The sequence below is a fragment of the Tachyglossus aculeatus genome, chromosome 16 (assembly GCF_015852505.1).
Source record: "Tachyglossus aculeatus isolate mTacAcu1 chromosome 16, mTacAcu1.pri, whole genome shotgun sequence".
Taxonomy (NCBI): domain Eukaryota; kingdom Metazoa; phylum Chordata; class Mammalia; order Monotremata; family Tachyglossidae; genus Tachyglossus; species Tachyglossus aculeatus.
This window is the reverse complement of record NC_052081.1, coordinates 2,445,623-2,589,801: the sequence shown is the minus strand read 5'-3', so window position 1 is coordinate 2,589,801 and position 144,179 is coordinate 2,445,623. Positions and strand designations below refer to the sequence as shown.

The window sequence follows — 144,179 nt, the reverse complement described above, 5'->3', positions numbered from 1 at the left end:
TGGTACTAACAGCTTGGGAGAGTACAATATAACAGCAGACAGACACATTCCTGTCCACACCGAGCTCCCAGTCTAGACGGGGTGACAGACATTAATAGAAATAAATATATAGATAAGTAAATGAATTACATATACATATATATATATATATATATATATATATATATATATATATGCAAGACTTCCTTCTCTGGGCCTCAGTTACCTCATCTGGAATATGGGGATTAAGACTGTGAGCCCCACGTGGGACATCCTGATTACCTTAATATACCCCAGTGCTTAGAACAGTCCTTGGCACATAGTAAGCGCTTAACAAATACCAACATCATCATCATTATTATTATTATTATTATTATTATTATTATTATTATTAAGGATAATGCCAAAGTCTTCAGTAAGGCTTTGACGATGGGGAAAGTCGCTGTCTATCTGACATGAAGAGGGAGGAAGATCCAGGGCAGAGGCAGGATTCATTTATTCTTTCATTCATTCATTCAATTGTATTTACTGAGCGCTTACTGTGTGCGAAACACGGTACTAACAGCTTGGGAGAGTACAATATAACAGCAAACAGACACATTCCTGCCCACACCGAGCTCCCAGTCTAGACGGGGAGACAGACATTAATAGAAATAAATATATAGATAAGTAAATAAATTACGCACACACACACACACACACACACACATATATATATATATATATATATATATATATATATATATATATATATATATATATATATATATGCAAGACTGTGAGCCCCACGTGGGACAACCTGATCACCTTTCATTCATTCATTCATTCATTCAATCATATTTATTGAGCGCTTACTGTGTGCAGAGCACTGGACTAAGTGCTTGGGAAGTCCAAGTTGGCAACATCTAGAGACGGTCCCAACCCAACAGTGGACTCACAGTCTAGAAGGGGGAGACAGAGAACAAAACAAGGCATATTAACAAAATAAAATAAATAGAATAGATATGTACAAGTAAAATAAATAAATAAATAAATAGAGTAATGATCAATCGATCATTCGATGGAATTATTACCGATCAATCATACTTCTGGAGCTTTTACTACATGCAGAACACGCTTTCATGCACATATTTTTAATTTTATTCATTTGTATTGATGTCTCTCCCCCCCACCCACCAAGGCTGTTGTGGGCAGGGAACGTCACTGATATTGTTGTGTTTGACTTTCACAAGCGCTTAATACAATGCTGCACGCACAGTAAGCGCTCAATAAATATGATTGAATGAATAATAATAGTAATAATGATGATGGCATTTAAGTGCTTACTAAGTGCAAAGCACTGTTCTAAGCGCTGGGGTGGTTACAAGGTGATCAGGTTGTCCCACGAGGGGCTCCCAGTCTTAGTCCCCATTTTATAATAATAATGATGATGGCATTTATTAAGTGCTTACTAAGTGCAAAGCACTGTTCTAAGCGCTGGGGAGGTTACAAGGTGATCAGGTTGTCCCACGGGGGGCTCACAGTCTTAGTCTCCATTTTATAATAATAATAATGATAATGATGATGGCATTTATTAAGTGCTTACTAAGTGCAAAGCACTGTTCTAAGCGCTGGGAGGTTACAAGGTGATCAGGTTGTCCCAAGGGGGGGTTCACAGTCTTAGTCCCCATTTTATAATAATAATAATAATGATGGCATTTATTAAGTGCTTACTAAGTGCAAAGCACTGTTCTAAGCGCTGGGAGGTTACAAGGTGATCAGGTTGTCCCAAGGGGGGCTCACAGTCTTAGTCCCCATTTTATAATAATAATAATAATATTATTATTCTATTTATTATTGAGCACTCATAATAATAATAATGATAATATTAATAATGATGGCATTTGTTAAGGGCTTACTATGTGAGCTTAACAAATGTGAGGTCATAAATAATGATGTTTATTATTATTAATAATGATAAATTATTATCATTATTATCACGACCCCCCGGGATTGCAGCGTGGCTCAGTGGCTTGATGATGATGATGATGGCATTTATTAAGCGCTTACTATGTGCCAAGCACTGTTCTAAGCGCTGGGGAAGTTACAAGGTGATCAGGTTGTCCCACGGGGGGCTCACAGTCTTCATCCCCATTTTCCAGATGAGGGAACTGAGGTATAGAGAAGTGAAGTGACTTGCCCAAGGTCACACAGCTGACAATTGGCGGAGCCGGGATTTGAACCCCTGACCTCTGACTCCAAAGCCCGGGCTCTTTCCACTGAGCCATGCTGCTTCCTTTCTGGCTTGGGAGCCAGAGGTCATGGGTTCAAATCCCGACCCTGCCAATTATCAGCTGTGGGACTTTGGGCAAGTCACAACTTCTCTGTGCCTCACTTACCTCATCTGTTAAATGGGGATTAAGACTGTCAGCCCGACGTGGGACAACCTGATCACCTTGTATCCTCCCCAGTGCTTAGAACAGTGCTTGGCACATAGTAAGCGCTTAACAAATGCCATCATTATTATTATTCTCTGGGCCTCAGTGACCTCATCTGGAAAATGGGGATGAAGTCTGTAAGTCCCACGTGGGGCAACCTGTTCACCTTGTATCCTCCCCAGCGCTTAGAACAGTGCTTCGCACTTAGTAAGCGCTTAACAACTGCCATCATTATTATTCTCTGTGCCTCAGTGACCTCATCTGGAAAATGGGGATGAAGACTGTGAGCCCCACGTGGGGCAACCTGATCACCTTGTATCCTCCCCTGCACTTAGAACAGTGCTTCGCACTTAGTAAGTGCTTAACAAATGCCATCATTATTATTCTCTGTGCCTCAGTGACCTCATGATCCCCCCGTGGGACAGCCTGATCACCTTGTATCCTCCCCAGCGCTTAGAACAGTGCTTTGCCCGTAGTAAGCGCTTAACAAATGCCATCATTATTATTATTCTCTGTGCCTCAGTGACCTCATCTGGAAAATGGGGATGAAGTCTGCAAGTCCCACGTGGGGCAACCTGTTCACCTTGTATCCTCCCCAGCGCTTAGAACAGTGCTTCGCACTTAGCAAGCGCTTAACAAATGCCATCATTATTATTCTCTGTGCCTCAGTGACCTCACCTGGAAAATGGGGATGAAGACTGTGAGCCCCACGTGGGGCAACCTGATCACCTTGTATCCTCCCCAGCGCTTAGAACAGTGCTTCGCACTTAGTAAGTGCTTAACAAATGCCATCATTATTATTCTCTGTGCCTCAGTGACCTCATCTGAAAAATGGGGATGAAGACTATGATCCCCCCGTGGGACAGCCTGATCACCTTGTATCCTCCCCAGCGCTTAGAACAGTGCTTTGCCCGTAGTAAGCGCTTAACAAATGCCATCATTATTATTATTCTCTGTGCCTCAGTGACCTCATCTGGACAATGGGGATGAAGTCTGTAAGTCCCACGTGGGGCAACCTGTTCACCTTGTAACCTCCCCAGCGCTTAGAACAGTGCTTTGCTCTTAGTAAGCGCTTAACAAATGCCACCATTATTATTCTCTGTGCCTCAGTGACCTCATCTGGAAAATGGGGATGAAGACTGTGAGCCCCACGTGGGGCAACCTGATCACCTTGTATCCTCCCCAGCGCTTAGAACAGTGCTTTGCCCGTAGTAAGCGCTTAACAAATGCCATCATGATTATTGCCTCCTTCCCTTCCCCACAGCACCTGTATATATGTTTGTACGTATTTATTACCCTATTTATTTATTGATTTTACTTGTGCGTATTTATTCTACTTATTTTATTTTGTTAATATGTTTTATTTTGTTCCCTGTCTCCCCCTTCTAGACTGGGAGCCCACTGTTGGGACCGTCTCTATATGTTGCCAACGTGGACTTCCCAAGCGCTTAGTCCAGTGCTCTGCACGCAGTAAGCGCTCAATAAATACGATTGAATGAATGAATGAATTGCCAAAGGCGCTCCCAGCGAAAGATGCACTCGTTCCAAAAGAGCCCATGTGGCACTCGCGCCTTTCCCGAGAACAAAAGCTTTTCCCAGGGGGAAAAACAGCGGATTCCACTCTCTCCTTCCACCTCTTCCTCGGAGACAAGGACAGTCCTCATGGGTGGAGGGGGGCAGGGGTCTGGGGGGGTGGACTTGGGGTTTTTTTTGGGGGGGGGTCTCAAAATGTGTCCTAGGCTCCCCGTGGCCGGTTCTCCTCGGTGTTCCAAGTGGATCCCGGTGTGGGGGGATAATACTACTACTACTACTAATAATGATGATGATGATGATGATGATGATGATGATAATGGCATTTATTAAGCGCTCACTATGTGCAAAGCACTGTTCTTCTGGGGCTCCCTTCCAGATGGCTTGATTTCCGCGGCCCGGATCCGGTCTGGGCTGAAAATATTTGGGCTGCGAAGACTCCCCCGCCGTGGCAGATGTCAAGTCTAATTAAGTGAGTGGCGGCCGGGATTCTGTCCAATAGGATTTCCCATTAAATATCAATTTAAGGGGGAAAAAATTCATCTTTCCACGCCCCCCCCTTTACTCCATCCTCCCGCCCCCCCAAAGCCTTTATCTCTTAGAGGATCTCTGAGCTGAGAGGGAGGAGGACACAGACACACACACACACAGACAGACAGACACAGACACGCAGACACCCCCACGCCCCCCATGCTCTGCCTCGGTTGCCCCTCCCGGGGTCCGGGGTGCGGGAGACCCTCGGGAGGGAGGATGGTGGGGGGCTTGGGAAGACCCTCCCGCAATTGCTGGGCCCCCCGCCCTTCCTGCGGCCTGTAGGTCAATGCCCAGGCCGGTGGGATTGAGGGGTCGCACTCCTGGGACCCCCGAGGCCTCGTCCCTCCGACGTCCCCCCTGGGAAGCCCCCCAGAGCCCCCCACCCGCCCCCTGCTCCCCCCCAGGACCGGCCAGCGGCCTCCCCTCCCCGGTCGGATGGCGACCACCAGCCCTGCCGCGTTGCTGGGGTGACAGGGGGGGAACCCTCCCGTCCCCCCCAGGAGCTGTCCTAGACGCCCAGCAGCCCCCCATCTCCCCCTCGGGGGTCCCATGTAGGCGACCTCCCCTCCCCAGGTAAGCTGACCCTTCCCCCTTGTGGGTCCCGGGGTGGGGGGAAGTCTCGGGGGGCTGCGCGGAGGAGGGGGGCTGCGGGTGGGTGGACGCGTGGGATCTGTCGCGACAGTGTGTGGATGTCGTGGAGGGGGCGGTGGGAGAGGGTGGGGGGCAGGGAAGGCGCCCCTTCTCACCCTTCTGCCTGGAAGAGGGGGTCTTTTGACCCCCCGGATGCTTTGGGCCCGGGGGCTAGCTGATAGACGCCCCTAAAAAGGCCCGGCCTGCGGAGAGAGGACGCCCCTTTTGGAGGTTTGGGCGGGGGGCCTTTGGAAGAGGGGGGCACTGCCCCTTTGCCACCGGGGGAGGGTCCGTGGGGGGGGGTAAATAGAGTCACGGGGACCCCCAAGCCCGCATCTTTCCCCCCCCCAGCGCTTGGAACAGTGCTTGGCACATAGTAAGCGCTTAACAAACGCCTTCATTAGTCTTATTGTCTGGGGGAGACCCCTCTCTCTCCCTCCCCCCATCCCGTCCTTTGGGGGGATGGAGACCCCTCCTCTCCCTGGAGAAGCATCTGTTGGGGGGTCTGAGTCGGGGGGTCCCACTGGTCCCGTCCCCCCCCAAACCAGAGGCGAGGAGAACCAGACCGGACCCTCAGGGGTGGCCCTATTTCCCGGAGAATTAACAATGAGGGTGTCTGTTAAGCGCTCACTGTGTGCTAAGCGCTGGGGGGGGACAGATCGGGGGTCCTCGGGTTGTCCCACGCGGGACAAAGATTAAATGGGGACGAGTTTATGGGGATGAGGGTCCTCTCTCCTTTAGCCTCGCCCTTCGGTTCCCCCTTCCTGGGATAATATAATAATAATAATAGTGTTTGTTAAGCGCTTACTATGTGCCAAGCACAGTTCTAAGCGCTAGGGTAGTAATGATGATAATTATTATAGTAATAATATAGCAATAATAATATAGTAATATAATATAGTAATAATAATGGTAATAATGATAATAACAATAATGGCATTTGTTAAGCGCTTACTATGTGCCAAGCACAGTTCTAAGCGCTAGGGTAGTAATAATAATAATAACAATAATGGCATTTGTTAAGCGCTTACTATGTGCCAAGCACAGTTCTAAGCGCTAGGGTAGTAATAATAATAATAACAATAATGGCATTTGTTAAGCGCTTACTATGTGCCAAGCACAGTTCTAAGCGCTAGGGTAGTAATAATAATAATAACAATAATGGCATTTGTTAAGCGCTTACCATGTGCCAAGCACAGTTCTAAGCGCTGGGGGGGCGGAGAGATCGGGGGTCCTCGGGTTGCCCCACGCGGGACAAAGATGAAATGGGGATGAGTTTATGGGGATGAGGGTCTTCTCTCCTTTAGCCTCGCCCTTCGGGTCCCCCTCCCTGGGATAATATAATAATAATAATAATAATAATAATAATAATAATAATAATAATAGTGTTTGTTAAGCGCTTACTATGTGCCAAGCACAGTATTAAGCGCTAGGGTAGTAATAATGATAATAACAATAATGGCATTTGTTAAGCGCTTACTATGTGCCAGCCACAGTTCTAAGCGCTAGCGTAGTAATCATGATAATAACAATAATGGCATTTGCTAAGCGCTTACTATGTGCCAAGCACCGTTCGAAGCGCTGAGGTAATAATAACAATAATAACAATAATGATGGTATTTGTTAAGCGCTTACTAGGTGCCAAACACTGTTCTAAGCGCTAGGGTAGTAATAATGATAATAACAATAATGGCATTTGCTAAGCGCTTACTAGGTGCCAAGCACCGTTCGAAACGCTGGGGTAATAATAATAATAATACTAACAATAATAATGGCATTTGTTAAGCGCTTACTAGGTGCCCAGCACAGTTCTAAGCGCTAGGGTAGCAATAATGATAATAACATGATGGCATTTGCTAAGCGCTTACTATGTGTCAAGCACTGTTCGAAGCCCTGGGGTAATAATAATAATATTAATAACAATAACAATAATGATGACATTTGTTAAGCGCTTACTAGGTGCCAAACACTGTTCTAAGCGCTAGGGTAGTAATAATGATAATAACAATAATGGCATTTGCTAAGCGCTTACTAGGTGCCAAGCACCGTTCGAAACGCTGGGATAATAATAATAATAATAATAATAACAATAATGATGACATTTGTTAAGCGCTTACTAGGTGCCAAGCACAGCTCTAAGCGCTAGGGTAGTAATAATGATAATAACAATAATGGCATTTGCTAAGCGCTTACTATGTGTCAAGCACCGTTCAAAGCGCTGGGGTAATAATAATAATAATAATAATAATAATAATAATAATAATAATGGCATTTGTTAAGCGCTTACTAGGTGCCAAGCACTGTTCTAAGCGCTGGGGTACTACTACTAATAATAATGACTGCATTTGTTAAGCGCTTACTAGGTGCCGAGCACTGTTCTAAGCGCTGGGATAATAATAATAATAATGATATTTGTTAAGCGCTTACTATGTGCCAAGCACTGTTCTAAGCGCTGGGGGGATACAAGGTGATCAGGTTGTCCCAGGTGGGGCTCATGGTTTTCATCCCCATTTTCCAGATGAGGTCACTGAGGCCCAGAGAAATGAAGTGACTTGCCCAAAGTCACCCAGCTAAGTGGCGGAGGCGGGATTCGAACCCACGACCTCAGGCTCCCAAGCCCGCTGCGGGATCTCGTTCATTTTCCTCCAGGCTCAAGTGGGAACCCAGGAGTCAAGAGAAGCAGTGTGGCTTAGTGGAAAGAGCGCGGATTTGGGAGTCAGAGGACGTGGGTTCTAATCCCGGCTCCGCTACTTGTCACCTCAGTTAGCAGCTGTGTGACCTTGGGCAAGTTACTTCACTTCTCTGGGCCTCAGTTCCCTCATCTGGAAAATGGGGATTAAAAGTGTGAGCCCAATATGAGTCAATTCTTGACTGTGAGCCCGTTGTTGGGTAGGGACCGTCTCTACATGTTGCCGATTTGTACTTCCCAAGCGCTTAGTCCAGTGCTCTGCACATAGTAAGCGCCCAAGAAACACGATTGAACGAGCGAATGAATTACAAAAGGACTATCTTTGAACGCCTCGTGGCTCAGTGGAAAGAGCCCGGGCTTGGGAGCCAGAGGTAGTGGGTTCTAATCCCGGCTCCGCCGCTTGGCAGCTGTGTGGCTTTGGGCAAGTCACTTCACTTCTCTGGGCCTCAGTTCCCTCATCTGTAAAATGGGGATGAAGACTGAGCCCCACGTGGGACAACCTGATCACCTTGTATCCTCCCCAGCGCTTAGAACAGTGCTTGGCACATAGTAAGCGCTCAATAAATACGATTGAATGAATGAATGAGGGAGTGACAACCGGATTATTTTGTCTCTCCCCCAGCGCTAAAAAGAGTGCTTGGCACATAGTAAGCGCTTAACAAATTGTTATTATTATTATTCGTTCAATCGTATTCATTGAGCGCTTACTGCGTGCGCAGCACTGTACTAAGCGCTTAAAAATAATGAGGGAATTTGTTAAGCGCTTACTATGTGCCAAGCACTGTTCTAAACGCTGGGGTAGATACAAGGTTATCAGATTGTCCCCCGTGGGCTCACAGCCTTCATCCCCATTTTCCAGATAAGGGAACTGAGGCCCAGAGAAGTGAAGTGGCTTGCCCAAGGTCACACACCTGACAAGCGGCGGAGGTGGGATTTGAACCCACTACCTCTGACTCCCAAGCCCGGGCTCTTTCCACTGAGCCGCGCTGCTTCTCTATAGCCGGATTAGCATCGTGGCTCAATTATTATTATTATTATTATTATTATTATTATTATTATTATTATTATTATTATTATTATTATCATCTCGTCCAGCGCTTAGAACAATGTTTGGCACCTAGTGAGCGCTTAACAAATGCCATCACCATTATTATTGTTATCATCTCGTCTCTCCCCCGTTATTATTATTACTATTGTCTCGCCTCTCCTCCCGCGCTTAGAACAGTGCTTGGCACCTAGTAAGCGCTTAACAAATGCCATTATTATTATTATTATTATTGCTATCATCTCGTCTCTCCCCCGGAGCTTCGAACAGTGCTTGGCACCTAGTGAGCGCTTAACAAATGCCATCATCATTATGATTATTATCACCTCGTCTCCCCCAGCGCTTAGAACAGTGCTTGGCACATAGTAAGCGCTTAAAAAATGCCATCATTATTATTATTGTTATCATCTCGTCTCTCCCCCGTTATTATTATTACTATTATCTCGTCCCTCCTCCAGCGCTTAGAACAGTGCTTGGCACCTAGTAAGCGCTTAACAAATGCCATTATTATTATTATTATTATTATTATTATTATTATTATTATTATTATTGCTATCATCTCGTCTCTCCCCCGGAGCTTCGAACAGTGCTTGGCACCTAGTGAGCGCTTAACAAATGCCATCATCATTATCATTATTATCACCTCGTCTCCCCCAGCGCTTAGAACAGTGCTTGGCACCTAGTAAGCGCTTAAAAAGCGCCATCATAATTATTACTGCTGTCATCTCGTCTCTCCCCCAGCTCTTAGAACAGTGCTTGGCACCTAGCGAGCGCTTAACAAACGCCATCGTCATTATTATTATTATTATTGTTGTTATTATTATTATTATTATTATTATTATTATTATTATTATTAGGGGGAGCAGCGTGGCTCAGTGGAAAGAGCCCGGGCTTTGGAGTCAGAGGTCACGGGTTTGAATCCCGGCTCTGCCAATTGTCAGCTGTGTGACTTTGGGCAAGTCACTTCACTTTTCTGGGCCTCAGTTCCCTCATCTGTCAAATGGGGATGAAGACTGTGAGCCCCCCGGGGGGCAACCTGATCACCGTGTAACCTCCCCGGCGCTTAGAACAGTGCTTTGCACCTAGTAAGCGCTTAACAAATGCTATTATTATTATTATTATTATTATTATTATTATTATCTGACCGATACAGTAAGTATTCTTACTGTAGGAGTGGGGGAGGAGGAGGAGGGGGTCATTCATTCATTCATTCATTCATTCATTCATTCAATTGTATTTATTGAGCGCTTACTGTGTGCAGAGCACTGTACTAAGAGCTTGGGAAGTCCAAGTTGGCAACATATAGAGACGGTCCCGACCCAACAGTGGGCTCACAGTCTGGAAGGGGGAGACAGAGAACAAAACAAAACATATTAACAAAATAAAATAAATAGAATAAATATGTACAAATAAAACAAATAAATACATTCAATCGTATTTACTGAGCGCTTACTGTGTGCAGAGCACTATACAGAGAAGCAGCGTGGCTCGATGGAAAGAGCATAGACTTTGGAGTCAGAGGTCAGGGGTTCAAATCCCGGCTCTGCCAGTTGTCAGCTGTGTGACTTTGGGCAAGTCACTTCACTTCTCTGGGCCTCAGTTCCCTCATCTGTCAAATGGGGATGAAGACTGTGAGCCCCACGTGGGACAACCTGATCACCTTGTAACCTCCCCAGCGCTTAGAACAGTGCTTGGCACATAGTAAGCGCTTAATAAATGCCATTATTATTATTATTAATTGCCAATTATTATTAATTGTTAATTGCTAATTATTATCATTATTATCTTGCCTCCCCCCAGCGCTTAGAACAATGCCTGGCACCTAGTGAGCGCTTAACAAATGCCATCATCATTATTGTTATTATCATCATCTCCCCCAGCGCTTAGAACAGCGCTTAGAACAGTGTTTGGCACCTAGTGAGTGCTTAACAAATGCCATCATCGTCATTATGATGATGATGATGATGATGATGATGATGACATTTGTTAAGCGCTTACTATGTGCAAAGCACTGTTCTAAGCGCTGGGGAGATACAAGGTGATCAGGTTGTCCCGCGTGGGGCTCACAATCATCATCCCCATTTTACAGATGAGGAAACTGAGGCTCCGAGAAGTTAAGTGACTTGCCCAAGGTCACACAGCAGACATATGCTGGAGCCGGGATTCGAACCCATGACCTCTGACTCCAAAGCCCGGGCTCTTGCCACTGAGCCACGCTGCTTCTATTATCATCTCGTCTCTCCCCCAGCGCTTAGAACGGTGCTTGGCACCTAGTGAGCGCTTAACAAACGCCATCATCATGATTGTTGTTATCATTCATTCATTCATTCAATCGTATTTATTGAGCGCTTACTGTGTGCAGAGCATTGGACTAAGCGCTTGGGAAGTCCAAGTCGGCACCATATAGAGACGGTCCCTACCCAACAACGGGCTCACAGTCTAGAAGGGGGAGACGGACAACAAAACAAAACATATGGACAGGTGTCAAGTCATCAGAATAAATAGAAATAAAGCTAGATAATAATAATAATGATGATGGCATTTATTAAGCGCTTACTATGTGCAAAGCACTGTTCTAAGCGCTGGGGAGGTTACAAGGTGATCCGGTTGTCCCCCGTGGGGGCTCACAGTCATTTTTCAGATGAGAGAACTGAGGCCCAGAGAAGTTGATGATGATGGTGTTTGTTAAGCGCTTACAATGTGCAAAGCACCCTTCTAAGCGCCGGGGGGTTACAAGGCGATCAGGTTGTCCCACGGGGGACTCACAGTTTTCAGCCCCATCTTCCAGATGAGGGAACTGAGGCCCAGAGAAGTGAAGTGACTTGGCCAAAGTCACACAGGTGCACCTCATTAACCAAATAATGACAGAGAGAGTGTATTCTTATTGATGATGATGATGATGATGATGATGGCATTTGTTAAGCGCTTACTATGTGCAAAGCACCCTTCTAAGCGCCGGGGGGTTACGAGGCGATCAGGTTGTCCCACGGGGGGCTCACAGTTTTCAGCCCCATCTTCCAGATGAGGGAACTGAGGTCCAGAGAAGTGAAGTGACTTGGCCAAAGTCACACAGGTGCACCTCATTAACCAAATAATGACAGATATAGAGCCCACTCTTCTAGACTGTGGGCCCACTCTTCTAGACTGTGAGCCCGCTGTTGTAGGGACCGTCTCTAGATGTTGCCAACTTGGAATTCCCAAGCGCTTAGTCAATCAATCAATCAATCAATCGTATTTATTGAGCGCTTACTGTGTGCAGACCACTGTACCAAGCGCTTGGGAAGTCCAAGTTGGCAACATCTAGAGACAGTCCCTACCCAACAGCGGGCTCACAGTCTAGAAGGGGGAGACAGGGAACAAAACCAAACATATTAACAAAATAAAATAAAATAAATAGAATAGATATGTACAAGTAAAATAAATAAAATAAATAAATAAATAAAGTAATAATCAATCAATCAACCAATCGTATTTATTGAGTGCTTACTGTGTGCAGAGCACTGTACTAAGTGCTTGGGAAGTCCAAGTTGGCAACATCTAGAGACGGTCCCTGCCCAACAGTGGGCTCACAGTCTAGAAGGGGGAGACAGAGAACAAAACCAAACATATCAACGAGATAAAATAAATAGAATAGATATGTACAAGTAAAATAAATAGAGTAATAAATCTGTACAAACATATATCCATATATACAGGTGCTGTGGGGAAGGGAAGGAGGTAAGATGGGGGAGATGGAGAGGGGGACGAGGGGGAGAGGAAGGCCTCTGGGAAGGTCTCCTGGAGGAGGTGAGCTCTCAGTAGTCCAGTGCTCTGCACACAGTAAGCGCTCAATAAATACGATTGATTGAGTGAGTGAGTATGCTTAGTGGAGGAGTGGAGGAGTTTGAGTGAGTGAGTATTCTTAGCTGGGGAGGAGGGGAGTGGAGGAGGAGGAGGAGAGGGTCGTGAGTGAGTAGAGGGGGCTCAGTCTGGGAAGGCCTCCTGGAGGAGGTGAGCTCTCAGTTGTCCAGTGCTCTGCACAAGTAAGCGCTCAATAAATACGATTGATTGAGTGAGTATGCTTAGTGGAGGAGTGGAGGAGTTTGAGTGAGTGAGTATTCTTAGCTGGGGAGGAGGGGAGTGGAGGAGGAGGAGGGGGTCGTGAGTGAGTAATAATAATAATAATAATAATAATAATAATAATAATAATAATAATGGCATTTATTAAGCGCTTACTACGTGCAAAGCACTGTTCTAAGCGCTGGGGAGTTTACAAGGTGATGAGGTTGTCCCACGGGGGGCTCCCAGTCTCATGCCCATTTTCCAGATGAGGGAACTGAGGCCCAGAGAAGTGAAGCGACCTGCCCCAAGTCACCCAGCTGACAACTGGCAGGGCCGGGATTTGAACCCCTGACCTTTCCAGCGAGCCACGCTGCTTCTCCACTGTTCTTAGTGGAGGAGTGGCGGGGTTTGGGGGAGCGGGGGAGGAGGAGGAGGAGGCGGGCTGACGCCCCCCTGTGCTTTTCTCGGCAGCCCCCCAAAATGATGCTGAGCCCGGAGCAGCTGGCCGACTCGGACCAGCCCAGCTCGGCCCCCTCGGAGCCGGAGTCCCTGGGCGGGCCCGACCCCAAGGCCCCGGGCGGCCTGTCGGACCCGGAGCCGGCCGGAGGCGAGGAGGAGGAGGAGGAGGACGAGGACGACGACGAGGAGGAGGAGGAGGGCGAGGAGGGCGGGGGGGCCGGGGGAGGGGGCGTCCCGGGCGGCCGCCCCCCCGGCCCTCTGCCCGCACCCCCAGCAGCTGAGCCGGGAGGAGAAGCGTCGGCGCCGGCGGGCCACGGCCAAGTACCGCTCGGCCCACGCCACCCGGGAGCGCATCCGCGTGGAGGCCTTCAACCTGGCCTTCGCCGACCTGCGCAAGCTGCTGCCCACCCTGCCCCCGGACAAGAAGCTCTCCAAGATCGAGATCCTGCGCCTCGCCATCTGCTACATCTCCTATCTCAACCACGTGCTGGACGTCTAGGGGGCCGCCCGGACCCCCCCCCCCCCCCGGGAAGTGGGGGCTCGCCGGGAGGAGATCCCCCACCGGGAGGAAAACACACCCACACACAAACACACACACGCACAAATCGTGCGTCGGGAGAAGATTCTCGACGCTGAGAAACACGCACGCACACACACACACACACACACACACACACACACAAATCTGACACCAGGAGATTCCCAACGCTGAAACACACACACACACAGATCTGACAGCAGGAGATTCCCAACGCTGAGAAATACACACACACACACACACACACACACACACAAATCTGACACCAGGAGATTCCCAACGCTGAAACACACACACACACACAGATCTGACACCAGGAGATTCCCAACGCTGAGAAATACAAACACACACACACACACACACACACACAAATCTGACACCAGGAGATTCCCAACGCTGAGAAACACACACACATACACACACAGATCTGACACCAGGAGATTCCCAACGCTGAGAAACACACGCACACACACACACACACACACACATCTGACACCAGGAGATTCCCAACGCTGAGAAACACACACACACACACACACAAATCTGACACCAATCAATCAATCATCAATCGTATTTATTGAGCGCTTACTGTGTGCAGAGCACTGCACTAAGCGCTTGGGAATTACAAGTTGGCAACATATAGAGACGGACGGTCCCTACCCAACAACGGGCTCACAGTCTAAAAGGGGGGGGCTCTCTCTCACACACACACACACACACACACACACAAATCTGACACCAGGAGATTCCCAGTGCTGAAACACACACACACACACACACACAGCATCAGGAGAAGATCCCGACGCCGAGAAACATACACACACACACTTTCATGCATTCATTCGATCGTATTTATTGAGCGCTCACTGTGTGCGGAGCACTGTACTAAGCGCTTGGGAGAGGACAAATCGGCAACAGATCGAGCCCACACAAAACGGGCCCACACAAAATCTCACACCAGGAGATTCCCAACGCTGAAACACCCCCCTCCCACACACACACACACACACACACACACACACACACACACAAACCTTGCATCAGGAGAAGATCCCGACGCTGAGAAAAAAAACCACACACACACACGCACACACACACACACATACAAATCTTGCATCAGGACAAGACCCCGATACTGAGAGAAACACACACACACACAAATCTCACACCAGATTCCCAACGCTGAAACACTCCCCCCCCCCGCCCCCGACACACACACACACACACACACAATCTTGCAACGTTTGGACGAGGGGATAATCATCAGAATAATAATGGTACCTGTTAAGCGCTTACTATGTGCCGGGCACTGTGCTAAGCGTTGGGGTGGCTACAAGCCAATCGGGTGGGATGTAGTCCCTGTCCCAAGTGGGGCTCCCAGTCTCGGGAGATGGAACGAGGGGAGGACGACAGGGGAGCCCCTAAAATAGGTGGAAGACCCCTTTCCACCTCTCCTTTCCTTCCTCCCCCAGCGGAAGATGCGCGGGGAAATGGAGGCAGGCTGGGGAATCTGAATATCTAAGGCCTGGGGAGGATGAATCCTTTGATTTCAAGCTCCCAAGATGGGGGAGAGATAGAATCTCCTCCTGCCCGCGGGAAAAATATTCCTTTCCCCGTGGAAAAATCGATATTCCTTTCCCCGTGGATTTCTCTCCCCTTTGGAAAATCGTTATTTCTTTCCCCGTGGAAAAATCGATATTTCTTTCCCCGCGGATTTCTCTCCCCGTGGAAAAATCGAGAGTTCTCTTCCCGTGGAAAAATCTATAGTTCCTTCCCCGAGGATTTCCCTCCCCGTGGGAAAAAAATCTATATTTCTTTCCCCGTGGAAAAAACCGATATTTTCTTTCCTCGTGGAAAAGAATCGGTATTTCTTTCCCCTTGAAAAAAAAACGATATTTCTTTCCCCGTGGAAAGCAAACGACAATTCTTTCCCCGTGGAAAGAAAACCGTTATTTCTTCAGCGCTTACAACAGTGCTTTGCACATAGTAAGCGCTTAATAAATGCCATCATTATTATTTACCTGTGGGAAAAAACCGTTAGTTTTCTCCGTGGAAAAAAATCGATATTTCCTTCCCCGTGGCAAAAAAATCGATATTTCTTTCTCCGCGGAAAGAAAACGATATTTCTTTCCCCGTGGAAAAAAAACTGTTATTCTTTTCCCCGTGGAAAAAACCGTTATTTCTTTCCCCGTGGAAAAAAAAACGTTATTTCTTTCCCCTTGGAAAAAAAAACCCGTTATTTCTTTCCCCTTGGAAAAAAAATCGATATTTCTTTCCCCGTGGAAAAAATCAACCAGGCGTGTCTGAGGGACGCGGTAGATCCCCGAATCTTTTGCAAGATTAAAAACAATAACGACAACGACACACAAAAAAACCCCATCATCGTTTCGTAGCGGTACAGTTTGCCGGAGGGAGATTTCTCTGGGAGATGCGAAACCTCGGTAGAAAGGGAATCTATATTAAGACGCAACGTTTTTACAGGGCCTAGTACGCCCTTTTCTATATCCCAAAAAACATCCTACTTGTGACCTTAAACATTTGACCCGTGGGTGCGGTTCTTGAGAAGAAAAAAATAACTATTTTTGATTTACGTTACAAGGAGTAGACTATTTTTTTCAAGACGTTTATTTTTCCGAGTGGTGGCGATTTTCCTTTGGATACTTCGTGGCGACCTGTTTCGATAGTCGAGTGTTTACACTTTTTCCTGTGGAATAATCACGTACGTCTAACTTTGAACAGTGCTTGTTGGGATTTATTCCGTGATTTCTTTTTTCTTTTGGCTCCGACCGTATTGCACTTATATAGCTCAACCTCTCTCTCCCCCTCCGTTTCTAAACATATTTTCTATATGGAGACGTTTGTCCTGACGATTTTTAGTTGATTTTCTTCTGCCTCGTTGGTGAGGATGCGGCCTCTTGAGCATTTCACCGTTAGAGTTTGGGGAAATATTTGTTACCGAGCCGTAGTGACGCCTAGAAAGTCTCTTGCCGATGTTTCTAAAGAGAATTGCTTCATTATTTGTGTGTGGGTGTGTGAGAGTGCGTTTGTGTGTGCGTGTGTGTAGGAGTGTGGGATTTTTTTTTTTTTTTAGGGAATTCGGTTCTCTTTTCCTAAAAAAAGTGATTCCAGGACTCCTTCCCTCTGTGAAAGACCAAAAAAGGAAAAAAATATTCTGTAACCTGAAAAGATGTTTCTTGTTCTTTGCTGTGAATCTCTTAAAACAAGGAGCGCGTTTGAGAGACAAAAGAAAAAAAAAAACACATCTGCTATCCAAAGATTTTTGTCTTTTTCAGGGTTTTTTTGTGTCTCTGTTGCTTTATATAATGCAATATTTTGTAGTGAGAATAGATATAATCTGGTTTCTATCCGACGCGTTTTTCATATCTCTCATGAATGGTGCGCTGTTTTGCATATAAATAAAGGTAACAAATAGAATTTGGTGACTTATTATTATTTATTTTTATTTTGGTAACCGCTCCTACGGCGTTAGGAGGTGAAATGGTAGGCGTGGTAAAATAGCCGCGTGTGAAAGAGTGTAATGGACATTCAGCTCTGCAGAAGGAGGGGGAATCCAAAAAGCCCTGGGCGTTTCCATAATCGTGATGATTATTATTCACAGCAAGCGCTGATTAATAGTAATAATAATGATGGTATTTGTTAAGCGCTTACTATGTGCGAAGCACTGTTCTAAGCACTGGGGGGATGATACAGGGTGATCAGGTTGTCCCAGGTGGGGCTCACAATCTTAATCCCCATTTTCCAGATGAGGGAACTGAGGCCCAGAGAAGTGAAGTGACTTGCCCAGGGTCACACAGCTGACAAGTGGCAGAGTCGGGATTTGAACCCATGACCTGTGCCTCCCAAACCCGGGCTCTTTCCATTGAGCCACGCTGCTTCTCTTAAGCGCTTACTTTGTGCTAGGCGCTGGGGGTGGCTACAAGATAATCAGATGGGACACTCCTTTCCGCCCGGGGCTTCCGGGCGAGTATCATCTGGATCTTGGCATCCCTAAAGACTCTGGGCTCCCATAATAACAATAATAATAATAATAATAATAATAATAATAATAATAATAATAATAATAATAATAGCAATACTAGACTGTGAGCCCATTGTTGGGTAGGGACCGTCTCTATATGTTGCCAACTTGTACTTCCCAAGCGCTTAGTACAGTGCTCTACACATAGTAAGTGCTCAATAAATATGATTGAATGAATGAATAATAATTATTATTCTTATTATGGTGTTTGCTAAGCGCTTACTATGTGCAAAGCTCTGTACTAAGCGCTGGAGTGGAACCAAGCAAATCGGGTTGGACACAGTCCCTGTCCCACGTGGGGCTCACAGTCTCAAACCCCATTTGACAGATGAGGGAACTGAGGCCCAGGGAAGTGAAGTGATTTACCCAAGGTCACACAGCAGACAGGTGGCGGAGTCGTGATTAGAACCCAGGACCTTCTGGCTCCCAAGCCGCGGGCTTTCTCCACTACGTCATGCTGCTCCTCACAATAATAATAATAATAACAATAATAATTACTGCGGTATGTGTTAAGTGCTTATTATGTGCCAAGTCCTGTGCTAAACGCTGGAATAGAGAGGATGATCAGATCCCAGCGCTTAGAACAGTGCTTTGCACATAGTAAGTGCTTCATAAATGCCATTATTATTATTATTATTATTATTATTATTATTACTATTATCCCAGGGGACGATCCGAAGGGCCAGGCCCAAATCTGGGGGAGGGGATGGTAGGGGTCCCTGTCGTAGCAAACAGGAAGGGAATGGGAGCGTAAAGGGAGAGAAGTGGGGTGAGCTCTTTGTGGGTAGGGAATGTCACTGCTTGTTGATGTGTTGTCCTTTCCATAATAATAATAATAATAATAATAGCATTTATTAAGCGCTTACTATGTGCCAAGCACTGTTCTAAGCGCTGGGGAGGTTACAAGGTGATCAGGTTGTCCCACGGGGGGTTCCCAGTCTTTAACCCCATTTGACAGTTGAGATCGCTGAGGCCCAGAGGCCCAAAGTCCCACAGCTGACAATCGGCAGAGCTGGGATTTGAACCCATGACCTCTGACTCCAAAGCCCGGGCTCTTTCCACTGAGCCACGCTGCTTCTCTTAGCGCTTAGTACAGTACTCTGCGTGCAATTAAGCGCTCAATAAATACGATTGAGTGAACGAGAGAATGCATGTGGTCCGCCCGGACCCCAGGACTGACAGCAGTGCCCGGGATGGATCTCCTGATCTCCTACCCCTTTTATTCATTCAATCGTATTTATTGAGCGCTTACTGTGTGCAGAGCACTGTACTAAGCGCTTGGGAAGTACAAGTTGGCAACACATAGAGACGGTCCCTATCCAACAGTTCCTCCGAGGGGATCCTCCTCCCCTTGCTTCCAAGGGAAGCAGCGTGGCTCAGTGGTAAGCGCCCTGGGCTTGGGAGTCAGAGGTCTTGGGTTCTAATCACCGTTTCGCCACTTGTAAGCTGTATGACTTTGGGCAAGTCATTTTGCTTCTCTGGGCCTCAGTTCCCTCATCTGGAAAATGGGGATGAAGACTGTGAGCCCCATGTGGGACAACCTGATCACCTTGTATATACCCCAGCGCTTAGAACAGTGCTTGGCTCATAGTAAGCGCTTAACAAATCCCAAAATTATTATTATTATCATTATTATCCCCTCCCCTCGCTCAGAGTAGATCCTCTACTCCTTGCTGTGAGAGGATCCCCTTTCTCCTGAGGGATCCCCTCCCCTCATTCAGAATAGATCCTCTACCTCTTACTCCAAGAAGATCCCTTTTCTCCTAATGGATCCCCTCACCTTACTCAGAGTAGATCCTCCACCCCTTGCTCGGAGAGGACCCCCTTTCTCCTAAGGGACCCCCTCCCCTCGTTCAGAATCGATCCTCTACCTCTTAATCCAAGAGGACCCTTTTCTCTTAAGAGATCCCCTTGCCTCATCCAGAGTAGATCCTCCACCCATTGCTCTGAGAGGATACCCTTTCTCCGAAGGGATCCCCAGCCCTTATTCAGAATAGATCCTCTTCCTCTTCCTCCGAGAGGATCCCCTTTCTCCGATGGGTAGATCCTCTACTCCTTGCTCTGAGAGGATCCCCTTTCTCCTAAGGGATCCCCTCCCCTTATTCAGAATAGGTCTTCTACCTCTACCTCTCTTACTCCGAGAGGATCCCCTTTCTCTTAAGGGATCCCCTCCCCTCACTCAGAATAGATCCTCTACCTCTTACTCCAAGAGGATCCCCTTTCTCCTAAGGGATCCCCTCCCTTTAGTCAGAATAATAATAATAATAATAATGATAGCATTTATTAAGCGCTTACTATGCGCAAAGCACTGTTCTAAGCGCTGCAGAGGTTACAAGGTGATCAGGTTGTCCCACGCGGGGCTCACAGTCTTAATCCCCATTTTCCAGAAGAGGGAACTGAGGCCCAGCGAAGTGAAGTGACTTGCCCAAAATCACACAGCTGACAATTGGCGGAGCCGGAATTTGAACCCATGACCTCTGACTCCAAAGCCCGGGCTCTTTCCACTGAGCCACGCTGCTACCTCTTACTCCAAGAGGATCCCCTTTCTTCTAAGGGATCCCCTTGCCCCCCTCAGAGTAGCTCCTTTACTCCTTGCTCTGAGAGGATCCCCTTTCTCCTAAAGGATCCCCTCCCCTCGTTCAGAATAGATCCTCTACCTCTTACTCCAAGAGGATCCCCTTTCTCCTAAGAGATCCCCTTGCCCAGAGTAGATCCTCCACCCATTGCTCTGAGAGGATTCCCTTTCTCCCAAGGGATCCCCACCCCTTATTCAGAATAGATCCTCTTCCTCTTCTTCCGAGAGGATCCCCTTTCTCTGACGGGATCCCCTTGCCTTCCTCAGAATAGATCCTCTACTCCTTGCTCTGAGAGGATCCCCTTTCTCCTAAGGGATCCCCTCCCCTTATTCAGAATAGGTCTTCTACCTCTACCTCTCTTACTCCGAGAGGATCCCCTTTCTCTTAAGGGATCCCCTCCCCTCACTCAGAATAGATCCTCTACCTCTTACTCCAAGAGGATCCCCTTTCTCCTAAGGGATCCCCTCCCTTTAGTCAGAATAATAATAATAATAATAATGATAGCATTTATTAAGCGCTTACTATGCGCAAAGCACTGTTCTAAGCGCTGCAGAGGTTACAAGGTGATCAGGTTGTCCCACGCGGGGCTCACAGTCTTAATCCCCATTTTCCAGAAGAGGGAACTGAGGCCCAGCGAAGTGAAGTGACTTGCCCAAAATCACACAGCTGACAGTTGGCGGAGCCGGAATTTGAACCCATGACCTCTGACTCCAAAGCCCGGGCTCTTTCCACTGAGCCACGCTGCTACCTCTTACTCCAAGAGGATCCCCTTTCTTCTAAGGGATCCCCTTGCCCCCCTCAGAGTAGCTCCTTTACTCCTTGCTCTGAGAGGATCCCCTTTCTCCTAAAGGATCCCCTCCCCTCGTTCAGAATAGATCCTCTACCTCTTACTCCAAGAGGATCCCCTTTCTCCTAAGAGATCCCCTTGCCCAGAGTAGATCCTCCACCCATTGCTCTGAGAGGATTCCCTTTCTCCCAAGGGATCCCCACCCCTTATTCAGAATAGATCCTCTTCCTCTTCTTCCGAGAGGATCCCCTTTCTCTGACGGGATCCCCTTGCCTTCCTCAGAATAGATCCTCTACTCCTTGCTCTGAGAGGATCCCCTTTCTCCTAAGGGATCCCCTCCCCTTATTCAGAATAGATCCTCTACCTCTTGCTCCAAGAGGATCTCCTTTCTCCGAAGGGATCCCCTCACCTCACTCAGAATAGATCCTCTACTCCTTGCTCCGAGGAGATCCCCTTTCTCCCAAGGGATCCCCTCCCCTTGTTCCTAGGAGATCCCTGACTCCTTCCTCTGAGGGGATCCCTCTCCCCTTACTCTAAAAGTCCCCCCTCCTCTTGCTCAGAGGGGATCCCCTACCTCTTCCCACGAAAGGATCCCCCCTCTTGCTCGGAAGGGATCCCCCTCCCCTCATCCCCCGGCTCGGGATGGAGGGCTGGAGGAAGAGACTTATATTCGGGCCCGACCCACCATACAGCGATGCTGTGAGGGCTCCAACGAAGGGTTTGGCAGGAGAAAATGTTCCAAAAGATCGTGTCTTCACTCGTCAGGTTTCTCTGATCATTCTGTCGGATTTATTGAGCGCTTACCGTGTGCAAGGCACTGTACTAAGCGCTTGGGAGAGGATAAAAGAACAACAAACAGACACATTTCTGCCTACAAGGAGCTGACAGTCTAGAAGGGGAGACAGACAATAAAATCAATCAATCGTATTTATTGAGAGCTTACTGTGTGCAGAGCACTGTACTAAGCGCTTGGGAAGTACAAGTTGGTAACATATAGAGACAGTCCCTACACGACAGTGGGCTCACAGTCTAGAAGAATACATGGAATAAATAAATAATTAAATAATAAATAAACGAATAAAAATACATAGATAAATAAATAACAGATATATAGTTTTTCAATTGTATTTATTGAGCGCTTCTTGCGTGTAGAGGACTGTACTCAGTGCCTGGGAAAGTACAATGCAGCAATAAAGAGAGACAATCCCGGCCCACAGTGAGCTCACAGTCTGGGAGGAACATCAATAAAAGGAAACAGACATCAGCATAAATAAATAAAATGACGGAGATGCACATAAGTGATATGGGACGGGGAGAGGGGGAAGAGCAAAGGGAGTGAGTTTACACTGTTAAGCGCTTAGTACAGTGCTCTGCACACAGTAAGCGCTCAATAAATATGATTGAATGAATGAATGGGAATCCCTTGCAGAAACAATCATCATCATCAGTGCAAAGCACTGTGCTGGGAACTTACCATGTGCAGAGTGCTGTGCTGGGCACCTATTGTGTGTAGAACACTGTACTGGGTGTTTACTATGTGCAGCGGGCTATACCGGGCACCTCTGGGCAAGTCACTTAACTTCTCTGTGCCTCAGTTACCTCATCTGTAAAATGGGGATTAAAACTGTGAGCCCCCTGGGAGACGACCTGATCACCTTGTAACCTCCCCAGCGCTTAGAACAGTGCTTTGCACATAGTAAGCGCTTAATAAATACAATTATTGTTATTATTATTATTATTATTATTATTATTAGAGTGTGCAGAGCACTGTAGTGGAAGACTTCCGTTGGCAGAACTCTGCACTGAACGTCTACAGCATGGTTTAGTGGAAAGAGCACGGCCTTGGGAGTCAGAGGATGTGGGGACGTGGGTTCTAATCCCGGCTCTGCCACTTGTCTGTTGGGTGACCTCGGGCAAGCCACTTCGCTTCTCTGGGCCTCAGTTATCTCATCTGGAAAATGGGGATGAAGACTGTGAGCCCCACATTGGACAACCTGATGACCTTGTATCTACCCTGGCGTTTACAACAGTGCTTGGCGCAAAGTAAGCACTTAACAAATTCCATAATAATAATTATCTGTTATCATAATTTTAATAACATAATTATATAATATAGTAATGATATGTAAATATCAATATTATATGATATATACTATTATAATATTATTATTATAATAATCTCATCTGCCGTGAGGCCTTTGGCAAGTCGCTTCACTACTCTGGGCCTCAGTGATCTCATCTGGAAAATGAGACCGTGAGCCCCACGTGGGACAGGGACTGTGTTCAACTTGATTTGCTGGTATCCGCCCCAGCGCTTAATACAGTGCCCGGCACACAGTAAGCGCTAAACAAATACCACAGTTATTACCAAGTGCCTCCTGAGGACCACTGTTGGGTAGGGACCATCTCTATATATTGCCAACTTGTACTTCCCAAGTGCTTAGTACAGTGCTCTGCATACAGTGAGCGCTCAATAAATACGATTGACTGATTGACCGAGAGGGCATCTTCTACATGCACAGAACTGTACTAGATGCCTACTATGTGTGAATCATTGTAATGCTTGCTTACTGCGTGCTGAGTTTGGGTCTGGATACTTTGAAAATATCAAACAAATAAAAGATGCCCTCTTCACCCTCCAAGAGCTCTCAGGATAATGGAATGGACATTTGTTGCCAAATTGTACTTTCCAAGTGTTTAGTACAGTGCTCTGCACACAGTAAGCGCTCAATAATTGCAACTGAATGAATAAATGAGCTCTCAGGCTAGTGGAATGGACATTTGTTGCCAAATTGTACTTTCCAAGTGCTTAGTACAGTGCTCTGCACACAGTAAGCGCTCAATAAATATGACTGATGATGATGAATAAATGCAACTGAATGAATATATGAGCTCTCAGGCTAATGGACATTTGTTGCCAAATTGTACTTTCCAAGTGTTTAGTACAGTGCCCTGCACACAGTAAGCACTCAATAAATGCAACTGAATGAATAAATGAGCTCTCAGGCTAATGGAATGGACATTTGTTGCCAAATTGTACTTTCCAAGTGCTTAGTACAGTGCTTTGCACACAGTAAGCGCTCAATAAATATGATTGATGATGATGAATAAATGCAACTGAATGAATAAATGAGCTCTCAGGCTAATGGAATGGACATTTGTTGCCAAATTGTATTTCCCAAGCGCTTAGTACAGTGCTCTGCACACAGTAAGCGCTCAATAAATGCAACTGAATGAGTAAATGAGCTCTCAGGCTAATGGAATGGACATTTGTTGCCAAATTGTACTTTCCGAGTGCTTAGTACAGTGCTCTGCACACAGTAAGTGCTCAATAAATGCAACTGAATGAATAAATGAATGATAAGCAGATACAAAACCTAGACTAGATAGAAGAGGAAAAGAAGAGACACGGAAGATCTTTGGGGGCAAGGAATGTGTCTGTTTATTGCTATATCGGACTCTCCCAAGGGCTTAGTACAGTGCTCTGCACTTGGTAAGTGCTCAATAAATACGGTTGAATGAGTGAATAAAAAGAGTTAATTAGCAGTAAATTCTATAAGGGACGAATAAATATGCGCAAAAGCACCAGTGCTTCTTCCAGGAAGTCTTCCCAATTTTTCCCCCCAGGTTATATCCTCCCAATAATCATCGACGCTAAACTTTTGGAGGGCAAGTCCTGTCCACTAATTATTTTGTAGTGTCCCAAACACTCAGTACATTGCTCTGCACACTGTGGATGTTCAGTCAATATTTTATCCTCTTAGCACTTCTGCACTCCTAACTTCCTGTTGCATTTTCATAACATATGATAATAATAATAACAACAACAATAATAATAATAATAATTGTGGTATTTGTTAACTCTGTGATGTGCCAGGCCCTGTTCTGAGCGCTGGGGTGGATACAAGGTCATCAGGTTGGACTCAGTCCCTGTCCCACATGGGGCTCACGGTCCTCACCCCCCATTTTACAGATGAGGAAACTGAGGCCCAGAGAAAGTGAAGCGACTTGAAAGTGAAGTGAGAGTCAGAAGGGCCCGAGTTTTATCGCCGACCCCACTCCTTGTCTGCTGTGTGACCTTGGGCAAGTCACTTCACTGCTCTGGGCCTCAGTGACCTCATTTATAAAATGGGGATTAAGTCTGTGAGCCCCACGTGGGACAGGGACTGTGTCCAACTTATTTTGCGTATATCTATCCCAGCGCTTAGTGCAGTGCCTGGCACATAGTAAGCGCTTAATAAATACTGTAAAAAAACCAAAACTTGTCAGCAGGGACCGCAACTGCATTGCATAGAGAAGCAACATGACGTAGTGGTTAGAGCACATATCTGCGTCTCAGAAGGTCATGGGTTCAAATCCCGGTTCCTCCCCTCGTCTGCTGTGTGGCCTTGGGCAAGTCACTTTGTTTCTCTGTGCCTCAGTTACCTCATCTGCAGAATGGGGATTAAGACTGTGGGACAGATATTGTGTCCAACCCAATTTGCTTGTATCCACTCCAGCGCTGGTACTATGGAAAAATAGGAAGCGCTTAAAAAGTACCATAAAAAAAAACTCCTTGACAGCAGGGAGTGTGTCCATGGTTTAGTGGAAAAATCACGGGCTTGGGAGTCAGAGGTCGTGGGTTCTAATCCCGGCTCCGCCACCTGTCAGCTGTGTGACTTTGGATAGGTCACTTCACTTCTCTATACCTCATCTGGAAAATAATAATAATGGCATTTATTAAGCGCTTACTATGTGTAAAGCACTGTTCTAAGTGCTCGGGCGGTTACAAGGTGATTAGGTTGCCCCACGGGGGCCTCACAGTCTTAATCCCCATTTGACAGATGAGGTAACTGAGGCCCAGAGAAGTGAAGTGACCTGCCCAAAGTCACACAGCTGACAATTGGCAGAGCTGGGATTTGAACCCACGACCTCTGACTCCAAAGCACGGGCTCCTTCCACTGAACCACACTGCTTCTCTAACCACGCTGGATGAAGACTGTAAGCCCACTGTTGGGTAGGGACCGTATCTATATGTTGCCAACTTGTACTTCCCAAGCGCTTAGTACAGTGCTCTGCACACAGTAAGCGCTCAATAAATATGACTGAATGACTGAATGAAAACTGTGAGTCCCACCTGGGACAATGTGATAAACTTGCATTTCCCCCAGCGCTTAGAACAGAGCTTGGCGCTTAGTAAGTGCTTAACAAATACCATCGTTATTATTATCAACAGCGCCGTACTTTCCCAACTGTTCAGTACAGTCCTCCACACCCAATAAGTGCTCAAACAATAACACTGATTTATCTAGGTCAGTTCCAAGCTCTGCCACAGCCTTTCTGAGCACGGGCTTCCTAAGATGGATCAAAATTTTCCTTCCCCTTGGTGGAGAAGTTTGGATCTGTAGCCTGGGGAGTTTTCCAATCTCCAAAATGACGTGCGTTTTCCATATTTATGCCGATGGTGTGGGTATCTGTGTGTGTGATGTGTGAATCAGGGATGTGCGCTTTGCGGGGAGAAAATGTGGGTGTCGTGTGGGAAAGTGGGGGTGTCAGGTGGGATTGGATCACACATATGTCACATGGGCAGGAGACAGGTGTCGGGGATGCGTGCATCATGTATATATATGTGTGTGTGTGTCATACGTGCACCTGTTTGTGTTTCCCTTCCCTGTTGAATCTCTATATGAAGCTTTGATTTTTATTCAGGATCAATGTGGAAGTGTTGTGTGTGGGTTTGTTTCCTGTGGGTGTTGTCTCCTGTGTTATATCTTCTTGTGGGGCCTGGAGGTTTGTCCAGACTCAGTGTGGGTGCTTATTAGATGTGTGTGTGTGTGTTGTATCTTCCTGAGGAGCCTCAATGCATGTGGGTAAATTGCACGTGAGTGTGGCGTGTGTTGCGTATGTGTGTGTTTCTCTCCCGGGCCGTTGTATCTTGCTCGAGGGAAAGGGTTGGTACGCATCTCTTTGGCTTCCAGCAAAGTGTGGGATGAGACCCCATCATCTTCAGGGAGGGGGGCTAGTGTTGTGCGAGTGTTGTGGGTATGTTGTGTGGTTGTTGTGTACCTCTTTCTCTCCCTGGATGTTGTCTTTTGGAGTGGGGCTGGCTCAGGTTTGCCTCTGTCTTCCTGCAAAGTGTGGGATGAGACCCCATCATCCCCAGGGAGGGGGGCTGGTGTCGTGTGAGTGTTGTGGGTATGTTGTGTGGTTGTTGCGTGCCTCTTTCTCTCCCTGGCTGTTGTCTTTCGGAGTGGGGCTGGCTCAGGTTTGCCTCTGTCTTCCTGCAAAGTGTGGGATGAGACCCCATCATCCCCAGGGAGGGGGGCAGGTGTCGTGTGAGTGTTGTGGGTATGTTGTGTGGTTGTTGTGTGCCTCTTTCTCTCCCTGGATGTTGTCTTTCACAGTGGGGCTGGCTCGGATTTGCCTCTGGCTTCCTGCGGAGTGTGGGATGAGACCCCCACCGTCCCCAGGGAGGGGGGCAGGTGTCGTGTGAGTGTTGTGGGTATGTTGTGCGGTTGTGGCGTGCCTCTTTCTCTCCCTGGCTGTTGTCTCTCCGGGTGGGGCTGGCTCGGATTTGTCTTTGGCTTCCTGCACGGTCTGGGATGAGACCCCCATCATCCCCAGGGAGGGGGGCAGGTGTTCCTTCAGCGGAGCGAATGGAAGCAAATTACAAGGACCGTCTGTCGCCTCCTCTGAGACGAGGTTGCGGTGGGGGGAGAGGGGGAGGGGAAGGGGAGCATCCCGGCAGCCGGCAGGCATTCATTCATTCACTCATTCATTCATTCAATCGTACTGATTGAGCCCTTACTGTGTGCAGAGCACTGTACTAAGCGCCTGGGAAGTCCAAGTTGGCAACATCTAGAGACGGTCCCTATCCAACAGCGGGCTCACAGTCTAGAAGAAGAGCCTCAAGTCCCACTGTTGGGTAGGCCCCATCTCTAGATGTTGCCAACTTGGACTTCCCAAGCGCTTAGTCCAGTGCTCCGCACATAGTAAGCGCTCAATAAATACGACTGAATGAATGAATGAAGTCACCCCTTCCCCCTCCTCCTCCTCCCTGAAGCTCCAAAATATGAGGGTCAGTGGGCAGACCTTCCCAGGGCGGGAAAGACAAGTCAGGACCACCCAAGGGTGAGGAAGCAGGATGGGGGTCTTGGGGGGACATTGCAAGCCCTTAATAATAAAAATAATTGTGGTATTTAAGTGCTTACTTGGTGCCGGGCACTGGACTAAGCAGTGAGGCAGCGTGGCTCAGTGGAAAGAGCCCGGGTTTTAGAGTCAGAGGTCTGGGGTTCGAGTCCCGGCTCTACCAATTGTCAGCTGTGTGACCTTGGACAGGTCACTTTCATTCATTCATTCATTCAATCGTATTGATTGAGCCCTTACTGTGTGCAGAGCACTGTACTCAGCGCTTGGAAAGTCCAAGTTGGCAACATATAGAGACGGTCATTCATTCATTCAATCATATTTATTGAGCACTTACTGTGTGCAGAGCACTGTACTAAGCGCTTGGGAAGTCCAAGTTGGCAATATATAGAGATGGTCCCTACCCAACAGTGGGCTCACAGTCTAGAAAGTCACTTAACTTCTCTGTGCCTCAGTTCCCACATCTGTAAAATGGGGATTAAGACTGTGAGCCCCACGTGAGACAACTTGATCACCTTGTATCCTCCCTAGCGCTTAAAACAGTGCTTTGCTCATAGTAAGCACTTAACAAATGCCATCATCATTATTATTATTATTATTGTAACCTCCCCAGCACTTAGAACAGTGCTTTGCACAAAGTAAGTGCTTAATAAATGTCATTATTATTATTATTGTTAATAAGCACTGGGGTGGATACAAGCCAACCAGAATAGACACAGTCCCTGTCCCACGTGGGGCTTCCAGGCTCTGCCCCCATTTTACAGATGAGGGAACTGAGGGCCAGAGAAGTGAAGTGACTTTCCCAAGGTCATACAGCAGATGAGGTGCAGAGTTGGGATTAGAACCCATGACCTTCCAACTCCCAGGCCCGTGCTCTATCCACTATGAGTGCTCAGTACAGTGCTTTGCACACAGTAAACGCTCAGTAAATACAATTGAATGAATAACAGCAGGTGATTTGGAGGATGTTATATTATTATTAGTAGTAGTAGTTGTAATAATAATTTCGGTATTTGTTGAGCGCTTACTACGTGCCAGGCACTGTTCTATGAGCTGGGGTGGATACAAGCAAATTGGGTTGGGCATAGTCTCTGCCCAACATGGAGCTGGCAATCTTAACCCCCATTTTACAGATGAGGGCACTGAAGCACAGAGAGGGTAAGTGACTTGCCTAAGGTCACACAACACCTAAATCCTTCTGACTCCTGGGCCCGGGCTCTGTCCGCTAGAACACGCTGCTGAAGAAGTAGTAATAGTTGTATGCTATTGATTAAGCAGTCAATCAATCGTATTTATTGAGCGCTTACCGTGTACAGAGCACTTGGGAGATTACAGTAGAACAATTTGACAGACACACACCCTGCCCACAACCAGCTGACAGTCTAGAGGGGGACACAGACATTAAAAGAAGTAAATAAATGACGGATGTGGACATAAGGGGTGTGGGGCTGGGACGAGGGATGAACCAAGGGAGCGAGTCAGGGCGAAGCAGAAGGGAGTGGGAGAAGAGGAAAAGAGGGTTCAGTCAGGGAAGGCCTCCTGGAAGAGATGGGCCTTCAATAAGGCTTTGAAGCAGGGGAGAGCGGTTAACTGTTGGATTTGAGGAGGGAGGGTGTGCCAGGCCAGAGGCAGGACAGGAGAAAGGCAGGTAAGACAGAGAAAGAGAGAGAAAGAGATGAGAAAAAGGAGAGACAGAGAGAGGAGAGAGAAAGAGGAGAGATGGAGAACTGGAAAGAGGAGAGAGAAGGAGAGAAAGGAGAGATGGAGAGAGGAGAGAGAGGAATAGACAGAGAGAGAGAGAAGAAAGAGAAAGGAGAGTAGAGAGAGGAGAGATGGAGAGAGAAGAGAACAAGAGAAGAAGAGAGAGAAAAGAGGAGTGAGAGAAAGGAGAGACAGAGAAGAGAGAGGAATAGACTGAAAGAGAGGAGAAAGAAAGGAGAGTAGAGAGAAAGAGGAGAGAGAGAGAGAAAGGAGAGACAGAGAGAAGAGAGATGGAGAGATGGAGAGAGAAGAGAGGGGGGAAGGAAGAAGGAGAGAGAGGAGTGAGAGAGAGACAGATAGAGAAGAGAGTGAGAAAGAAGAGAGAGCTGGAAAGAGAAAGAGAGGAAAAGACAGAGAAAGAGAGGAGAGAAAGTAGAGAAAGAGGGAGAGACACGGAGAGAAAAGAGAGACGAGAGGAGAAAGGAGAGACAGAGAGAAGAGAGAAAGAGAGGGAGAGACACGGAGAGAAAAGAGAGAGACGCGAGAGAGGAGAAAGGAGAGACAGAAGAGAGAAAGAGAGACACGGAGAGAAAAGAGAGAGACGCGAGAGAGGAGAAAAGAGAGACAGAAAGAGAGGGAGAGACACGGAGAGAAAAGAGAGGGACGAGAGAGAGGAGAAAGGAGAGACAGGAGAGAGAAAGAGAGGGAGAGACACGGAGAGAAAAGAGAGAGACTAGAGAGAGGAGAAAAGAGAGACAGAGAGAGAAAAGAGAGAAAGAGGAGAGACAGAGAAGAGAAAGAGGAGAGAGAGAGAAGAAGAGAGATGATAGAGAGGTAGAGAGAGAGACGATGGAAATAGAGAAAAGGGAAATGAAAAGCCTGGGGAAGAGGAGAAATAAGGACAAGTCAAATCGCTCGGAAAAACCTTGATTTCCCTGGTCACCGCCCCTCTCCCCATTCCCTCCGGACCTGACCGGGAAAGCTGGGATGGACGGGTTTGGGGGGGATGGGGAGAGAATTCGGGGTGCCCGGGAGGAGAGGAGAGGAAAGGACAGCTTCCCTCGGCCTAGACAAAGGCCAAGAAAGAGCTGGGGGCTGGGGGGAGGCGAAGGACCCTCCCGGGGGAAGAAGGAGGGGAGGGGGGTGACCGAGGAGGGGCCTACGCCACGAGGGTCCCTAAGAAGAGGATAATTGAGTGGGGGGCAGGGAGAGCAGGTTGGTGACAGACTTAAAGGAGGAAGCACATGCGGACGAGGTGGGGAGGCGTGTGCAGGGGGGGTCGGGTTTTTTAGACTAGCCGGAGAAAAGCCCCCGGTAATTCCCAAGCTGTCTGTTATGCAAATCAGGAGGCAGTGACATCATGTAGGATTATAGCCTCGGGGAGCAATTATTTAGACATTAAAGGCTATTGAAGAGAGTAGGTGACAATATTAATGATGTCCAGACAGACAGAACGGGAGGCTCGAAATTATTTCCTGGTACAAAGGGAAAAAGAGAATCAGGCCCCTTTGACATTTTTGCTTCCCAACCCCTGTTTACTCTTGGACTGGGCGGCCTGTCTCTGTGGAAGTCTTCCTATTCAAAAGGGACACAGTGACATCAGGAGATTGTCTCTGAGATCTCAAAGGACAGTGGGGTTTGTCCAGTGGCCCAGTAATAATAATAGTATTATTATTATATTCTCTATATGTTGCCAACTTGGACTTCCCAAGCGCTTAGTCCAGTGCTCTGCGCACAGTAAGCGCTCAATAAACACGATTGAAGGAATGAATGAATAATAATAATAATAATGACATTTGTTAAGCGCTTACTATGTGCGAAGCACTGTTCTAAGCGCCTGGGGGGCTACAAGGTGATACTAGTAGCCTCCCAAATCTCTCCATATCTCCGGCAGAACTGCGGGTAGATCGGGGGGGGGGGGGGGGGAAATGGTGCTCAGACTCACTGCAAATCATCATCATCATCATCAATCGTATTTATTGAGCGCTTACTATGTGCAGAGCACTGTACTAAGCGCTTGGGAAGTACAAATTGGCAACATATAGAGACAGTCCCTACCCAACAGTGGGCTCACAGTCTAAAAGGGGGAGACAGAGAACAAAACCAAACATACTAACAAAATAAAATAAATAGAATAGATATGTACAAATAAAATAAATAAATAAATAAATAGAGTAAAAAATATGTACAAACATATATACATATATATGTTACAACAAGGGGTAATAATAATACATTATTATTAATTATGTAATATGTAATATAATATATTATTATTAACAGTCAACAGACTGTAGACTGTAGACAGTGAGCTCGCTGGAGGTAGGGAACGTGTCTACCAACCCAATCAATCGATCGATCGATCGTATTTATTGATTTTACTGAGCACTTACTGTGTGAAGAGCACTCTGCTAAGTTCTTGGGAGAGTAGACCGTAAGCTCCTTCTAGACCGTAAGCTCGGTGTGGGCAGGGAATATGTCAGTTTTATTGTTATATTGTCCTCTCCCAAGCGCTTTGTACAGTGCTCTGCACACGGTAAGCACTCAGTAAATACAATTCATTCAACTGTCTAATAATAATAATTGTGGTATTTGTTAAGGGCTTTCAATGTGCCAGGCACTGTACTAAGTGCTGGGGTGCATACAAGCCGATCAGGTTGTCCCACGTGGGGCTCACAGTCTTAACCCCCATTTTACAGATGAGGTAACTGAGGCACAGAGTGAGCCCGTTGTTGGGTAGGGACCGTCTCTATATGTTGCCACCTTGGACTTCCCAAGCGCTTAGTCCAGTGCTCTGCACACAGTAAGCGCTCAATAAATATGATTGATTGAATGGATGAATGAAATGATTTCCCCAAGGTCCCTCAGTATTTATTGAGCGCTTGCTTCGTGCCCAGCACTGTACTAAGCACATGGGAGAGTACAATACAACAACAAATGAGAAGCAGCGTGGCTCAGTGGAAAGAGCCCAGGCTTTGGAGTCAGTCGTCATGGGTTCAAATCCGGCTCCACCAATTTTCAGCTGTGTGACTTTGGGCAAGTCACTTAACTTCTCTGGGCCTCAGTTACCTCATCTGTAAAATGGGGATTAAGACTGTGAGCCCCCCGTGGGACAACCTGATCACCTTGGAACCTCCTCAGCGCTTAGAACAGTGCTTTGCACATAGTAAGTGCTTAATAAATGCCATAATAATAATAATAATAATAATCATAACAAACAAACAATTGACCGGCTGACACGAGCTTTCTGGTTCTAATGATGATGATGATGGTATTTGTTAAGCGCTTACAATGTGCAAAGCACTGTTCTATGCGCTTTTTAGACTGTGAGCCCACTGTTGGGTAGGGATTGTCTCTACATGTTGCCAACTTGTACTTCCCAAGCGCTTAGTCCAGTGCTCTGCACACAGTAAGCGCTCAATAAATATGATTGATTGAATGGATGAATGAAATGATTTCCCCAAGGTCCCTCAGTATTTATTGAGCGCTTGCTTCGTGCCCAGCACTGTACTAAGCACATGGGAGAGTACAATACAACAACAAATGAGAAGCAGCGTGGCTCAGTGGAAAGAGCCCAGGCTTTGGAGTCAGTCGTCATGGGTTCAAATCCGGCTCCACCAATTTTCAGCTGTGTGACTTTGGGCAAGTCACTTAACTTCTCTGGGCCTCAGTTACCTCATCTGTAAAATGGGGATTAAGACTGTGAGCCCCCCGTGGGACAACCTGATCACCTTGGAACCTCCTCAGCGCTTAGAACAGTGCTTTGCACATAGTAAGTGCTTAATAAATGCCATAATAATAATAATAATAATAATCATAACAAACAAACAATTGACCGGCTGACACGAGCTTTCTGGTTCTAATGATGATGATGATGGTATTTGTTAAGCGCTTACAATGTGCAAAGCACTGTTCTATGCGCTTTTTAGACTGTGAGCCCACTGTTGGGTAGGGATTGTCTCTACATGTTGCCAACTTGTACTTCCCAAGCGCTTAGTCCAGTGCTCTGCACACAGTAAGCGCTCAATAAATACGATTGATGATGATGATGAAAGGGGCCCTCCTCGAGATGGTGTTTTGACTCAGAGTCATCCCTGGACTTTCTCATCCATTATCGTTAACTAGATGCTCTCCTTAATGAGCCTCGTTAAAAGAAAACTACCTCAGATGGGAAACAGATCATCAAGGTGAAAACTAAGGAAACTAAGGATGGAGGTCTATAAAGACATTCCTTCGGGGTTTGGGAAATCAAAGTTCAATCCCTGACAAAATTAATGGTTATAAATCCTACTTATGGCAGGGTGGGTTCTGAGGGTTGAAGGATTCTTTAGGGTTCAGTTAGGGTTAGGATTTGGGTGAGGGTTAAATTTGTTAAGATTAGGGCTTAAATTAAGAGTTCAGGGTCTTTTTATGGACTAAAGTTCATTCAATCGTATTTATTGAGCGCTTACTGTGTGCAGAGCAAGGTAAGTTAAGTGCTTACCTTCTGCCAGGCACTGTATTAAGCACTGAGGTAGATACAAGCTAATAATAATGATGGCATTTGTTAAGCGCTTACTATGTGCCAAGCACTGTTCTAAGCGCTGGGGGAATACAAGGTCATCAGTTGTCCCACGTGGGGCTCACAGTCTTAATCCTCATTTTCCAGATGAGGGAACTGAGGCCCAGAGAAGTGAAGTGGCTTGCCCGAAGTCACACAGTTGACAAGTGGCGGAGGCAGGATTAGAACCCATGACCTCTGACTTTCCTCTGAGCCATGCAAGCTAATCACGTTGGACCCAGTCCATGACCCACACGGCACTTTCGTACTTATTCCCCATTTTACAGATGAGGTAACTGAGGTGCGGAGAAGTTAAGTGACTTGCCCAAGGTCACACAGCAGACATGGGGTGGAGCTTGGATTAGAACCCAGGGCCTGCTCGCTCCCAGGCCCCAGGCTCTAGCCACTAAGCCATACTGCTTCCCAGCTGCTTAAGGTTAGGGTTTGGGTTAGGGTTTGCATTAAGGCTAGGGTTTGGGTTAGAGTAGAGGTTAAGATTCCCCTCTCAGGTTAATAATAATAATAATAACAATAATAATAATAGCATTTATTAAACACTCACTATGTGCAAAGCACTGCTGGGGAGGTTACAAGGTGATCAGGTTGTCCCGCGGGGGGCTCACACTCTGCACCCCCATTTTCCAGATGAGGGAACTGAGGCCCAGAGAAGTGAAGTGACTTGCCCAAAGCTGACAATTGGCCGAGCCGGGATTTGAACCCATGACCTTTCTAGACTGTGAGCCCACTGCTGGGTAGGGTGCCAACTTGTACTTCCCAAGCGCTTAGTACAGTGCCCTGCACACAGGAAGCGCTCAATAAATACGATTGAATGAATGAATGAATGACCTCTGACTCCAAAGCCCGGGCTCTTTTCCCCAAGTTGGCACCTTGAGAGTTTCCAGTCCTCTTCCAGGCTCGGCTACGGGAGGAAGAGTCCAGCTGAGGCCTACCCATGCCATTCCCGGCCTGGGTAGTGGCTAGCAAGTAGCCGGCCATTTCCTCCAAATCAAAACTCCCCCCGTGCTGGGCAGCGGCGACACACGAGAGATTCGAGGGCAGAGACTCGAATTTTCCACGCGGCGATGGTCAACCGCTTCCGTAATTTCCACCGAAAAGACCTCGGTGGATCCACTACCGGAACGATTGCAGATGGAGAGCGGGGCGTTTTGGGAGAGATGCGTCCGTGGCGTCGCTCTGGGTCGGAAACGACTCGACGGCCAGAGACGAGACAGAAGTTAAGATTGCGGTTAGGGTTTGGGTTCGGGTTAAAGTTAAGGTTAGGATTTGGATTAAGGGTAAGGATAATAATAATAATAATGATAGCATTTATTAAGCGCTTACTATGTGCAAAGCACTGTTCTCAAGTCGTCCCTACCCAACAACGGGCTCACAGAGTAGGCGCCCAATAAATACCGACGATGATGACGGTCTGCCTTTCGGTCGGTTGGGTCGTGTTTCTGATTTTATTTTGTTAGTATGTTTGGTTTTGTTCTCTGTCTCCCCCTTTTAGACTGTGAACCCACTGTTGGGTAGGGACTGTCTCTATATGTTGCCAATTTGTACTGCCCAAGCGCTTAGTCCAGTGCTCTGCACATAGTAAGCGCTCAATAAATACGATTGATGATGATGATGATGTTCTAAGCGCTGGGGAGGTTACAAGGTGATCAGGTTGTCCCACATGGAACTCACAGTCTTAATCCCCATTTTACAGATGAGGTAACTGAGGCACAGAGAAGTTAAGTGACTTGCCCAAAGTCACACAGCTGACAATTGGCAGAGCCGGGATTTGAACCCACGACCTCTGACTCCAAAGCCTGTGCTCTTTCCACTGAGCCACGCTGCTTCTCTAGGGTAAGGATGAGGGTAGGGTTCAGGCTAGAGTTAGGTTTCAGATTGGGAAGTACAGTTGGCTTGGCTCGGTGGGAAGAGCCCGGGCTTTGGAGTCAGAGGTCATGGGTTCGAATCCCAACTCCACCACATGTCTGCTGGGTGACCTTGGGCAAGTCATTTAACTTCCCTCATCTTAAAATGGGGATGAAGACTGTGAGCCCCACGTGGGACAACCTGATCCCCTTGTGTCTATCCCAGAGCTTAGAACAGTGCTCGGCACATAGTAAGCACTTAATAAATGCCATTATTATTATTATTCTCTGGGCCTCAGTTCCCTCATCTGGAAAATGGGGGTGAAGACTGTGACCCCACATGGGACAACTTGATCCCCATGTATCTACCCCAGCGCTTAGAACGGTGCTTGGCACATACTAAGCGCTTAATAAATGCCATTATTATTATTATTACTCTCTGGGCCTCAGTTCCCTCATCTATAAAATGGGGATGAAGACTGTGAGCCCCACATGGGACAATCTGATCCCCTTGTATCTATCCCAGCGCTTAGAACAGTGCTCGGCACATAGTAAGCACTTAATAAATGCCATTATTATTATTATTATTATTATTATTATTATTCTCTGGGCCTCAGTTCCCTCATCTGTAAAATGGGGGTGAAGACTGTGAGCCCCACATGGGACAACCTGATCCCCTTGTATCTACCCCAGCGCTTAGAACAGTACTTGGCACCTAGTTAGCGCTTAACAAATGCCAACATTATTATTATTATTATTGTCACAATTCTCTGAGCCTCAGTTCCCTCATCTGTAAAATGGGGATTAAGACTGTGAGCCACCCCGTGGGACAACCTGATCACCTTGTATTCCTCCCCCAGCTCATACAGCAGTGCTTTGCACACAGTAAGCGCTTAACACATACCATCATTATTATTATTGTGTCGCCCACGGTGTATTGAACAGGAGAAAATGCGGGTGACATAAGATTAGTAAACTGGAACCATTTAACTGTTCGTTGTTTAATTTTCAGCAATTTTTCACAGCCCTGAATTTCCCCGCACCAAATTTTTCTTGGTCTTGGCAGCTGGCTCTGTAATTTAACACTTGATTAAATCCCCCCGCAGAGAATATGAGGGTCCTGCTGCCCTCCACCCCCCCAGTTTGGTTCTTGGTCTCCAGTTCTCGAATTTGGAGCGGGCCTCTCCTGCCCCTCACAAAGGTTTCTAGACTGTGAGCCCGTTGTTGGGTAGGGATTGTCTCTATCTGTTACCGAATTGTACTTCCCAAGCGCTTAGTACAGTGCTCTGCACACAGTAGGCGCTCAATAAATACCACTGAATGAATGAATGGTGCTGTGTGACGTAACCTGGAATGAACCATCCCACACCCCTGACTTTCCCCTCTCCATCCTTGACTCTCCCCTCAGCGTGGCTCAGTGGAAAGAGCCCGGGCTTTGGAGTCGGAGGTCATGGGTTCAAATTCCGGCTCCGCCAATTGTCAGCTGGGTGACTTTGGGCAAGTCGCTTCACTTCTCTGGGCCTCAGTTGCCGCATCTGGAAAATGGGGATGAAGACTGTGAGCCCCCCGTGGGACAACCTGATCACCTTGTAACCTCCCCAGTGCTTAGAACAGTGCTTTGCACATAGTAAGTGCTTAATAAATGCCATTATTATTATTATTATTATTGTAACCTCCCCAGCGCTGAGAACAGTGCTTGGCACATAGTAAGTGCTTAATAAATGCCATTATTATTATTATTATTATTATTATTATTGTAACCTCCCCAGCGCTTAGAACAGTGCTTGGCACATAGTAAGTGCTTAATAAATGCCATTATTATTATTATTATTATTACTATTATTGTAACCTCCCCAGCGCTTAGAACAGTGCTTGGCACATAGTAAGTGCTTAATAAATGCCATTATTATTATTATTATTACTATTATTGTAACCTCCCCAGCACTTAGAACAGTGCTTGGCACATAGTAAGCGCTTAACAAATACCATTATTATTATTATTATTATTCCTGACTGTAACCAACCTGATGGATTTGTAGCTACCCCAGTGCTTGGAACAGTGGGCGCCCGGTAAACTCTAAATAAGTTTGATCAAATGAATGAATGAATGAATCAGCGTGGGCTTAGTAGAAAGCGCTCAGGCTTGAGAGTCAGAGGTTATGAGTTCTGATCACGGCTTCAGCACCTGTCAGCTGTGTGACTTTGGGCAAGTCACTTAACTTCTCTGTGCCTCAGTTCCCTCATCTCTAAAATGAGGATTAAGACTGTGAGCCCCCCACGGGACAACCTTGCAACCACCCCCACCGCTTAGAACAGTGCTTTGCACATAGTAAGCGCTTAATAAATGCCATCGTTGTTATTATTACTATTACCAGCACCCCCGGACCCCCCCACAGCATTCATTCATTCATTCAATTCATTCAATCGTATTTATTGAGCGCTTACTGTGTGCAGAGAAGCAGCGTGGCTCGGTGGAAAGAGCCCGGGCTTTGGAGTCCGAGGTCATGGGTTCGAATCCCGGCTCCGCCACCTGTCTGCTGTGTGACCTTGGGCAAGTCACTTCACTTCTCTGGGCCTCAGTTCCCTCATCTGTAAAATGGGGGATGAAGACTGTGAGCCCCCCGTGGGACAACCTGATCACCTTGTATCCCCCCCCACCGCTTAGAACAGTGCTTTGCATATAGTAAGCGCTTAACAAATGCCATTATTATTATTATTATTATTATTATTATTATTACTAAAGCCTTGGTTACCCGTGTCCCGATGGGGGTGATAATGAACTGTGCCTTCCTGCGAAACCAGGGGGAAAATTGGGATCAATCCCGTCCGCGTCTCGGCCCCCAGCAGGGCCCGTGGACCAAATTGGGGGGTCTCACGTCTTCCCCTTTTCCCTCCGGATTCAGGAGCTTCGTCCTTGGGCCGGATACGTCTATTTTTCTCCCCCCGTCCTCTCTCTTTTAGGCTGCCTTTTCTGCCGCCCGAATAAAGGCTTTACTCCGGGATAAAAGGGTTGCATGTGTTGAAATGTCTCCCAAGGATGTGTGTCATTATGGTCCCCCTCTCCAACAGCAGGGTCCCCCCCGGACCCCTCCTCTCCGCCTTTTGTCTGAGCAGATGGGGTTGGGGGGGGGGGAGAGAGGGGAAACTCTCCAGTCTGTTCTCATTAGCTCGAGCTGGATGAAAACACGCCGGGCCCCAGGCCGAGGCCTGGACGGCCATTGAGAGGAGGGTGGACCGCCGCACAAAGGGACGTGGACCGCGGGCACGCGGCGAGGAGGTGGGCTTCGGCGGAGAGCGGGAGCCCGGGTGGGGTGGCGGGGGCTCCTCCGTCCTCAGCGACGACCGACGGCCCTCCTTCGGGCCCTTTGTCTCGAGGAGGGGGGATAAAGAGTTAAAAAAAAAATCACCGTCGACGCTTCTGGAAAGGCCCGGGCCACATGGGCCGCTGATCCTTTGTACATATCTATCCTATTTATTTTATTTTGTTGGTATGTTTGGTTCTGTTCTCTGTCTCCCCCTTTTAGACTGTGAGCCCACTGTTGGGTAGGGACTGTCTCTATGTGTTGCCAATTTGTACTTCCCAAGCGCTTAGTACAGTGCTCTGCACATAGTAAGCGCTCAATAAATACGATTGATTGATTGATTGGTTCAACGGGGCGGCCGGCGGCGTTGAGGCGGCGGTGGCGATGATAACAATCGTAGTAAGATAATAATAATGATGATGATGATATTTATTAAGCGCTTACTATGTGCAAAGCACTGTTCTAAGCGCTGGGGGGGATACAAAGTGATCAGGTTGTCCCACGTGGGGCTCACAGTCTTCACCCCCATTTTCCAGATGAGGGAACTGAGGCCCAGAGAAGTGAAGTGACTTGCCCAAAGTCACACAGTTGACAAGTGGCGGAGCCGGGATTTGAACCCATGACCTCTGACTCCAGAGCCCGGGCTCTTTCCCACTAAGCCACGCTGCTTCTCTAATGATGACGGCATTTAAGCGCGTACTATGTGCAAAGCACTGTCCTAAGTGCTGGGAGGAGACGAAGTGATCAGGTTGTCCCGCGTGGGGCTCGCGGTCATCATTCCCATTTTACAGAGTGATCGTAACGATAAAAATAATAGCGGTACTTGTTAAGCGATAATAATCATGTTACTGGTTAATAATGATAATAATGATGGTATTTGTTAAGCGCTTACTATGTGCGAAGCACTGTTCTAAGCGCTGGGGAGGTTACAAGGTGATCAGGTTGTCCCACGGGGGGCTCACAGTTTTAATCCCCATTTTCCAGAAGAGGGAACAGAGGCCCAGAGAAGTGAAGTGACTTGCCCAGAGTGACACAGCTGACAGTTGGCAGAGCCGGGATTTGAACCCATGACCTCCGACTCCAAAGCCCGGGCTCTTTCCACTGTGCCACGCTGCAGCGGTACAGCCCTGGCCTGGGAATCAGAAGGAGCTGGGTTCTAATCCCGGCTCCGCCGCTTGTCTGCTGGGTGACCGTGGGCAAGTCACTTCACTTCTCTGGACCTCAGTTCCCTCGTCGGTAAAATGGGGATTAATAATAATAGCATTTATTAAGCGCTTACTATGTGCCAAGCGCCGTTCTAGGCGCTGGGGAGGTTACAAGGTGATCAGGTTGTCTCACGGGGGGCTCACAGTTTTAATCCCCATTTTCCAGATGAGGTAACTGAGGGCCAGAGAAGGGAAGTGACTTGCCCAGAGTCACACAGCTGACAGTTGGCGGAGCCAGGATTTGAACCCATGACCTCCGACTCCAAAGCCCGGCCTCTTCCCACTGAGCCACACTGCAGCAGTACAGCCCAGGCCTGGGAATCAGAAGGAGCTGGGTTCTAATCCCGGCCCCGCCGCTTGTCTGCTGGGTGACCGTGGGCAAGTCACTTCACTTCTCTGGACCTCAGTTCCCTCGTCGGTAAAATGGGGATTAATAATAATAGCAATAATAATAATGGCATTTATTAAGCGCTTACTACGTGCCAAGCACCGATCTAAGCGCTGGGGAGGTTACAAGGTGATCAGGCTGTCCCACGGGGGGCTCACGGTCTTAATCCCCATTTTACAGGTGAGGTAACTGAGGCACAGAGAAGTGACTTGCTCAAAATCACACAGCTGACAATTGGCGGAGCCGGGATTTGAACCCATGACCTCTGACTCCAGAGCCCGTGCTCTTTCCAAGACTGAGAGCCTCATGTGGGGCAGGGACTGTGTCCAACTGGATTAGCGCTTAAACCCTGCTTGACACATAGTAAGCACTTAATAAACGCCATTATTATTATTACGATGTTCCGAGCACTGTTCTAAGCGCTGGGGTAGATACAAGTTAATCAGATTGGATACAGTCCCTGTCCCTCATGGGGCAGTGGAAAGATCCCGGGTTTGGGAGTCAGGGGTCATGGGTTCAAATCCCAGCTCCGCCAATTGTCAGCTGGGTGACTTTGGGCAAGTCACTTCACTTCTCTGGGCCTCAGTTCCCCCATCTGGAAAATGGGGATGAAGACTGGGAGTCCCCCGTGGGGCAATCTGATGCTCCCGAGTGCTCAGTCTAGTGCTCAGCAACCAGGAAGCGCTCAGTATACTGGCTCTCTTCCCCTCTTCAGAGCCCCCCTTTTCCCCTGCTCCTCCTCTCCTCCCCATCACCCCGACTCCCTCCCTTTGCTCTACCCCCTTTCCCTCCCCACAGCACTTGTGTATATTTATACGTATTTATTACTCTATTTGATCAGTACACGTTTATTACTCTATTTATTTTGTTAATATGATGTGTCTATAGCTATAATTCTATTTATTCTGATGGTATTGACGCCTGTCTACTTGTTCTGTTGTGTTGTCTGTCTCCCCCTTCTAGACTGTTGAGTAGGGACCATCCCTATGTGTTGCCAACTTGTACTTCCCAAGCGCTTAGTCCAGTGCTCTGCACACAGTAAGCGCTCAATAAATACGACTGAATGAATGAATGACTCCGCCAACTGTCAGCTGTGTGACTTTGGGCAAGTCACTTCACTTCTCTAAGTGAAGCAGCGTGGCTCAGTGGAAAGAGCCCGGGCTTTGGAGTCAGAGGTCGTGGGTTCAAATCCCTGCTCTGCCAATTGTCAGCTGTGTGACTTTGGGCAAGTCGCTTCGCTTCTCCGGGCCTCAGTGACCTCATCTGGAAAATGGGGATGAAGACTGTCAGCCCCTCGTGGGACAACCTGATGACCTTGTAACCTCCCCAGCGCTTAGAACGGTGCTTTGCACATAGTAAGCGCTTAATAAATGCTATCATTATTATTATTATTATTAATAAATACGACGGAATGAATGAAAACGCGTGGGAGACCCGAGAGCCACGTCGGAAGAGGAGCGGGGCGCGGTCGGGGGGCGCCCTCTGGTGGTTAGCTGCCGTCATGGCGCCCGCCCGAAGGGGGCGTGGCCTCCGCGATGGGCGGGGATATATATGCATATGAGGCTTTTGATTGGATGACGGCGCCCGCCCGGCGTGGCCCCCTCCCCGTTGCCATGGCAACCAAGGAGTGGGGCCAAAGATGGAGGTTTGCGGCCTGGCCTGGCGGAGGTCTGGCAGCACCCAAGAGGAGGCCCCAGCCTCAGCTGGAATAATAATAATAATGATAATAATAATAACAATAATAATAATGGTATTTGTTAAGCGCTTACTATGTGCAAAGCACTGTTGTAAGCGCTGGGTAATAATAATGGCATTTATTAAGCGCTTACTATGTGCAAAGCACTGTTCTAAGCGCTGGGGAGTTCACAAGGTCATCAGGTTGTCCCACATGGGGCTCACAGTCTTCATCCCCATTTTACAGATGAGGTAACCGAGGCCCAGAGAAGTGAAGTGACTTGCCCCAAGTCACACAGCTGACAAGTGGCGGAGTCAGGATTTGAACCCATGACCTCTGACTCCAAAGCCCGGGCTCTTTCCACTGAGCCACGCTGCTTCTCAATAATAATAGAGAATAATAATAATAGAGAAATTTAGGGAAATAATAGAGAAGCAGCGTGGCTCAGGGGAAAGAGCCCGGGCTTGGCAGTCAGAGGTTATGGGTTCTAATCCTGCCTCCACCACTTGCCAGCTGTGGGACTTTGGGAAGGTCACTTCACTTCTCTGGGCCTCAGTTCCCTCATCTGTCAAATGGGGGTGAAGACTGTGAGCCCCACGTGGGACAACCTGACAACCTTGTATCTATCCCAGCGCTTAGAACAGTGCTTGGCACATAGTAAGGGCTTAATAAATGGCATTATTATTAATAATAATAATATTCATTCATTCATATTTACACCCCCTCCTACCTCACCTCCCTTCTCGCCTTCTCAATCAATCGTATTTATTGAGCGCTTACTGTGTGCAGAGCACTGGACTGAGCGCTTGGGAAGTCCAAGTCGGCAACATATAGAGACGGTCCCTACCCAACAGTGGGCTCACAGGCTGGAAGGGGGAGACAGAGGAGAAAACCAAACATATTAACCAAATAAAATGAACAGAATAAACATGTACAAATAAAATAAATAAATAAATAGAGTAATAAATCCGTACAAACATATATACATATATACAGGTGCTGTGGGGAGGGGAAGGAGGTAAGATGAGGGGTACGGAGAGGGGGATGAGGGGGAGAGGAAGGAAGGGGCTCAGTCTGGGAAGGCCTCCTGGAGGAGGTGAGCGCTCAGTAGGGCCTTGAAGGGAGGAAGAGAGCGAGCTTGGCGGATGGGCAGAGGGAGGCCATTCCAGGCCAGGGGGAGGACGTGGGCCGGGGGTCGACGGTGGGACGGGCGAGAACGAGGCCTAACGGTGAGGAGATTAGTGGCCGAGGAGCGGAGGGTGCGGGCTGGGCTGGAGAAGGACAGAAGGGAGGTGAGGGAGGAGGGGGGCGAGGGGATGGACAGCCTGGAAGCCCAGGGTGAGGAGTTTTTGTCAGCTGTGGGACTTTGGGCAAGTCACTTCACTTCTCTGGGCCTCAGTTCCCTCATCTGTCAAATGGGGGTGAAGACTTTGAGCCCCATGTGGGACAACCTGACTATCTTGTATCTATCCCAGTGCTTAGAACAGTGCTTGGCACATAGTAAGGGCTTAATAAATGGCATTATTATTAATAATAATAATATTCATTCATTCATATTTACGCCCCCTCCTACCTCACCTCCTTTCTCTCCTTCTCCATCCCAGCTCGCACCCTACACTCCTCTGCCGCCGCTAACCTCCTCACTGTACCTCATTCTCGCCTGTCCCGCCGTCGAACCCCGGCCCAAGTCCTTCCCCTGGCCTGGAATTCCCTCCCTCCGCACATTCATTCATTCAATCGTATTTATTGAGCACTTACTGTGTGCAGAGCACTGTACTAAGCGCTTCACACATCCACCAAGCTAGCTCTCTCCCTCCCTTCAAAGCCCTACTGAGAGCTCACCTCCTTCAGGAGGCCTTCCCAGACTGAGCCCGCTCCTTATCCTCTACTCCTCCCCATTTCCACAGCACTTGTATGTATTTGTACAGATTTATTACTCTATTTATTTTAATTGTACATATTTACTATTCTATTTATTTTGTTCATGATGTGCCTATCGCTGTAATTCTATTTGTTCTGACGCTTTTGACACCTGTCTATATGTTTTGTTTTGTTGTCCATCTCCCCCTTCTAGACCGTGAGCCCGTCGTTGGGAAGGGACCGTCTCTATATGTTGCCAACTTGTACTTCCCAAGCGCTTAGTACAGTGCCTAGTAAGCGCTCAATAAATATGATTGAATGAATGAATTTATCGAGCACTTACTGTGTGCAGAGCACTGTCTAGACTTCTAGACTGTGAGCTCACTGTTGGGTAGGGACCGTCTCTGTATGTTGCCAACTTGGACTTCCCAAGCGCTTAGTCCAGTGCTCTGCACACAGTAAGCGCTCAATAAATATGATCGAATGAATGAATGAATAAGTGCTTGGAAAGTACAGTTCCGCAATATTCAGCGAGAGAGGCAATCCCTGCCCACGGTGGGCTTGCAGTCTAGAAGGGGAAAGACAGACATCAAAACAAGTAAACAGGCACCAATAGCATCAATACCAACAAATAGAAATACAGATATATACACATCAAGCAGGCATTAATGTAAATAGAATTATAGATTAATAATTATAATAATTATAGATTAGTAGATTATAGATTAAATAATAATTATAGATTAATTGCTGGGTGATCTTGGGCAAGTCACTTAACTTCTCTGAGCCTCAGTGACCTCATCTGTAAAATGGGATTAAGACTGTGAGCCCCACGTGGGACAACCTAATCACCCTATATCCTCCCCAGCGCTTAGAACAGTGCTTTGCACATACTGAGCGCTTAACAAATGCCAATTATTATTATTATTATTATTATTATTATTAACAGTGGTATTTGTTAAGCGATTACTCTAGACTGTGAGCCCACTGTTGGGTAGGGACCGTCTCTATATATTGCCAACTGGTACTTCCCAAGCGCTTAGTACAGTGCTCTGCACACAGTAAGCGCTCAATAAATACGATTGAATGAATGAATGAATGAATGTGCCAGGCGCTGTACTAAGCGCGGGGGTGGATACAAGCAAATCGGGTTGGACACAGTCTCACGTGGGGCTCACGGTCTTCATCCAGACGAGGGAAGCGAGGCCCAGGGAAGTGACTTGTCTAAGGTCACTGGGCAGACAAGTGGCGGAGCCGGGCCCAGAACGCTCGACCTTCTGACTCCGAAGCCGGTGCTCCGGCCACTACGGAAACGTCTATCCGGGCCTTTCACACAGCAGACGTGGCGGAGTAGGAATTCGAACCCAGGTCCTCTGGCGTCCAGCCCCATTTTTTATCCACTAGGCTGCGACTTGACTGCTGGGCGACCCTGGACAAGGTATTTAACTTTCCCACATCCTCCTCTGGGAAATGAAGTGAATAATAACAATGAATAATTTCGGTATTTACTATGCACTTACTATATGCCAAGCTCTGGGGTGGATACAAGCAAATCAGGTTGGACACACGTCTCCCGTGGAGCTCACAGTCTCATGCCCCATTTTACAGATGAGGTCACTGAGGCCCTGAGGAGTGAGGTGACTTGCCCAAGGTCACACACAGCAGAGAAAAGACTTCCGGGCCCTGCCTTTCTCAGTTTCCCTCCCGATATCTCTGTCACGGTCTCTCTCCCTTTCGGTGTCCTTCGGTGTCTCTCCTTCTCTCCCTGGTCTGTCTCAGCCTCTCTCCCTTTCTCACTGATGATGATGATGATGATGATGGCATTTATTAAGCGCTTACTACGTGCAAAGCACTGTTCTAATAATAATAATAATGATGATGGCATTTATTAAGCGCTTACTACGTGCAAAGCACTGTTCTAATAATAATAATAATAATAATGACATTTATTAAGTGCTTACTATGTGCAAAGCACTGTTTTAAGCGCTGGGGAGGTTACAAGGTGGTCAGGTTGTCCCACGGGGGGCTCACGGTCTTTATCCCCATTTTATAGATGAGGACACTGAAGCCCAGAGAAGCAGCGTGGCTCAGTGGAAAGAGCCCGGGCTTTGGAGTCAGGCATCATGGGTTCAAATCCCGGCTCCTCCAACTGTCAGCTGTGTGACTTTGGGCAAGTCACTTAACTTCTCTGGGCCTCAGTTACCTCATCTGTAAAATAGGGTTTGAAACTGTGAGCCCCCCCCATGGGACAACCTGATCACCTTGCAGCGCTTAGAACGGCGCTTTACACATAGTAAGCGCTTAACAAATACCACTATTATTATTATTATTATTAAGTGACTTGCCCAAAGTCACCCAGCTGACAGTTGGCCGAGTTGGGATTTGGACCCATGACCTCTGACTCCAAAGCCCGGGCTCTTTGCTTCTCCCACTTGGTTTCTCTCTCCTGCTCTATCTCTTGTCTCTGTGTGTGTGTGTATGTGTCTCTCTCCGCCTCAGTTGATGGAGTGGGCCTGCTTAATCCCACGATAGCGCCCTATCTGTCTTTTTTCTCCATTGCCCGGCCTATTTTTAGCCCGAAACAACTGCCTCCTAAAATTGGACTTCCTCAGGCCCCTGGAGCCGGGCCGAGCTACGCGAGCCATCCGGGGCCGGGTCTCCCACTTGTGTGCGCTTCCCGGCGAGGGGTCCGGGTGTGCATCCTCGAGGGTCCGCAGACGCACGCGTGTCCACGCGTGTCCGGCTATCTTTCCCGGGCCTGGTTCCCCCGGGCCGATGACCGGTACCCGATGAGGGGGTCCGGGCTGCTGTTCGTGGGGCTCCTCCTGCTCCGCGTGAGCGGGCCGGGGGCCGGGGAGGGTCTCAGCTTCCCCGTGTACGACGGCAGGGACAGGGTGGTCAGCCTGGGCGACAAGAACTTCAAGCAGGTGGCCAAGAAGTTCCAGCTGCTCGGCCTGTTCTACCACGAGCCCGTGGCCGCCGACAAAGTCTCCCAGAAGCAGTTCCAGATGCGGGAGATGGTTTTGGAGGTCAGCGGGGGCCCGGGGGGAGAGGGGAGGTGGGCTGCCTCTTGGATGGAAGGGTCCGGAAGGGGCACAGACCCAACTGATTAACTTATTTCTACCCCACCTCTTAGGAGAGACATCGCCCAGTGGGTAAATAATAATAATAATAATAATGATGGCATTCGCTAAGCACTTACAATGTGCCAAGCACCGTTCTAAGTGCTGGAGAGGTTACAAGGTGATCGGGTTGTCCCACGGGGGGCTCACAGTTTTCAACCCCGTTTTCCAGATGGGGGAACTGAAGCCCGGAGAATAATAATAATAATGATATTTCTTAAGTGCTTACTATGTGCCGAGCACCGTTCTAAGCACTGAGGAGGTTACAAGGTGATCAGGTTGTCCCACGGGGGGCTCACAGTTTTCATCCCCATTTTCCAGATGGGGGAACTGAAGCCCAGAGAATAATAATAATAATAATAATCATGGTATTTCTTAAGTGCTTACTATGTGCCAAGCACTGTTCTAAGAGCTGGGGAGGTTACAAGGTGATCAGGTTGTCCCACGGGGGGCTCACAGTTTTCAACCCCATTTTCCAGATGGGGGAACTGAAGCCCAGAGAATAATAAGAATAATAATGGTATTTCTTAAGTGCTTACTATGTGCCAAGCACCGTTCTAAGCACTGGAGAGTTTACAAGGTGATCAGGTTGTCCCACGGGGGGCTCACAGTTTTCATCCCCATTTTCCAGATGGGGGAACTGAAGCCCAGAGAATAATAATAATAATAATAATATTTCCTAAGTGCTTACTATGTGCCGAGCACCGTTCTAAGCACTGAGGAGGTTACAAGGTGATCAGGTTGTCCCATGGGGGGCTCACAGTTTTCATCCCCATTTTCCAGATGAGGGAACTGAAGCCCAGAGAATAATAATAATGATAATAATGATGATGGTATTTCTTAAGTGCTTACTATGTGCCAAGCACCGTTCTAAGCACTGGAGAGGTTACAAGGTGATCAGGTTGTCCCACAGGGGGGTCACAGTTTTCAACCCCATTTTCCAGATGAGGGAACTGAAGCCCAGAGAATAATAATAATAATAATAATGGTATTTCTTATGTGCAAACTATGTGCAGAGTACCGTTTTTAGCACTGCAGAGGTTACAATAATAATAATAATAATAGCATTTGTTAAGCGCTTACTATGTGCCAAGCACCGTTCTAAGCGCTGGAGAGGTTACAAGGTGATCAGGTTGTCCCATGGGGGGCTCACAGTTTTCAACCCCATTTTCCAGATGGGGGAACTGAAGCCCAGAGAATAATAATAATAATAATTATGATATTTCTTAAGCGCTTACTCTGTGCAGAGCACCGTTCTAAGCACTGGAGAGGTTACAAGGTGATCAGGTTGTCCCACGGGGGGCTCACAGTTTTCATCCCCATTTTCCAGATGAGGGAACTGAAGTCCAGAGAATAATAATAATAATAATGGTATTTCTTAAGTGCTTACTATGTGCAGAGCACCGTTCTAAGCACTGGAGAGGTTACAAGGTGATCAGGTTGTCCCACGGGGGGCTCACAGTTTTCATCCCCATTTTCCAGATGAAGGAACTGAAGCCCAGAGAATAATAATAATAATGGTATTTCTTAAGTGCTTACTATGTGCCAAGCACTGTTCTAAGAGCTGGGGAGGTTACAAGGTGATCAGGTTGTCCCACGGGGGGCCCACAGTTTTCATCCCCATTTTCCAGATGAGGGAACTGAGGCCCAGAGAATAATAATCATCATCATCATCATCGTATTTCTTAAGTGCTTACTATGTGCCAAGCACTGTTCTAAGAGCTGGGGAGGTTACAAGGTGATCAGGTTGTCCCACGGGCGGCTCACAGTTTTCATCCCCATTTTCCAGATGAGGGAACTGAGGCCCAGAGAAGTGAAGTGACTTGCCCAAAGTCCGACAGCTGGCAGTTGGCGAACCGGGATTTGAACCATGACCTCTGACTCCAAAGCCCGGGCTCTTTCCACTGAGCCACGTTGCTTCTCCGGGTAAAGACCGGGCCTGGGATTCGGAAGGCCGTGGGTCCTAATCCCGGCTCTGCCCCTCGTCTGCTGTGTGACCTTGAGCGAGTCACTTCACTTCTCTGGGCCTCGGTTCCCTCATCTGCAAAACAGGGATGAAGACTGGGAGCCTCATGTGGGGCAGAGGCTGTGTCCAACCCGATTTGCTTGTATCATCATCATCATCAATCGTATTTATTGAGCGCTTACTGTGTGAAGAGCACTGTACTAAGCGCTTGTATCTACTTCAGTGCTTAGAACAGTGCCTGGCTTATTGTCAGCGCTTAACAAATGCCATTATTACTATTAAGAGCGCTTGGCACATTCTAAGCACTTAATAATAATAATAATAATAATAATAATAATAATATGCTTGCTATGTGCCAACCACTGTTCTAAGCACTGGGGGAGATACAAGGTGATCAGGTTGTCCCACATGGTGCTCACAGTCTTCATCCCCATTTTCCAGATGAGGGAACTGAGACCCAGAGAAGTTAAATAACTTGCCTGAAGTCACACAGCTGACAAGGGGCAGAGCCGGGATTATAATAATAATAATAATTAATAATAATAATAATAATAATAGTGGCATTATGGCAGCGCCAAGCACTGTACTAAATGTTGGGGTAGACGTAAAGTAATCGGCTCCTTCATGGGGCTTGTGGTCTACTAGGTACTGAATCCCCATTTTTGCAGATGAGGGGACTGAGGCCCAGAGAATTCAAATAATAATAATAATAATGATGATGGCATTGATTAAGCGCTTACTATGTGCAAAGCACCGTTCTAAGTGCTGGGGAGTTTACAAGGTGATCAGGTTGTCCCACGGCGGGCTCACAGTCTTAATACCCATTTTGCAGATGAGGTCACTGAGGCCCGGAGAAGTGAAGTGACTTGCCCAAAGTCACACAGCTGACAGTTGGTGGAGCCGGGATTTGAACCCATGGCCTCTAACTCCAAAGCTCGTGCTCTTTCCACTGAGCCACGCTGAATAATAATAATAATGATGATGGTATTATGCGCTTATGATGTGCAAGCACTGTTCTAAGCGGTGGGGAGGTTACAAGGTGATCAGGTTGTCCCACTGGGGGCTCACAGTCTTCATCCCCATTTTACAGATGAGGTCACTGAGGCCCAGAGAAGTGAAGTGACATGCCCAAGGTCACACAGCAGACATGTGGCGGAGTCAGGATTAGAACCCATGACCTGTGACTCCAAAGCCCGGGCTCTTTCCACTGAGCCACACTGCTTCTCTAGCAATGAGGCCTGGTGGAAAGAGCCCGGGACTGGAATTCAGGAAACCGGGGTTCTAATCCCCGATCCATCACTTACCTGCTGTATGATCTCGAGAGCCCGGGCTTTGAAGTCAGAGGTCATGGGTTCAAATCCCGACTCTGCCACATGTCTGCTGTGTGACCTTGGGCATGTCACTTCACTTCTCTGGGTCTCAGTGACCTCATCTGGAAAATGGGGATGAAGACTGTGAGCCCCCCGTGGGACAACCTGATCACCTTGTAACCTCCCCAGCACTTAGAACAGTGCTTTGCACATAGTAAGCGCTTAATAAGTGTCATTATTATTATTATTATTATTATTATCATTATTATTATTATTTGACTTCTCTGGGCCTCAGTTCCCTCATCTGCAAAAATGGGGATTCAGTCCCTAGTAGACCACAAGCCCCATGAAGGAGCCGATTAGTTTACGTCTACCCCAACATTTAGTACAGTGCTTGGCGCTTAGTAAATACCACAGTTATTTTTGTTATTATTATTATTATCATACCATAGCAACAAGGGCTAATGGATAGAGCCCGGGCCTGGGTCTCAGAAGGACCTGGGTTCTAATCCCATCTCCCCCACTTGTCTGCTGTGTGACCTTGGGCAAAGCACACGATTTCTCTGTGCCTCAATTACCTCATCTGTAAAATGGGGATTAAGACTGTGAGCCCCCACATGGGACAGGGACTGCGTCCAACCCTATTTACTTGTATCTATCTACTCCAACACTTAGTACAATGCCCAACACAGAGCAAGCGCTTAACAAATACTGGGTCCAACGTGATTTGCTTGTATCCACTCCAGCGCTTAGTACAGTGCCTGGCATATAATAAGCGCTTAACAAATACCGTAGTTATTATTTTTTATTCTCATTATCATATCACTCCAGACCAGAAGCTCCAAGGGCATCAGAGAAGCAGCATGGCTCAGTGGAAAGAGCCCGGGTTTGGGAGCCAGAGGTCGTGGGTTCTAATCCCGGCTCCGCCACTTGTCAGTTGGGTGACTTTGGGCAAGTCACTTTGCTTCTCTGGGTCTCAGTGACCTCATCTGGAAAATGGGGATGAAGACTGGGAGCCCCACGGGGGACAACATGATCACCTCGTCTCTCCCCCAGCGCTTAGAACAGTGCTTCTCACATAGTAAGCACTTTAAAAGTACCATCATTATTATTATTATTCTCTGGGCCTCAGTGACCTCATCTGGAAAATGGGGATGAAGACTGTGAGCCCCACGGGGGACAACCTGATCACCTCGTCTCTCCCCCAGCGCTTAGAACAGTGCTTCTCACATAGTAAGCACTTTAAAAGTACCATCATTATCATTATTATTCTCTGGGCCTCAGTGACCTCATCTGGAAAATGGGGATGAAGACTGTGAGCCCCACGGGGGACAACCTGATCACCTCGCCTCTCCCCCAGCGCTTAGAACAGTGCTTCTCACATAGTAAGCACTTTAAAAGTACCATCATTATTATTATTATTCTCTGGGCCTCAGTGACCTCATCTGGAAAATGGGGATGAAGACTGTGAGCCCCACGTGGGACAGCCTGATCACCTCGTCTCTCCCCCAGCGCTTAGAACAGTGCTTCTCACATAGTAAGCACTTTAAAAGTACCATCATTATTATTATTATTTTAGACTGTGAGCCCACTGTTGGTTAAGGACTGTCTCTATATGCTGCCAACTTGTACTTCCCAAGCGCTTAGTACAGTGCTCTGCACACAGCAAGCGCTCAATAAATACGATTGATTATCATTCTCTGTGCCTCGGTGACCTCATCTGGAAAACGGGGATGAAGACTGGGAGCCCCACGGGGGACAACCTGATCACCTCGTCTCTCCCCCAGCGCTTAGAACAGCGCCGGGCACGTAGTAAGCGCTTAACAAATACCAAAATGATGACGATGATGATGATGATCTGTCCAGCTAAGATGCAGAACGCTAACTGACCTTATCAGTAGCGAGTTATCCTCCGGAGCTCCATGGGCAGGAACAATCTGGAGAGACAGGGAGGCGGCGGGCCAAATGATATCTCCGTGTTGGAATTCCCGGTGGCCTCTGGCATCAGATATTAAGCCAACCGTCTAAGCCGCCGCCGATACATTTCTCTCACAACTCCAAACACCACTGGCTAATTCAATTAAATCGTATTTATTTACAAGGTTAGTCACTGTAAAAAGACACACTATGGGCAGTAGAGGTAGTGTGGCCTAGTGGGTAGAGCCCGGGCCCGGGCGTCCGAAGGACCGGGCTCCTAATCCCGGCTCTGCTGCTTGCCCGCCGCGCGTGACCTTGGGTAAGTCATTTAACCTCTCTGGGCCTCCGTTCCCTCATCTGGAAAATGGGGGTGAAGACTGGGAGCCCCATGTGGGACGTGGACTGTGTCCAACATGATGAGCTTGTTCCCACCTACCCCAGCGCTTAGTACAGTGCCTGGCACTTAACAAAAACTCAGAGAATCCCGGCGCCACCAATTGTCAGCTGTGTGACTTTGGGCAAGTCACTTAACTTCTCTGGGCCTCAGTTCCCTCATCTGGAAAATGGGGGTGAAGACTGTGAGCTCCCCGTGGGACAACCTGATCACCTTGTAACCTCCCCAGCGCTTAGAACAGTGTTTGCACATAGTAAGCGCTTACTAAATGCCATCATCATTATTATTATTAGGGGGAGGGTGAAGAATTCTCACTGGCGGTGGGGGAAGATTATATTCATTCATTCATTCATTCATTCATTCATTCGATCGTATTTATTGAGCGCTTACTGTGTGCAGAGCACTGGACTAAGCGCTTGGGAAGTCCAAGTCGGCAACATATAGAGACGGTCCCTACCCAACAACGGGCTCACAGTCTAGAAGGGGGAGACGGACGACAAAACAAAACATGTGGACGGGTGTCAAGGCGTCAGAACAAATAGAATTAAAGCTAAATGCCCATCCTCAACAAAATAATTATAAGCTCCTTTGAGGGCAGAGAACGTGTCTTTTTTCTGTCGCGCTTTCCCACAAGCAATCAATCGTATTTATTCAAGGCCCTGCTGAGAGCTCACCTCCTCCAGAAGGCCTTCCCAGACTGAGCCCCTTCCTTCCTCTCCCCCTCGTCCCCCTCTCCATCCCCCCATCTTACCTCCTTCCCTTCCCCACAGCACCTGTATATATGTATATATGTTTGTACATATTTATTACTCTATTTACTTATTTTACTTGTACATATCTATTCTATTTATTTTATTTTGTTAGCATGTTTGGTTTTGTTCTAGGTCTCCCCCTTTTAGCCTGTGAGCCCACTGTTGGGTAGGGACTGTCTCTATATGTTGCCAATTTGTACTTCCCAAGCGCTTAGTAGAGTGCTCTGCACATAGTAAGCACTCAATAAATACAATTGATGATGATGATGGTGATTGAGCGCTTACTGCGTGCAGAGCACACAAGCGCCAAGTTTAGTGCTCTGTAAGCAGCTTAGAGCATGGAATAATGTGTGTTTACTGTACTGTCCCAAGTGCTCAGTGAAGTGCTCTGCGCACCGTAGACTGTAAGCTCCTTGAAGGCAGGGATTCACTACCTCCATTGTCCTCTCCCAAGCGCTCTGCACAGAGTAGAGTGTAAATTCCTGTCTTCTAACTGGGTTGTGCTCTCCCAAATGCATTGCTCACCGTATGTGCCCAGTGCATCTCCCTTCTGTCCTTCTCCAGCCCATCCCGCACCCTCCGCTCCTCCGCCGCCGCTCACCTTCTCGCCGGGCCTCGTCCTCGCCCGTCCCGTGTCCTCACCCCGGCCCGATATGTCCACCCGCATGGCTCAGTGGAAAGAGCACGGTTTGGGGAGTCAGAGGTCATGGGTTCGTATCCCGTCTCCGCCACCTGTCTGCTGTGTGACCTTGGGCAAGTCACTTAACTTCTCTGAGCCTCAGTTCCCTCATCTGTAAAATGGGGATTAAGACTGGGAGCCCCACGTGGGACAACTTGATCACCTTGTATCCCCCCCAGCGCTTAGAACAGTGCTCTGCACATAGTAAGCGCTTAACAAATGCCATTATTATTATCCGCCAAGCTCGCTCTCTTCCTCCCTTCAAATCCCTACTGAGAACTCACCTCCTCCAAGAGGCCTTCCCACACTGAGCCCCCTTTTCCCTCTCCTCCTCCCCATCTCCCCACCCTACCTCCTTCCCCTCCCCACAGCACCTGTCTAGATGTCTGTACAGATTTATCCCTCTATTTTACTTGGACATATTGCCAATTTGTACTTCCCAAGTGCTCTGCACACAGTAAGCGCTCAATAAATACGATTGATGATGATGATGATGACTATTCTATTGATTTTGTCAATGATGTGCATCTGACTTTAATTCCATTTGTTCCGACGACTTGACACCCGTCCACATGTTTCATTTTGTTGTCCGTCTTCCCCTTCTAGACTGGGAGCCTGTTGTTGGGTAGGGACCGTCCCTTTATGTGGCCGACTTGGACTTCCCAAGCGCTTAGTCCAGTGCTCTGCACACAGTAAGCGCTCCATAAATACGATTGATGATGATGATGATGATGACTTGGACTTCCCAAGCGCTTAGTCCAGTGCTCTGCACACAGTGAGCGCTCAATAAATACGATTGAATGAATAAGCAGAGAGCGGAGAGAGGCTGGTGGGTGACGGGACCCCAAGAGACCGAGCTGGGGGCGATGGCGGCGAGCGGGGAATTCATTCATTCATTCATTCCATCGTATTTATTGAGCGCTTACTGTGTGCAGAGCACTGGACTAAGCACTTGGGAAGTACAAATCGGCAACATATTGAGACGGTCCCTACCCAACAAAGTTGCCCTATTTTCATCATCAATGGTAGTCATTGAGCACTTTCTGTGTGAAGAGCACTGTACTGAGAACGCCTCATGTTACAGTGAGTTTCCTGAGGACAGAAGTGATTGGATCAGGTGTGTTGTATGCTTACCTGATACAACATCATCATCATCATCATCGATCGTATTTATTGAGCGCTTACTATGTGCAGAGCGCTGTACTAAGCGCTTGGGAAGTACAAATTGGCAACATCTAGAGACAGTCCCTACCCAACATCATCATCATCATCAATCGTATTTATTGAGCGCTTACTGTGTGCAGAGCACTGGACTAAGCGCTTGGGAAGTACAAGGCGGCAACATCTAGAGACGGTCCCTACCCAACAGCGGGCTCACAGTCTAGAAGGGGGAGACAGAGAACAAAACCAAACATATTAACAAAATAAAATAAATAGACTAGATATGTACAAGTAAAATAAATAAATAAATAGAGTAATAAATATGTACAAACATATATACATATATATATCTATATATATATGTACAAGTTGGCAACATATAGAGACAGTCCCTACCCAACAGTGGGCTCACAGTCTAGAAGGGGGAGACAGAGAACAAAACCAAACATACTAACAAAATAAAATAAATAGACTAGATATGTACAAGTAAAATAAATAAATAAGTAGAGTAATAAATATGTACGAACATATATACATATATATATGTACAAGTTGGCAACATATAGAGACAGTCCTTACCCAACAGTGGGCTCACAGTCTAAAAGGGGGAGACGGAGAACAAAACCAAACATACTAACAAAATAAAATAAATAGAATAGATATGTACAAGTAAAATAAATAGAGTAATAAATATGTACAAACATCTATACAGGTGCTGTGGGGAAGGGAAGGAGGTAAGATGGGGAGGATGGAGAGGGGGATATTAAAACTTTCTCACTACATATTTGAAATTCACTTCAAAAAATTATAAATGGGAGTGACCGCCCGGGAGAGCGAGGCTGGAATGGCGGTGACCTTCGCTCCTATCCAGAATTCTCCAAGTCTGGACTCTGGAGGCCTTTTTGCTGTGGATGCCAGTCCTCCACCCCCTGGGTCTGGCCGGAATCCAAGCAATGCCGTGATTAAAAAAAGAAAGAACTAAGCGCTCCTGGGTGACGGGCCCCTCCAGAAATCTGCCCTCGCTTTCTCCGCCCGGGATTAGGCGCCGAGCTATGTTTAGCCGGGACGTGGGCGCGGACGGTTCTACTAATAATAATAACGGTGGGATCTGCTAAGCGCTTACAACGTGCCGGGCACTGGGGTAAATACAACGTAATCGGGTTGGACGCAGTCCTTGTCTCACATGGGGCTCACAGTCTTCATCCCCATTTTCCAGATGAGGGAACCGAGGCCCAGAGAAGTGAGGTGGCTTGCCCAAAGTCGCACAGCTGGCAAGCGGCGGAGCCGGGATTAGAACCCATAATAATAATAATAATCAATAATGGCATTGGTTAAGCGCTTACTGTGTGCAAAGCACTGTTCGGATACAATGGGATCATCATCATAATCATCAATCGTATTTATTGAGTGCTTACTATGTGCAGAGCACTGGACTAAGCGCTTGGGAAGTACAAACTGGCAACACATAGAGACAGTCCCTACCCAACAGTGGGCTCACAGTCTAAAAGGGGGGATCAAGTTGTCCCACGTGGGGCTCACAGTCTTCATCCTCATTCTACAGATGAGGTAACTGAGGCCCGGAGAAGTGAAGCGGCTTGCCCAAGGTCACACAGCGGACATGTGGCGGAGTCGGGATTCGAACCCATGACCTCTGACTCCAAAGCCCGGGCTCTTTCCATTGGGCCACACTGCTTCCCTAGGCTGTAAGCTTCTTGTGGGCAGGGAATGTGCCCGTTTATTGTAGTATTGAACCCTCCCAAGTACTTAGCGCAGTGCTCTGCACGCGGTAAGCACTCATTAAATCCCATTGATTGACTGATTGATTGATTACGCAGCCCCGTGCCCTGTCCACTGAGCCTTACTGCCTTTCCCGAGGAAGGGGAAATATGGAGTTGACAGAGGCCGGAAGAGCCAAAGCTTAAAACGGCATTGGAGTCAGAGGTCATGGGTTCAAATCCCGCTCCACCAGTTGTCAGCTGTGTGACTTTGGGCAAGTCACTTCACTTCTCTGGGCCTCAGTTACCGCATCTGTAAAATGGGGATTAAGGCTGTGAGCCCCCCCCATGGGACAACCTGATCGCCTTGTAACCTCCCCAGCGCTTAGTACAGTGCTTTGCACATAGTAAGCGCTTAATAAATGCCATCGTTAAGCGCTGGGGTGGATACAAGCAAATTGGATTGAACCAGTCCCTGTCCCACACGGGGCTCACAGTCCCAATCCCCATTTTCCAGATGAGGGAACTGAGGCCCAGAGAAGTGAAGTGACTTGCCTGAGGTCACCCAGCAGACAAGTGGCAGAGGCGGGATTAGAACCCAGGTCCTTCTGACTCCCGGGCACTTGGCTCCTGCTCCTTGGTCGCCCATTTCACGGAAATCAGCCCAGCCGATCCCTCTGATCGTGGGGAGAGGGGAGAACAGTGCTTCGCACATAGTAAGCGCTTAACAAATGCCATCATCATCATATCTGGGTCCTTTCACACGCTTTTCCTTCCAGCTCGTGGCCCAGGTCCTGGAGCACAAAAATATCGGCTTCGGCATGGTGGATGCCAAGAAAGATGCCAAGCTGGCCAAAAAATTGGGTAAGACCCCCATAGTCACTGGGCACTGGGATGGATGGAAAAGAGGATGGAGGTTAGGGGGGCCGGAGAAGCGCTTACTCTTTGTCCAGCCCCGGCCTAAACGCTGGGGCAGATATAAGAGAATCAATCAATAAGGCAATCGGTTATTGATTAGATTGATCAATCCGTGGGATTGTTTGAGCGCTTACTATGTGCCGACCACTGTACTGAGGGCTTGTAAGCTCGTTATGGGCAGGGAATGCGTCGACTGATTGGCTCGGTGAAAAGAGCCTGGGCTTGGGAATCAGAGGTCATGGGTTCTAATAATAATAATAATAATAATAATAATGATGATGATGGCATTTATTAAGCGCTTACTATGTGCAGAGCACTGTTCTAAGCGCTGAGGGGATACAAGGTGATCAAGTTGTCCCCCGTGGGGCTCCCAGTCTTCATCCCCATTTTACAGAGGAGGTAACTGAGGCGCAGAGAAGTGAAGTGACTTGCCCAAGGTCACACGGCTGACATGTAGTGGAGTCGGGATTCGAACCCATGACCTCTGACTCCAAAGCCCGGGCTCTCTCCACTGAGCCACGCTGCTTCTCTGCAAAAGGAGAAGGGTTCTTATCTTTCCTGGTACAGAAGTGTTCTCATCCCGGCTCCGCCGCTTGTCAGCTGTGTGACTTTGGGCAAGTCACTTCGCTCTCTGTGCCTCAGTGACCTCATCTGCAAAATGGGGATTAATCACCATCGTCATCAATCGTATTTATTGAGCGCTTACTATGTGCAGAGCACTGTACTAAGCGCTTGGCAAGTACAAATTGGCAACATATAGAGACAGTCCCTACCCAACAGTGGGCTCACAGTCTAAAAGGGGGAGACAGAGAACAAAACCAAACATACTAACAAAACTAATAATGGCATTTATTAAGCGCTTACTATGTGCAAAGCACCGTTCTAAGCGCTGGTGCGATTACACGGTGATCAGGTTGTCCCACTGGGGGCTCAGTCTTAATCCCCATTTTACACATGAGGTAACTGAGGCCCAGAGAAGTGAAGTGACTTGCCCAAAGTCACCCAGATGACAATTGGCAGAGCCAGGATTTGAACCCATGACCTCTGACTCCAAAACCCGGGCTCTTTCCGCTGAGCCACGCTGCTCCTCCTAAGTCTGTGAGCCCCACGTGGGGCAACCTGATTACCTTGTATCCAGTGCTTAGAACAGTGCTTGGCACATAGTAAGCACTTAACAGATACCACCATCATCATCATCATCATCATTACTGATTCTGTTGGATCGTGGTATTTGTTAAGCGCTTACTATGTGCCAGGCATTCATTCATTCATTCACTCACTCAATCGTATTTATTGAGTGCCTACTGTGTGCAGAGCACTGTACTAAACACTTAGGAGAGTACCATACAGCAATAAACGGACACATTCCCTTCCCACAACGAGCTTACAGTCTAGAGGGAGGGATAGACAGACACTAATATAAATAAATACACAAACATGCATTATTTATTAGTACATTTAGGAACTCGTCCCCCTCTCCATCCCCCCCATCTTACCTCCTTCCCTTCCCCACAGCACCTGTATATATGTATATATGTTTGTACATATTTTTTACTCTATTTATTCATTTATTTTATTTGTACATATCTATTCCATTTATTTTATTTTGTTAGTATGCTTGGTTTTGTTCTCTGTCTCCCCCTTTTAGACTGTGAGCCCACTGTTGGGTAGGGACCGTCTCTAGATGTTGCCAATTTGGACTTCCCAAGCGCTTAGTCCAGTGCTCTGCACATAGTAAGCGCTCAATAAATACGATTGATGATTTATAATTGATTCACAAGATGAATGAATAATAGATGTTATAACAATCGAATATAAATGATAATTGGTGTTGTATTGTTACTTGATTTACAATTAATAATTGATGTTATTATATTATTCATAAATAGTAATAATAGTTGTGTATTTTTACTTAGGCCCTATACTAAGCACTGAGCAATGTACTATCAATCAATTGTATTTATTGAGCGCTTACTGACTGTACTAAGCGCTTGGGAAGTACAAGTTGGCAACATATAGAGACCGTCCCTACCCAACAGCGGGCTCACAGTCTAGAAGGGGGAGACAGAGACAGAACGAACGAACTGAACGCTCCCAAGTGCTTAGTACAGTGCTCTGCACCTAGTAAGTGCTCAGTAAATAGCACTGATTGATTGATTGATTGATTGATTGGGAAAGTGCAGTACAATAGAGTTGGCAGACCTGATCCCTGCCCTCCAGGAGTTTGCGATAAAGCCAGGGAGACCGACCTAAATCGGATGAGACCCAATCCCTGGTCCACATAAAAGTTCCTGGCCTAAGGATGTAGGAGACAAGATCCCTGGGAGTCAGAAGGTCAAGAGTTCTAATCCCGGCTCCACCATTCGTCTGCTGTGTAACCTTGGGCAAGTCATTTCACTTCTCTGGGCCTCAATTGCCTCATCTGTAAAATGGGGATTGAGACTGTGAGCCCCACGAGGGACAGGGACTGTGTCCAACCTGATTTACTTGTACCACCCCAGCGCTTAGTACGCTGCCTGGCACAGAGTAAGGGCTTAATAAATACCGTTATTATTATTATTATTATTGTTTTTATCCCTGCTCTCCCGGCTCCACCATTCGTCTGCTGTGTAACCTCGGGCAAGTCATTTCACTTCTCTGGGCCTCAGTTGCCTCATCTGTAAAATGGGGATTGAGACTGTGAGCCCCACGAGGGGCAGGGACTGTGTCCAACCTGATTTACTTGTACCACCCCAGCGCTTAGTACGGTGCCTGGCACAGAGTAAGGGCTTAATAAATACCATCATTATTAATATTATTATTGTTACTATCCCTGCTCTCCCTCCCTCTTGGACTTAGAACCCCATGTGGGCCCATTTTGCGGAGGAGGACACTGAGGCCCAGAGAGGGTGAGGGGGTAATAAGGTAATAATAATAATTACGGTACTTTTTAAGCGCTTACTTTGTACCAAGCATCATCATCAATCGTATTTATTGAGCGCTTACTATGTGCAGAGCACTGTACTAAGCGCTTGGGAAGTACAAGTTGGCAACATCTAGAGACAGTCCCTACCCAACAGTGGGCTCAAGCACCGTTCAAAGCGCTGAGGGGGGAAATAGTCACAGTCTCACAGTCACGGTCTTCACCCCCCATTCTCCAGATGAGGTCACTGAGGCCCGGAGAAATTGAAGTGACTTGACCAAGGTCACACAGCAGATGTATGGTGAAGCCGGGATTAGAACCCACGTCTTTCTGAGTCCCAGGCCCGGGTTCTAGCCCCTAAGCCACGCTGAGGGGGGCGGGGGCCGAGCCAGGGGTGGGGGTAGAAATGGGGTCTTCCGACTCGGAGCTGGGGGTGGGATGGGGGGCGTCAGCCAGGAGGGTGGCACCTTCATCATCATCATCATCAATCGTATTTATTGAGCGCTTACTGTGTGCGGAGCACTGTACTAAGCGCTTGGGAAGTACAAATTGGCAACATCTAGAGACAGTCCCTACCCAACAGTGGGCTCACAGTCTAAAAGGGGGAGACAAAACCAAACATACTACAAAACAAAATAGAATAGATATGTACAAGTAAAATAAATAGAGTAATAAATATGTACAAACATATATACATATATACAGATGCTGTGGGGAAGGGAAGGAGGTCAAATGGGGGGGATGGAGAAGGGGACGAGGGGGAGAGGAAGGAAGGGGCTGAGTGTGGGAAGGCCTCCTGGAGGAGGTGAGCTCTCAGTAGGGCCTTGGAGGGAGGAAGAGAGCGAGCTTGGCAGAGGGGCAGAGGGATTGGGGGCATTCCAGGCCCGGGGGAGGACGTGGGCCGGGGGTCGATGGCGGGACAGGCGAGAACGAGGCCTAACGGTGAGGAAATCAGCGGCGGAGGAGCGGAGGGTGCGGGCTGGGTTGGAGAAGGACAGAAGGGAGGTGAGGGAGGAGGGGGCCAGGGGATGGATGGATGGACAGCCTGGAAGCCCAGGGTGAGGAGTTTCTGCCTGATGCACAGATTGATTGGTAGCCACTGGAGATTTTTGCACCTTCTGGGTTCCCCCAGGCTTGGACGAAGAAGGCAGCCTGTACGTACTCAAGGGAGACCGCACCGTTGAGTTTGACGGAGAATTCGCCGCCGATGTCCTGGTGGAATTTCTGCTGGATGTGAGTTTGCGCTGCGGGCTTCGATTCATCATCATCATCATCATCATCAATCGTATTTATTGAGCGCTTACTATGTGCAGAGCACTGTACTAAGCGCTTGGGAAGTAAAAATTGGCAACATATAGAGACAGTCCCTACCCAACAGTGGGCTCACAGTCTAAATATTCCTAGATAATAGTATTAGTTAAGCGCCTACTGTGTGCCAGGCACTGTGCTACGCTCTGGGGGGGATCTGAGACTTCCTGAGGCCTTCCAGGGTTTGGGGGTGGTCATGGTCCTCACTTTTTTTTTACGTTAAGCGCTTACTATGTGCCAGACACTGTTTTAAGCGCTGGAGGTAGATTCATAATCAGAGCCCCTGCCTAATAATGATGGTATTTGTTATTCATTCATTCATTCATTCTTCATTCTTCTAGACTTCTTCTAGACTTCTAGACTGTGAGCCCCTTCTATCAATCAATCAATCAATCGTATTTATTGAGCACTTACTGTGTGCAGAGCACTGGACTAAGCGCTTGGGAAGTCCAAGTTGGCAACATCTAGAGATGGTCCCTACCCAACATCATCATCATCATCAATCGTATTTATTGAGCGCTTACTGTGTGCAGAGCACTGGACTAAGCGCTTGGGAAGTCCAAGGCGGCAACATCTAGAGACGGTCCCTACCCAACAGCGGGCTCACAGTCTAGAAGGGGGAGACAGAGAACAAAACCAAACATATTAACAAAATAAAATAAATAGACTAGATAGGTACAAGTAAAATAAATAAATAAATAAATAAAGTAATAAATATGTACAAACATATATACATATATACAGACTGGAGGTCACTTCCAGACGGTGAGCCCACTGTTGGGTAGGGACCATCTCTCTATGTTGCCAACTTGGACTTCCCAAGCGCTTAGTACAGTGCTCTGCACACAGTAAGCGCTCAATAAATATGATTGATTGGTTGATTCATTCAATCATATTTACTGAGCGCTTAATTTGTGCAGAGCACTGTACTAACCGCTTGGGAAGTACAAGTTGGCAACATAGAGAGACAGTCCCTACCCAACAATGGGCGCTGAATATGTGCCAAGCACTGCTCTAAGCGCTAGAGCAGATACAAGGTCGTCAGGTTGTCCCACGTGGGGCTCACAGTCTTCATCTTCATTTAATAATAATAATAATGGCATTTATTAAGCGCTTACTATGTGCCAAGCACTGTTCTAAGCGCTGGGGAGGTCACAAAGTGATCAGGTTGTCCCACGGGGGGCTCACAGTCTTCATCCCCATTTTACAGATGAGGGAACTGAGGCACGGAGAAGTGAAGTGACTTGCCCAAAGTCACACAGCTGACTAGTGGAGGAGCCGGGATTTGAACCCATGACCTCTGACTCCAAAGCCCGGGCTCTTTCCACTGAGCCACGCTGCTTCTCTGGTGATCGTTATTCACCTTTATTGGTGCCGGGGGGGGGGGGCACCATTTGACAGATGAGGGAACTGAGGCCCAGAGAATAATAATAATGATGGTATTTGTTAAGCGCTGACTATGTGCCAAGCACTGTTCTAAGCATTGGGGGGGATACAAGGTCATCAGGTTGTCCCACGTGGGGCTCACAGTCTTCATCCCCATTTTACAGATGAGGGAACTGAGGCACAGAGAAGCTAAGGGACTTGCCCAAAGTCACAATGTGCCAAGCATGGTTCTGCGTGGTCACAGCCCCTGTCTCACGTAATAACTGTGGTATTTGTTAAGCGCTTAGTATGTGCCGAGCACTGTTCTAAGCGCTGGGGTGGATGCGAGCAAATCGGGGTGGACACAGTCCCTGTCCCAGTTGGGGCTCACCGGCTTCATCTTTATTTAGCAGATGAGGGAAGTGAGTTATAGAAAATCATCATAATAACTTGGTATTTATTAAGTGCTTATGTGCCAAGCGCTGTTCTAAGCGCTGGGGTGGATACGGGCAAATCGGGGTGGACACGGTCCCCGTCCCACCTGGGGCTCACGGTCTCCATCCTCATTTGACAGATGAGGGAACTGAGGCACAGAGAAGTGAAGTGACTGACCCAAGGTCACCCAGCGGATCAGGCAGCGGACACATGGCGGAGCCGGGATTAGAACTCAGCTCCTTCTTAATCGATCAATCAATCAGTCGTATTTATTGAGCTCTTACTGTGTGCAGAGCACTGGACTAAGCGCTTGGGAAGTCCAAGTTGGCAACACATAGAGACAGTCCCTACCCAACAGTCTAGAAGGGGGAGACAGTTTCCACGCTCTATCCACTCAGGCGATCATCATCGTCATCACCATCAATTGTATTTATTGAGCGCTTACTGTGTGCAGAGCACTGTACTAAGCGCTTGGGAAGCACAAGTTAGCAACACATAGAGACAGTCCCTACCCAACAGTCTAGAAGGGGGAGACAGTTTCCACACTCTATCCACTCAGGCGATCATCATCATCATCATCATCATCAATCGTATTTATTGAGCGCTTACTGTGTGCAGAGCACTGGACTAAGCGCTTGGGAAGTCCAAGTTGGCAACATATAGAGACAGTCATCATCAATCGTATTTATTGAGCGCTTACGGTGTGCAGAGCACTGGACTAAGCGCTTGGGAAGTCCAAGTTGGCAACATATAGAGACAGTCATCATCAATCATATTTATTGAGCGCTTACTGTGCGCAGAGCACTGTACTAAGCGCTTGGGAAGTCCAAGTTGGCAACATATAGAGACAGTCATCATCAGTCGTATTTATTGAGCGCTTACGGTGTGCAGAGCACTGTACTAAGCGCTTGGGAAGTCCAAGTTGGCAACATATAGAGACAGTCCCTACCCAACAGTGGGCTCACCGTCTAGCTGCTTCTCACAGTCACGCTTCTCACACAGGGCTCACAGCCTCAACCCCCATTTTAGAGATGAGGCGACTGAGGCACGTGAGAAGCAAATGACTCGGCCAGGGTCACCCAGCAGGCCTGATCTCCAGGCCTGGGCTCTAACCATCCCAACTCCGCCGCCACTTGCCAGCCGGGTGACTTTGAGCCCGCTGGCGGGTAGGGACCGTCTCTGGATGTTGCCAACTTGGACTTCCCAAGCGCTTGGCCCAGTGCTCTGCACACAGTAAGCGCTCAATAAATACGACTGAGTGAAGTCACTTCTCCAGGCCTCAGTTCTCTCATCTGTAAAATGGGGCTTAAGACCCGTCAGCCCCCCGTGGCACAACCTGATCACCCTGTATCCCCCCCAGTGCTGAGAACAGTGCTTCGCACATAGTAAGCGCTTAACAAATGCCATCATCATCATTATTATTATTATTAACAAATAATTGAGAATCAGCTCAGTGGAAAGAGCCCGGGCTGGGGAGCCGGAGGCCGTGGGTTCTAATCCCGGCTCCGCCGCTTGTCAGCTGGGTGACCTTGGGCAAGTCACTTCACTTCCTCAGTGACCTCGGCTGGAAAACGGGGATGAAGACTGGGAGCCCCCCGGGGGACAACCTGATCGTCTTGTAACCTCCCCAGCGCTTAGAACAGTGCTTGGCGCATAGTAAGCGCTTAACAAATGCCATCATCATCATCATTAGGCCGCGCCGCTTCTCTGGGCGAAGGGCCGTGACCCCGGGAGGGAGGGGGCCGGGGGCCGGGGCCCGGGTGACCCCCGTTTGCCCGCTAGCTGCTGGAGGACGCGGTGGAGATCATCACCAGCAAGCTGGAGCTGCAGGCCTTCCACCGCCTCGACGACTATATCAGGCTCATCAGCTTCTTCAAGAACGGAGACTCCGAATGTACGTTACCGCGGGCTGGAGGGCCGGGGTAAGGCCGAGACCTTCCCCCGCTAAACCCCCCTTTCCTCTTCTCCCACTCATCATCATCATCATCAATCGTATTTATTGAGCGCTTACTGGGTGCAGAGCACTGGACTAAGCGCTTGGGAAGTACAAATTGGCAACATCTAGAGACGGTCCCTACCCAACAGTGGGCTCACAGTCTAAAAGGGGAAGACAGAGAACAAAACCAAACATACTAACTAAATCATCATCATCATCACCATCATCAATCGTATTTATTGAGCGCTTATCGTGTGCAGAGCACTGGACTAAGCGCTTGGGAAGTACAAATTGGCAACATATAGAGACAGTCCCTACCCAACAGTGGGCTCACAGTCTAAAAGGGGGAGACGGAGAACAAAACCAAACATACTAACAAAATAAAATAAAGAGAATAGATATGTACAAGTAAGATAAATAAATAAATAAATAAATAAATAGAGTAATAAATATGTACAAACATATATACATACTCCCTTCTGCGTCGCCCCGACTCGCTCCCTTTATTCCTCTCCCCTCCCAGCCCCTATCCTATCCGCCATTTATTAGTATGGGAAGTACAAGTTGGCAACATATAGAGACAGTCCCATATATCAACGTCCCTATCCGCCATTTATTCATTTCATCATCAATCGTATTTATTGAGCGCTTACTATGTGCAGAGCACTGGACTAAGCGCTTGGGAAGTACAAATTGGCAACATATAGAGACAGTCCCTACCCAACAGTGGGCTCACAGTCTAAAAGACATTCATTTCTCTTCATATCTTTTAGACCGTGAGCCCACTGTTGGGTAGGGACCGTCTCTAGATGTTGCCGACTTGGGCTTCCCAAGCGCTTAGTCCAGTGCTCTGCACACAGTAAGCGCTCAATAAATTTTACTTTATTTTACTTATACATATCTATTCTATTTATTTTATTTTGTTAATATGTTTGGTTTTGTTCTCTATCTCCCCCTTCTAGCCTGTGAGCCCGCTGTTGGGTAGGGACGGTCTCTATATGTTGCCAATTTGTACTTCCCAAGCGCTTAGTCCAGTGCTCTGCACACAGGAAGCGCTCAATAAATACGATTGATCGATTGATTATTGCTAAGCACTTGGAACGTTAGGCCAATAGAACGGACACGTTCCCTGCCCACAAGGAGCTGACAGTAAACGCTTAACAAATACCATCATTATTATGTGAGCCCACCGTTGGGTAGGGACCGTCTCTAGATGTTGCCAACTTGGGCTTCCCAAGCGCTTAGTCCAGTGCTCTGCACACAGTAAGCGCTCAATAAATTTTACTTTATTTTACTTGTACATATCTATTCTATTTATTTTATTTTGTTAATATGTTTGGTTTTGTTCTCTGTCTCCCCCTTCTAGCCTGTGAGCCCGCTGTTGGGTAGGGACCGTCTCTATATGTTGCCAACTTGGACTTCCCAAGCGCTTAGTCCAGTGCTCTGCACACAGGATGCGCTCAATAAATATGATTGATTGATTGATTGATATCTGCCTCCCCCTCTAGACTGTCAGCTCCTTGTGGGCAGGGAATGTGTCCGTTCTATTGGCCTAACATTCCAAGTGCTTAGCAATAATCAATCAATCGTATTTATTGAGCGCTTACTGTGTCAACTTGTACTTCCCAAGTGCTTAGTCCAGTGCTCTGCACACAGTAAGCGCTCAATAAATACGATTGATGATGATGATGATGATGATGAGCACTGGACTAAGCGCTTGGGAAGTACAAGTTGGCAACATATAGAGACGGTCCCTACCCAACAGTGGGCTCACGTAATAATGATGGTATTTGTTCAGCGCTTACTATGTGCCAGGCCCTCTGCTCAAGAGAAGCAGCGTGGCTCAATGGGAAGAGCCCGGGCTTTGGAGTCAGAGGTCATGGGTTCGAATCCCGGCTCTGCCACATAGCTGCTGTGTGACCTTGGGCAAGTCGCTTAACTTCTCTGAGCCTCAGTTCCCTCAGCTGTAAAATGAGCATTAAGACTGTGAGCCCCCCGTGGGACAACCTGATCACCTTGTAGCCCCCCCCAGCGCTTAGAACAGTGCTTTATTATTATACATAATATAAATTATGAATTTATATTCATATAAAGTTATATATATAGTATAAATAGTATTTATATATATTTATATTTATATATTTATATAGTATAAATATAGTATAGTATATATATAGTATATATACATTTATATATATATATATATATCGTTAAGCACTTACTATGTGCCAAGCACTGTTCTAAGCACTGGGGAGGTTACAAGGTGATCAGGTTATACATATATATAATGTATATATACATTTATATAGTATAAATTATTACTCTATTTATTTTACTTGTACATATCTATTCTATTTATTTTATTTTGTTAGTACGTTTGGTTTTGTTCTCTGTCACCCCCTTTTAGACTGTGAGCCCACTGTTGGGTAGGGACCGTCTCTAGATGTTGCCAACTTGTACTTCCCAAGTGCTTAGTCCAGTGCTCTGCACACAGTAAGCGCTCAATACATTCGATTGATGATTGATTGATTGCACACAGTAAGCGCTTAACAAATGCCATCATTATTATTATGATTAAATACGAGTGAATAAACGAACGAATTTCTCTTGTCTCCTCAGACTACAAAGCCTTCCAAGAAGCCGCTGAGCATTTCCAGCCTTATATCAAATTCTTCGCCACATTCGACAAGGGGGTGAGTCTCAGACTCCGCCGTCAGGGACCCCCCAGCCGTCTACACGCTCCCTCCGTCCAGTCCCCAGACCCTCAGAGCTCTCAGGGGAATCAATCAATCTATTAATCCATATTATTTATTACTAATAATGATGATGGTATTTGTTCAGCACTTACTATGTGCCAAGCACTGTTCTAAGTGCTGGGGTAGATACAAGGTCTTCAGGTTGTCCCACATAACAATAATGATAATAATGACGGCATTTGTTAAGCGCTTACTATGTGCCAAGCACTGTTCTAAGTGCTGGGGGAGATACAAGGTCATCAGGTTGTCCCACATAGCAATAATAATAATAATGACGGTATTTGGTAAGTGCTTACTATGTGCCAAGCACTGTTCTAAGCACTGGGGAGGTTACAAGGTGATCAGGTTAATAATAATAATAATGATATTTGTTAAGCGCTTACTATGTGCCAAGCACTGTTCTAAGTGCTGGGGTAGATACAAGGTCATCAGGTTGTCCCACATAGCAATAATAATAATAATGACGGTATTTGGTAAGCGCTTACTATGTGCCAAGCACTGTTCTAAGCACTGGGGAGGTTACAAGGTGATCAGGTTAATAATTATAATGATGGTATTTGTTAAGCGCTTACTATGTGCCAAGCACTGTTCTAAGCACTGGGATAGATACAAGATCATTAGGTTGTCCCACATAACAATAATAATAATAATGACGGTATTTCTTAAGCGCTTACTATGTGCCAAGCACTGTTCTAAGCGCTGGGGTAGATACAAGGTCATCAGGTTGTCCCACATAACAATGATAATAATAATGACAGTATTTCTTAAGCGCTTACCATGTGCCAAGCACTGTTCTAAGCGCTGGGGTAGATACGAGGTCATCAGGTTGTCCCACATAACAATAATAATAATAATGACGGTATTTCAAAAGCGCTTACTATGTGCCAAGCACTGTTCTAAGCGCTAGGGTAGATACAAGGTCATCAAGTTGTTCCACATAGCAATAATAATAATAATGACAGTATTTGGTAAGCTCTTATTATGTGTCAAGCACTGTTCTAAGCGCTGGGGCAGATATAATGTCATCAGGTTGTCCCACATAGCAATAATAATAATAATGACGGTATTTGTTAAGCGCTTACTATGTGCCAAGCACTGTTCTAAGTGCTGGGGTAGTTACAAGGTCATCAGGTTGTCCCACATAACAATAATAATAATAATGACGGTATTTGTTAAGCGCTTACTATGTGCCAAGCACTGTTCTAAGCGCTGGGGTAGATACAAGGTCATCAGGTTGTCCCACATAATAATAATGAAATTGATAATATTTGTTAAGCGCTTACTATGTGCAAAGAACTGTTCTAAGCGCTGGGGGAGATACAAGGTAATCAGGTTGTCCCACGTGGGGCTCACAGTCTTCATCCCCATTTTCCAGATGAGGGAACTGAGGCCCAGAGAAGTGAAGTGACTTGCCCAAAGTCACACAGCTGACAATTGGCTCAGCAGCGTGGCTCAGTGGAAAGAGCCCGGGCTTTGGAGTCCCAGGTCATGGGTTCAAATCCCGGCTCTGCCACATGTCTGCTGTGTGACCTTGGGCAAATCACTTCACTTCTCTGAGCCTCAGTTCCCTCATCTGGAAAATGGGGATTAAGACTGGGAGCCCCACGTGGGATAACTTGATCACCTTGTATTCCCCCCCAGCGCTTAGAACAGTGCTCTGCACATAGTGAGCGCTTAACAAATGCCATCATTATTATTATTATTATTATTATTATTATTATTATTATTATTGTCCTCTCCCAAAGGCTTAGTAATGATGATGATGACGACGGCATTTGTTAAGCGCTTCCTATGTGCCAAGCACTGTTCTAAGCACTGGGGGGGGAAACTAGATAGTAATAATAATAATGGCATTTCAATCAATCAATCGTATTTATTGAGCACTTACTGCATGCAGAGCACTGTACTAAGCGCTTGGGAAGTCCAAGTCGGCAACACATAGAGACAGTCCCTACCCAACAGCGGGCTCACAGTCTAGAAGGGGGAGACAGAGAACAAAACCAAACATACTAACAAAATAAAATAAATAGAATAGATATGTACAAGATAAATAGAGTAATAAGTATGTACAAACATATATACATATATACAGGTGCTGTGGGGAAGGGAAGGAGGTAAGATGGCATTTGTAGTACAATCCTCCGCACACAGTAAGCGGTCAATAAATGCGATTTATTGTATTTAGGAATGAATTTAGGAATGAATGAGCTTAGGAGTGTGTTTAAGAAGGAATGAACAAATAGCATTTAAGAAGGAAAAAGGGGAGGAGGAGGCCGGGCCGGCCCCGGACGGGATGTCCATGGGAATGTCTCCCTCACGGCCGCAGGTCGCCAAGAAGCTCGGCCTGAAACCGAACCAGGTGGATTTCTACGAGCCGTTCATGGAGGATCCCGTCCCCATCCCCGAGAAGCCGTACACGGAAGAGGAGCTGGTGGACTTCGTGAAGCAGCATGGCCGGTACTTGGGGGCAGCGGGTTATCAATCAATCAATCAATCAATCGTATTTATTGAGCGCTTACCGCGTGCAGAACACTGGACCAAGCGCTTGGGGAGTCCAAGTTGGCCACATCTAGAGACGGTCCCGACCCAACAGCGGGCTCACAGTCTAGAAGGGGGAGACGGAGAACAAAACAAAACATATTAACACAATAAAATAAATAGAATAAATATGTACAAATAAAATAGAGTAATGTTTGTACAGATTTATTACTCTATTTATTTTACTTGTACGTATTTACTATTCCATTTATTTTGTTAATTTGTTATTTTGTTGATGATGATAAGAAGCAGCGTGGCTCAATGGAAAGAGCCCGGGCTTTGGAGTCAGAGGTCGTGGGTTCAAATCCCGGCTCCGCCAATCGTCAGCTGGGTGACTTTGGGGAAGTCACTTCACTTCTCCGGGCCTCAGTTCCCTCATCTGGAAAATGGGGATTAAGACTGTGAGCCCCACGTGGGACAACCTGAGCACTTTGTAACCTCCCCAGTGCTTAGAACAGTGCTTTGCACATAGTAAGCGCTCAATAAATACGACTGAATGAATGGAGAGGCAGCGTGGCTCAGCGGAAAGAGCCCGGGCTTTGGAGTCAGAGGTCACGAGTTCAAACCCCGGCTCCGCCAACTGTCAGCTGGGTGACTTTGGGCAAGTCACTTCACTTCTCTGGGCCTCAGTTCCCTCATCTGTAAAATGGGGATTAAGACTGTGAGCCGCAGGACAACCTGATCACCTTGTAACCTCCCCAGCGCTTAGAACAGTGCTTTGCACATAGGAAGCGCTTAATAAATGCCATTATAAATAAAATAAAATGAGTGTATGAATGCTGGGACCACTGGGGTAGCTCAGACTCACGCCAACTCTCGCCTCCTTTCTAGAGCCACGCTGCGAAAACTGCGTCCCAAGGATATGTTCGAGACCTGGGTAAGTCCAGGGTGGGATGGGGGGCTTTTTCCACCCTGGGATATCGGGCGGGGGGCTTTGGAGGTGGGATGAGCCGATCCCGGGAGACTCAGGGAGTTTAGTCGTTCAGTTCCGTGGCCGGGGGTGGGTGGAGGGTGGTTTGGGCCACCCAAACCACTAATTACTTCGAAGTAATTAGTGATGGTGGGATTTAGTAAATCCTTACTCCGGGCCCAGAGTCGTGCCAACCACTGGAACTGATAATAATCAAGTTTGACCCCAACTTGGGAGGGAATAATAATAATAATAATAATGGCATTTATTAAGCGTTTACTATGTGCAGAGCACTGTTCTAAGCACTGGGGAGGTTACAAGGTGATCAGGTTGTCCCACAGGGGGCTCACAGTCTTCAACCCCATTTTACAGATGAGGGAACTAAGGCACAGAGAAGTTAAGTGACTTGCCCAAAGTCACACAGCCGACAATTGGCGGAGCCAGGATTTGAACTCATGACCTCTGACTCCAAAGCCCGGGCTCTCTTCCACTGAGCCACGCTGCTTCTCAGCGTGGAAGAAGCTTCTCAGGGAAGGCAGGGATTTTAGGAAACCTGCGGCCCGGAGAAGTTAAATGTCTCCATTTCCGCTTCAGCCTCCTCGCTTGGCTCTCCCCACTCCAGTTCTTACTGGGCTCTGCTGCCCGGATCATTTTTCTAAAAAAAATAAAATAAAAATGTATCAATCAGTTGTATTTATTGAGCACTTACTGTGTGCAGGACACTCTACGAAGCGTGGCTCAGTGGAAAGAGCGCAGGCTTAGGAGTCAGAGGTTGTGGGTTCTAATCCAGGCTCCGCCACATGTCTGCTGTCTGTATGTTGCCAACTTGGACTTCCCAAGCGCTTAGTCCAGTGCTCTGCACACAGTAAGCGCTCAGTAAATATGATTGAATGAAATGAATGAATGCTGTGTGGCCTTGGGCAAGGCACTTTTAACTTCTCTGAGCCTCAGTTACCTCATCTGTCAAATGGGGATGAAGACTGTGAGCCCCCTTCCTTCCTCTCCCCCTCGTTCCCCTCTCCACCCCCCCCCATCTTCCCTCCTTCCCTTCCCCACAGCACCTGTATATATGGATATATGTTTGTACAGATTTATTACTCTATTTATTTATTTATTTCACTTGTACATATCTATTCTATTTATTTTATTTTGTTAGTATGTTTGGCTTTGTTCTCTGTCTCCCCCTTTTAGACTGTGAGCCCAGTGTTGGGTAGGGACCGTCTCTATATGTTGCCAACTTGGACTTCCCAAGCGCTTAGTTCAGTGCTCTGCACACAGTAAGCGCTCAATAAATACGATTGATGATGATGATGACAGCCTGATGACCTTGTATCCCTTCAGCGCTTTGAACGGTGGTTCGCACATAGTAAGCGCTTAGCAAGTGTCATTATTATTTTTCTAAAAAATGAAAAAAATCTACCAATGTTGTATTTATTGAGCACTTTCTGTGCACAGGGCACTCTACTAAGCGTTTGGGAGAGTACGATATAACATTCAATCCATGTTTTCCCATTCCTCTTCCAAAACCTCCAGCGGTTGCCCATCCAGCACTTAGAACAGTGCTTTGCACATAGTAAGCGCTTAACAAATACCATTATTATTGTTATTTTTATTATTATTATCCACCTCCACGTCAAACAGTAGCTCCTCACCGTTGGCTTTAAAGCCCTCAAATCCCCTCGCCCCCTTCTACCTCACCTCGCCAACCTACTCACTGGGCCTCCGTCTCCTCTAGCTCTCCGCTGACCCTCGTTTGCGTCCTCACGCTGGGCTGCCCCCCTCCCTTCACATCCGACAAGCGCTTAGTACAGTGCTCTGCACGCAGTAAGCGCTCAATAAATACGATTGAATGAATGAATCTGACAGACCACCCCCCTCCCCAGCTTTAAAGCTTTCTTGAAGACACGCGTCCCCCAAAAGGCCTTCTCTAGTCCCTTTCCCTTCTGCCTCACCCCTGCGTTTGAGCTCTTGATAGTCACCCCGCCCTCAGCCCCAAAGCACCTGTCTGTAATTGATAAAAATAATAATAATGGCATTTATGAAGCGCTTACTATGTGCAAAGCACTGTTCTAAGCGCTGCCTCACCCGTGTGTTTGAGCTCTTGATAGTCACCCTACCCTCAGCCCCAAAGCACCTGTCCGTAATTGATAATAATAATAATAATAATAATTGCATTTATGAAGCGCTTACTATGTGCAAAGCACTGTTCTAAGCGCTGCCTCACCCGTGCGTTTGAGCTCTTGATAGTCACTCCACCCTCAGCCCCAAAGCACCTGTCTGTAATTGATAATAATAATAATAATGGCATTTATTAAGCGCTTACTATGTGCAAAGCACTGTTCTAAGTGCTGCCTCACCCGTGCGTTTGAGCTCTTGATAGTCACCCCACCCTCAGCCGCAAAGCACCTGTCCATAATTGATAATAATAATAATAATGGCATTTATTAAGCGCTTACTATGTGCAAAGCACTATACTAAGCGCTGGGGCGGTTACAAGGTGATCAGGTTGTCCCATTGGGGGGGGCTCACAGTCTTAATTCCCATTAAGGTAACTGAGGCACAGAGAAATTAAGTGACTTGCCCGAAGCCACACCACTGGCAATTGGCGGAGCCGGGATCTGAATGGTCGTCTCCCCTAATAATAATAATAATAATCATAATGGCATTTGTTAAGCTCTTAATGGCCATCTCCCCCTCTAATAATAATAATAATAATGATGGCATTTGTTAAGGGCTTACTACGTGCAAACCACTGTTCTAAGCGCTGAGGAAGATACAAGGTGATCAGGTTGCCTGCCCTGCCAACTGTCAGCTGTGTGACTTTAGGCAAGTCACTTCGCTTCTCTGGGCCTCAGTTCCCTCATCTGTAAAATGGGGATGAAGACTGTGAGCCCCCTGTGGGACAACCTGATCACCTTGTAACCTCCCCAGCGCTTAGAACAGTGCTTTGCACATAGTAAGCACTTAATAAATGCCATTATTATTACTATTATTATTATTAAGGGGCATGTTTAGACTTCTGCTCACTCTGGCCAACCCTCCTCCATAAACGCTCTCACACATATTCGTGCATGGGACAGCAGCTGTATATATGTTTGTACAGATTTATCACTCTATTTTACTTGTACATATTTACTATTCTATTTATTTTGTTGATGTGCATTTAGCTTTAATTCTATTTCTGACGACTTGACACCTGTCTCCGTGTTTTGTTTTGTTGTCCGTCTCCCCCTTCTAGACTGTGAGCCCGTTGTCGGGTAGGGACCGTCTCTAGATGTTGCCAACTTGGACTTAGTCCAGTGCTCTGCACACAGTAAGCGCTCAATAAATATGATTGAATGAATCCCCCCCACACACACGCATTCATACTCTCCACACATAAACACGCACAAGTACACGCGTGCACTCACACACAAACACACGGCATGGCTGCTGATTTATTTTACTTGTACGTATTTATTCTACTTTTTTATTTTGTTAATATGTTTTGTTGTCTGTCTCCCCCTTCTAGACTGCGAGCCCGCTGTTGGGTAGGGACCGTCTCTATATATTGCCAACTTGGACTTCCCAAGCACTTAGTCCAGTGCTCTGTACACCGTAAGCGCTCAATAAATACGATTGAATGAATGAATGAATGAAAACAGAGCCGAATCCGACAGCCCAAAACCTTCCCCGAGACCATTTAACCCCCAGAGAGGCCTGGGCCTGGAGTTGGTGGGGGGCGTCTCCACTTGAAAGGACATTTTCCATTTAATCTTTTAGCATTTTGGGTGCTTTTGTCCTGCCTGAACTCCGAGGGGAAAAAAAAATTAGCATTTAGATAGGATTCTGCTTATATTGGAAGCAATTGAGTTGGAAACGGGGATCGAGAAAGGTGAAGAACACGGATTTTCCGTAGGGAAATTCCAGTGAGTCCAGGGCGGGGGGCTCAACATCAACAGCGGCCTGTGTTCAGATTCAGTTCCCAGAGCCTTCTGTGTGCCCAACCTCCGGGACCCCCTAGCCTTCTGCAGCTCCCAATCAATCAATCAATCAATCAATCATACTTACTGAGCGCTTACTGTGTGCAGAGCACTGTACTGAGCGCTTGGGAAGTATAAGTTGGCAACATATAGAGACAGTCCCTACCCAACAGTGGGCTCACCCACCCACCTCCCCATCCAACAATTCATTCAATCGTATTTATGGAGCGCTTACTGTGTGCAGAGCACTGGACTAAGCGCTTGGGAAGTACAAGTTGGCAACATCTAGAGATGGTACCAACCCAACAGCGGGCTCACGGTCTAGAAGCAGCGTGGCTCAGTGGAAAGAGCCCGGGCTTTGGAGTCAGAGGTCATGGGTTCAAATCCCGACTCCGCCGACTGTCAGCTCTGTGACTTTGGGCAAGTCACTTCACTTCTCTGGGCCTCAGTGACTTCATCTGTAAAATGAGGATGAAGACTGTGAGCCCCACGTGGGACAACCCAATCACCCTATATCCTCCCCAGCGCTTAGAACAGTGCTTTGCACATAGTAAGCGCTTAATAAATGCCATCATTATTATTAAGAGAAGCAGTGTGGCTCGGTGGAAAGAGCCCGGGCTTTGGAGTCAGAGGTTAGGGGTTCAAATCCCGGCTCTGCCAATTGTCAGCTGTGTGACTTTGGGCAAGTCACTTCACTTCTCTGGGCCTCAGTGACTTCATCTGTAAAATGGGGATTAAGACTGTGAGCCCCCCGTAGGACAACCTGATCATCTTGTAACCTCCCCAGTGCCTAGAACAGTGCTTTGCATATAGTATTCGCTTAATAAATGCCATCATTATTATTAAGAGAAGCAGTGTGGCTCAGTGGAAAGGGCACGGGCTTTGGAGTCAGAGGTCATGGGTTCAAATCCTTGCTCTGCCGATTCTCAGCTGTGTGACTTTGGGCAAGTCACTTCACTTCTCTGGGCCTCAGTAACCTCATCTGTAAAATGGGGATGAAGACTGCGAGCCCAACGTGGGACAACCTGATCATCTTGTAACCTCCCCAGTGCTTAGAACAATGCTTTGCACATAGTAAGTGCTTAATAAGTGCCATCATTAGAAGGGGGAGATGGACAACAAATACTGCAATTATTATTATTATTATTATTATTATCTGGGGCAAGTCACTTATTATCTCTGGGCTTGGGTTTCCAGAGCTGTAACTTGCTGCTTATTGTTCTATTGCCCTCTCCCAAGCACTTAGTCCAGTGCTCTGCACACAGTAAGCGCCCAATAAATACGACCGAACGAATGAAAGAACGAATTCATTCATTCAATCGTATTTATTGAGCGCTTACTGTGTGCAGAGCACTGGACTAAGCGCTTGGGAAGTCCAAGTCAGCAACATCTAGAGACGGTCCCTACCCAACAACGGGCTCACAGTCTAATAGGGGGAGATGGACAACAAAACGAAACATGTGGACGGGTGTCAATCAATCAATCAATCAATCAATCGTATTTATTGAGCGCTTACTGTGTCAAGTCCTATTCTGAAATAATTGATTCATTATTCTGAGTAATTCATTCTGAAATAATAGTAATGACGGTATTTGTTAAGCGCTTACTGTGCGCAAAGCATAGAAGTAAAGCTAGATCAATCGATCAATCGTCTTTATGGGGCGCTGACTGTGTGCAGAGCACTGTACTAAGCGCTTGGGAAGTCCAAGTTGGCAACATAGAGAGACGGTCCCTACCCAACAGTGGGCTCACAGTTTAGAAGGATGCACATCATTAACCAAATCAATAGAAAATCTGGACAAGTCAAATAAATATGACTCGGCCCTCTCAGAATACGGGTTTCCACCGGGCATGGCGGCTCAGACTGGAGTTTATGCAGAACCTTCCACTGGGAGGACTGGGATGGACTGGTATATATGTATATATATTTGTACATATTTATTACTCCATTTATTTATTTATCTTGCTTGTACATATCAATTCCATTGATTTTATTTTGTTAGTACGTTTGGTTTGGTTCTCTGTCTCCCCCTTCTAGACTGTGAGCCCGCTGTTGGGTAGGGACTGTTGCAACTTGGACTTCCCAAGCGCTTAGTACAGTGCTCTGCACACAGTAAACGCTCAATAAATACGATTGATGATTGATTGATGGACTGGTACTGACGTCGCCTCTGGTTCTCACCCCCTCAGGAGGACGATATGGACGGGACCCACATCGTGGCCTTTGCCGAGAAGGATGACCCCGGTAAGCGCCTCTCCCTCTCCGCCCCCCGACTGCTTTCTTTTCCTCCCCCATCCCAGGGCTGTGTCGAACTCGGGGCCGGTGATGTGGGGGTCCCGGGAAGACCCTCCGCCCTGCCGGGCTGTGCCCAGGAGGAGCTGAGGTCAAGGCCTAGTGGATAAAAATGATAATAATGGTATTCGTTAAGCACTTACTACGTGCCAGGAACTGTACTAAGCATGGATAATAATAATTGTGGTATTTGATAAGCTCTTACAATGTGCCAGGCACTGTCCTAAGCACTGATAATAATAATTGAGGTATTTGTTAAGCTCTTACAATGTGCCAGGCACTGTCCTAAGCACTGATAATAATAATTGAGGTATTTGTTAAGCTCTTGCAATGTGCCAGGCACTGTACTAAGCACTGATAATAATAATTGTGGCATTTGTTAAGCTCTTACTATGTGCCAGACACTGTACTAAGCACGGATAATAATAACTGTGGTATTTGTTAAGCTCTTACTATGTGCCAGGCACTGTACTAAGCACTGATAATAGTAACTGTGGTATTTGTTAAGCTCTTACTATGTGCCAGGCACTGTACTAAGCACGGATAATAATAATTGTGGTATTTGTTAAGCTCTTACTATGTGCCAGGCACTGGACTAATAGTAATAATAATAATAATGGCATTTATGCATTCATTCATTCATTCAATCGTATTTATTGAGTGCTTACTGTGTGCAGAGCACTGTACTAAGCGCTTGGGAAGTACAAGTCGGCAACATAGAGAGACGGTCCCTACCCAACAACGTGCTCACAGTCTAAGAAGGGAGAGACAGACAACAAAATTTATAATAATAATGATAATGGCATTTATTAAGTGCTTACTATGTGCCAAGCACTGTTCTAAGCACTGGGGAGGGTACAAGTTGATCAGGTTGTCCCACGAGGGGCTCACAGTCTTCATCCCCATTTTCCAGATGAGGTCACTGAGGCCCAGAGAAGTGAAGTGACTTGCCCAGAGTCACCCAGCTGACAAGCGGCGGAGCTGGGATTTGAACCCACAACCTCTGACTCCCAACCCCGGGCTCTTTCCACCGCTAAGCACTATTCTAAGCACTGGGGAGGTTACAAGGTGATCAAGTTGTCCCACGTGGGGGCTCACAGTCTTCATCCCCATTTTACAGATGAGGGAACTGAGGCATAGAGAAGTGAAGTGACTTGCCCAGAATCACCCAGCTGACAAGTGGCAGAGCCGGGATTTGAACCCATGACCTCTGACTCCCGAGCCCGGGCTCTTTCCACTGAGCCACGCTGCTTAAGCGCTGGGGTGGTTACAAGCAGATCGGTCCCACTTCGGGCTCCCAATCTCAATCCCCATTTTACAGATGAGGGAACCGAGGCCCAGAGAGGCGAAGTGTCTCGCCCGAGGTCACACAGCCGACAAGTGGCGGAGCCAGGATAATAATAATAATAATAATAATAATAATAATGGTATTTGTTAAGTGCTTACTATGTGTCAAGCACTGTAGGATGAGAATGCAGGTCCTTCTGACACTCAGGCCCAGGCTCTAGCCACTAGGCCAGGCTGCCTTTCCATGATGGCAGAATAATAATAATAATAATAATAATAATGGCATTTATTAAGCGCTTACTATGTGCAAAGCACTGTTCTAAGCGCCGGGGAGGTTACAAGGTGATCAGGTTGTCCCACGGGGACTCACAGCCTTCATCCCCATTTTCCAGATGAGGGAACTGAGGCTCAGAGAAGTGAAGTGACTTGCCCAGAGTCACCCAGCTGACAAGCGGCGGAGCCGGGATTTGAACCCACGACCCCCGACTCCAAAGCGCGGGCTTCTTCTTGAGAAGCAGTGTAGCTCAGTGGAAAGAGCCCGGGCTTTGGAGTCAGAGGTCATGGGTTCGAATCCCGACTCCACCACATGTCTGCTGTGTGACCTTGGGCAAGTCACTTCACTTCTCTGGGCCTCAGTTCCCTCATCTGTAAAATGGGGATTAAGACTGAGCCCCACGTGGGACAACTTGATTACCTTGTATCCCCCCAGGGCTTAGAACAGTGCTCTGCACATAGTAAATGCTTAATAAACGCCATCATTATTATTATTATTATTTCCACTGAGCCACGCGGGCATCGCCTTTCCCTGTGGGCCTCTGGCTCGTTTCCCAGTCCCCTGCAAACAGTGGGACAAAGACGCCTCCTGTCCCGGTTTGGGAAGAGAGGGAAAGCCCAGGAAACCCCTCCTGAAACCCCCATCGACCTCCCCCGTGAGCAAATTCCCTCGCATCCAGGGAATTTGAATGAATGAATATATATATTATTTTATTTTGTTCATATGTTTTGTTCTGTTTGTCTCCCCCTTCTAGACTGTGAGCCCGCTGTTGGGTAGGGACCATCTCTATATGTTGTCAACTTGTACTTCCCAAGCGCTTAGTACAGTGCTCCGCACACAGTAGGCGTGCAATAAATACGATTGAATGAATGAATGAATGAATATATGTATTAGTTTATTTTGTTCATATGTTTTGTTCTGTTTGTCTCCCCCTTCTAGACTGTAAGCCCGCTGTTGGGTAGGGACCGTCTCTATAGGTTGCCAACTTGTACTTCCCAAGTGCTTAGTCCAGTGCTCTGCACACAGTAAGCGCGCAATAAATACAATTGAATGAATGAATATATGTATTATTTTATTTTGTTCATATGTTTTGTTCTGTTTGTCTCCCCCTTCTAGAGTGTGAGCCCGCTGTTGGGTAGGGACCGTCTCTATATGTTGCCGACTTGTACTTCCCAAGCGCTTAGTCCAGTGCTCTGCGCACAGTAAGCGCTCAATAAATACGATTGATTGATTGATTGATTGACCGTCTCTATGTGTTGCCAACTTGGACTTCCCAAGTGCTTAGTCCAGTGCTCTGCACACAGTAAGCGCTCAATAAGTTTTACTTTATTTTACTCGTACATATCTATTCTATTTATTTTATTTTGTTAATATGTTTGGTTTTGTTCTCTGTCTCCCCCTTCTAGACTGTGAGCCCGCTGTTGGGTAGGGACTGTCTCTATATGTTGCCAACTTGGACTTCCCAAGCGCTTAGTCCAGTGCTCTGCACAGAGTAAGCGCTCAATAAATACAATTGATTGATTGATTGATTGACCATCTCTATGTGTTGCCAACTTGGACTTCCCAAGCGCTTAGCCCAGTGCTCTGCACACAGTAAGCGCTCAATAAATTTTACTTTATTTTACTCGTACATATCTATTCTATTTATTTTATTTTGTTAATATGTTTGGCTTTGTTCTCTGTCTCCCCCTTCTAGACTGTGAGCCCGCTGTTGGGTAGGGACCGTCTCTATATGTTGCCGACTTGGACTTCCCAAGTGCTTAGTCCAGTGCTCTGCACACAGTAAGCGCTCAATAAATACGATTGATTGATTGATTGATTGATAAATATGAATGAATGAATGTTGCCAACTTGGACTTCCCAAGCGCTTAGTCCAGTGCTCTGCACACAGTAAGCGCTCAATAAATACGATTGAATGACTGAATATGGAGAGAGGGAGCGCTCTGGGGCCTGGGCGGCTCGGCCTTGGGAATTTCTCACTTGGCAACTAGAAATCCCGTCCGACGAGCCGGGCAGGTCCACCCCCATCACGCTGGCAAGGCCCCAAGACCCCGGGGCCACCGGAGGAGGAACAGGATGGGTACGAAGAGGAGCTCACTATGGGCAAGGAATGTGTTTGCCAACTCTGTTCCAGTGTACTCTCCCAAGCCCTTAGGATCAATCAATCAATCGTATTTATTGAGCGCTTACTGTGTGCAGAGCACTGGACTAAGCGCTTGGGATAGTGCTCTGCACAGAGGAATCACTCAATCAATCAATCAATCGTATTTATTGAGTGCTTACTGTGTGCAGAGCACTGGACTAAGCGCTTGGGATAGTGCTCTGCACAGAGGAAGGACTCAATCATCAATCAATCAATCGTATTTATTGAGCGCTTACTGTGTGCAGAGCACTGGACTAAGCGCTTGGGATAGTGCTCTGCACAGAGGAAGCACTCAATCAATCAATCAATCAATCGTATTTATTGAGCACTTACTGTGTGCAGAGCACTGGACTAAGCGCTTGGGATAGTGCTCTGCACAGAAGAAGCACTCAATCAATCCATCAATCGTATTTATTGAGCGCTTACTGTGTGCAGAGCACTGGACTAAGCACTTGGGATAGTGCTCTGCACAGAGGAAGCACTCAATCAATCAATCAATCAATCGTATTTATTGAGCGCTTACTGTGTGCAGAGCACTGGACTAAGTGCTTGGGGTAGTGCTCTGCACAGAGGAAGCACTCAATCAATCAATCAATCTTATTTATTGAGCGCTTACTGTGTGCAGAGCACTGGACTAAGCGCTTGGGATAGTGCTCTGCACAGAGGAAGGACTCAATCATCAATCAATCAATCGTATTTATTGAGCACTTACTGTGTGCAGAGCACTGGACTAAGCGCTTGGGATAGTGCTCTGCACAGAGGAAGCACTCAATCAATCAATCAATCAATCGTATTTATTGAGCGCTTACTGTGTGCAGAGCACTGGACTAAGTGCTTGGGGTAGTGCTCTGCACAGAGGAAACACTCAATCAATCAATCAATCTTATTTATTGAGCGCTTACTGTGTGCAGAGCACTGGACTAAGCGCTTGGGATAGTGCTCTGCACAGAGGAAGCACTCAATCAATCCATCAATCGTATTTATTGAGCGCTTACTGTGTGCAGAGCACTGGACTAAGTGCTTGGGAAGTCCAAGTCGGCCAACGTCTAGAGACGGGCCCGACCCAACAGCGGGCTCACGGTCTAAAAGGGGGAGACAGACAACTAAACCAAACATACTAACAAAATAAAATAAATAGAATAGATATGTACAAATTGAGTAATAAATCCGTACAAACATATATACAGGTGCTGTGGGGAAGGGAAGGAGGTAAGGCGGGGGCCTGATTGATTCTGGACTGTGAACCCCTTGTCAGGGAGGGACCGTCTCTAAATGTTGCCAACTTGCACTTCCCAAGCGCTTAGTACGGTGCTTTGCACATAGTAAGCGCTTAACAAATGCCATTTTTATTATTATTATTAGTGATGGATTGAGAAACGATTGAATGAATGCTGTGGGGGGGTCCGGGGGTGCCGGTAATAGTAATAATAATAACGATGGCATTTATTAAGCGCTTACGTGGCTCAGTGGAAAGAGCCCGGGCTTTGGAGCCACAGGTTCAAATCCCGGCTCCACCAATTGTCAGCTGTGTGACTTTGGGCAAGTCACTTCACTTCTCTGGGCCTCAGTTCCCTCATCTGGAAAATGGGGATTAAGACTGTGAGCCCCCCGTGGGACAACCTGATCACTCTGTAACCTCCCCAGCGCTTAGAACAGTGCTTTGCACATAGTAGGTGCTTAATAAATGCCATTATTATTATTATTATTACTATGTGCAAAGCACTGTTATTATTATTATGTAGGAGGCGGAGCTGGGTAGCGCAGGCCGCAGCTTGCTGAGGTTCGAATGCGCGGGTGGCCTGTAGGGGGCGTGGTCCTCGGGGCGTAACCTAGGCAACGTGGCCACGCCCCCTCCCCGGCGCGCCCGCGTAGCCATGGAGACGCTCGGCCCATCGTGGGCTGCCGCGAGGGGCCGCGGTGATTGGCCGAGCGGGCGTTTCGCCCGTGACGTCACGGGGTGGGCGGGGCTCCGTCCGAGGACGCGTCCATTCGACGGAGGGCGGGGGGGGGGGCGCGCCTGGAATCTCCCACGCGCCAGTTCCCCCCGGTTTGTATTTTTCGTTTGTTAACTTTATTGGTTAAGCGCTTACTACGCTCCAGGCGCTGTACTAAGCGCTCTTCGCGCTCATCGTTGTCGTCATCATCATCATTACAATGATGGTATTTGTGAAACGCTTACTATAATAATAATCATCATCATCATGGCATTTGTTGAGCGCTTACTACGTTACAATGATGGTATTTGTTAATAATAATAATAATGATGGCATTTATTAAGCGCTTACTATGTGCAAAGCACTGTTCTAAGCGCTGGGGAGGTGACAAGGTGATCAGGTTGTCCCCCGGGGGGCTCACAGTCTGATTCCCCATTTTACAGATGAGGGAACTGAGGCCCAGAGAAGTGAAGTGACTTGCCCAAAGTCACACACGTGACAATTGGTGGATTCGGGATTCGAACCCATGACCTCTGACTCCAAAGCCCGGGCTCTTTCCACTGAGCCACGCTGCTTACAATAATAATAATAATAATGATGATAATAATAATAATAATATAATAATAACGATGATGATGATGATGATGATGAGATGATGATGATGATATCTGTTGAGTGCTTACTATGTTCTAGGAACTGTACTAAGTCATCGTCATCATTACAATGATGGTATTTGTTAATCGATTACTATAATAATAATAATAATAATGATGATGATGATGATGATGAATGGCATCTGTTGAGCGCTTACTACGTTCCAGGCGCTGTACTAAGCGCTCTTCGCGCTCATCATCATCATCATTACAATGATGGTATTTGTTAAGCGCTTACTATAATAATAATCATCATTATCATAATGATGATGTCATTTGTTGAGCGCTTACTACGTTCCAGGCGCTGTACTAAACGCTCTTCATCCTCATCGTCGTCATCATCATCATTACAGTGGTGGCATTTGTTGAGTGCTTACTATGTTCCAGGCGCTGTACTAAGTCATCATCATCATTACAATGATGGTATTTGTTAATCGCTTACTATAATAATAATAATAATGATGATGATGGCATCTGTTGAGCGCTTACTATGTTCTAGGCACTGCACTAAGCGCTCTTCCCCCTCGTCGTCATCATCATCATTACAATGGTGGTATTTGTTAAGTGCTTACTATAATAATAATAATCATGATGATGATGGCATTTGTTGAGCGCTTACTACGTTCCGGGCATTGTACTAAGTCATCATCATCATTACAATGATGGCATTTGTTAAGCGCTTACTATAATAATAATAATAATAGTAATAATCATGATGATGATAGCATTCGTTGAGCGCTTACTACGTTCCAGGCGCTGTACTAAGTCATCATCACCATTACAATGATGGTATTTGTTAAGCGCTTACTATAATAATAATAATGATGATGGCATCTGTTGAACGCTTACTACGTTCCAGGCTCTGTACTAAGCACTCTTCGCACTCATCGTCGTAGTCATCATCATTACAATGATGGTATTTGTTAAGCGCTTACTATAATAATAATACTAATAACGATGGCATTTGTTAAGCGCTTACTATGTGCAAAGCACTGTTCTAAGTGCTGGGGGGGATACAAGGTGATCAGGTTGTCCCAAGGGGGGCTCACTGTCTTCATCCCCATTTAACAGATGAGGGAACTGAGGCACAGAGAACAATAATAATAATAATAATGGTACTTTTTAAGCGCTTACTATGTGCGAAGCACTGTTCTAAGTGCTGGGGGGATACAAGGTGATCAAGTTGTCCCACGTGGGGCTCAAAGTCTTCATCCCCACTTTACAGATGAGGTAACTGAGGTCCAGAGAAGTGAAGTGACTTGCCCAAAGTCACACTGCTGACAAGTGGCAGAGCTGGGGTTTGAACCCATGACCTCTGACTTCCAAGCCCGGGCTCCTTCCACTGAGCCACGCTGCTTCTTAACAAATAATGATGGTATTTCTTAGGCACTTACTATAATAATATGATGGTATTTGTTAAGCACTTCCCGTTGTTGGGTAGGGACCGTCTCTATATGTTGCCAACTTGTACTTCCCAAGCGCTTAGTACAGTGCTCTGCACACAGTAAGTGCTCAATAAATACGATTGAATGAATGAATGAATGAATATAATAATAATGATGGTATTTGTTAAGCACTTACTCTAATAATAATAATAATGATGGTATTTGTTAAGTGCTTAGTATGTGCCAAGCACTGTTCTAAGCACTGGGGTAGATACAGGGTAATTGGGTTGTCCCACGTGGGGCTCACAGTCTTCATCCCTATTTCACAGATGAGGTAACTGAGGCGCAGGTAAGTTCATTCATTCATTCATTCATATTTATTGAGCACTTACTGTGTGCAGAGCACTGTACTAAGCACTTGGGAAGTGCAAGTTGGAATTGATGATAATAATAAAACTAATAAGAATGGTATATGTTAAGCGCTTACTATGTGCCAAGCACTGTTATAAGCGCTGGGGTAGATACAAGGTGATCAGATTGTCCCAAGTTGGGCTCACGGTCTTAATCCCCATTTCTCAGATGAGGGAACTGAGGCACAGAGAAGTGAAGTGAAGGTCACACCCAGAGAAGTGGAGGAGCCAGGATTAGAACCCACGTCCTCTGACTCCCGAGCCCGGGCTCTTTCCGCTAGGCCACACTGGTACTATGTGCCAGCAGCGTGGCTCAGCGGAAAGAGCCCGGGCTTTGGAGTCAGAGGTCATGGGTTCAAATCCCTGCTCTGCCAGTTGTCAGCTGGGTGACTTTGGGCAAGTCACTTCACTTCTCTGGGCCTCAGGGACCTCATCTGGAAAATGGGGATGAAGACTGGAGCCCCACATGGGACAACCTGATCACCTTGTAACCTCTCCAGCGCTTAGAACAGTGCTTTGCACATAGTAAGCGCTTAATAACTGCCATCATTATTATTATTATTATGCGCCAGGTGTACTAGAGCACTGTAATAAACGCCTGGGAATGGTCTTCATCGAGCACGTGCTGCGTGCGGAGCATTAAACCAAGCGCTGTGATCAGGATGCCAGCCGTCGTCCCTGGCGAAGATGTTCAGGACATAGGCACCTTTCATTCATTCATTCATTCATTCATTCATTCATTCATTCATTCATTCAATCGTATTTATTCACTCATTCATTCAATCGTATTTATTGAGCGCTTACTGTGTGCACAGCACTGTACTAAGCGCTTGGGAAGTCCAGGTTGGCAACATCTAGAGATGGTCCCTACCCAACAGCGGGCTCACAGTCTAGAAGAGTGGGCTCACAGTCTAGGAGGGGGAGAAGGAGAACAAAACATATTAACAAAATAAAAGAAATAGAATAAATATGTACAAATAAAATAAATAGAGTAATAAATCTGTACAAAGATATATGCATATATACAGGTGCTGTGGGGAGGGGAAGGAGGTAAGGCTGGGGGGGATGGGGAGGGGAGGGAGAGCATCTGATGGGCAGATGACATTGTATTTCCCAAGCGCTTAGTACAGTGCTCTGCACTCAGTAAGCGCTCAATAAATACGATTGAGGGAATGAATGAATGAATGAATTAGACTGGGCCGGGTGACTAGCCCTCCGGAAGCCGGGAATATCGGTCCCCACAAACAGGATGAGATCCTGCAGGGATGAGGGACGGATAAATACACGCCGGGACCAGAATGACGGAGCCAAATAGAGAAGAAAAAAAGCTCCAGAGGCCCTAGGGAACCCCAGGTGGAGTTTTAGGAAAATTGTGGAGTGATTTTGTTTAAAATTAACATGGGCCAGGGGTTATTTAATGGGAAAATGGGGTGCAGAAATCGAGAATTAATCCTAATCTGCCCTGGCCGGGCTCTTGCTAGAGTCCGGAATGGGTCAAACTACCTTAAATACAAATATTAATTAATTAGTTCATTCATTCAGTCGTATTTATTGAGTGCTTACTGTGTGCAGAACACTGGACTAAGCGCTTGGGAGAGATACATACATACTGTGAGCCCACTGTTGGGTAGGGACTGTCTCTATATGTTGCCAATTTGTACTTCCCAAGCGCTTAGTACAGTGCTCTGCACATAGTAAGCGCTCAATAAATACGATTGATGATGATGATACTTAAAAGTGTGAGCCCCACGTGGGACTGGGACTGTGTCTAACCTGATTGACTTGTATCTACCATTTTGCTTAAAAGAAGCAGTGTGGCTCAGTGGAAAGAGCCCGGGCTTTGGAGTCAGCGGTCAGGGGTTCAAATCCCGGCCCCGCCAATTGTCAGCTGTGTGACTTCGGGCAAGTCACGTCACTTCTCTGGGCCTCAGTTCCCTCATCTGTAAAATGGGGATGAAGACTGTGAGCCCCACCCCCGTGGGGCAACCTGATTGCCTTGTAACCTCCCCAGCGCTCACAGTCTTCACCCCCATTTTCCAGATGAGGCCACTGAGGCCCAGAGAAGTGAAACGACTTGCCCAAAGTCACCCAGCTGACAATTGGTGGAGCTGAGATTTGAACCCATGACCTCCGACTCCAAAGCCTGGGCTCTTCCCACTGAGCCACGCTGCTCTAGGCTGTCAGCCCGTTTTGGGCAGGGAATGTGTGTGTGTTGATTGTTGTATTATCCTGTCCCACGAGTTTAGTACAGTGTTCTGCACACAGTGAGCGCTCAATAAATACGATTGGATGAGTGAATGAACAGGTGGGCCCACCCTCCACCCGATGCTCCAATCAATCAATCAATCAATCGTATTTATTGAGCGCTTACTGTGTGCAGAGCACTGTACTAAGCGCTTGGGAAGTACAAGTCGGCAACACCAAGTGCTTAGTCCAGTGCTCTGCACACAGTAAGCGCTCAATAAATACGATTGATTGATTGATTGATTGATTGAGGCAGGGGTTGGGGGAGTATTGGGACATCAGTCGGGGGCGTCAATCTCACTGCCCGCCCTTCCCCCCGGCACGGAGGGGTCCCTGGGCACCGGCTTCTGACAGGTCCTACCTCATGTGTATTTATTTATTTTACTTGTACGTATCTATTCTATTTATTTTATTTTGTTAGTATGTTTGGTTTTGTCTCCCCCTTTTAGACTGTGAGCCCACTGTTGGGTAGGGACTGTCTCTCTATGTTGCCAATTTGTACTTCCCAAGCGCTTAGTCCAGTGCTCTGCACACAGTAAGCGCTCAATAAATACGACTGATGATGATGACGATGTGAGCCCACTGTTGGGTAGGGACCGTCTCTAGATGTTGCCAACTTGGACTTCCCGAGCACTTAGTCCAGTGCCCTGCACCCAGTCAGCGCTCAATAAATCCGATTGAATGAATGAATGAATGCCATTCCAGATGGCTTTGAGTTCCTGGAGATCCTGAAGCAGGTCGCCAGGGACAACACGGACAATCCCGACCTGAGCATCGTGTGGATCGACCCAGATGACTTCCCTCTGGTGAGGAGCCGTTGGGAAGGGGCCTGGTCTCCCCGAACTCACACGGGCCCGGATTTCAGGGGAGTGGGGTGATCCCTGTTGGCCTCCCCGGGGGAGAGACAGGGATGGAGAGGGGAGAGTTGGGGGTGTTGGATCACTGGGGGACAGTCAAGGATGGGGAGGGGAAAATCGGGGGGATTGGGTGGTCCGTTTGGGGTCACCGGAGACAGTCAGGGATGGAGAGGGAAGAGTTAGGCGTGTTGGATGATCAGGGCTGGGTCCACCGAGGGAGAATCAATCATCAATCAATCAATCAATCGTATTTATTGAGCACTTACTGTGTGCAGAGCACTGGACTATGGGAAGTCCAAGTTGGCAACATATAGAGACGGTCCCTACCCAACAGTGGGCTCCCAGTCCAGAAGGCAGGAATCAGGAATGAAGAGGGAAGTCAGGGTGCTGGATGGAGTGTGTTCATTCATTCAGTCATTTAATCGTATTTATTGAGTGCTTACTGTGTGCAGAGCACTGGACTAAGCGCTTGGGAAGTACAAGTTGGCAACATATAGAGACGGTCCCTACCCAACAGCGGGCTCACAACCCAACAGTGGGCTCCCAGTCTAGAAGGCAGGAATCAGGAATGAAGAGGGAAGTCAGGGTGCTGGATGGAGTGTGTTCATTCATTCAGTCATTTAATCGTATTTATTGAGCGCTTACTGTGTGCAGAGCACTGGACTAAGCGCTTGGGAAGTACAAGTTGGCAACATATAGAGACGGTCCCTACCCAACAGCAGGCTCACAACCCAACAGTGGGCTCCCAGTCTAGAAGGCAGGAATCAGGAATGAAGAGGGAAGTCAGGGTGCTGGATGGAGTGTGTTCATTCATTCATTCATTTAATCGTATTTATTGAGTATTTATTGAATGGATGAATGTGTTTGTACATCTATATTACTCTATTCATTTTATTTGTACATATTTATTCTATTCATTTTATTGTGTTAATATGTTCTGTTTCGTTGTCTGTCTCCCCCTTCTAGACTGTGAGCCCGCTGTTGGGTAGGGACCGTCTCTAGATGTTGCCGACTTGGACTTCCCAAGCGCTTAGTCCAGTGCTCTGCACACAGTAAGCGCTCAATAAATATGATTGAATATGTTTGTATGTCTGTATTACTCTATTTATTAATTTTATTTGTACGTATTTATTCTATTTGTTTTATTGTGTTAATATGTTCTGTTTTGTTGTCCGTCTCCCCCTTCTAGCCCGTGAGCCCGCTGTTGGGTAGGGACCGTCTCTATATGTTGCCGACTTGGACTTCCCAAGCGCTTAGTCCAGTGCTCTGCGCACAGTAAGCGCTCAATAAATACGATTGAATGGATGGATGAATCTGTACATCTATATTACTCTATTTTATTTGTACATGTTTATTCTATTGATTTTATTTGGTTAATATGATTTGTTGTCCGTCTCCCCCTTCTAGACTGTGAGCCCACTGTTGGGTAGGGACCGTCTCTAGATGTTGCCGACTTGGACTTCCCAAGCGCTTAGTCCAGTGCTCTGCACACAGTAAGCGCTCAATAAATACGGTTGAATGAATGAATGAATGCACCTCTCCCGCCCCTTCCCTCCGCGGCGCGTTCCCGGGGTGCCCCGGAGGGTTTGGGGCATCAGCGGGCCCTGCTCAGAGAGGGACCCCCTGTCTCTGCAGCTGATCGCCTACTGGGAGAAGACGTTTAAGATCGATCTGTTCAAGCCCCAGATCGGCGTGGTGAACGTGACCGACGTAAGTAGTAATTAATAAGGAGAATTGTTAAGCGCTTGCTATAATAATAAGGATGATGATGGTATTTATTAAGCACTTACTACGTGCAAAGCACCATTCTAAGCACTGGGGAGGTTACAAGGTGATCAGGTTGTCCCACGGTGGGGGGCTCACAGTTTTAATCCCCATTTTACAGATGAGGTAACTGAGGCACAGAGAAGTTAATGGGCCAAACATCCGCCAAGCTATCAATCAATCAATCAATCAATCGTATTTATTGAGCACTTACTGTGTGCAGAGCACTGGACTAAGCACTTGGGAAGTCCACGTTGGCGACATATAGAGACGGTCCCTACTCAACAGTGGGCTCACAGTCTAGCTAGCTCTCTTCCTCCCTTCAAAGCCCTACTGAGAGCTCACCTCCTCCAGGAGGCCTTCCCAGACTGAGCCCGTCTCTATATGTTGCCAGCTTGGACTGCCCAAGCGTTTAGTACAGTGCTCTGCAAACAGCGCTCAATAAATACGATTGAATGAATGAATGAGCCCCCTTTTTCCTCTCCCCCTCCTCATCCCCCCTGCCCTACCTCCTTCCCCTCCCCGCAGCACCTGTATATATGTTCGTACAGATTTATTACTCTATTTATTTTACTTGTACATATTTACTATTCTATTTATTTTGTTAATGATGTGCATCTAGCTTTATTTCTATTTATTCTGACGACTTGACACCTGTCCACGTGTTTTGTTTTGTCGCCCGTCTCCCCCTTCTAGACCGTGAGCCCACTGTTGGGTAGGGACCGTCTCTAGATGTTGCCGACTTGTACTTCCCAAGCGCTTAGTACAGTGCTCTGGCACACAGCGCTCAAGAAATACGATTGAATGAATGAATGAAAGTTAATCAGGTTGGACACAGCCCCTGTCCCTCATGGGGCTCACACCCTTCATCCCCATTATACAGATGAGGGAACTGAGGCCCAGAGAAGTGAAATAATAATGTTGGTATTTGTTAAGCGTTTACTATGTGCAAAGCACTATTCTAAGCACTGGGGGGAATACAAGGAGATGAGGTTGTCCCATGTGGGGCTCACAGTCTTAATCCCCATTTGACAGATGAGGGAACTGAGGCACAGAGAAGTGAAGTGACTTGCCCATTGTGAGCCCCCCATGGGACAACCTGATCACCTTGTAACCTCCCCAGCGCTTAGAACAGTGCTTTGCACATAGTAAGCGCTTAATAAATGCCATTATTATTATTATTATTATTATCTCCTTCCCCTCCCCACAGCACCTGTATATATGTATATATGCTTGTATGGATTTATTACTCTATTTTATCTGTACATATTTATTCTATGTATTTTATTTTGTGAATATGTTTTGTTTTGTTGCCCGTCTCCCCCTTCTAGCCTGTGAGCCCACTGTTGGGTAGGGACCGTCCGTCTCTAGATGTTGCCAACTTGGACTTCCCAAGCGCTTAGTCCAGTGCTCTGCACACAGTAAGCGCTCAATAAATACGATTGAATGACACCCCGATCGTCTTGTAACCTCCCCAGCGCTTGGCACACAGTAAGCGCCTAATAAACGCCATTATTATTCTTCCCCGGGCCCTCCGCAGGCCGACAGCGTCTGGATGGACATCCGGGACGACGACGACCTGCCCACGGCCCAGGAGCTGGAGGACTGGATCGAAGACGTGCTCTCCGGGAAGATCAACACGGAGGACGACGACGACGAGGAGGAGGAAGAGGACGACGACGACGACGACTCCGAGGAGGAGGATGACGACAATGACGACTAGACCCGACCCCCAGTTTCTCCTTGGGGACCCCGAGCCGCCCTCGCCCACAGGGCGGAGGGGTGGGAGAAGGCCCCGTCTTCAAGTAGAATGGCCAAAGACCCTCTCGCACCACGTACCCCATCCCCTAGAAACATCAGTCAGGACCCCCGGCCGTCGGTCCAGTCCCGGACGGGCGCCGGGAGTAATAAACTCCCCTTGCCTAGGATGGGGGGCTCCGATATTTTAGCCCCCATCACCCCATCTGCACCTGCCACTGTGGATAAAATTGTCCCCTTGCTCATCACTTGTCTGAATTCCCGCCTGTCTCCCCCGCTAGACTGTAAGCTCATCATAGGCAGGGAACGCGTCTGCTAACTCCATTATATGGTCCTCTCCCAAGTGCTTAGCACAGTGCTCTGCCCATCGTCAGCACCCAATAAATACCACTGATTGATTGATCGATTATCCGCCATCCTGGCTGTGGCGATCACCCGCTGAAGAAGCCGGGGCGACTCAGGAGATAATCATCATCATCATCATCATCAATCATATTTATTGAGCGCTTACTATGTGCAGAGCACTGTACTAAGCGCTTGGGAAGTACAAATTGGCAACATACAGAGACAGTCCCTACCCAACATTGGGCTCACAGTCTAAAAATAATGATGATGGCATTTTTTAAGCGCTTACTATGTGCCAAGCACTGTTCTAAGTGCTGGGGAGGATGTGAGCCTGTTGTTGGGTAGGGACCGTCTCTATATGTTACCAACTTGGACTTCCCAAGCGCTTAGTACAGTGCTCTGCACACAGTAAGCACTCAATAAATACAATTGAATGAATGAAAGGTGATCAGGTTGTCCCACGTGGGGCTCACAGTCCCCGTTTTACAGATGAGGGAACTGAGGCACAGAGAAGTTAAGTGACTTGCCCAAAGTCACACAGCTGGCAATTGGTGGAGGTGGGATTTGAACCCATGACCTCTGACTCCCAAGCCCGGGATCTTTCCGTTGAGCCACGGGGGGGACCGTCGTCCAGGAGACGATAACAGGAGCCAGACGGGAAGCAGTATGGCGTAGTGGATAGAGCCCGGGCCTCGGAGACAGGAGGTCGTGGGTTCTAATCCCGGCTCTGCCCCAAGTCTGCTGTGTGACCTTGGGCAAGTCACTTCACTTCTCTGTGCCTCAGTTACCCCATCTGTAAAAAATGGGGATTAAGAGCGTGAGCCCCTTGTGGGCCAGGGACTGCGTCCAACCTGACGAGCTTGTACTATCTCAGCGCTTAGAACAGCGTGTGACACAGAGGAAGAGCTTAACGAGTAGTATCATCATCATCATCAATAATCGTATTTATTGAGCGCTTACTATGTGCAGAGCACTGTACTAAGCGCTTGGGAAGTACAAATTGGCAACAAATAGAGACAGTCCCTACCCGACAGTGGGCTCACAGTCTAAAAGGGGGGCTCACAGTCTAAAAGGGGATTATATTAATTATTATAATATAATATATTATAATAATTATTATTATTATTCCCTACTCCAGAGAAGCTCACCTTCTAATGGCGGTAGGGACTCGGAGCAGGTGGGATTTCGGGAGGCGGTCGTCCGCCCCCAGCATCCGGCCCGTTCCCGGACCCCTGTGGCGGGAGGAGATGATAAAAGTTTGGCCCGGGGTCCCGGGGTTGCCTGCCCCCGGCCAGGATACAGCTGGATAAACAGGGGGGCTGGAATCTCTCTCTCGGGAACAATGGAGCCAGGAAAGTCGGAGAGGGAGGGCCCTCGTCTCCCCTTCCCCTGTCGTCGTCCCCATTCCCCGGCACCGCCAGCCGGACGGCCCACGGCGGAGAGGGAAGCGGCGGTCGCGGTGGCCGGCGCTTCCCTTCTTGGGGTTTTTACTTCCCTGGAGCCGCCGGGGAAGATTGGGAAGACGCCAGGATAAAATCCCGTGGCCCGACGCTGGGCCTCTCTTCCAACCCACGGTGTCCGGGTGAAAATGGGAAGGGAGAACTTGCACGGCCCGGGCACTAGCTCCCGGCAGCCTCTGGGGTAGAGGCCTGGGGACCAGGAGGAGCCATTCTTATATTCAAGCGCTTAGTACAGTGCTCTGCCCACAGTAAGCGCTCAATAAATACGATTGATTGATTGATTATATTCCTCCAAGTTTACTATGTGGCCAAGCACTGTTCTAAGCACTGGGGAGGTAACAAGGTGATCAGGTCGTCCCACGGGGGGCTCACGGTCCTCGTCCCCGTTTTCATCATCATCATCATCATCAATCGTATTTATTGAGCGCTTTCTATGTGCAGAGCACTGTACTAAGCGCTTGGGAAGTATAAATTGGCAACATACAGAGACAGTCCCTACCCAACAGTGGGCTCACAGTCTAAAACAGTGGGCTCCAGATGAGGTCACTGAGGCCCAAGGAAGTGAAGTGACTTGCCCAAAGTCACACAGCTGACAGTCGGCGGAGCCGGCATTCGAACCCGTGACCTCTGACTCCAAAGCCCGGGCTCTTTCCACTGAGCCACGCCACCAGCGAGGAGGGCAAAGGGGGCATTTTTAGGGGCAGAGTATAACGAAACTTCAGGCAGCTACCGACCAGCACGGCCCCTGCTATCGAGGAGGAAGAATGGGAAAGTCGCGCTGTCCAATGGGGGCTCACACTCTTAATCCCCATTTTACAGATGAGGTAACTGAGGCTCAGAGAAGTTAAGTGACTTGCCCAAGGTCACACAGCAGACGTGGTGGATCGGAATTCGAACCCATGACCTCTGACTCCAAAGCCCGGGCTCTTTCCACTGAGCCACGCTGCTCAGTAGAAAGGGCCCGGGCTCGGGAGTCAGAGGTCGTGGGTTCTAATCCCAGCTCCACCACTTAATAATAATAATAATAATAATAACAATAATAACAATAATAATGGCATTTATTAAGCACTTACTATGTGCAAAGCACTGTTCTAAGCGCTGAGCACTGTTCTAAGCGTTGAACCACTTGTCAGCGGTGTGACCTTGGGTACGTCACTCAACTTCTCTGGGCCTCAATAACCACATCTATAAAATGGGGATCAAGACTGTGAGCCCCACACGGGACAACCTGACTGCCAGTGCTTAGAACAGCGCTTGGCTCGTAGTAAGCGCTTAACGAATACCACCGACAGACTGGTTGGTTCTTCAGCCCCACCACCGTCATTCGCGAGCGGTACTAAGCAGCACGTAGAAGTTGGAATTTCAGTTTATTTTCAGAGTTTTACAGTACAAAAGACGCCAAGTGTAAAAGGTTTTACAGTTTCCCGGGAACGCGCGCGCAGACGCGCGGAAGCGATAACTTAGAAGACTCGGACCGCAGCCCAACAGCCCGCGACGTGAGACAGACACCGACTGCCTAATCCTCACACAGGTAGAAAAGGGTTTATTTCATCCGCGTTAAGAGGGCAGTTTTAAATTTCCGTGCGCAGAGAGACGTCGGTGTCGATTGCCAGAGAACCTTCCCCCCTGGACTCTGGAATATCGGGCGAGGTGGGAAATAATTGGACTTCTGTTAGAGTACACAGTGATAAGAGGCAGTGATAAGAGGTAGGAGAGGCAGCGTGGCTCAGTGGAAAGAGCCCGGGCTTTGGAGTCAGAGGTCATGGGTTCAAGTCCCGGCTCCGAATTGTCAGCTGTGTGACTTTGGGCAAGTCATTTCACTTCTCTGGGCCTCAGTTCCCTCACCTGTAAAATGGGGATTACGACTGTGAGCCCCCCGTGGGACAACCTGATCACCTTGTAACCTCCCCAGTGCTTAGAACAGTGCTTTGCACAGAGTAAGCGCTTAATAAATGCCATCATTATTATTATTATTATAAGAGAGACGACGTGGGCTGGTGGAAAGGGCGCCTGGGTGTCAGAAGATCCCAAACTGTAGTCCCGGCCCTGCCCCGGCGACCTGATGTGTGGTCCTGGATAAGTCACTGCACCTCTGGCCTCGGTTCTGTCCTCTGTAAAACGGGGCTACGATAGTTTGGAGGCTCTTGGGTGGGTCGGGGACTGTCTCTCATCAATCAATCAATCAATCAATCGTATTTATTGAGCGCTTACCGTGTGCAGAGCACTGGACTAAGCGCTTGGGAAGTACAAGTTGGCAACATATAGAGACAGTCCCTACCCAACAGTGGGCTCACAGTCTAAAAGGGAGGAGATTCCCTCCGAACTGTCTATTTTTCCCAGGAGGTGCTGAAGTTTACTCCATTAATCCCGTGTCTAAGACTTTCTGAAAGCAAACTTAATAATAATAATAATAATAATGGTATTTGTTAGGCGCTTACTATGGGCAAAGCACTGTTCTAAGCACTGGGGGGATACAAGGTGATCAGGTTGTCCCACGGGGGGCTCATAGTCTTAATCCAGACTGTGAGCCCACTGTTGGGTAGGGACCGTCTCTATATGTTGCCAACTTGTACTTCCAAAGTGCTTAGTACAGTGCTCTGCACACAGTAGGCGCTCAATAAATACGATTGGTTGATTGATTAATCCCCATTTTACAGATGAGGGAACTGAGGCACAGAGAAGTTAAGTGACCTGCCCAAAGTCACCCAGCTGACAGTTGGCGGAGCCGGGATTTGAACCCATGACCTCGGACTCCAAAGCCCGGGCTCTTTCCGCTGAGCCACGCTGCTTCTCTAATGGATAGACTTAATGGATCGAGACCCGCCCGAGAGTCAGAAGGACGTGGGTTCTAATCCCGGCTCCGCCGTGTGTCTGCTGGGTGACCTTAGGTAAGTCACTCGGTTTCTCTGGGACTCAGTTACCTCATATATGTAACATGGGAATTAAGAGTGTGGGTCAGGGACTGTGTCCGGCCTAACTTGTATCTGCCCCTGCGCTTAGAACAGTGCTTGGCACATAGTAAGTGCTTAACAAGTACCATAATTATTAAGATGGATCTACAGCTGACGGGAAAAACTCTACAGCCTCCATCCTCCTTGGGCTCTGACATCCTAAGGGCCTCTGGTAGATTTTAAACTCCCTGAGGCCAGGGATCATGTCTACTAAGCTCTACTGAGCTTTCCCATTTTGCACCCAAATGTGGGATATGGATTGTGGGTCCAATCTGAGTAGCTTAGCGCCTAGTACAGTGCCTGGCACATAGTAAGTGCTTAACAAATGCCATTAAAAAAAAACAGGAGAGAGACATCAGTAAAATGGGGAGGGTTCGAGGGCTGGTAGGGATGCCCAGGCATCTCATATTTATCAATCAATAGTAATAATAATAATGGCATTTATTAAGTGCTTACTATGTGCGCTGTTCTAAGCGCTGGGGAGGTTACAAGGTGATCAGGTTGGCCCACGGGGGGCTCACGGTCTTAATCCCCATTTTCCAGCTGAGGGAACTGAGGCCCAGAGAAGTGAAGTGACTTCCCCAAAGTCACCCAGCTGACAATTGGCAGAGCCGGGATTTGAACCCCTGACCTCTGACTCCAAAGCCCGGGCTCTTTCCGCCGAGCCACGCTGCTTCTCGTACTTACTGAGCGCTTCTTCTAGGCCGAGACCGCTGTATTAATTTTGTGGAAAGAATGAAATAGGGCAGACATGATCCCTGCCCTCAGGGAGCTTTCAATCCCTCGAGTACCGAGCACTGTACTGAGCGTTTGGGAGAGTTCGACAGGGTCGGTGGATTTCATCCTAGGAGATTAAGGGGGGTAAAATCCACAGAGAACTGGTAAAAAGGTCTCAATGGTTTTGACCTCCTGACTTTCCTTCCGGGCCTGTTCGCTGGGGAGACCGCAGATGGATCTGGGATGGTCAAATATCGGACAGCAGGAGGGAGCCGATCGTGTTTATTGTCTGCCGGGCATTGTACTAAGCGCTTGGGAGAGTACAATAGAACAACGTAACAGACACATTCCCTGCCCACAACGAGTTTACAGTCTAGAGGAGGGGTAGGATTGGGAGGAGCCGAGGACCTGGATTCTGGCGGGGAACGTGTCAACCAAGTCTGCCGTACGCGGTTAAGCGCTCAAACACTTCCGATTATCCATAAAACCAACTATCTGCCCCCGAATTATTCACAATACCGAACCATCGATCGCCGGGCCTACAGAGCCATCCGTCCCTGGATCACCCTCGTATCGGACTTCCATACATCCTGGGTAGGGACATCTTTACGCTCCTGACCGTTCTGTTTAGTGAACTGGGAGAAAGAGAGACCACTCCCAAACTCTTGTGAGGAAGAAGGGAGGGGTTTCGGGATGCTTAGCCACCCCCTCCTCCTTCCCAGCTTCACCGGCTGGGTATTTTGGGGGGATAGGGAAGCGGAAGAGGAAGGAAGGGAGAGATCAGTCTTGCTCACCCTTTGCTGAGGTTTTCTGGACACCCCCCCCCCCCCCACTCCAGCCACTTCCAGAAAGGTCTTTCCAAATCCTGGGATTAGGCCCACCCACTCCGGATAGGAAACCGAGCTCCGGAGAGTTTCCGATCTCTCTCTCGGGGGCCCGACGAGGCCAAGGAAACTTGTGCTTCCCAAGCGCTTAGTCCAGGGCTCTGCACACAGTAAGCGCTCAATAAATACGATTGAATGAATGAATGAATGAACGGGAGACGCAATGGCGTTCCGAATGACCCGCCCGGGCCGCCTCCTTGGCCGCAAAAAGACTCCAAGTAGGAAGGGGCGGCCCGAGAACGGGCATTTCCTCCAGAAGGACTAGGCCTCCGCGGGCTAAGAGCCCGGACGCGGGAGTCCCGGCTCCGCCCCTGTCACCGAACCTCTCCAGGCCTCAGTTTCCCCTCTGAAAGACAGGGAGGAGATATTACCCCGCCCTCCCTCCGCCTTGGACCGTGGGCCCCCGTGTTGGGAGGAGACTCCCGTCAGGTCGGATGATCCTGTATGTTAGCCCGGGGCTGGCAGAGGAGCAAGCATTGGAATCCACACCACAATTAAACCCCCTAACGCGTTAGCTGAAGCCTTTCCCATCAAGAGAGCACAGAGCAGCCTCCGGGAATACAAGCCACCCCATCCGAGCCCCACAGGGAACCTGGCCAACCTCTCCGCCGTTCCCGGCGGGAATTTTGTGCACACCCCCGCACGCCCCCACATGCACACACACACACACCCAAACACATATTTCCTGAGCAAAGTAACTCCTCTCCACACTTCCAGTTTCAAAGGACGGCGGCCTCCACCCCGGACACGGCTGCGCCTGGGGGAACCTGACGCCGCGATGGATCCCGGCCCCCGCCCGCCTCCGTGCCCCTTCTCCGACACCCGTCCCTCCCCGCCGCCCCCTCCCCGGCCTCCGTGCCCGAGTCGGAGAGTCTAAGCGCAGGCGAGGGTCGTTTAATCTTCAGTTTACACACGTGGTACAAACGGTTAAGAAAACTAGTTTTGTTTAAAAAAGCAACTGTACACAAGAAACTGCACGACCTCTTAAAAAAAAAATAAGTATAAAACAATCAGTGTTGTTGGAACCAAGGCCAAAGGGAAGCCCCAACCGCTAAGAGGGGGGTCGAGAAGACAGAAGACGACAAGCAGACGGGCTCCCGCGACCCGTGAGGACCAAACTATCCTCGCGGCCTTTTTCTCGTGGGACCGGGGCATTCCGGGGGTCCCGCTCCTCGCCCGCCGCTGACCCCGAGAGGGACCCGGGGCGTCCCCGGCCGGGACCCGCACAGTGAAAACGGTCGCAAAGGCAGGGTCGGCCTAGGCCGGGGGACCACCACCCCGAGGCCCGCTCCCCGGCGGCCCCCCATCGCTCCCCCGGTCTGGAGCTGTGCAAATAGGGGCGCGAGGAGTCGCTGGAACGGGGTTGGGGGGCGGGGGTGTCTTTGCGATGGAAACTGGGACTAACAGGGCTCCGGGGAGCACGGAGAGGCCCAGGGACAGACAGACACACAAACACACACCCTGAGAGAAAGAAAGAGGGACAGCGAGAAAGATACACAGCCCTCTTGAGAGATAGAGGGAGGGCGAGGGAAAGAGAGACAGGGAGAGACGCACACCGAGAGAAAGAGGGAGACGGAAAAAGAGAGACGAAGCCCCCAAGAGAGACAGAAAGAGGCAAGAGAGGGAGGGAAAACTAGGAGAACCAGGGAGAGAGGCAGAGAGACACACACGGATCCAAAGAGGGGTAGCTCTTTCCAAGCAAAAGCAAACACACCGGGGTTGTGTGAGTTTGTGCGAGAGTGAAAGGGACCCAGCGGGACAGAGTGGGACAGAGCTGTGCAGACGGACACGGAGCGAGACAGTGGGACTGAGGGAGACCGAGGCGGAGAGGGGAAACCTCAGGTGGAGAACCGTCCGGAGACGGAGAGGGGATTCAGGTGAGGAGACCGGCAGAATTCGGACCCACCCGGTCCCCCGGGGGGGCAGAAGGAGTTGCCCAGAGCCGCAGACCCCCAACCCCGACTCCGCGGGGGAGGGATGAGGCGCGCAGAGGCGGACGGAGGCTTCCGCGGGATGCTCCGATCGGCTAGACCCGAAGCGGGCCGGCTGCCGGATGACCGGGGCCGGGGCGCAGAGCGGACACGGAGCCACGGAGAGTCAGAGGGAGCGACGCGGTGGCGGGGGGGAGGGCCCGGGGACCCCGACTCCAATTTGGTTTCCAGCTGTGGCCAGGACCCCACCTCCGGCCCTCCTCCGGGACCCCCCACTCCCCTATTCCCGGGGATCCTTTCCGGCCGGGCCCCGCCCGGATAAAGTGCAGACTGTCGGTCGGAGGACGCGGGGCCGGAACCGGGGGAGGGCGGCGGGGGGTGGGCGGGAGGAGGGGACGGGGCGGCCCCCCCTAAACCGACGTCTCCGACTGGAGCCGCAGGACAAACTTGTGCGACTTGGGGTCCACGAACTCCTCGGAGAGCTTCAGGAAGGGGATCTTCCTCACGCTGACGACCAGGCTGAAGTCCAGGCACTTGAGGACGAAGACGACTTGGTCCCGGAGCCCGTTGGTGACCGCCTCCTCGCTCACCAGCGTCCACTGCTTGGCGAACCAACGGCTCCGGTCGTATTGCAGGGTCGGGCCCGGGCGCAGGTACCGCTCAAGGAAGGCCTGGGGGCACAGAGGTCATGATAAATCATTGGGGCATCTGGTCAGCACTTACTACGTGCCCAGCACCCTATAAAGCGCTGGGGCTCCATCCCCATTTGACAGGTGAGGTCGCTGAGGCACAGAGAAGGGAAGCGACTGGCCCAGCAGACGAGCGGCAGAGCCGGGATAATAATAATAATAGTAATGATAGCATTTATTAAGCGCTTACTATGTGCAAAGCACAGTGTTACAGGTTACAATAATAATAATAATGATAGCATTTATTAAGTGCTTACTATGTGCACTAATAGGCCTCACCTCCTCCAGGAGGCCTTCCCAGACTGAGCCCCTTCCTTCCTCTCCCCCTCGTCCCCCTCTCCATCCCCCCATCTTACCTCCTTCCCTTCCCCACAGCACCTGTATATATGTATATATGGTTGTACATATTTATTACTCTATTTATTTATTTATTTATTTTACTTGTACATTTCTATCCTATTTATTTTATTTTGTTGGTATGTTTGGTTCTGTTCTCTGTCTCCCCCTTTTAGACTGTGAGCCCACTGTTGGGTAGGGACTGTCTCTATGTGTTGCCAATTTGTACTTCCCAAGCGCTTAGTACAGTGCTCTGCACATAGTAAGCGCTCAATAAATACAATTGATTGATTGATTGATTGATTGATAGTACCCTATTTATTTATTTATTTTGCTTGTACATAGCTATTCTATTTATTTTATTTTGTTAGTATGTTTGGTTTTATTCTCTATCTCCCCCTTTTAGACTGTGAGCCCACTGTTGGGTAGGGACTGTCTCTATATGTTGCCAACTTGTACTTCCCAAGCGCTTAGTACAGTGCTCTGCACACAGTAAGCACTCAGTAAATGCGAGTGAACGAATGAACGAATACCACGTGGAAGAGCAGTTAGCGGAGCAGAAAGGGAGCACCGTACAGGGCCGGAGGGAGCTGGGTTGGACTTCCGGGGTGGGGCTGTGGGGTGGGGGTGGGGGCCCCGAGGTGAGGGTCAATCAATCAATCAATCGTATTTATTGAGCGCTTACTGTGTGCAGAGCACTGTACTAAGCGCTTGGGAAGTCCAAGTCGGCAACATCTAGAAACGGTCCCTACCCAACAGCGGGCTCACAGTCTAGAAGGGGGAGATGGACAACAAAACAGAACATATTAACACAATAAAATAAATAGAATAAATATGTACAACTAAAATAGAGTAATATATACATACAAACATATTCATTCAATCGTATTTATTGAGCGCTTACTGTGTGCAGAGCACTGGACTAAGCGCTTGGGAAGTTCAAGTCGGCAACATCTAGAGACGGTCCCTACCCAACAACGGGCTCACAGTCTCGAAGGGGGAGACGGACAACAAAACAAAACGTATTAACACAATAAAATAAATGGACTGAACATGTACAGATAAAATAAATAAATAGAGTAATATATGCGTACATATTCATTCATTCATTCAATCGTATTTATTGAGCACTTACCGTGTGCAGAGCACTGGACTAAGCGCTTGAATGAATAGAGTAATAAACGCGTACAAACATCTATCCATCTATCCAGGTGCTGTGGGGAGGGGAAGGAGGTAAGATGGGAGGGATGGGGAGGGGGAGGAAGAGGATGACCGCACCTTGGGCGCCATGTTGTTGGTGACGCAGAAGGCCAGGTGCTGTAGGATGCTCTCCATGGTGTGCAGGTGCTGCTGACGGGTGGTCCGCAGGTACTTCTGGAGGGCGCGGGCCATGGACGGGAAGATGGCCTGCGAGGCCTCCCGGGGGTCCATCACCTCCCCCGGGGCTTTCTGCTGCTCGTCCGCCTGCAGCCGCCGGATGTGCGTGAAGGCCTCCTCCACCGCCACCACCAGCCTGGAGCGGGGGACGAGGCGCTGGTCACCGGGGGGTGACCGGTGGCCGGACCCCGTGACCGCCTCGCCGACAAACCCCCCATTACCACCACCATCCCCGACTCATCATCATCAACCGTATTTATTGAGCGCTTACTGTGTGCAGAGCACTGGACTAAGCGCTTGGGAAGTACAAATTGGCAACATCTAGAGACAGTCCCTACCCAACAGTGGGCTCACAGTCTAAAAGGGGGAGACAGAGAACAAAACCAAACATACTAACAAAATAAAATGAATAGAATAGATAGATAGATAGACTCGCCCTTCTCCATCCCCGACTCTCCCCCAGTGACCCCTGACTACCTCGCCAGGGTAGCCGAACAGTAGCCGTGGGACAGAAAAATAGCCCGAGGCTATTTCCGAGGGCCCAGGTGAGCGGGATTTCAGAGCCGCCCCCTGCCCCCCATCCTCATCCCGGAAAAATCCCCTTCCTGGGAGCCTGTACTAAGCGCTTGGGAAGTCCAAGTTGGCAACATCTAGAGACAGTCCCTACCCAACAGTGGGCTCATAGTCTAAAAGGGGGAGACAGAGAACAAAACCAAACATACTAATAAAATAAAATAAATAGAATAGATATGTACAAGTAAAATAGAGTAATAAATATGTACAGACATATATACATCTATACAGGTGCTGTGGGGAAGGGAAGGAGGTAAGATGGGGGGATGGAGAGGGGGACGAGGGGGAGAGGAAGGAAGGGGCTCAGTGTGGGAAGGCCTCCTGGAGGAGGTGAGCGCTCAGTAGGGCCTTGAAGGGAGGAAGAGAGCGAGCTTGGCGGATGGGCAGAGGGATTGGGGGCATTCCAGGCCCGGGGGATGACGTGGGCCGGGGGTCGATGGCGGGACGGGCGAGAACGAGGCCTAACGGTGAGGAGATTAGCAGCGGAGGAGCGGAGGGTGTGGGCTGGGCTGGAGAAGGACAGAAGGGAGGTGAGGGAGGAGGGGGCCAGGGGATGGACAGCCGGGAAGCCCCCCGGGATTCCCCCCGACCTGCGGGATGCCGCCAGAGGGGCGATGGGTACCTCGCTCGACGCTTCTTGACGCGGCGCTCGTGTTCGGCCTCCTCGTAGTAGAGCTCGTTGTGGCTGGAGTCTCTACGCCGGGCGGCCGCCGCGATCATGGCCCGGGACTGACCGGAACCGTTGCTCCCCGGACCTGGGGGAGACGCCCCACGGGGAGAGGACGGGTCAACCGCGCCCGACCCCTCGGGGCCCTCCCGGATTCCCGCTCACGGGTGGATTCTCCTCGGAGCCAACAGCCCGTGGACTCTTCTAACAGTGGTTAGAAATGGTGTCCGACACGTAATAATCATAATGACGGTGCTTAAGCGCTTACTATGTGCCAAGCACTGTTCTAAGCGCCGAGGTAGATCCCACGTGGGGCTCACAGTCTTCATCCCCATTTTCCAGCTGAGGTCACTGAGGCCCAGAGGAGTGAAGTGACTCGCCCAAGATCACACAGCAGACAAGTGGCGGAGGAGGGCTACCTACTATTATCAGTATTATTATTATATAACAACTGTTCAGTCGGTAATAATAATACTGATAGCATTTGTTAAGCGTTCAGTCAGTAATAATAATAATGATGGCATTTATTAAGCGCTTACTATGTGCCGAGCACTGTTCTAAGCGCCGAGGTAGATCCCACGTGGGGCTCACAGTCTTCATCCCCATTTTCCAGCTGAGGTCACTGAGGCCCAGAGGAGTGAAGTGACTCGCCCAAGGTCACACAGCAGACAAGTGGCGGAGGAGGGCTACATACTATTATCAGTATTATTATCAAGCGCTTAGTACAGTGCTCTGCACATAGTAAGCGCTCAATAAATACGATTGATGATGATGATCAGTATTATTATTATATAACAACTGTTCAGTCGGTAATGATAATACTGATAGCATTTGTTAAGCGTTCAGTCGGTAATAATAATAATGATGGCATTTATTAAGCGCTTACTATATGCCAAGCACTGTTCTAAGCGCCGAGGTAGATCCCGCGTGGGGCTCACAGTCTTAATTCCCATTTTCCAGCTGAGGTCACTGAGGCCCAGAGAACGCCCAAGGTCACACAGCAGACAAGTGGCGGAGGTGGGCAAAATACCTTTATCAGTATTATTATTATATAACAACCGTTCAGTCGGTAATAATAATACTGATAGCATTTGTTAAGCGTTCAGTCGGTAATAATAATAATGATGGTGTTTATTAAGCGCTTACTATGTGCCGAGCACTGTTCTAAGCGCCAAGGTAGATCCCATGTGGGGCTCACAGTCTTCATCCCCATTTTCCAGCTGAGGTCACTGAGGCCCAGAGGAGTGAAGTGACTCACCCAAGGTCACACAGCAGACAAGTGGCGGAGGAGGGCTACATACTATTATCAGTATTATTATTATATAACAATCGTTCAGTCGGTAATAATAATAATGATGGCATTTGTTAAGTGCTTACTATGTGCCAAGCACTGTTCTAAGCGCCGAGGTAGATCCCACGTGGGGCTCACAGTCTTAATCCCCATTTTCCAGATGAGGTCACTGAGGCCCAGAGAACACCCAAGGTCACACAGCAGACAAGTGGCGGAGGTGGGCAAAATACCTTTATCAGTATTATTATTATATAACAACCGTTCAGTCGGTAATAATAATAATGATGGCATTTGTTAAGCGCTTACTATGTGCCAAGCACTGTTCTAAGCGCCAAGGTAGATCCCAAGTGGGGCTCACAGTCTTAATCCCCATTTTCCAGCTGAGGTCACTGAGGCCCAGAGAAGTGAAGTGACTCGCCCAAGGTCACACAGCAGACAAGTGGCAGGGGAGGGCTAAATACCATTATCAGTATTATTATTATATAACAACCGTTCAGTCGGTAATAATAATAATGATGGCGTTTATTAAGCGCTTACTATGTGTAAAGCACTGTTCTAAGCGCTGGGGAGGTTACAAGGTGATCAGGTTGTCCCACGGGGGGCTCACCGTCTCCATCCCCATTTTCCAGATGAGGGAACTGAGGCCCAGAGGAGTGAAGTGACTTGCCCAAGGTCACCCAGCAGACACATGGATGAGATGACTCGCAGGCCCGTGCTCTACCCATTAAACCACACTGAATGGGCGGAAGAAAATCGAGGCCAGGGGAGACGGAGATGGAATCGGGCACAAAAAAGAAAAAGATCGGGAGCTTCGGGGGGCGGGGGGGATGGCAAATCCTTAATCGGGCCCCCCAGATAATAATTATGGTATTTGTTAAGCGCTTACTACGCGCCAAGCACTATTCTAAGGTTGGACCCAGTTCCCGCCCCACCACTGAGGGGGATCTTGTTCCCGTTTTATAGATGAAGCAACTGAGGCGAAGTGGCTATTTTTTTTTTTAAATGGCATCGGTTAAGCACTTACTATGATGATGATGATGATGATGATGGTATTTATTAAGCGCTTACTATGTGCAAAGCACTGTTCTAAGCGCTGGGGGGTTACAAGGTAATCAGGTTGTCCCACAGGGGGCTCACAGTCTTAATCCCCATTTTACAGATGAGGTAACTGAGGCCCAGAGAAGTGAAGTGACTGTGCCCGACACCATACTGAGCACTAAATTAATCAGGTTAGATACCGTCCCTGTCCCTCATGGTGCTCGCTGTCTTAACCCCCATTTTACAGATGAGGCGACTGAGGCACGGAGTGGTGAGGTGACTTTTTTTTTTATTAGCGGTATCTGTTAGGCGCTTAGTCTGTGCCAGACACCACATTAAGCTCCAACATAATCAGATTAGACGCCGTGTGGGGCTCATGGTCTTAATCCCCATTTTCCGGATGAGGTCACCGAGGCCCAGAGAGGTGCAGCGACTTGCTCCCGGACGCACAGCAGACAAGCGGAGGGATCCGGATTAAAACCCAGGACCTTCCGCCTCCCAAGCCCGGGCATTATCCGTTAGGCCTCGCTGCTTCCCCTGATCATAGGGCAGTGGAGGTCAACACAGCGCTTAGAACAGTGCTTGGCACATAGTAAGCGCTTAACAAATACCATCATTATTATTATTATAAATCATCTGTAAAATGGGGATGAAGCCTGTGAGCCCCCCGTGGGACAACCTGATTCATTCATTCATTCTATCGTATTTAATGATGATGATGATGACGGTATTTGTTAAGCGCTTACTATGTGCCAAGCACTGTTCTAAGCTCTGCGGGGGATACAAGGTGATCAGTTGTCCCACGGGGGGCTCACAGTCTTCATCCCATTTTACAGATGAGGGAACTGAGGCCCAGAGAAGTGAAGTGGCTTGCCCAAGTTCCCACAGCTGACAAGTGGCGGGGCCGGGATTCAAACTCATGATCTCTGACTCCAAATAATAATAATAATGACGGCATTTATTAAGCGCTTAGTATGTGCAAAGCACTGTTTTAAGCACTTGGGGGGATACAAGGTGATCAGGTTGTCTCACGGGGGGCTCACAGTCTTCATCCCATTTGACAGATGAGGGAACTGAGGCCCAGAGAAGTGAAGTGGCTTGCCCAAGGTCCCACAGCCGACAAGTGGTGGGGCCGGGATTCAAACTCATGATCTCTGACTCCAAATAATAATAATAATAATGATGGCATTTATTAAGCACTTAGTCTGTGCAAAGCACTGTTCTAAGCGCTGCAGAGGATACAAGGTGATCAGGTTGTCCCACGTGGGGCTCCCAGTCTTCATCCCATTTTACAGATGAGGGAACTGAGGCCCAGAGAAGTGAAGTGGCTTGCCCAAGGTCCCACAGCCGACAAGTGGCGGGGCCGGGATTCAAACTCATGATCTCTGACTCCAAATAATAATAATAATGATGGCATTTATTAAGCGCTTAGTAAGTGCAAAGCACTGTTCTAAGTGCTGGGGGGGATACAAGGTGGTCGGGTTGTCCCACGGGGAGCTCACAGTCTTCATCCCATTTTACAGATGAGGGAACTGAGGCACAGAGAAGTGAAGGGGCTTGCTCAAGTTCCCACAGTCGACAAGTGGCGGGGCCGGGATTTGAACTCATGATCTCTGCCTCCAAAGCCTGCTCTCTTTCCACTGAGCCATGCTGCTTCTCCTAGCAGAGCGCTTACCGTGTGCAGGGCACTGTACTAAGCGCCTGGGAAGTACAAATCGGCAACGTAGAGAGACGGTCCCTACCCAACAACGGGCTCACAGCCTAGAAGGGGGATTACGCTGTATCTCCCCCAGCGCTTAGAACAGCGGTCGGCACATAGTAAGCGCTTAACAAGCGCTTGGGAAGCAGCGTGGCTCAGTGGAAAGAGCCCGGGCTTTGGAGTCAGAGGCCGTGGGTTCAAATCCCGGCCCCCGCCACTTGTCAGCTGCGGGACTTTGGGCAAGTCACTTCACTTCTCTGGGCCTCAGTTCCCGCATCCGTAAAATGGGGATGAAGACTGTGAGCCCCGCCGTGGGACAACCTGATCACCTTGTAACCTCCCCAGGGCTTAGAACAGTGCTTTGCACATAGTAAGTGCTTAATAAATGCCATTATTATTATTATTCTCTGGGCCTCAGTTCCCTCATCTGTCCAATGGGGATGAAGACTGGGAGCCCCCCGGGGGACAACCTGATTATGTTGTCTCTACCCCGGCGCTTAGAACAGTGCTTTGCACATAGTAAGCGCTTAATAAATGCCATTATTATTATTATTCTCTGGGCCTCAGTTCCCTCATCTGTCCAATGGGGATGAAGACTGTGAGCCCCCCGTGGGACAACCTGATTATGTTGTCTTTACCCCGGCGCTTAGAACGGTGCTTTGCACATAGTAAGCGCTTAATAAATGCCATTATTATTATTATTCTCTGGGCCTCAGTTCCCTCATCTGTCCAACGGGGATGAAGACCGGGAGCCCCCCGTGGGACAACCCGATTATCTTGTCTCTACCCCGGAGCTTAGAACAGTGCTTTGCACATAGTAAGCGCTTAATAAATGCCATTATTATTATTATTATTCTCTGGGCCTCAGTTCCCTCATCTGTCAAATGGGGATGAAGACTGGGAGCCCCCCGTGGGACAACCTGATTATCTTGTCTCTACCCCGGCGCTTAGAACGGTGCTTTGCACATAGTAAGCGCTTAATAAATGCCATCATTATTATTATTCTCTGGGCCTCAGTTCCCTCATCTGTCCAATGGGGATGAAGACCGTGAGCCCCCCGTGGGACAACCCGATTATCTTGTCTCTACCCCGGCGCTTAGAACGGTGCTTTGCACATAGTAAGCGCTTAACAAACACCCACATTATTATTATTATTATTAACAAATACCAGAATTATTATTACCTTTCCTTCATTCAATCGTATTTACTGAGCGCTCCCTGTGTGCGGAGCACTGGACTGAGCGCTTGGGAAGTACAAGTCGGCAACCTAGAGAGGCGGTCCCTACCCAACAACGGTACTCTATTTATTTATTTATTTGTACATATCTATTCTATTTATTTTATTTTGTTAGTATGCTTGGTTTTGTTCTCTGTCTCCCCCTTTGAGACTGTGAGCCCGCTGTTGGGTAGGGACCGTCTCTAGATGTTGCCAATTTGGACTTCCCAAGCGCTTAGTCCAGTGCTCTGCACATAGTAAGCGCTCAATAAATACGATTGATGATGATGATGATGATGAGGTGGAAGTGAACGCCCCCCGCCCCCCGTCCCTGGGTCCCTGGGGGTGTCCTCCCCATCCCCCCCGGGGCGGGCTCCTACCGTCCACACTGTAGACCTTGAGGCCGGCCATGTGTTTGGCTGCTCGCGACTTCGAGGCTGCCAGGAGGGAGGGATTGTAGACGGTGAAGTCTTTGTAGTAGTGTTCCAACACCACCAGAGCCGCTCGTTGGATGCTGCGGAGAAGGCCGGGGGTAGAGGGAGCGGAGATGGAAGGAACTGTGACATTTGCTAATAATAATAATAATAATAATAATAATAATAACAATAACAATAATAACAATGATGATGGCATTTGTTAAGCGCTTACTATGTGCAGAGCACTGTTCTAAGCTCTGGAGGGGATACGAGGTGATCAAGTTGCCCCCCGTGGGGCTCCCAGTCTTCATCCCCATTTTCCAGATGAGGGAACTGAGGCCCAGAGAATAATAATAATAATAACGATGGCATTTGTTAAGGTTGTCCCCGGGGGGGCTGCCAGTCTTCATCCCCATTTGACAGATGAGGGAACTGAGGCCCAGAGAATAATAATAATAATGATGGCATTTGTTCAGGTTGTCCTCCGGGCGGCTCCCAGTCTTCATCCCCATTTGACAGATGAGGGAACTGAGGCCCAGAGAATAATAATAATAATGACGGCATTTGTTAAGGTTGTCCCCCGGGGGGCTCCCAGTCTTCATCCCCATTTGACAGATGAGGGAACTGAGGCCCAGAGAATAATAATAATAATGATGGCATTTGTTTAGGTTGTCCCCCGGGGGGCTCCCAGTCTTCATCCCCATTTGACAGATGAGGGAACTGAGGCCCAGAGAATAATAATAATAACGATGGCATTTGTTAAGGTTGTCCCCCGGGGGGCTCCCAGTCTTCACCCCCATTTTCCAGATGAGGTCACTGAGGCCCAGAGAATAATAATAATGACGACGGCATTTGTTCAGGTTGTCCCCCGGGGGGCTCCCAGTCTTCATCCCCATTTGACAGATGAGGTCACTGAGGCCCAGAGAATAATAATAATAATGACGGCATTTGTTCAGGTTGTTCCCCGGGGGGCTCCCAGTCTTCATCCCCATTTGACAGATGAGGGAACTGAGGCCCAGAGAATAATAATAATAATGATGGCATTTGTTAAGGTTGTCCCTCGGGGGGCTCCCAGTCTTCATCCCCATTTTCCAGATGAGGTCACTGAGGCCCAGAGAATAATAATAATAATGATGGCATTTGTTCAGGTTGTCCCCCAGGGGGCTCCCAGTCTTCATCCCCATTTGACAGATGAGGGAACTGAGGCCCAGAGAATAATAATAATAATGATGGCATTTGTTAAGGTTGTCCCCCGGGGGGCTCCCAGTCTTCATCCCCATTTTCCAGATGAGGTCACTGAGGCCCAGAGAATAATAATAATAATGATGGCATTTGTTCAGGTTGTCCCCCAGGGGGCTCCCAGTCTTCATCCCCATTTGACAGATGAGGGAACTGAGGCCCGGAGAATAATAATAATGATGATGGCATTTGTTAAGGTTGTCCCCCGGGGGGCTCCCAGTCTTCATCCCCATTTGACAGATGAGGTCACTGAGGCCCAGAGAATAATAATAATAATGATGGCATTTGTTACGGTTGTCCCCCGGGGGGCTCCCAGTCTTCATCCCCATTTTCCAGATGAGGGAACTGAGGCCCAGAGAATAATAATAATAATAATGATGGCATTTGTTAAGGTTGTCTTCCGGGGGGCTCCCAGTCTTCATCCCCGTTTTCCAGATGAGGGAACTGAGGCCCAGAGAATAATAATAATAACGATGGCATTTGTTCAGGTTGTCCCCCGGGGGCCTCCCAGTCTTCATCCCCATTTGACAGATGAGGGAACTGAGGCCCAGAGAATAATAATAATGATGATGGCATTTGTTAAGGTTGTCCCCCGGGGGGCTCCCAGTCTTCATCCCCATTTTCCAGATGAGGGAACTGAGGCCCAGAGAATAATAATAATAATGATGGCATTTGTTACGGTTGTCCCCCGGGGGGCTCCCAGTCTTCATCCCCATTTGACAGATGAGGTCACTGAGGCCCAGAGAAGAAGAATAATAATGATGGCATTTGTTAAGTTTGTCCCCCGGGGGGCTCCCAGTCTTCATCCCCATTTCCCAGATGAGGTCACTGAGGCTCAGAGAAGTGAAGCGACTGGCCCAAGGTCACACAGCAGACACGTGGCGGAGCCGGGATTGGAACCCAGGACCTCGGACTCCAAAGCCCGGGCTCTCTCCACTGAGCCACGCTGCTTCTCGGTGCCAGGCAGTGAACTGAGCGCTGGGGTAGATGTGGGCAAATCGGGTTGGACGGAGTCCCCCCGCCATGGGGGCTCACAGTCTTAATCCCCATTTTACAGATCAATCAGTCAATCAATCAATCGTATTTATTGAGCGCTTCCTGTGTGCAGAGCACTGGACTAAGCGCTTGGGAAGTACAAGTTGGCAACATATGGAGACAGTCCCTACCCAACAGCGGGCTCACAGTCTAAAATGATGAGGTAACGGAAGGTCGGAAGTAGTAACAACAATAATAATTGTATTTGTTCAGCGCTTATTCTGCGCCAGGCACTGAACTAAGCGCCAGAGAAATAATAATAATAATGATGATGATGGCATTTATTAAGCGCTTACTATGTGCAAAGCACCGTTCAAAGCACTGGGGAGGTTACAAGGTGATCAGGTTGTCCCACGGGGGGCTCACAGTCTTAATCCCCATTTTACAGATGAGGGAGAAGTGAAGCGACTTGCTCAAAGTCACCCATCTGACAATTGGCGGAGCCGGGATTTGAACCCATGACCTCTGACTCCAAATAATAATAATAATAATAATAATAATGGTATTTGTTAAGCACTTACTATGTGCAGAGCACCGTTCTAAGCGCTGGGGAGGTTACAAGGTGATCAGGTTGTCCCACGGTGGGCTCACAGCTTTAATCCCCATTTTCCAGATGAGGTAACCGAGGCGCAGAGAAGTGAAGTGACTTGCCCAAAGTCACACAGCTGACAGTTGGTGGAGCTGGGATTTGAACCCATGACCTCTGACTCCAAATAATAATAATAATAATAATGGTATTTGTTAAGCGCTTACTATGTGCAGAGCACTGTTCTAAGCGCTGGGGAGGTTACAAGGTGATCAGGTTGTCCCACGTGGGGCTCACAGTCTTCATCCCCATTTTTGAGGGAACTGAGGCCCAGAGAAGTGAAGTGACTTGCCCAAAGTCACCCAGCTGACAATTGGCAGAGCGGGGATTTGAACCCATGACCTCTGACTCCAAATAATAATACTAATAATGATGACGGTATTTGTTAAGCGCTTACTATGTGCAGAGCACTGTTTTAAGCGCTGGGGAGGTTACAAGGTGATCAGGTTGTCCCACGTGGGGCTCACAGTCTTCATCCCCATTTTTGAGGGAACTGAGGCCCAGAGAAGTGAAGTGACTTGCCCAAAGTCACCCAGCTGACAATTGGCGGAGGCGGGATTTGAACCCATGACCTCTGACTCCAAAGCCCGGGCTCTTTCCACTGAGCCACGCTGCTTCTCTAGATACGAGCATAACGTTCCCGTCCCACAAGAGGCTCATAGTCTTAATCCCCGGTTAACAGATGAGGTAACTGAGGCACAGAGAAGTAATAATAATAATAATTGCAGCATTTGTTAGGTGCTTACTATGTGCCAGGCACTGTACTAAGCACTGGGGTTGATAGAAGCAAATCAGGCTGGACTGAGCGTCTATCTTAGAGTGTCTACCTTAGAGAAGCAGCGTGGCTCAGTGGAAAGAGCCCGGGCTTGGGAGTCAGAGGTCGTGGGTTCTAATCCCGACTCCATCGCTTATCAGCTGTGTGACTTTGGGCAAGTCACTTCGCTTCTCTGTGCCTCGGTTCCCTCATCTGGAAAATGGGGATGAAGACTGTGAGCCCCACGTGGGGCAACCTTGATGAACTTGTATCCCCCCAGTGCTTAGAACAGTGCTTGGCACATAGTAAGCGCTTAACAAATACCAACATTATTATTATTATCATCCCACATGGGGCTGACAGTCTTCAATCCATGTTGCCAACTTGTGCTTCCCAAGCGCTTAGTACAGTGCTCTGCACACAGTAAGCGCTCAATCAATCAATCAATCGTATTTATTGAGCGCTTACTGTGTGCAGAGCACTGTACTAAGCGCTTGGGAAGCACGACTGAATGAATGAATCCCCATTTCACAGATGAGGGAACTGAGGCCCAGGGAAGTGACTTGCCCACGGTCACAGAGCAGCCACGTGGCAGCGTCACGATTAGAACCCAGGTCCTTCTGCTTCCCAGGCCCGGAGTCCACGCAGTAGGCCACACTGCTTCCCCTGAGCCCACTGGTGGGTAGGGACCGTCTCTAGATGTTGCCAACTTGGACTTCCCAAGCGCTTAGTACAGTGCTCTGCACACAGTAAGCGCTCAATAAATACGATTGATTGATTGATTAGCTCGGGGGGGTCCCAGGGGGCTGGAGTGGCTGCTTTCCCAAAGTGGGGCGAGGCGGGGGGGGAGGAAGGGGCGTCTCCCCCACTGGCATTTTGTTTTCCAGAGAGCGGCTCGCCAGCTCCCAGACGTGACCGGGCACGCAGGCCGGGCGAGGTGGGGCTCGCGTCGGTGGCTCCGACGATCCGGCCGGCTTTTTCCTTTCAATCGTACTTACTGAGCGCCTACTGTGTGCAGAGCACTGTACTGAGCGCTTGGGAAGTCCAAGTCGGCAACACCCAGAGACGGTCCCTACCCAACCACGGGCTCACGGTCTAGAAGGGGGAGCCGGACAAACAAAGCAAAACATGTGGATGGGTGCGCTTACTATGTGCCAAGCACTGTACTAAGCGCTGGGGAGGCAACAAGGTGATCGGGTTGTCCCATGGGGGGCTCACAGTCTTAATTCCCAAAGCGGCGTGGCTCAGTGGAAAGAGCCCGGCCTTGGGAGTCAGAGGTCCTGGGTTCAAATCCCGGCTCCGCCGCCTGTCAGCTGCGTGACCTTGGGCAAGCCACTCAACTTCTCTGCGCCTCAGTGACCTCATCTGCAAAATGGGGATTAAGACTGCGAGCCCCACGTGGGACAGCCCGATCAACCTGTAACCTCTCGAGCGCTTAGAACAGTGCTTTGCACGTAGGAAGTGATCAATAAATGCTGTCATTATTATCGTTACCTCATCTGTAAAATGGGGATTTTTAAGACCGTGAGCCCCTCCTGTCTGGGAGCACGATGGCCCTCGGGGGCCACTGAGTCACGGAGAGGGCAAACGTAGCCCGAGCGCTGACCGCTTAGTACAGTGCTCTGCACACAGTAAGCGCTCAATAAATACGATTGATTGACCGCGGCCTCCCCTGGCGGGCCGGACCTGGGCCTGGGGGGCGTCCGAGTCATCATCAGTCGTATTTATTGAGCGCTTACTGTGTGCAGAGCACTGTACTGAGCGCTTGGGAAGTACAAGTTGGCAACATATAGAGACAGTCCCTACCCAACAGTGGGCTCACAGTGAGTCGATTCCCACTGGAACATTCCCGTTTTGGGACCGACTTCCCGATGGAAACTCTCGGGCTCCGTGTTTTCCATCCTATCCTGAAGGGCCGAACGAATCCAATCCCCAAAGAATCCTCAATCAGAACGCTGTACTGGCCGCCTGTAAGCAGGATGGCCTAGTGGATTAATCATCATGATGGCATTTATTAAGCGCTTACTACGTGCCAAGCACTGTTCTAAGCGCAGGGGAGGTGACAAGGTGATCAGGTGGGCCCTCGTGGGGCTCCCGGTCTTCATCCCCATTTTCCAGATGAGGTCACTGAGGCCCAGAGAAGTGAAGCGACTTGCCCCGGGTCACACAGCAGACAGGTGGCGGAGGCGGGATTTGAACCCGTGACCTCTGGCTCCAAAGCCCGGGCTCTTTCCACTGAGCCGCGCTGCTTCTCCACGGTGGATTGTCCCCGGCTGGGAGTCAGAAGGCCCTGGGTTCCAATCCCGCCCCCGCCACCTGTCTGCTGTGTGACCCGGGGCAAGTCGCTTCACTTCTCTGGGCCTCAGTTACTTCATCTCTAAAACGGGGACGAAGACTGTGAGCCCTTCGTGGGGCAGGGACTGTGTCCAACACAATTTGCCGCGTCCACCCCAGCGCTTACTACAGTGCCGGGCACAGGGTCAGCACTTAATAAATACCACAATTATTATCATTATCCTTTGTAAAATGGAGGATAAAGACTGTGAGCCCCACGTGGGACAAACTGACAACCTTGTATCTCCCCCAGCGCTTAGAACAGTATACGTTGCCAATTTGTACTTCCCAAGCGCTTAGTACAGTGCTCTGTACACAGTAAGCGCTCAATAAATACGATTGATGATGATGATGATGTTGGACACATTGTAAGGATTTAACAAATACCACCATTATCATTATTATTATCACCTGCTGAGGACAGGGCACTGTATTGGACCCCTACTATATACAGAGTCCTGTACTGGGTTCTAATCGTGGCTCCGCCACATATCTGCTGTGTGACCTTGGGCAAGTCACTTCACTTCTCGGCGCCTCAGTTCCCTCATCTGTAAAATGGGGATGAAGAGCGGGAGCCCCGCGTGGGACAACCCGATTACCTTGTATTTACCCCGGCGCTTAGAACAGTGCTTCGCACATAGTAAACGCTTAACAAATACCATTATTATTATTATTCATTCATTCATTCATTCATTCGATCGTATTTACTGAGCGCTTACTGTGTGCAGAGCACTGTACTAAGCGCTTGGAAAGTCCAAGTCGGCAACATCTAGAGACGGTCCCTACCCAACAGTGCTTCCTATTAAGCGCTTACTACATGCAAAGCACTGTTCTAAGCGCTGGGGAGGTTACAAGATGATCAGGTTGTCCCACGGTGGGGGGGGCACCCAGTCTTCATCCCCATTTTCCAGATGAGGTCACTGAGGCCCAGAGAAGTGAAGTGATCACCCAGCTGACAATTGGCTCAGCAGAGTGCCTCGGTGGAAAGAGCCCGGGCTTTGGAGTCAGAGGTCACGGGTTCGAATCCCGGCTCCGCCAGTTGTCTGACTCCGGGCAAGGCCACTCTGGAGACCAGCGATCTTCAAACCTTCCCGATTAATCGCTCATCTCCCTCCCCTTAATCAATCAATCGTATTTATTGAGCGCTTACTGTGTGCAGAGCACTGTACTAAGCGCTTGGGAAGTACGATCAGGTCGCCATTCCCATGCCACCAAAGCGCATAATCCCTCACATTTAGCTTATTCACTCGGTGACTTCTTCCTTCCCGAAATTTACTTTAGTGTCTTTCTCCCCGGCTATATGATAAACTCTAAACTGTTTAGACAGTGTACAGACGATAAACTGTACATATTTATTCTATTTATTTTATTTTGTTAGTACGTTCGGTTTTGTCCTCCGTCTCCCCCTTTTAGACTGTGAGCCCGCCGTTGGGTAGGGGCCGTCTCTAGATGTTGCCAACTTGTACTTCCCAAGCACTTAGTCCAGTGCTCTGCACACAGTAAGCGCTCAATAAATACGATTGATGATGATGATAAACTCCTTGAGGGCAGAGCGTCGATGTCTGCAAACTTGGCGCTCCGCAGACGGCAGGCGTCCCATGCAGCGCTCCCTGCACGTGGCAGGCGCCCAGGAAATCATCATCAATCGTATTTATTGAGCGCTTACTGTGTGCAGAGCACTGTACTAAGCGCTTGGGAAGTACAAATTGGCACCATATAGAGACAGTCCCTACCCAACAGTGGGCTCACAGGCTAAAAATGCCACTGAGAGATTACCATCGCTCCCGCTGGGCGGGGAGAAAAAAATCCCAGAAGTCGCTAGGGCTTGTCTTTTCTCTCCCGGTGGTAAAGAGCCCGGGCTTTGGAGTCAGAGGTCATGGGTTCGAATCCCGGCTCCGCCACATGTCTGCTGTGTGACCTCGGGCAAGTCACTTCACTTCTCTGAGCCTCATCTGTAAAAATGGGGATTAAGACTGTGAACCCCACGTGGGACAACCTGACCACTTTGTACCCCCACCCCCAGCGCTTAGAACAGTGCTTTGCACATAGTAAGCGCTTAACAAATGCCAACATTATTATTATTACCCAGAGGCCGCCGACCGGATTTGACCGCTCGACTTCCAGCCCGTCAGTCCTCTGCCCTGGGTGGGGATCTGGACCCCTGATGAGCGCCCGGGGCGGGGGTCCTACTACAGCCCCACTGACTGCCTGGAAAATCATCATCATCATCATCAATCGTATTTATTGAGCGCTTACTATGTGCAGAGCACTGTACTAAGCGCTTGGGAAGTCCAAATTGGCAACATATAGAGACAGTCCCTACCCAACAGTGGGCTCACAGTCTAAAAGCAGCGTGGCTCAGTGGAAAGAGCCCGGGCTTTGGAGTCAGAGGTCATGGGTTCAAACCCCGGCTCTGCCAATTGTCAGCTGTGTGACTTTGGGCAAGTCACTTCACTTCTCCGTGCCTCAGTTACCCTATCTGTAAAATGGGGATTAAGACTGCGAGCCTCACGTGGGACAACCTGGTCAACTTGTATCTACCCCAGCGCTTAGAACAGTGCTTTGCACATGGTAAGCACTTAACAAATACCAACATTATTATTATTATTATTATTATTATTAAGAGGAGCTCACAGTCTAAAAGGAGGTGGTGGAGCGTCAGCGCAGCGGGTGGAGGGGCCTGGGGGAGCCCGGATCCTGGCACAGAGCCCGGATGGGGAGGGTGATGGCCTGGCATGTTCCTGGGCCCACACGGAGCTCCGTGGATGATGACGATGATGGTATTTGTTAAGCGCTTACTATGTGCCGAACACTGTTCTAAGCGCTGGGGGAGATACGAGGTTAACAGGTTGTCCCCCGTGGGGTTCACAGTCTTCATCCGCAATTTCCAGATGAGGAAACTGAGGCCCAGAGAAGTGACTTGGCCAAAGCTACCCAGCTGACAAGTGGTGGAGCCGGGATTCGAACCCATGACCTCTGACTCCCAAGCCAGGCTCTTTCCACCGAGCCACGCTGCTTCCCTCCGTTGGCAGGAAAGTAAGCCTGACTGCTCCACCTTGGTGCCCGACCCCCCCCAAACACACAGACACCCACACTCCCTGGACTCCCCGCATCCCAGGGCAGCGCCCAACCACCGCGGATCCAACTGCCTCGATGCCCGGGACGCTCACCGTCAATCGTATTTATTGAGCGCTTACTGTGTGCAGAGCACTGTACTAAGCGCTTGGGAAGTACAAGTTGGCAACATATAGAGACGGTCCCTACCCAACAGTGGGCTCCCAGTCTCACGCCTGAGCTCCCGGCGTCCTTTAGGGTAGTGCCCAACCGCCGTGATGCCAGGGACATTCGCGTCCAAGTTCCCAGCACCCGACTACCGGAGATCCGGCCGCCTTGATCATCATCATCATCAATCGTATTTATTGAGCGCTTACTATGTGCAGAGCACTGTACTAAGCGCTTGGGAAGTACAGATTGGCAACATATAGAGACAGTCCCTACCCAACAGTGGGCTCACAGTCTAAAAGCCTTGATGCCCGGGATGCTCAAAACTGAGCTCCCAGCATCCACTTGGATGCCTAGAAACCGACAACTGAGCTCCCAGCATCCTCTAGGGCAACGCCCGACCACCAAGGGTCCAGCCACTTGGATGCCTAGAAACCGACACACGAGCTCCCAGCATCCTCTAGGGCAGCGCCCGACCACCAGGAGTCCAATCAATCAATCAATCGTATTTATTGAGCGCTTACTGTGTGCAGAGCACTGTACTAAGCGCTTGGGAAGTCCAAGTTGGCAACACATAGGGACAGTCCCTACCCAACAGTGGGCTCACAGTCTAAAAGAAATAAATGAAGAGAGTAATAAATATGTACAAACATATGTACAGGCCAATACCCATTTTACAGATGAGGGAACTGAGGCCCAAAGAAGTTAAGTGCTTGCCCAAAGTTACACAACTAACAAGTGGCAGAGCCGGGATTAGAACCCATGACCTCTGACTCCCAAGCCTGCCCTCTTTCCATTGGGCCACGCTGCTCTTATCCAGGTATCCAGGTATCCGAGTCCGGGTATCTCGGTGCCCAGGACCCTCACACCTGAACTGCCAGCATCCTCCAGGGCAGCGCCCGACCACTCAGAGCCACCTTGATGCCAAGGATGCTCACGCCCCAGTTCCCAGCATCCTCCAGGGCAGGGCCCAACCGCTAAGAGCCGCCTTGATGCCAAGGATGCTCACCCCTGAGCTCCCGGCATCCTCCAGGGCAGAGCCCAACCGCTAAGAGCCGCCTTGATGCCAAGGATGCTCACGCCTGAGCTCCCGGCATCTTCCAGGGCAGGACCCAACCACCAAAAGTCCAGCCACTTGGATGCCTGGAAACTAACACCTGAGCTCCCGGCATCCTCCAGGGCAGAGCCCAACCACTATGAGCCGCCTTGATGCCAAGGATGCTCACCCCTGAGCTCCCAGCATCCTCCAGGGCAGCGCCCGACCACCAAAGATCCATCCATCTTGGTGCCCACGATGCTCACACCTGAGCTCCCAGCATCCTCCAGGGCAGCGCCCAACCACTAAGAGCCGCCTTGATGCCAAGGATGCTCACGCCTGAGCTCCCAGCATCCTCCAGGGCAGTGCCCGACCACCAAAGATCCATCCATCTTGCTGCCCAGGATGCTCACACGTGAGCTCCCGGTATCCTCCAGGGCAGAGCCCAACCACTAAGAGCCGCCTTGATGCCAAGGATGCCCACACCTGAGCTCCCAGCATCCTCCAGGGCAGCGCCCAACCACTAAGAGCCGCCTTGATGCCAAGGATGCCCACACCTGAGCTCACAGCATCCTCCAGGGCAGCGCCCAACCACTAAGAGCCGCCTTGATGCCAAGGATGCCCACACCTGAGCTCCCAGCATCCTCCAGGGCAGCACCCAACCACTAAGAGCCGCCTTGATGCCAAGGATGCCCACACCTGAGCTCACAGCATCCTCCAGGGCAGCGCCCAACCACTAAGAGCCGCCTTGATGCCAAGGATGCCCAAACCTGAGCTCACAGCATCCTCCAAGGCAGAGCCCAACCACTAAGAGCCGCCTTGATGCCAAGGATGCCCACACCTGAGCTCCCAGCATCCTCCAGGGCAGAGCCCAACCACTAAGAGCCGCCTTGATGCCAAGGATGCCCACACCTGAGCTCCCAGCATCCTCCAGGGCAGCGCCCAACCACTAAGAGCCGCCTTGATGCCAAGGATGCTCATATCCGAGCTCCCGGCATCCTCCAGGGCAGCGCCCAACCACTAAGAGCCGCCTCGATGCCAAGGATGCCCACACCTGAGCTCCCAGCATCCTCCAGGGCAGAGCCCAACCACTAAGAGCCGCCTTGATGCCAAGGATGCCCACACCTCAGCTCCCAGCATCCTCCAGGGCAGCACCCAACCACTAAGAGCCGCCTTGATGCCAAGGATGCCCACACCTGAGCTCCCAGCATCCTCCAGGGCAGCGCCCAACCACTAAGAGCCGCCTTGATGCCAAGGATGCTCATATCCGAGCTCCCGGCATCCTCCAGGGCAGCGCCCAACCACTAAGAGCCGCCTCGATGCCAAGGACGCTCACACCTGAGCTCCCAGCATCCTCCAGGGCAGAGCCCAACCACTAAGAGCCTCCTTGATGCCAAGGATGCCCACACCTCAGCTCCCAGCATCCTCCAGGGCAGCACCCAACCACTAAGAGCCGCCTTGATGCCAAGGATGCCCACACCTGAGCTCCCAGCATCCTCCAGGGCAGCGCCCAACCACTAAGAGCCGCCTTGATGCCAAGGATGCTCATATCCGAGCTCCCGGCATCCTCCAGGGCAGCGCCCAACCACTAAGAGCCGCCTCGATGCCAAGGACGCTCACACCTGAGCTCCCAGCATCCTCCAGGGCAGAGCCCAACCACTAAGAGCCTCCTTGATGCCAAGGATGCCCACACCTCAGCTCCCAGCATCCTCCAGGGCAGCACCCAACCACTAAGAGCCGCCTTGATGCCAAGGATGCCCACACCTGAGCTCCCAGCATCCTCCAGGGCAGCGCCCAACCACTAAGAGCCGCCTTGATGCCAAGGATGCTCATATCCGAGCTCCCGGCATCCTCCAGGGCAGCGCCCAACCACTAAGAGCCGCCTCGATGCCAAGGACGCTCACGCCCGAGCTCCCGGCATCCTCCCCACCGCCCGAACCCGGCCCCCTCACCTCAAGGGCCCGAGGCTGTAGAAGCGCGACTCGCCGTCGGAGGAGCGGACCACCTTGAGGGCGAAGCAGGGCTGCAGCTGGCGCAGCTCCAGCAGCACGATGGCCAGGTAGTGGATGAAGAGGAGGGCGTCCACCAGGGAGACCGCGTACTGCACGATGCCCTGGAAGTTCCGGTCCCGGGAGTCCAGGATGCGGACCCCGTAGAACAGCCAGTAGGACACGACGAACAGGAAGATGAGGACCAAAAGGAGGGCCCGGAAGACGAACACCCGGGGCAGGTCCGCCCGGGGCGGGCGCAGGAACAGGGCCCAGGTCCCAATCAGGAGGATGAGCAGCTTGAAGGCCACCGAGATGAACAGCCCCTCGCACACGGCGCCGCACGGCTCCAGCTCTTCCCGCCACAGGATCTGGGGCAGGAGGATGAAGGCGATGGGCGTCAGGAAGACCAGGAGGCCCAGGGCGGCGGCCACGGTGAGGCCGAGGTAGCGGCCGCAGTCCAGCCCGACGCTGTCCTCCAGGTCCTTGCTGAGCCGGGCGATGTCCTCTTGCGAGATGCTGTGCTCCGAGGTCCCCGTGATGGCCGTGGTGGTCTCGCCCCAGTTGTCGTCCTGCCGGGGGGGGGGAGAGCGGGGTCAGTCGCTCGTGTTGGCGAGGAGAGGGCTGTGAGCCCACTGTTGGGTAGGGACCGTCTCTATATATTGCCAACTTGGACTTCCCAAGCGCTTAGTACAGTGCTCTGCGCACAGTAAGCGCTCAATAAATACGATTGATTGATTGATTGATTGACACCAACGGACACGCTCCCTACCCACCGCAGCGAGCCGACGGTCTGGAGGCCGGGAGCGCTCGCCACGTGCGGAGCGCTGGACTGAGCGCTCGGGAGAGGACTGTGAGCCCACTGTTGGGTAGGGACTGTCTCTAGATGTTGCCAACTTGGGCTTCCCAAGTGCTTAGTACAGTGCTCTGCGCACAGTAAGCGCTCAATAAATACGATTGATTGATTGATACCAACGGACACGCTCCCTACCCGCAGCGAGCCGACGGTCTGGAGGCGGGGAGCGCTCGCCGCGTGCGGACCGCTGGACTGAGTGCTCGGGAGAGGACTGTGAGCCCACTGTTGGGTAGGGACCGTCTCTAGATGTTGCCAACTTGGACTTCCCAAGCGCTTAGTACAGTGCTCTGCGCACAGTAAGCGCTCAATAAATACGATTGATTGATTGACTGACACCAACGGACACACTCCCTACCCACCGCAGCGAGCCGACGGTCTGGAGGCCGGGAGCGCTCGCCGCGTGCGGAGCGCTGGACTGAGCGCTCGGGAGAGGACTGTGAGCCCACTGTTGGGTAGGGACCGTCTCTAGATGTTGCCAACTTGGACTTCCCAAGCGCTTAGTACAGTGCTCTGCACACAGTGAGCGCTCAATAAATATGATTGATTGATTGATTGATTGACACCAACGGACATGCTCCCTACCCACAGCGAGCCGACGGTCTGGAGGCGGGGAGGCAGGCGTGAATGGAAATAAATAATAATAATAATAATGGCATTTATTAAGCGCTTACTATGTGCATCATCAATCATCAATCGTATTTACTGAGCGCTTACTATGTGCAGAGCACTATGTGCACTGTTCTAAGCTCTGGGGGAGATACAAGGCGATCAGGTTGTCCCACGGGGGGTTCACCGTCTTAATTCCCATTTTACAGACGAGGGGACTGAGGCCCAGAGAAGTGACTGGCCCAAAGTCACACAGCTGACAAGTGGCGGGGCCGGGATTTGAACCCGTGACCTCCGACTCCAAAAACGACAGAGGTGGACCTCAGCGGCGAGGGGCTGGGAGGGGGGGACGAAGAAAGGGAGCGATTCAGGATGACGCGGAATGGAAGAAGAGGGGAAACCGACGGTGAGGAGCTTCTCTTTGACGCGGAGACGGATGGGCAACCACCGGAGGTTCCTGAGGCGTGGGGAAACGCGGACTGAACGTTTTTTTGGAAAAACGATCCAGGCAAAAGAGTGAATTCGGGACTGTATATATGTTTGTACGGGACTGTATATGTTGTCTCCCCCTTCTAGCCTGTGAGCCCACTGTTGGGTAGGGACCGTCTCTATATGTCGCCAACTTGTCCTTCCCAAGCGCTTAGTCCAGTACTCTGCACTCAGTAAGCGCTCAATAAATACGATTGACTGATTGATTGGGATATATGTTTGTACGTATTTATTACTCTATTTTAGTTGTACATATCTATTCTATTTATTTTATTTCGTTAATATGTTTGGTTTTGTTCTCTGTCTCCCCCTTCTAGACTGCGAGCCCGCTGTTGGGTAGGGACCGTCTCTATATGTCGCCAACTTGGACTTCCCAAGCGCTTAGTCCAGTGCTCTGCACTCAGTAAGCGCTCAATAAATACGATTGATTGATTGATTGGGATATATGTTTGTACGTATTTATTACTCTATTTTAGTTGTACATATCTATTCTATTTATTTTATTTCGTTAATATGTTTGGTTTTGTTCTCTGTCTCCCCCTTCTAGACTGCGAGCCCGCTGTTGGGTAGGGACCGTCTCTATATGTGGCCAACTTGGACTTCCCAAGCGCTTAGTCCAGTGCTCTGCACACAGTAAGCGCTCAATAAATACGATTGATTGATTGATTGGGATATATGTTTGTACGTATTTATTACTCTATTTATTTTAGTTGTACATATCTATTCTATTTATTTTATTTCGTTAATATGTTTGGTTTTGTTCTCTGTCTTCCCCTTCTAGCCTGTGAGCCCGCTGTTGGGTAGGGACGGTCTCTAGATGTTGCCAACTTGGACTTCCCAAGCGCTAAGTACAGTGCTCTGCACACAGTAAGTGCTCAATAAATACGATTGATGATTGATTGATTGATTGGTTGACTAGAGTGGGGAGAGACGGGAGGCAGGGAGGTTAGTGAGGAGGTTAATATGTTTTGTTTTGTTGTCTGTCTCCCCCTTCTAGACTGTGAGCCCACTGTTGGGTAGGGACTGTCTCTAGATGTTGCCAACTTGGACTTCCCAACTGCTTAGTCCAGTGCTCTGCACACAGTAAGCGCTCAATAAATACGATTGATTGATTGATTGATTGATTGATTGATGTTGCTGTGTCTGCCCACCCTGTTGGAGTGGAGGCTGCTGAGGGGGGAGCAGGGAGCGTGTCCCGCCGTTGCGGGGTCTCTCCCGGTCCCCTTTGAGCGTTGTGGACGCAGGTCCCTCGTTAGTCGGATCCAGGGCCAAAGGGCGCTTAACCCAAGCCCGGTTTTCCACACGAAATTGGGGAAGGGAGGGAAGGGGAGGAGCGGTGCGGCCTAGTGGAAAGAGCCCGGGAATGGGAGTCAAGACACCCGGGTTCTCATCCCGGCTCCGTGTCGCTTGCCTGCTGGGCGACTCGGGCAAGCCACTCGGCGGCTCTGGGCCTCGGTCTCCTCATTTGTACGCTCTCTCATACGCTCATATGAGAAGCAGCGTGGCTCAGTGGAACGAGCCCGGGCTTGGGAGTCAGGGGTCACGGGTTCAAATCCTGCCCCCGCCACTTGTCAGCGGGGTGACTTTGGGCAAGTCACTTCACTTCTCTGGGCACATAGTAAGCGCTTAATAAATGCCATTATTATCATTATTATATAGAGACAGTCCCTACCCAACAGTGGGCTCAACCAAGAGGACCTGGGTTCTAATGATGATGATGATGGCATTTGTTAAGCGCTTACTATGTGCCAAGCACTGTTCTAAGCGCTGGGGGGGGATACAAGGTGAGCAGGTTGGCCCACGTGGGGCTCACAGTCTTCATCCCCATTTGACAGACGAGGGAACTGAGGCTCAGAGAAGTGAAGTGACTTGCCCAAGGTCACCCAGCTGACAGGTGGCGGAGCCGGGATTCGAACCCGTGACCTTTGACTCCAAAGCCCGGGCTCTTTCCACTGAGCCACGCTGCTTCTCTAATCCCGGCCCCCAGCAACTGGGGTCCAGAGAGGTCCAGCGACTTCCCTGAGGGCACCCAGCAGGCCGGCGATGGACCTTGTGGGAGCCCGTTGTTGGGTAGGGACCGTCTCTATATGTTGCCAACTTGGACTTCCCAAGCGCTTAGTACAGTGCTCTGCACACGGTAAGCGCTCAATAAATACGATTGAATGAATGAATGAAGGACTCTCTGGGCAGTTTGAACGGGTCAGAAGAGGCGCAAAGTAATTATCATCACGGCCATCATCATAATTGTGGTGTTTGTTACACGTTGACTCTGTGCTAAGCACTGTACTGAGCACCGGGACAGATACAAAGCTCGTTGTGGGCAGGGACAGTATCTGTTTATTGTTGCAATGTGCTCTCCCAAGCGCTTAGTACAGTGGTCTGAACATAGTAAGAGCTTAACGAACAGGAGTGAATGAGGGTGGGGCCGTCCTGTTTGACAGGCTATGCGCTTTTGAAGGGCTAGGATTCCCCGTAACGACGGCCTGGAAATCAGGACTTGGGTTCTAATCGCGGCTCCGCCACCTCTGCTGTGTGACCCTGGGCGAGTCACTTCACTTCTCTGGGCCTCCCCTCTATGCCTCAGTACCCTCATCTATAAAATGGGCACCCACGCGGGACAGGGACTCTGTCCAACCTGATGACTTGGTGTCTACCCTAGCGCTTAGAACAGTGCCTGGCACAGAGTACCCCAGTGCTTAGAACAGTGCTTTGCACATAGTAAGTGCTTAATAAATGCCATCATTATTATTATTATTATTAACAAGTACCGTAATTATTATTAATCGACGGGAGGGGAAACGGGGGTTTTTTTATCCCCATTTTCCAGACGAAGCAACTGAGGTCCAGAGAGGTTAAGCAACTCGTCCGAGATCACTCGGCAGGCGAAGCCTGGAGCAGGACGAGGTCTGTGCTCTTTTCCGTAATAATAATAATAATGGCATTTATTAAGCGCTTACTATGTGCAAAGCACTGTTCTAAGCGCTGGGGGGATACAAGGTGATGAGGTTGTCCCACGGGGGGGCTCACAGTCAATCCCCATTTTACAGATGAGGTAACTGAGGCCCAGAGAAGTGAAGTGACTTGCCCAAAGTCACACAGCTGGCAATTGGCGGAACACGGGATTTGAACCCATGACCACTGACTCCAAAGCCCGGGCTCTTTCCACTGAGCCACGCTGCTTCTCTAAAATAATGATGGTATTTGTTGAGCGCTTACTATGTGCCAAGCACTGTTCTAAGCGCTGGGGAGATCAGGTTGTCCCACGTGGGGCTCACAGTTTTCATCCCCATTTTCCAGATGAGGGAACTGAGGCCCAGAGAATAATAATAATAATAATAATAATAATGGCATTTATTAAGTGCTTACTATGTGCAAAGCACTGTTCTAAGTGCTGGGGGGATACAAGATGATCAGGTTGTCCCATGTGGGGCTCACAGTCTACATTCCCATTTTACAGATGAGGGAACTGAGGCCCAGAGAATAATAATAATAATGGCATTTATTAAGCGCTTACTATGTGCAAAGCACTGTTCTAAGCGCTGGGGATGTTACAAGGCGATCAGGTTGTCCCACGGGGGGCTCCCAGTCTTCATCCCCATTTTCCAGATGAGGGAACTGAGGCCCAGAGAATAATAATAATGGCATTTATTAAGCGCTTACTATGTGCAAAGCACCGTTCTAAGCGCTGGGGGCGATCAGGTTGTCCCACGAGGGGGCTCCCAGTCTTCATCCCCATTTTCCAGATGAGGGAACTGAGGCCCAGAGAAGTGAAGGGACCTGCCCGAAGTCACCCAGCTGACAAGCGGCGGAGGCGGGATTTGAACCCGTGACCTCTGACTCCTTAGGCCACCGGCTCCTCCGTCCCCCCCGGCTTCCGCCCTCCCGGCGCCTCACCTGTCCCTCCTCCGTCCGGGCCGAGTCGTTCCCCAACAGGGGCTCCGCTGGAGGCGTCTGGATCGTGACCGATTTTTCCGACCGGTTGCCATCCTTACTCCGGGGTGACTTGTGCCTGTCCCGACTTCGCTCCCTTGGGTAGAACGAAAACGGAATCGGAATCGGGGCAAAAAATCACCTTTTGATTTCAAGGAAATCAAGAAAATCAAAAATCAAGAAGACCGCCGCTAAAACGAGCCCCCCGACCGGGTTTGGAAAACGGGCAGAATCCCTCCCCGGGCCCCCGGAGTTCGCCGGCTTCAAAAAGGGAAAACTCTTTTCCCTTCCTTAGGTTCGCGGCGCTGTACTGGACGCCTGCTGCGTACCTACTATTTATAGAGGGCTAAACTAGGAATCTACCGTGTGTTGAAGAGAATAATAATAATAATAATAATGGCATTTATTAAGTGCTTACTATGTGCAAAGCACTGTTCTAAGCGCTGGGGAGGTTGGAAGCAGCGTGGCTCAGTGGAAAGGGCCCGGGCTTTGGAGTCAGAGGCTGTGGGTTCAAATCCCGGCCCCGCCACTTGCCAGCTGTGTGACTTTGGGCAAGTCACTTCACTTCTCTGGGCCTCAGTTCCCTCATCTGGAATAGGGGATGAAGACTGTGAGCCCCTTGTGGGACAACCTGATTACCTTGTATCTACCCCAGCGCTTAGAACAGTGCTTTGCACATAGTAAGCGCTTAACAAATACCAACATTATTATTACAAGGCGATCAGGTTGTCCCACGGGGGGCTCACCGTCTTCATCCCCATTTTACAGATGAGGGAACTGATTGTTTAATCAGTCCTGTTTATGTGCAGAGCACCATACTAAGCGCTTTGGAGAACAGAATTAGCAGAACATAGGTAGAATGCTGTACTGAGTGTCACTTCACTTCTCTGGGCCTCGGTTACCTCAGCTGTAAAATGGGGATTAAGACTGTGAGCCCTGACTTGATCAATCAATCAATCAATCGTATTTATTGAGCGCTTACTGAGTGCAGAGCACTGGACTAAGCGCTTGGGAAGTCCAAATCTGCAACATATAGAGACGGTCCCTACCCAACAGTGGGCTCACAGTCTAGAAGGGGGAGACGGAGAACAAAACCAAACATATTAACAAAATAAAATAAATGGAATAGATAAAATAAATAGAATGGATAAAATAAATAGAATAGATTTATATAAAATAAATATAAATACATAAATATTTATAAAATAAATAGAATAGATAACATAGAATAGATTTATATAAAATAAATAAATATAAATATATAAATATTTATAAAATAAATAGAATAGAAGCAGCGTGGCTCAGTGGAAAGAGCCCAGGCTTTGGAGTCAGAGGTCACGGGTTCAAATCCCGGCTCCGCCGCTTGTCAGCTGTGTGACTTTGGGCGAGTCACTTCACTTCTCTGGGCCTCAGTTCCCTCATCTGGAAAATGGGGGTGAAGACTGGGAGCCCCCTGTGGGACAACCCGATTACCTTGTATCTACCCCAGCGCTTAGAACAGTGCTTGGCACATAGTAAGCGCTTAACAAATACCAACATTACTAGTAGTAGTAGTACAGTGCTCTGCACACAGTAAGCGCTCAGTAAATACGACCGAATGGATGAATGAATGAATCCCATCATTATTAATGATCAAGAAATGGGGATGAAGACTGTGAGCCCCCCGTGGGACAACCTGATCACCTTGTTAACCTTCCCAGCGCTTAGAACAGTGCTTTGCACATAGTAAGCGCTTAATAAATGCTATCCTTATTATTAGTAGTAGTACATAATAATAATTATTATTCATAGTAGTAGTAGTACAGTGCTAAGCGCTTAGTACAGTGCTCTGCACTTTGTAAGTGCTCAATAAATACGATTGATGATTATTATTATCAAGAAGGAATCATCATCATCATCATCAATAGTATTTATTGAGTGCTTACTGTGTGCAGAGCACTGTACTAAGCGCTTGGGAAGTCCAAGGAATCTGAATCCCGGAGGCCTCACCGGCGGCTCCCCTGGAGCGGAGGGAGTCCTGGGAATCCGGAGGCCGGCTCGCCTCTCCCGGGGCGGGAAGAGCCCCCCATCCCGGCCCGGAGCCCCTCTCCCACGGAAAGGCAGGCGACCCTGTATATATGTATATATGTTTGTACATATTTTTTTTACTCTATTTATTTATTTATTTAATTTATTTGTACATATCTATTCTATTTATTTTATTTTGTTAGTATGTTTGGTTTTGTTCTCTGTCTCCCCCTTTTAGACTGTGAGCCCACTGTTGGGTAGGGACTGTCTCTAGATGTCCCTACCTCGCCTGCCTCGCCAGGGCAGCCGAACAGTGGCCGTGGGACAGAAAAATAGCCCGGGGCTATTTCCGAGGGTCCAGGTGAGTGGGATTTCCGAGCCGCCCCCTGCCCCCCCCTCCGCATCCCGGAAAAATCCCCTTCCTGGGAGCCGGGAGGGACCCCGGGCTCCAGTGGGAAACCACAGTCGGGGGACACTAACCCCACCCTCTCTGAAACCCACTTCCTCCGTCAGTCAGTCGTATTTATTGAGCGCTTACCGTGTGCAGAGCACTGTATTAAGCACTCGGGAGAGGACGATGTAGCAATCAATAGAAACATTCCCGACCCACAAGGAGCGTTTATATGTATATATGTTTGTACATATTTATTATTTACATATTTATTATTCTATTTATTTTACTTGTTCATATCTATTCTATTTATTTTATTTTGTTGGCCCTGCTGAGAGCTCACCTCCTCCAGGAGGCCTTCCCGGACTGAGCCCCTTCCTTCCTCTCCCCCTCGTCCCCCTCTCCATCCCCCTCATCTTACCTCCTTCCCTTCCCCACAGCACCTGTATAGATGTATATATGGTTGTACATATTTATTACTCTATTTTACTTGTACATTTCTATCCTATTTATTTTATTTTGTTGGTATGTTTGGTTTTGTTCTCTGTCTCCCCCTTCTAGACTGTGAGCCCACTCTTGGGTAGGGACTGTCTCTATGTGTTGCCAATTTGTACTTCCCAAGCACTTAGTACAGTGCTCTGCACATAGTAAGCGCTCAATAAATACGATTGATGATGATGATGATGATGATGACCCCCCCCCCCCAACCCCGGGGTGGGAACGGGGAGAGGAGAGCCGCGGGAGGAGGCGGAGGGGATGGCCGACCCTTACCGGTGGGTTTTCTTCGAGTGGCCGGAGTAGTAGGAGTAGCCGGAATAGGTGGACTCGGTGTCCATGGCGAGGAGGCCGGCCTCCGCCGGGGAGGCCGGAGAGCTGGGTGGGGGGCGCTCCGCCGGGACCATCAAAGGGTCGGGGGTCCGGAGAGGCGCGGGAGGGAAGCCAGGATGGGCAGCATCCACCTGGGGGGGCAGGGGGAGGACGGCAGGTGACCACCCCTTGACCCTCACACCCGCCCCGGGCCCTCCGGGTCGAGCGGAAACCCCGGGAACGATGGCGTCTGCTAAGCGCCTGCACTGTACTGAGCGCCGGGGCGGAAACGAGCAAACAGGCTGGACACAGTCCCCGTCCCACAAGAGGCTCGCAGTCTCAATCCCGATTTTATAGACGGGGAAACTGAGGCACAGAGAGTGGACAAGTAGGTTGCCAACTTGGACTTCCCAAGCGCTTAGGACAGTGCTCTGCACACAGTAAATACGACTGAATGAAATACCACAGTTCTCGTTATTATTTTTTCCCATTCCAGCTCCACCACTTGTCTGCTGTGTGACCTCGGGCAATTCGCCGCACTGCTCTGTGCCCACACAGTCCCCGTCCCACGAGAGGCTCGCAGTCTCAATCCCGATTTTATAGACGGGGAAACTGAGGCACAGAGAGCAGACAAGTAGGTTGCCAACTTGGACTTCCCAAGCGCTTAGTACAGTGCTCTGCACACAGCAAATACGACTGAATGAAACACCACAGTTATCATTATTATTTTTTCCCATTCCGGCTCCGCCACTTGTCTGCTGTGTGACCTCGGGCAATTCGCGGCACTGCTCTGTGCCCAGTTTCCTCATCTGTAAAATGGAGCTCATAAAGCTGTCCGTCCCACCCTCTTAAGACTGTGAGCCCCGTGTGGGGCAGGGGCTGTTTCTGACCTTCTTATCTTGTACCCTTAGTAAGCCAGGATGGTCGGCATCAATCAATCAATCAATCAATTGTATTTATTAAGCGCTTACTGTGTGCAGAGCACTGTACTAAGCATCCACCCGGGGGGGCAGGGGGAGGACGGCAGGTGACCACCCCTTGACCCTCACACCCGCCCCAGGCCCTCCGGGTTGAGCGGAAACCCCGGGAGCGATGGCGTCTGCTAAGCGCCTGCATGAGCCAGGCACTGTACTGAGCGCCGGGGCGGAAACGAGCAAACAGGCTGGACACAGTCCCCGTCCCACGAGAGGCTCGCGGTCTCAATCCCGATTTTATAGATGAGGAAACTGAGGCACAGAGAGTTGACAAGTAGGTTGCCAACTTGGACTTCCCAAGCGCTTAGTACAGTGCTCTGCACACAGTAAATACGACTGTATGAAACACCACAGTTATCATTATTATTATTTCCCATTCTGGCTCCGCCACTTGTCTGCTGTGTGACCTCGGGCAATTCGCCCCACTGCTCTGTGCCCACACAGTCCCCGTCCCACGAGAGGCTCGCAGTCTCAATCCCGATTTTATAGACGGGGAAACTGAGGCACAGAGAGCAGACAAGTAGGTTGCCAACTTGGACTTCCCAAGCGCTTAGGACAGTGCTCTGCACACAGCAAATACGACTGAATGAAACACCACAGTTATCATTATTATTTTTTCCCATTCCGGCTCCGCCACTTGTCTGCTGTGTGACCTCGGGCAATTCGCTGCACTGCTCTGTGCCCCAGATTCCTCATCTGTAAAATGGAGCTCATAAAGCTGTCCGTCCCACCCTCTTAAGACTGTGAGCCCCGTGTGGGGCAGGGACTGTTTCCGACCTTCTTATCTTGTACACTTAGTAAGCGCTTAGTACAGTGCTCTGCACACAGCAAGCGCTCAATAAATACGATAGAACGAATACCCCAGCGCTTAGTACAGCGCTTGACGCGTAGTTGACCCTTTAACAAATACCATTATTTATGGAGCATCCCAGCCCCTCAAAAGTGCACATCGTTTCACACGGGATGGCTCCACTCTCATTCATTCACTCAATCATATTTATTGAGCGCTTACTGTGTTCAAAACACTGTACTAAGCGCTCTCAGGAGAGTACAACAGACACATTCCCTGCCCACCGTGAGCTCCCAGTCTAGCGCTCCTCCACTTTCTATTTCAGATCACCGTGCCGATCGCTGCCTTCACCCCGAAATCCCCACACCCTGCGACTAGAGAAGCAGCGTGGCTCAGTGGAAAGAGCCCGGGCTTTGGAGTCCGAGGTCACGGGTTCAAATCCCGGCTCCGCCAGTTGTCAGCTGGGCGGCTTTGGGCGAGTCACTTCACTTCTCTGGGCCTCAGTTCCCCCATCTGTCAAATGGCGATGGAGATTGTGAGCCCCACGTGGGACAGCCTGATCACCTCGTATCCCCCCCCGCGCTTAGAACGGTGCTTTGCACATAGTAAGCGCTTAACAAATACCATTATTATTATTGTTATTATTATTATCATCATCGTGGGGACCCCCTCCCCCCCAAAAACTCAGACTCTCTTCCCACAGCCAGAGACTTCCCTCTTAATCGAAGAAGGAAATCTGTTTCCTCCCACAAATCAAAGCCCCAACTATATTGCGCTGACTTAATTAAACTCTGAAAACTATTAATTAGTGGTTCCAGAAGATGGCTAATTACGTCTCCCTAGATGCAGACGGTCTCTGCCGTCGCCCTTAAAGGGATTTCCGCGGAACCTATAATCGAGCGGGAGTGAGGGCGTTGATTAGCGATACCGACCGGTGACTCTGTTCAGGACTCCTCAACTACAATTTGGGGGTCTGTGGAGGGTCCCCGGGACCCCCCTCCGGGTGGACGGGAGGCCTGAATAAGACTTGTACTTCCCAAGCGCTTAGTCCAGTGCTCTGCACACAGTAAGCGCTCAATAAATACGACTGAATGAACGAATGACCTCCTTTCCTCTTCTCCCACCCCGTTCTGCGTCCCCCCGTTACACTTGGATTTGCTTGCTTTATTCCCTTCTGGACTGTCAGCCCACTGTGGGCAGGGCACTTATTACTCTATTTATAATCAATCAATCAATAAAGCAAACATACTAACAAGACAAAATAAATTTATAAGCACTTAGTACAGTGCTCTGCAATCAATCAATCAATCAATCGTATTTATTGAGCGCTTACTGTGTGCAGAGCACTGTACGAAGCGCTTGGGAAGTCCAAGTTGGCAACATATAGAGACAGTCCGTACCCAACAGTGGGCTCACAGTCGAAAAGACTGCACACAGTAAGCGCTCAATAAATACGACTGACTGAATGAATTTATTTATTTTATTTGTGCATACTTATTCTATTTATTTTATTTTGTTAATATGTTTTATTTTGTTCTCTGTCTCCCCTTTCTAGACTGTGAGCCCACTGCTGGGTAGGGACCGTCTCTAGATGTTGCCAACTTGGACTCCCCAAGCGCTTAGTCCAGTGCTCTGCACACAGTAAGTGCTCAATAAATACGATTGAATGAATGAATGAAAAGGGAATGTCACTCTATTGCTGAATTGTACTCTCCAAGCGTTTAGTACAGTGTTCTGCACACAGTAAGCACTCAATAAATACAACTGAATGAATGAATGAAAAGGGAATGTCTCTCTATTGCTGAATTGTACTCTCCAAGCATTTGATAGAGTGCTCTGCACACAGTAAGCGCTCAATAAATACGATTGAATGAATGAATGAATGAAAAGGGAATGTCTCTCTATTGCTGAACTGTACTCTCCAAGCGTTTAGTACAGTGCTCTGCACACAGTAAGGGCTCAATAAATAGGATTGAATGAATGAATGAAAAGGGAATGTCTCTCTATTGCTGAATTGTACTCTCCAAGCATTTAGTATAGTGCTCTGCACACAGTAAGTGCTCAATAAATAGGATTGAATGAATGAATACGATTGAATGAATGAATGATTTCTCTCCCCCCACCCAGCCCCACATTGCTTAGGTTCCTTATCTGCAATTTATTGATTAATATCGATGACTGTATACCCCTCTAGACTGTAAATTCGTTGTGGGGCTAGGGGATGTGTCGACCCGCTCTGTTCTCCTGGCCTCTCCTAAGCGCTTAGCACAGTGTTCCGCACACACGTAAGTGCTCGATAAATACCCACCGATGGTCTGATCGATCAATCGATCGATTGGAAGGAGGCCAGATTCCCCCCCCACCCCCAGCCCCGTTCCCCTGGGTAGCCCACTCTTGCCATTCCCTTGGGAGAGTGCATCCCCCTCCCCAATTTCCCCCAGCCGAGGAGGACGACATTGGCCCAAGAAGGAGCAGGGGGATGGCTGTTTTGGAGCATTTGGGAAAGTAAAGTCCTGCCCCTCGCCCCCCCAGAGTTGGGGAAGACCCCCTCCCCAGCCCCTTTCTGGTCCTGGCAGGGATCCCAAGGCCGGGAAGAGAGGAGAGAGGGGGAATCCGACCCCCGGGATGCCCGGAGGAGGGGGCCTGGATCTCCCCAAGTTGTCCCTCGCCCCCTCCAGAGATGGGGAAGACCCCTCCCCAGCCCCCTTCTGATCCCGACTGGTCCTGGGGGGGATCCCGAGGCTGGGAAGGGAGAGGAGAGAGAGGGAATTCGACCCCCGGGCTGTCCGGAGGAGGGGGCTTGGACTCCCCCCCAAGACGTCCCTCACCCCTCCAGAGTTGGGGAAGACCCCTCCCCAGCCCCCTTTTGGTCCTGGGGGGGATCCCGAGGCCGGGAAGGGAGAGGAGAGAGGGGGAATCCGACCCCCGGGCTGTCTGGAGGAGGGCGCTTGGATCCCCCCCAGATGCCCCTCGCCCCCTCCAGAGATGGGGAAGACCCCTCCCCAGCCCCCTTCTGATCCCGAGTGGTCCTGGGGGGGGATCCCGAGGCCGGGAAGGGAGAGGAGAGAGAGGGAATTCGACCCCCTGGATGTCCGGAGGAGGGGGCTTGGACTCCCCCCCAAGACGTCCCTCGCCCCTCCAGAGTTGGGGAAGACCCCTCCCCAGCCCCATTCTGGTCCTGGCGAGGATCCCGAGGCCGGGATGGGAGAGGAGAGAGGGGGAATCCGACCCCCGGGCTGTCCGGAGGAGGGGGCTTGGATCTTCCCAAGACGCTCCTCGCCCCCTCCAGAGTTGGGGAAGACCCCTCCCCAGCCCCCTTCTGATCCCGACTGGTCCTGGGGGGGATCCCGAGGCTGGGAAGGGAGAGGAGAGAGGGGGAATTCGACCCCCGGGCTGTCCGGAGGAGGGGGCTTGGACTCCCCCCCAAGACGTCCCTCGCCCCTCCAGAGTTGGGGAAGACCCCTCCCGAGCCCCATTCTGGTCCTGGCGAGGATCCCGAGGCCGGGATGGGAGAGGAGAGAGGGGGAATCCGACCCCCGGGCTGTCCGGAGGAGGGGGCTTGGATCTCCCCAAGACGCTCCTCGCCCCCTCCAGAGTTGGGGAAGACCCCTCCCCAGCCCCCTTCTGATCCCGACTGGTCCTGGGGGGGATCCCGAGGCCGGGAAGGGAGAGGAGAGAGGGGGAATCCGACCCCCGGACTGTCTGGAAGAGGGGGCTTGGATCCCCCCAAGATGTCCCTCGCCCCCTCCAGAGTTGGGGAAGACCTCTCCCCAGCCCCCTTTTGGTCCTGGAGAGGATCCCGAGGCCGGGAAGGGAGAGGAGAGAGGGGGAATCCGACCCCCGGGCTGTCTGGAGGAGGGGGCTTGGATCCCCCCTCCCAGATGCCCCTCGCCCCCTTCAGAGATGGGGAAGACCCCTCCCCAGCCCCCTTTTGGTCCTGGGGGGGATCCCGAGGCCGGGAAGGGGGAGGAGAGAGGGGGAATCCGATCCCCGGGCTGTCCGGAGGAGGGGACTTGGATCCCCCCAAGACGCCCCTCGTCCCCTCCAGAGTTGGGGAAGACCCCTCCCCAGCCCCCTTCTGATCCCGAGTGGTCCTGGGGGGGGAATCCCGAGGCCGGGAAGGGAGAGGAGAGAGAGGGAATTCGACCCCCTGGATGTCCGGAGGAGGGGCCTTGGATGCCCCCAAGACGCCCCTCGCCCCCCCAGAGTTGGGGAAGCCCCTCCCCAACCCCCTCTGGTCCTGGCGAGGATCCCGAGGCCGGGAAAGGAGGGGAAGGAGAGGGGAGCCGACCCCCGGGCTGGCCGGAGGAGGGGGCTTGGACTCCCCCCCAAGACGTCCCTCGTCCCTCCAGAGTTGGGGAAGACCCCTCCCCAGCCCCCTTTGGGTCCTGGGGGGGGATCCCGAGGCCGGGAAGGGGAAGGAGAGAGGGGAGATCCGACTCCGGGACTGTCCAGAGGAGGGGGCTTGGACCCCCCTAAGACGCCCCTCGCCCCCTCCAGAATAGGGGAAGACCCCTCCCCGGCCCCTTTCTAGTCCTGGGTGGGGGGGGGGATCCTGAGGCCGGGAAAGGAGGGGAAGGAGAGAGGGGGGATCCGACCCTCGGCCTGTCCGGAGGAGGGGGCTTGGACCCCCCCCCCCCAAGCCGCCCCTCGCCCGTCCTGGGGTCCCGGGGGGCTGAGAGGGGAAGGGAGGGGGAGACGGGGGGGGAGGGGAGCCCGGGCCTGGGGGTCCCGGCTGGGCTCACCTCGGGCTCCGGGGGGGACGGCGGGTCCCGGCCGGTTTGGGGTCCGGTGGGGTCCGGCCCGCTCCTGCCCAGCGGCCCTGCCCACCGCCTTCCGCTTCCTGGGCCGGACAGACCCCTCCCCAACGCCCGCGCCGCCCCGCACCGCCCCGCGCCCCTCCCTCCCTCCCTCCTTCCCTCCTTCCCTCCCTCCCAACCCCCGCCCGCCTCCTGCACCGCCCCGCACGGCCCCCTCCCCAATCCCGGCACGGCGGGTGACCCCTCCCCAGTCCCTGGGACCTCGGAGCCCCCTCCCCAGTGGACCGCACGGCCGGAGCCCCCTCCCCACCTCCCTGCCCGGCCGAAGCCCGCTCCCCAGTTTTCTGCACGGCGGGAGACCCCCTCCCCACCTCCCTGCCCTGCTGGAGCCCCCTCCCCAGTTTTCTGCACGGCGGGGGACCCCCTCCCCAATCCTTGCCCGGCCGGAGCCCCCTCCCCACCTCCCTACCCGGCCGAAGCCCCCTCCCCAGTTTACTGCCCTGCCGGAGCCCCCTCCCCACCTCCCTGCCCGGCTGGAGCCCCCTCCCCAGTTTTCTGCACGGCGGGAGCCCCCTCCCCACCTCCCTGCCCGGCTGGAGACCCCTCCCCAGTTTTCTGCACGGCGGGAGACCCCTCCCCACCTCCCTGCACGTCTGGAGCCCCCTCCGCACCTCCCTGCCCTGCTGGAGCCCCCTCCCCAGTTTTCTGCACGGCGGGAGACCCCCTCCCCAATCCGTGCACGGCCGGAGCCCCCTCCCCACCTCCCTACCCGGTCGAAGACCCCTCCCCAGTTTACTGCACAGCCGGAGACCCCCTCCCCAATCCTTGCACCGCGGGTGACCCCCTCCCCAGTCCCTGGGACTTCGGAGCCCCCTCCCCAATCCCGGCACCGCGGGGGACCCCTCCCCAGTCCCTTGGACCTCGGAGCCCCCTCCCCAGTGTACTGCACGGCTGGAGCCCCCTCCCCACCTCCCTGCCTGGCCGAAGACCCCCTCCCCAGTTTTCTGCACGGCGGGAGACCCCCTCCCCAATCCCTGCACGGCCGGAGACCTCTTCCCACCTCCTGCATCGCCGGAGACCCCTCTCCGGTCCCTTGGACCTTGGAGACCCCTCCCCACCTCCCTGCGGGGCGGGAGACCCCTCCCCCATCCCTGCACCGCAGGAGACCCCCCTCCCCAGCACCTAAAACTCCGGGGACCCCTCCCCATCTTTCTGCACAGCGGAAGACCCCCCTCCCCAAACCTTGCACGGCCAGAGACCCCTCCCCAGCTTCCTCCACAGCGGGAGCTCCCCTTCCCACCTCCCTGGACCTCAGGAGACCCCCTCCCCAGCTCTCTGCACGGCGGGAGACCCCTCCCCAATCCCTGCACGAAGGAAGACCCTTCCCCAGCCCCTGGATCTCTAGGCGACCCCTCCTCAGCTTCCCGAACGGCGGGAGACCCTCCCCAACTCCCTGGACCTCGGGAGACCCCCTCCCCAGCTCTCTGCACCGCGGGAGACCCCTCCCCAACTCCCTGGACCTCGGGAGACCCCTCCCCAACTGCCTGGACCTCGGGAGACCCCTCCCCAGCTCTCTGCACTGCAGAAGACCCCTCCCCAACTGCCTGGACCTCGGGAGACCCCTCCCCAGCTCTCTGCACTGCAGAAGACCCCTCCCCAACTCCCTGGACCTCAGGAGCCCCCTCCCCAGCTCTTTGCACCGCGGGCGACCCCTCCTCAGTCTCTGGACCTCGGGAGACCCCTTCCCAGCTCCCCTGCATCACAGGAGAGCCCTCCCCAACTCCCAGGACCTCAGGAGACCCCTCCCCAGCCCCCTGGACCTAAGGAGACCCCTCCCCAGCTTCCTGCACGGCAGAAGACCCCTCCCCATCCCTTGCACCTCGGGCAACCCTCCCCAGCTCCCTACACGGCGGGAGACCCCTCCCCAATCCCTGCACCGCGGGAGACCCCGCCCCACCTCCCTGCACCGCGGAAGACCCCTCCCCAGCTCGCTGCACCGCCGGAGACCCCTCCTCAGCCCCTGGATTTCAGGCGACCCCTCCCCAACTCCCTGGACCTCAGGCGACCCCTCCCCAGCTCTCTGCACCGCAGGAGACCCCTCCCCAGTCCCTGGACCTCAGGAGACCCCTTCCCAGCCCCTGGACTTCAGGCGACCCCTCCCCAGCTCCTGGACCTCAGGCGACCCCTCCCCAGCTCTCTGCACCGCAGGAGACCCCTCCCTAACTCCCTGGACCTCAGGTGACCCCTCCCCAACTCTTTGCACCGCAGGAGACCCCCTCCCCAACTCCCTGGACCTCAGGCGACCCCTCTCCAACTCTTTGCACCGCAGGAGGCCCCTCCCCAGTCCCTGGACCTAAGTAGACCCCTTCCCAGCCTCTGGACTTCAGGCGACCCCTCCCCAGCTCCCGGACCTCAGGCGACCCCTCCCCCGCTCTCTGCACCGCAGGAGACCCCTCCCCAACTCCCTGGACCTCAGGAGACCCCTCCTCAGCCCCTGTATTTCAGGCTATCCCTCCCCAACTCCCTGGACCTCAGACGACCCCTCCCCAGCTCTCTGCACCACAGGAGACCCCCTCCCCAGCCCCCTGGACCTCAGGAGATCCCTCCCCACCCCCCTGGACCTAAGGAGACCCCTTCCCAGCCCTTGGACTTCAGGCGACCCCTCTCCAGTTCCTGGACCTCAGGCGACCCTTCCCCAGCTCTCTGCATCACAGGCGACCCCTCCCGAGCCCCTGGACCACAGGAGACCCCTCCCCAGCCCCTGGACCTCAGGAGACCTCTCTCCGGCCCCCTGGACCTAAGGAGACCCCTCCCCAGCCCCTGACTTCAGGCGACCCAGCCCCAGCCCCTGGACCTCAGGAGACCCCTCCCCAGCTCTCTGCACTGCAGGAGACCCCTCCCCAACTCCCTGGACCTCAGGAGACCCCTCCCCAGCCCCCTGGACCTAAGGAAACCCGTCCCAGCCCCTGGATCTCAGGAGACCCCTCCCCAGCTCTCTGCACTGCAGGAGACCCCTCCCCAACTCCCTGCCCTGGACCTCAGGAGACCCCTCCCCAGCCCCCTGGACCTAAGGAAACCCCGTCCCAGCCCCTGGATCTCAGGAGACCCCTCCCCAGCTCTCTGCACTGCAGGAGACCACTCCCCAACTCCCTGGACCTCAGGAGACCCCTCTCCAGCCCCCTGGACCTAAGGAGACCCCTTCCCAGACCCTGGACCTCAGGAGACCCCTCCCCAGCTCTTTGCACTGCAGGAGACCCCTCCCCAACTCCCTGGACCTCAGGAGACCCTTCCCCAACTCCCTGGACCTCAGGAGACCCCTCCCCAGCTCTCTGCACTGCAGGAGACCCCTCCCCAACTCCCTGGACCTCAGGAGACCCCTCCCCAGCCCCCTGGACCTAAGGAGACCCCTTCCCAGACCCTGGACCTCAGGAGACCCCTCCCCAGCTCTTTGCACTGCAGGAGACCCCTCCCCAACTCCCTGGACCTCAGGAGACCCTTCCCCAACTCCCTGGACCTCAGGAGACCCCTCCCCAGCCCCCTGGACCTAAGGAGACCCCTTCTCAGACCCTGGACCTCAGGAGACCCCTCCCCAGCTCTCTGCACTGCAGAAGACCCCTCCCCAACTCCCTGGACCTCAGGAGACCCCTCCCCAACCCCCTGGACCTAAGGAGACCCCTTCCCAGCCCCTGACTTCAGGCGACCCAGCCCCAGCCCCTGGACCTCAGGAGACCCCTCCCCAGCTCTCTGCACTGCAGGAGACCCCTCCCCAACTCCCAGGACCTCAGGAGACCCCTCCCCAGCCCCCTGGACCTAAGGAAACCCGTCCCAGCCCCTGGATCTCAGGAGACCCCTCCCCAGCTCTCTGCACTGCAGGAGACCCCTCCCCAACTCCCTGGACCTCAGGAGACCCCTCCCCAGCCCCCTGGACCTAAGGAAACCCCGTCCCAGCCCCTGGATCTCAGGAGACCCCTCCCCAGCTCTCTGCACTGCAGGAGACCCCTCCCCAACTCCCTGGACATCAGGAGACCCCTCCCCAGCCCCCTGGACCTAAGGAGACCCCTTCTCAGACCCTGGACCTCAGGAGACCCCTCCCCAGCTCTCTGCACTGCAGAAGACCCCTCCCCAACTCCCTGGACCTCAGGAGACCCCTCCCCAACCCCCTGGACCTAAGGAGACCCCTTCCCAGCCCCTGACTTCAGGCGACCCAGCCCCAGCCCCTGGACCTCAGGAGACCCCTCCCCAGCTCTCTGCACTGCAGGAGACCCCTCCCCAACTCCCTGGACCTCAGGAGACCCCTCCCCAGCCCCCCTGGACCTAAGGAAACCCGTCCCAGCCCCTGGATCTCAGGAGACCCCTCCCCAGCTCTCTGCACTGCAGGAGACCCCTCCCCAACTCCCTGGACCTCAGGAGACCCCTCCCCAGCCCCCTGGACCTAAGGAAACCCCGTCCCAGCCCCTGGATCTCAGGAGACCCCTCCCCAGCTCTCTGCACTGCAGGAGACCCCTCCCCAACTCCCTGGACCTCAGGAGACCCCTCCCCAGCCCCCTGGACCTAAGGAGACCCCTTCTCAGACCCTGGACCTCAGGAGACCCCTCCCCAGCTCTTTGCACTGCAGGAGACCCCTCCCCAACTCCCTGGACCTCAGGAGAACCCTCCCCAGCCCCCTGGACCTAAGGAGTCCCCTTCCCCAGCCCCTGGACCTCAGGAGACCCCTCCCCAGCTCTCTGCACTGCAGGAGACCCCTCCCCAACTCCCTGGACCTCAGGAGACCCCTCCCCAGCCCCCTGGACCTAAGGAGACCCCTTCCCAGACCCT

At 49.8% G+C, this 144,179-nt stretch overlaps 3 protein-coding genes across 3 annotated transcripts; 2 read left to right on the top strand and 1 right to left on the bottom strand.

Annotated features, from left to right (window-relative positions):
* The first annotated feature begins 4,996 nt into the window (after positions 1 to 4,996).
* NHLH2 (nescient helix-loop-helix 2) lies at positions 4,997 to 13,836 on the top strand. Its single transcript, XM_038758444.1, is given in 3 exon segments — positions 4,997 to 5,033; positions 13,337 to 13,579; positions 13,581 to 13,836. Coding segments are annotated over 2 exon segments (477 nt in total). The 5' UTR covers positions 4,997 to 5,033; positions 13,337 to 13,345; the 3' UTR covers positions 13,824 to 13,836.
* Positions 13,837 to 47,596: 33,760 nt separating this feature from the next.
* Positions 47,597 to 94,308, top strand: CASQ2 (calsequestrin 2). Its single transcript, XM_038758025.1, has 11 exons — positions 47,597 to 47,951; positions 58,718 to 58,802; positions 62,891 to 62,991; positions 66,649 to 66,760; positions 69,422 to 69,495; positions 71,885 to 72,015; positions 72,928 to 72,973; positions 79,159 to 79,213; positions 90,297 to 90,397; positions 92,084 to 92,158; positions 93,753 to 94,308. Exons 1-11 carry the CDS (start codon positions 47,712 to 47,714, stop codon positions 93,933 to 93,935), a joined length of 1,203 nt encoding a protein of 400 aa, XP_038613953.1. The 5' UTR covers positions 47,597 to 47,711; the 3' UTR covers positions 93,936 to 94,308.
* An 8,336-nt stretch (positions 94,309 to 102,644) lies between these two features.
* Positions 102,645 to 139,412, bottom strand: VANGL1 (VANGL planar cell polarity protein 1). The gene is made up of 8 exons (XM_038757808.1): positions 139,350 to 139,412; positions 132,805 to 132,992; positions 129,600 to 129,732; positions 123,719 to 124,326; positions 111,525 to 111,658; positions 105,856 to 105,988; positions 104,562 to 104,796; positions 102,645 to 102,929 (listed from the first exon to the last, which is right to left on the bottom strand). The coding sequence occupies exons 2-8, from the start codon at positions 132,933 to 132,935 to the stop codon at positions 102,669 to 102,671; spliced, it is 1,635 nt and encodes a 544-aa protein (XP_038613736.1). The 5' UTR covers positions 132,936 to 132,992; positions 139,350 to 139,412; the 3' UTR covers positions 102,645 to 102,668.
* Between the last annotated feature and the right edge of the window lie 4,767 nt (positions 139,413 to 144,179).

Excerpts from the sequence above, each read along its gene's own strand:
- CASQ2 (XM_038758025.1), top strand. The coding sequence starts at position 47,712 with ATGAGGGGGTCCGGGCTGCTGTTCGTGGGGCTCCTCCTGCTCCGCGTG. Across the intron at positions 62,992-66,648 it reads TGGTGGAATTTCTGCTGGAT|CTGCTGGAGGACGCGGTGGA; the intron begins GTGAGTTTGCGC and ends TTTGCCCGCTAG. Across the intron at positions 66,761-69,421 it reads CAAGAACGGAGACTCCGAAT|ACTACAAAGCCTTCCAAGAA; the intron begins GTACGTTACCGC and ends TTGTCTCCTCAG.
- VANGL1 (XM_038757808.1), bottom strand. The coding sequence starts at position 132,935 with ATGGTCCCGGCGGAGCGCCCCCCACCCAGCTCTCCGGCCTCCCCGGCG. Across the intron at positions 129,733-132,804 it reads CACTCGAAGAAAACCCACCG|GGAGCGAAGTCGGGACAGGC; the intron begins GTAAGGGTCGGC and ends GTTCTACCCAAG. Across the intron at positions 105,989-111,524 it reads CAAGGTCTACAGTGTGGACG|GTCCGGGGAGCAACGGTTCC; the intron begins GTAGGAGCCCGC and ends CGTCTCCCCCAG.